We start from the raw sequence: 142,664 nt of genomic DNA, 5'->3' as shown, positions 1-142,664 counted from the left end.
GCAAAACAAATGCTATTAAAAGCTGAGATGCTGTTTAGAGGTCCTTTGAAAAACTCTTAAGATGGGAGACACCTGGCTTGAGAGCAGTACATGTGAAAATGATCTAAGAGTCAGGGCCGTCTTAAGCATATCGGGCGCCCGGGCGCCATGGTGCGAACATCGCTCCGGCGCCTCCGGCCCCCCGCCCTTTTTCCCACCAGGCCCCCCTGGTGGGCGCAGCGCACCTGCCGCGGGCACAGCCGCACAGCACCCCCCCCCCGGCGGCCCTGCGCAACCCAGCCTTGCCTTAGAGCCAGCTCTGCTAGGAGTCTTGGTAGACCACAAACTTGACATGAATCAACAGTGTGATGCAGCAGCTAAAAAAGCCAATGCAATTCTGGGCTGCCTCAATAGGAGTATAGCATCTACATCAAGGGAAGTAATAGTACCACTGTATTCTGCTCTGGTCAGACCTCACCTGGAGTACTGTGTCCAGTTCTGGGCACCACAGTTCAAGAAGGATACTGACAAGCTGTAATGTGTCCAGAGGAGGGCAGCCAAAATGGTCAAAGGCCTGGAAACAATGCCTTATGAGGAACGGCTTAGGGAGCTGGGTATGTTTAGCCTGGAGAAGAGAAGGTTAAGGGGTGATATGATAGCCATGTTCAAATATATAAAAGGATGTCATATAGAGGAGGGAGAAATGTTTTCTGCTGCTCCAGAGAAGCAGGCACGGAGCAATGGATTCAAACTACAAGAAAGAAGATTCCACCTAAATATTAGGAAGAATTTCCTGACAGTAAGAGCTGTTTGGCAGTGGAATTTGCTGCCAAGGTGTGTGGTGGACATAGCTGCCAAGTTATCCCTTTTTTAAAGGGATTTTCCCTTATGCTGAATAGGCTTCCTCGCGAGAAAAGGGAAAACTTGGCAGCTATGGTGGTGGAGTCTCCTTCTTTGGAGGTCTTTAAGCAGAGGCTTGACAGCCATATGTCAGGAATGCTTTGATTGTGTTTCCTGAAGGCTATCAACCTAAAAGCATAAAACATACCCTCTGCCAGTTTCATAATCACATTTACCAGTAGTAAACAAATCTGGAGGGTCTCTGTAGAACTCACCTTTGACTAATATGCTTAGGATAACAGCATTTCTCTTTGATTCACAGTCCAGCTGGAATGTGGACCAATTTAGTTTTTGCTGAAAAGAATGGGATGAAATAAATTTATGGAGCTTGATCTTAACGTACGTTTACTCTTAAGTCTCCCTGCATTCCTTGAGGCTAACTCTCAAGGAAGCACACGGCCTCTCAGGCTAGGAGTATGCAACCTGATTCTCACTTGCTTTGTGGCGAGATCGTTCTGCATGATAAAACACAGCACACTTCTCTCTCAGAGCTGTAATTGCACTAGCACTAGTCCAGCTTCAATGGCATGATGTTCCGTCTTCATGTAACGGAAACGGGTAGAAATAACCTTTCTGTGAGGATGACAGCCTCTTCTTTTAAAAAGCAGCAACAACAACTATCAGAGGAGATCTATGCTGCTCTATTAGAGCGAGGAAAGCATAGCCTGGAAAGAACTCTCTTTTTTCAATATTTAATTTGAAGGACAAGCCTTGAGTTCTTTCCTGTTTGGAATGGAAAACACAAGCAAGGCTATGTATTTTTTCATCATTGTTTCATGGACTCCTTTAATTTTTTAACCCAAAAGAAAGTTATTTTGGGGGTGTGCACCTTATCTCTCCAGCACAGCTGCACAGAAGCAGTTTTCAGCAGCAAGCCTGTCCTCCCTGCAGCAAGGTTACTTCCATCCCTTTTTCTAATTCAGGGGTCCCCAAACTAAGGCCCGGGGGCCGGATGTGGCCCAATCACCTTCTCAATCCGGCCCGTTGACGGTCCAGGAATCAGAATGTTTTTACATGAGTAGAATGTGTCCTTTTATTTAAAATACATCTCTGGGTTATTTGTGGGGCCTGCCTGATGTTTTTACATGAGTAGAATGTGTGCTTTTATTTAAAATGCATCTCTGGGTTATTTGTGGGGCATAGGAATTCGTTCATTATTATTTTTTCCAAAATATAGTCCGGCCCTCCACAAGGTCTGAGGGACGGTGGACCGGCCCCCTGCTGAAAAAGTTTGCCGACCCCTGTTCTAATGTGTGGACAAAATCCTGCTCTTGACATTTCAGTGGGGGTTTTTGGAGAAACTTTAGGTCTGTACCAGGAAGAGACCTATTTTCAGCCTGAGGCAAAGCTATATTCCCACCAGGTAGGGGTGGGAGGCACTCTCAGTTTTTATTCTCTCAGTTTCCCCTTTTTCCAATCTTTAATTGTGTTCTTCACATTTCTGTAGCAATTTGCAATTTTAGAGTTAATTTCTCCTAATAAAGGTAAAGGGGCCCCTGACCATCAGGTCCAGTCGTGTCCGACTCTGGGGTTGCGGCGCTCATCTCGCTCTATAGGCCGAGGGAGCCAGCATTTGTCCGCAGACAGCTTCCGGGTCAGGTGGCCAGCATGACAAAGCTGCTTCTGGCGAACCAGAGCAGCACACAGAAACACCGTTTACCTTCCCGCCAGAGCGGTCCCTATTTATCTACTTGCACTTTGATGTTCTTTCGAACTGCTAGGTGGGCAGGAGCTGGGACCGAGCAATGGGAGCTCAGCCCATTGCAGGGATTCGAACCGCCGACCTTCTGATCAGCAAGCCCTAGACTCTGTGGTTTAACCCACAGCGCCACCTGGGTCCCTATAATTTCTCCTAATAAACATATTTTAATTCAGTTTTTAATAATAATAATAATAATAATAATAATAATAATAATAATAATTTATTTGTACCCCACCCATCTGGCTGTAATAATAATAATAATAATAATAATAATAATAATAATAATAATAATAATTTATTATTTATACCCTGCCCATCTGGCCGGGTTCCCCCAGCCACTCTGGGCGGCTTCCAACAAGATATTAAAATACAGAAATCCATCAAACATTAAAAGCTTCCCTAAACAGGGCTGCCTTAAGATGCCTTCTAAAGGTCTGTTAATTGTTATTCTCTTTGACCTCTGGTGGGAGGGCATTCCACAGGGCGCCACTACCGAGAAGGCCCTCTGCTGTATGTACACATATTTTGCAAGCAATTTTCCCTAATATGTTTTGTGCTTTTATCTTGTATTTTTATGCTCTGAACCATCCTGTGATCTTCAGACGAAGAGCAGAATACATATTTAATTGATATAATATAATAAATAAGATACAGTGCATTACTGTATGTTATTTTCATGAATATATGTCTATATGCATTTCCCTGTATTTATTCACTGTTGTAAACATTGGTTGGAAAACTGCACTGCAAAGTTCGGACCAGTGTGAATTTTGTTTTTGTTTTTAAATAATTTTTATTGTTTTTTTAACATATAACAACAAAACATCACCAACACACCAACCGCCAGCAATACCTAAAAGAGAAAACAAGAAACACAGAAAACAAGAAACACAAATAAAAACATTAACATAAACATAATAAAAAACAAAAACAAAAACATACATATACGATAGTTCAAAATCATTCATCTTTCCTGACATTGTAGGTTGACTTCCTCAGCCCCCCTTCCTGTGGTTCATCTTATACTCTCTTTAGCAATTTCCTAATTGTCATCTTAACATTGTTTCTTTCTATCTTAAACATGTTTATACACCAAAATTCTATAATTATCCTTTTCATTATAATTTACATATAATTTACATATTTATCTATGACAACATCATACTCCTCTTTCCTTACATATTACATTTCTACCTTAAACATACTTATTCATTTAATTCATATTATAAAATTCTTAATCTACTTTTACACAATACTAAACTAAAAATTCTCTTCTTTATACCCACGCCTCTCTTCTAAGAACTCCCCCATCTCAGTCAAAACCATATTTCTATAATTAACCCTTCTAATCACAAGGACCCTTTTACGGTCGGCAAGTCTATATAAACAGTCCTATTTCAATCCGGGTTACCCTATTACATAACCACTTATAAACTATTTATCCCACCCCCTTCCTCACCTTTCTTTCTACCCTCATTCCTTCAACCTCGCCCCTGCTGTCCTGCATCTTTCTTCAGTCCTGTAATTCTAAACACCCCTTTTCTATTTTCTATGATCATCTTGACTCCCTGGTCCGATGTGTCCATCTGTCGAGAGGAGATATTTTTCAATTCATGCTGATTTTTCTCAACTAGTTTTTCGTGCACAGATGGACTCTCACTCCTTCTGTACCACTCAATTTCTTCTGTATGGACTGGGGTGCCCTCACCCTTCCCCAGTCCTTCTTGTTGGGTTTTCTCCTCCACTTCCGACTGGACAGTTGGACTCTCACTCCTGCAGTGTGAATTTTGTAGGGTGCCTGTGTTTTCTTTTTCATATTATTTCAGAAAGTATGGCTAATATAGGTTTGGCTTTAAATGCAAACTGAACTGAATTCTTCCCCTCCCACCCCATCCCTACCTCTAGGGTGTACTCAATCCTTGAAGTACCTATAGGGTGGTGATGGAAAATAGACCCACTCAGGACCATAGTTCAGTAGTTCAGAATCTGCTTTGCTGATCAAAGTGACTGGGGCTATCCAGTCAGATGGATGGGGTACAAATAATATGATTATGATGGTGCAGAAAGCCCCAATTTCAATCCCTGGCAGCTTAGACTGGGAAAGAATTCTGTCCAAAAACCAGTGGCTGGACTTTTCTTGTAATTCCAGGCAATGCAATGGAATCTGTTAAAATACATTTACTTTAACGGACATTTTTGCATGTTCCGTGAATGCACACAATGTTTGCGAGCAACTCCTAGCTTGCTAGTAGCTTCCTCCACACAGATTGACCATATTATAGGCCCAAGCTCTGAAACTTGTTGGAAGACATGCATATTGTGTCTCATGTGGTGGCTTCAGATCCAGCTTTTAGTGTGGGTCAAACTACAGAGCCTGGGGCTTGCCGATCAGAAGGTTGGTGGTTCGAATCCCTGCAGCAGGGTGAGCTCCCGTTGCTCGGTCCCAGCTCCTGCCAACCTAGCAGTTTGAAAGCACCTCAAAGTGCAAGTAGATAAATAGGTACCACTACAGCGGGAAGGTAAACGGTGTTTCCGTGTGCTGCTCTGGTTCGCCAGAAGCGGCTTTGTCATGCTGGCCACATGACCTGGAAGCTGTACGCCGGCTCCCTCGGCCAATAACGTGAGATGAGCGCCACAACCCCAGAGTCGGTCACAACTGGACCTAATGGTCAGGGGTCTCTTTACCTTTTCCCATGTCTCCTAGCAGGACCCACCACTGATGCCTGGCCTTGGCCCTGCTTTGAAAAATGCTTCCAGCCTGACACTCTGAGCAGCACCAGGTGGCTGGATCTAGTTGCCATTTTCATTTCCACAGTGTGTCTAAGATAGCATTTATCAGGGCTGTGTGAGAAATTAATTTGATTGCTAAAACCTGCCACCCGGTATGGCTTGGAGTGCTGCTGTCTACCACTGCCAGATAAGCCCACCAGGGTCCCAGTGACTGAAGCAGCCCACCAAAGAGAACTTCCCCCCAGGCCCCTCAATGCCAAAGCTGTCAAACTCTGGTAAAGAAATTCAGAGCACAGTTTGCCAACCAACAGTATGAAGGATATCAATAGAATTCCTCTCAGAAATTCACAATGCAGAAGATGGGGAGTCATGCCTGCACTATTTTTGTAATTCTGTCCCCTTTTCTCCTGTTTCAGATGTGGTAGCCATTTTGTGTTGTGCCACACACCCCATGGCAGCCATTTTGTTACTGCTACTCATATAGCTGTCTCAGCCCTGTCCTACAATGAAATGAACCAAAAGAAGCTGGAATTCAAGGGCTTGTCTCCTTATGTGAGAAAGTGAAGCCTGAATACTACATATGCTGTGTGAACAGAGCTTAGAAGTCAATGCCATATAAATTTAGGATGGTGGTAGTTCATAAATTACAGGTATTTTGGCCCTGCTGTTCAGACAGTCCCTGCATAGTCTAGGAAAACTTTGTAGTAGACACAATAGCTGAAAGCTGTTGCTTGCAATGAGATCTCTTAAAGTTGTAACAAAGGCAGCTCTCCTAACAGTTTATTGATTTAGAAACAAATTTCAATCCCATTCATCATTCTTTCCCGTTATTTCTGCGAAATAGATAGTGCCTTTCAGTTGTCAGTGTGTCATCTTGAATCATAGCAAATAATTATTGTCCTCTATTAAAAACAAAATGACATGTGATAAATAACTCGGCAGCATCGGGGTCCTTTCGATCCCAGAAAGGAAACGATATTTCTAATGAAGAGGAAAGTGAAATAGATAACATACACAATGACATCACACTTGACAGTTACAAGATATCACTGTGTGAGCAAAAGAAAAGAAATAAGATGTTCTCTGCAGGATATATTATAAATCGGGATCTTCCTAACAGAAAGCATGGTACTTTGGATAAGATGTGAGTTTGTCCAAATGTTTCAGGTGTAATACTTTGTATATTTCTTGAGGTATTGTATGTTCTACATTCTAGTCACCCTTGCCACATTACCAACCCCTGAGGATAGTGCCTACTGAAATGGAGCGAAAGCACTAAAACATTCAAGAGCCACTGCGCAGACTGGGCGTGCTATGTTTTAAGAAGGAAAAACCTGATTCTTGGGAAAAACTATCACATCAGGGGGAGAGTTTTTAACTAGAACTTTTTTAAAAAAAGTTTGGGCTGTTTTTTTTTAATTGGGAAAATATTGTAACATGTAATCCTCCCTGCCAGGGCACTCTGAAGTGATACAAGCCCAGTGGAGCTCCATCGCATAATTATTCTAAATTCGTAGGCTGGCTCTGGCTCAAGTTTCTCACCTGTATTTCAGATTTACTGTTGCAACCAATTAATTTTTTGCTGAGGTTTTGCAATATCTCCTTTGCAGCACTAAGGAAAGATACGCTGGGCTTATGTTTTATGTGCTCCAATTACTTTGGGTCCAACTTACGTACTTACATATTTTAACTTTTTGAGAGATTCTTTTTTTAAAAAAATTGCACTCATTGAAAGAAGTCACCATTCAATTGTGGCCTGAATTCCTCTTCACTTCCAATATGTTTTCCTTAGACATAGCTGACTCTGAATAACCATGACTAAAGGAAAAACTGTTGCAAAAGTTGGGACACGATTCAATGGCAAATGGTTCAAATAAATAGTTCACCAATGATGTGCCTTTTCCTCCTTTGCTTTTATCTTTTAAATTGAAACCCAGTCTGTATTGCTTCTGGACATCATCCTCATTCAGGGACTTTACTACCTCAGCTTACTTCCAAATGCATGCAGAAGACCTCAAGTTTATTCTCCGTGCTTCTGGACATCATCCTCATTCAGGGACTTTACTACCTCAGCTTACTTCCAAATGCATGCAGAAGACCCCAAGTTTATTCTCCGGCATCTTCAGAGAAGGCTGGAAATTTGCCCTGCCCGAAACCCCGGAGAGACCCTGTCAGTTGTGTAGACAGTACTGAGCTAGATGAACCAATGGTCTGACTTGGTATAAAGCAACTTCCTATATTCCTAACTGTTTCTACATTAGCTTAAGCTGAAGGTAGAGCACACCGAGTCACTTAAGTCTACAGCTCAGCTTCCCATCCCTGCAGATACTATTCCCACCACTGGCTTTCCTCTTTCTCTACTTGTGCAGCAACGATTCTTCATCCTTCATAGCAGATCAGCTATTTGTTGCAAAACTAGGTAAAAACCCAGAGACCTTTGAACATTGTTGCACCTCTTTGCCAACAGTATCATAGGCATCCATTTTTCCATTCTTCAAATAGCAGCATAGGCCAGTGTTTCTCAATTTTTTTGAACTTGGACCTCCTCTTTTCAACTTCCCAATCCAACAATAATTTGTCCAAAACATGAATGAATGGAGGTTCTTGTGCATGTTTGTATATGCTCTGCTGCATGCAAAGATTTGCCACTAGCATTAGGTGCAGAAGAAAACCAGACATCTTCAAACCGTTTATTAAACAAGATTCAGGCTGCAGTCCTATACACACTTACCTGGGGTGAAGTCCCATTGAACTTAGGGGAACTTACTTCTGAGCATTGCATGAAGAAGTTCCCAGAATTCAACATCTGGCAGCTCTCTGATATTTCAGACAGGTGGATTTCCAAGCTCTACCTGAAGATGCCAGATGTTGAATTCTGCAATACATGGGCTCTACCACTACTAAGCTACAGCCCTTGCAGTAAGTTCACTTGGTCCTTCCATTTGGAGCTCTCCAAGGTCCTGCAACTCCAGCATTACCTAGACTCAGTCACCTTCAGGCAACTTGGTATTCTCCCATGGGCTCGAGGTCAGGACAAAACACAAATCTAGTTAGCTTTGACAATGGAACTATGCCATAGGCCCTCAGAGTATTCTTTGAGGCACAGATGAACTGAGTCCTGATTATTGGTTGCTAGCTTCTTCTCTACAACCTTCTATGAATTCTTATTCCTTATGGCTTTCAGAAAGCGGGCAAGTGACTGGCATATCTTCTTAACTGAACCAGAATCTAGAACAGCCTATCCCTGTCAGATCTCTTCAGATTCAGTCATCTCTGATACAACCACCAGTTTTTTCTACATTTTTAATATTTGGTTAAGAGACATAATATATCTTCAGGATACAGTAACTGTTGGCTTGCTACAGTTGGCTCTTTTCATTTTCAGTAATGAACATCTGATCATCATTTTCTGACACCTCTCCATTATAGAAATATTGCATGTTTCATCGGTGTCCAGATGAATGGAATTCTGCTACAATTTAGATCGTCAAAGTAAAAAGGTGAGCTGAGAAAGGAAAGAGGGAAAAATGAGGCAGAAGGGTTTGTGAAATGAAACAGACAGTAAGAGAATAATAGGGAACTGAGTGGATATATCCAAGTATCACCTGATTATGATAGTTTAAGCTTTCAATAAGTTTAAGCAATCATTTCAATTTGCACTTCATTTTTCTGAGAAAAAGCATCACTAAGAAGAAAATTGAAGATGTACAGGCAAATCATTATTGATGGGAAGAAATCGTAAAAAATAAAACACGCAGTCAAGAACAGGTCCAGCTTTTGTAGTAATCCTTCCTTGACCTTTCACACCAGCGACTTTCAAGTCCATCTTCTTGTCACTTCCCTTACGCAAACTTAAAGCAGAACACCTGTTCCTTCTCCTCTGTACACATGTGCCCTACTTTAAAACAGCTTCGAGTCTCCAGTTTCAGTATTTTTCCCCTCATGGCTCTCACAAATTTCCCCCTCTATTCCTTTCCCCAACAACATGCACACTACCTACCTACATCTGCTGCCTTATCAATCTTGAGCTGCCAAACGTGATAGCTCTCAAACACAAAGGGGTTGTATTCACCTAAGTCCTACTCAGAGTAGAGCTGTTAAAAGTTAGCCATATCAGTTAATGTCAATGGGTCACTCTCAATAGAATTAGCATTGAACCCCCCCCCCCACACACACACACAAACCGAGCTTCTCTAGTTTTCACCAAGATTGCCTGTTAAACACAACTCAACACAACTGACTTAAAGTGATTCATTTTACAGTGCCATCAATAGAGTATGCAGTGCAGACTTACAGTATTGACTGCTGGTAGCTCACAGAGGAAATAACAACTCTTGGCACCATATGGTATTATTGTTTGGGTGTTTGTGGGCTTAAGGGTAAATGACAGACATGCAGCTCTTTCTCTTGTGTTTTTTTTGGGGGGGGGAGGTGAACATAACACTCCTCCAAAAAATCTGCTTAACTGATGAAATGTTGGGCATTGGGTGTGTTGAGAGTGTGCATTTCATGGCTTTAAGTGACAAGGACAAATTATTGGTAGAGTTGTTAAATTACAATATATTATAGATTCCAGGTCTATGGTTCTATATTTTGTTTGATGAGTTTCACAAATATGCTATTGGGTGTTGTTGTTGTTGTTGTTGTTTGTGTGTACACGCACGCCCTTTTAGCAAATCTGTATTTTCACTCATAATCCAAAGCAAAGTGGACCTTTTTTTTCTTTCAGGTGATATCTTTCTTTATAAGAACACCAAATGAAAGCCATATGGTTTGCTGGAATTTAATTTGATTCCATCTTTGTCGTGCGAGGGCGCAATTTATATAATTCCTTAAAATAAACGATTTCCCCCATAAATTAGTCATCTTGTGGGTTTTCAAAAAATGTCACAGCTGCCACACAGCCAAAGATAAATTATATAGAATTTAGCTGAATAGAACGAAGCAAAATTAGTTTTCTATTGCCTCAGGTTAATCAGACCCCTGGGGGAAAGTGGGAGGGAGACTATATCACTCTGGAAGTAATAAAAATGTCTTTTGATGTTCAAGTTGCTCAAGACTCTGTGACATTTTGGCTGGTCCTAATAAAAGTATCGCCAAACTATGGTTTGGGGTTTTTTAAGATTATGACTTTCCACCCCACCCTATTGAAACATGCCAGGTGCGCCCTGTCCGAAAATTCTGTGGCCATTTTGCTTGTGATTCAGACTTAGTGAATGTTCAACACAGCTTCTTAATAACACCAAAAGTGTGTCCACCCCTTGGATCCAGACAGTTCGCGATGCTCTTTCCTCATTATAACCTGCAGAGCCTTTTTGGCGCATATAGCGGGCTTGTGAAAAGATCTCCAATAAATAAGCCGAAAATCTGTTGCTCTTTGTCTTCTTTGTCTTATTATAATAAGAGAGCGCAATTAGGGAAAGGGAAAGAAAAGACTAAAAAGAGCAGGATTCTTTGGAGCTGAAAGGTGTGGAGCAGCACAAGTTGCATTCTTACAAGCTCTATAGAGCTACTTCACCACAATCAGGGCTATCTCTGACGCAAGAGGAAAGGTCGGAGGAAGAAAATACATTTCTTCTCTATAGAGATAATTCCGCCTGTGAACCTGCTGCTAAAAATAGTTAGAAGGCATTTACGGTTTAAACGTGAAGCGGACCCAGCACGTTCTCCAGCATGTTTTCAAGAGTGGGTGATGTGGAAACAGCCCCACGTTTTTGTCAACCTCTGCACAATATGCAGGAAATATTAATGCTTTTGACTGTGGTTCCACCACTTCAGAAACAACTGCTTGGCCAGCCTAGCGTGTGATTAAACTATAGCACCTTTATTCATTTTCTATAACAGGAATCTAATTTCTGTGGCCTTTTAAATGTGTTGTGGGGGGAGGTTATTGGTTCTTTTCTCTATCTTTTTGTTATGTATTTCGTGTTCTCATTCTGTGTTTTTATGTTGTGAACCGCCCTGTAATCTTCAGCTGCTGGTGGTACACTAAATGAATAAATGAAACGGAGCAATTTCCATTGGGTAATTGGTAAGAAGGGAGGAGCTTTCCAAAGCTTTCATGTTGATTACACACTTTTTAGACGTGCATCTTTTCACGACACAGTAATTCAGTTTTACTAGCAAACCTGAGGTTAAACTAGCCCCTTTCCAACTGCAGGTGGAGTGCAGGGAGCGTTCCTGCGACACACCTAAACGCTGCAGCCAACACACTAATGTGTCATGACACAGTTTAGAAAGCTCTGCACTATGGTGCTGATCCAAATTAGATCCCCACCTCCAGCTATTTTTTTACAAAGGAAAAAGACAGCGGTCATCCAGTCACAGATTCCCTGCATCACATTTACTTTTGCCCACAGTCTCCTGTCACTGTCTCTTAATCAAAATGTTTTCAAATTAAAATTTGCATTTTATCTTACAGTTTCTACAGATCAAATGAATTTGGAATGACATCCAGTCCCCTTGGAAACCAAGAACATAATAATTCACAGACTCCTCCATGTGGAAATGTGAGCTGCTGTTTCTTGCTGGCTAGCAACATCTTTGACTCAATTTTTATGGGGCGGGGAAATGAATTTACTTCTTGAAATGGACATTACCATTCAAAACTTAGAAATTCCATTTCTTATATGTTCTAAAGCTGTACAATTGTCAGATTTATATGGTTTAGATTGTAAATGTGTTTTTTCCTGGCTAATTATTGGTATTATTTTTTTAATTTTGATGTCAGAAGGCCAATGAATTGTATGATAATATGAAGGACATGTTTAAAATGAAGGAGACACTGTATACAAATGTATATTTGTAAAAGCTATTTTTATGATTAGCATGTTTTATGGTTCATCATATTAAAAGTCAGGTGATATTGCACTTAAATGTTTACAGCATAACAAAATGAGATCATGAAAGATTTATGATCTAATATGTTAAATAGTATTTTAATTATTTGTATTTATTTATATTCCTGTTTTAGAGCCAGTGCATTTATTAAGAAGTAGGGTCATATTGGAGGTCAAAGTAATATCCATGCTCAGATTTATTTATTTTTACATCATAATGCCAAAACAAATATAATTTGGATATAGTAGTTTTGTGCGCAATATATATCCCATTGAAATCAATGGAATAACTACCACTTATTTCAATACTCTGAACTGTGCTCTTGAATCTAAGGATGTTGTAAAGCTACACAGATACATTTGCTGCTCTCTGACATAACCATATGTCAGACAGCATGGATTGAAACATGATTTTATTTCTTTTAAAAAGAACAGTAATACTAAAACTTCCAAGAGTGTTGCCAAATCAAAAGTTGGCATGTTGTTCGATTTCATAATTACTCCATAACCCACATTTTCCAAATTGCCAGAATTGAAGTCGCATGATCATGGCAGTATGTTTGGGGTTGGCAACCAAACTTTGTAGGTAGCTCCCCATAAGGTTAGTCCAATGACCTGGACTTATTTTAAACCAAACATCTATAATCCTACCACAGTTTGCCTGGTGTTAAAATTGCCCCGAGCGATTTGGATGCACCTAACTGAACAGAGAGGCAGTTCAGATTTCTTCGTGGCATCCCTGCCAATAAAATATGAAGGAGGCCCTGGATTGTGCAATATCTTTCTCTGCCTTTGTTTCTCATTCCTAAGTGTTTCTTGTGCTCTCAAAATAAGGCTGCCCAACTGTATGTTAATTTATTCTGTGGTTTCTTCCCCACACACCTCACCAAATCTGGTGAATTTTTCCCCACATGCTAATTGGAAAATATTTATAGATACACTAAATATTGTACAGCTGTGACTGCTTCTGCTCCAGGGAAAGAGCTGGTGATTTGACAATGCTGAAAATAAAACTGCATGGATCAGAAAAGCCTTTCCACCACCTCAGTTTCTCTCCTCTGCTGGGAGTACCGTACCATATACCTCTGCACACGGGGGAAATGGGTCAAGAGTTTTGGGTTGTTGTTTTTTTCCTTTCCAGAATTCTCACATTGTCTTTTTACATAGTTCAGTTTTATGATTCCTAAATAAAGCTAAAAGTACATTTTAGCTTTTAGTAATATTAATATATAACTTCTCTTAAGTTTTAATGAGTTTCCCAATGTCAGGGTGTTCTTGTGTAATTAAATTATTTGGCCATTCTTAACAAGATTCAGGGCCCTTTCAGATGGGGGGATCACATGGTCACTAAACATGTGGGGAGGGGGGCATCCCCATTCTGTCACCCACACAGGTTTGCTACAAACAGGCCACTGCCCCCACCCACACAAACTATCTGAAAGGTGCCTTACAGACTTGACAATGATACTTTCTCAGAGTACTTTCTCTAGTGCATAGAGAACTTTTTGTTCAGTTTTGAGAGACAGAATATTTATTTCCCACGATTTCGTGTCATCTTACATACACCTTCCCTACAAATTACTGACACCGGCAGACCTATAAACCACAGTGCAGAATACTTCTGCCACATGCTAGTTTCTTAGCACAAATCATTCGTACAATATGCATTTAGGTAGGGACATGGACCAAAGAATAACTTGTCATTCTGATAACCTGGCGAGCAAATCTGAATAACCCCAATTTAGAAAACCACCCCGGTCAGCTGGGAATATGAACCTGTCAGATACAAAGTCAGGCTTATCAGTCCATCTAGTCCAGTATTGCCCGCCTTAACTGTGTCTGACACACAGGTCCCCCCTAGCCCTGCCACCTATTTGTATGTGAAAAGAAGCTGCTCTACCTCCATGTGCCCCAGTCTGTTGCTTTATTACAGCATTTGCACTTGAGCATGCTGGTTTCCATGTATGCACTTTCTTCCTAAGCTCATGCAATAGTTACAAAAAGGAAAGGTTCCCCCGCCCCGCCCGATCCCAAATCTAGCATGTGGAGCATGATCCAGCTTCTCCTTTACTGTGAGTACATCAGCCACGTACCTCTGTGACACAGGGGGACCAAATTGTCTCCATTTGTCATCCAATGAAGGAAACCAGATTCTTTTTTATTTCTTCTTTTCACTTTTCTGTATCCTTACATTAAGTCTTGTTATATCTTTTTGTCTACAACAATTATTTCCGAGCAGGGAAAGTGGTTTCTAAAATGTCAAAAAACATTGTTACCTGTATATACTTTCTGCAGCCCTTTTCAAAGCCATGGTAGTTTTTAAAAATCTATGATAGGAAGTTTATTTGCACTGAATATATTGCCCATGTGTTCTCGTGTAATCATTTCATGACGGTTCTGTTCCAAAAGTTGTAACATAATTTTTACATTCCTGTAAATAAATATTTTCTCTGACTAATGCACTAACTCTTTTCAGTAGTTCCTACTGCCAAATGCTGGTTATAGATACGGAGCAGTACCCCAAATACATTCAGTCTGCCGTGCTGTACACATTTACCTGAGAATATGCTGCACTGAACATAGTGGGTGGAATTCAATGGGGCATTAAGGTGATTGCTTGGTTAGCATGACCATTTCTGCTTGACAGATGGAACGATCTCCCCTCTCCTCCCCCAGCACACTGTTCTGGGCGTCCTCCCAAGAAGGTTTGGTGATAATGCAGGATCAGAGTCCTGTTGTGCTAATAGGGGATCCACTAGTGCAACAACTTAGTTGAATCCAGCCCAATGGAACCTGCTTTTGAGTCAGCATGTCTAGGATTCAATTGCACTTCACTTAAACAACTGGTTAATCAGAGCAACCTCCATGAGGATAAAGTTATCAGTGGCTACTAGACATGATGGGAACGGTCTACCTCCACTGTTGGAAATACAGTAGTATGCCACTGAATACCAGTTGCTAGGAATCACAGCAGGTGAGGAGAGTGCTGTTGCATACAGGTTCTGCATACAGGCTCCCCACTGGCACCTGGTTGACCATCGGGAGAACACAGTGCAGGTGGACCTTTGGCCTGACCCAGCAGGTGCTTCTTATGTTCTTACTGGGTTGTGGGTTGGAGGATAAAGACACCAAACCCCAAACCCTACTGGGCTCATGCCAGTCAGCTGGAAGGTTCCTTCTTTCTTCTCTCCTCTCCGAGGACTTCATCCCCTCCCGTGAAAAAAGGATTTCCTTCCCACTGAGATCAACAAGAAGGAAATAAACTACATCAGCTCCGGGACTGTAGTTTCCCCCTCCATTCCATGTTAGAGAAATGGGAAAGCTTGGGATCCTGTGGATTTCTCCTAGGACATCCTATGGATATCTCCTAGGACATCCCTGGAATCCTTTTTCATTTTCCCACGTCCCACCTGACATCTAAATGAGGGGCATGTGGCTGCTAAAACAGTGCAATGGGCCTTAGCTGAATGTTCCAGTGACTGCTTCTGATGCAGCTCAAATAGTTTCCGTGGCAGAATAAATAAGGAAATCAGAGTTCCGGGTCTTAGTGCCCTATCTTATGAGATGGAGTACCTGTGAAGCTGTTGATACCAGGCCAAACCACATAGTTGCTTTTCAGGATGCAAAATAGTCTATATCTCTACAGCCAGAAAGGCAAGTCTATGGATGAGGCAGTAAGGAGGAAGTATGCAAAAATAAGGCTTAACTCAGGAAGGCCAAAGAAGTACAGAAGGCAGACTCAATCAATAGGATTGGGCCACGATCTCCCCTTGTATGGAGGCACTCTATGCTTATATGCACATGGTATGCATGTGCAGCTCGTTCTCATGCGCATCCAGCACAGAGACATCAGCTTATGTGGCTGCTAATGGGTACAGAGGAGAAGCAGGACAAGTCTACTGTGGCCCTAGAATTCTACCCCACCCCATGCAATCTTTGACACAGAAGTAGGGGGGGGTCACAGACCTGAACCCTTCCTGTTGCAACAGATCTAGTGGGGAAGGAAGGAAGGGCACCAAAATGTTAAAAACGGGGGGAAAGTGCAAATGCTTAAATTGGTGCTCATCTGGTTTTTTTGCTGCATGGGTGTAAAAGCTAAAGCCATGCACATGACGCATACCCTCATATGTAGAGGTTTCCATAATCTTCTGCATCCTTTATTGTATATGCACACAATCAAATGCAAAACTCCATGCATAAGCCCATGTGTTGTGTGTTCCATACAGATAAAAATGTTCAGCCTCCATCCTAACTATTGCAGCCACATTTGCTCTATATACAGTGGTACCTTGTGTTACGTACTTAATCCGTTCCGGAGGGCTGTTCGTAACTGGAAACAGCTCATAACATGAGGCGCGCTTTGGCTAATGGTGCCTCCCGCTGTTGCTGCGCCGCCAGAGCGCGACTTCCGCTCACATCCCGGGCAAAGTTCGCAGCAAGGGGCATGTACTTCCAGGGTAGCGGAGCGCGTAACCTGAAGCATTCGTAAGGGGGATGGTACGTAACACGAGGTACCACTATAGGGCAAAAACAATTTCTGGGGGGAAAAGAAAAGAAGCAGGAAAGATAATAATATCTGCTGAGTTGTATTTAGTTTTACTTCAACCCAACATTATGTCACTTGCAATCAATATGTCACTCCTATCAAGAAGCACGCTGGCTCCATCCAACATGGTTATTTAAGGAAACAAGTTTCGGAGACCAACTGCAAAGGCTCATGTCTTGGAAACCCAAAGTAGTTTTTTGACAGCAAACTAGATAAAATCAATTGCAGTGATTTCAAGGATGACTTGCCTTTTAGAGCTAGTTATCCCTCTCGGCTTACTTGAGCATTGCTTCTAAGTGAATGTTGAACTTTTGCTTGCTTGCTTGCTCTCCCCCCCCCCCCCCCGGTTTGGACAGAATCAACAGAGCATAAAAGCGACACCCTCCCATCGCTACCAGTTTAATGCTGGCCATTTGGACCAATTTATTGGAAGCTTTGCTTTGGACGATCCAGGATCCGTAACAAGGCAACCCGAGAGCAGCGAATCAATAGGAGCAATAGAAGAAATGGGGTGAAGAAACGCATCCATGTAATTGCACATGGGTGGTTTTGAAGTCAAAATGCAATGTTGAGTGCTCTATCCGATTCAGAGTTCACCAAGGGCAGGAGAGTGACGTCAGAAGCACAGCCTGCCGAGGTGGGAAGAACACATCTGAGTCCAAAGTACAATAAAGCTTTTGAAATGATATCTAATGGCCAGCTCATAGTTTGGAAAAAGTTCTCTTGCAATATGCCTCATTCAAAAGAAAGAGGGGAAGTATGGTTGTGTGTTATCTTCTATCTTGGTGTTTTGCTTCATCTAGTAACTCTTGAAGTCAAAGATGCCCTGATCTCTGGTTTTCTTGAACCTTCAGTAAAGCAGCTGGGGGCTGCAATAGCTCAGCACTGCCAACCCTGGTTGAAAACCACTTGGGTTCCTCCAAACTGGTGGGGCTTTTGTGAGTATATGCAACATCTCATCAGAATATTTGCAGATTTACACTGGACCATCCACACATCATGCTACTTCTTGTTCTGTGAGCCTTCCCCAATGCTGCATTATTGTTGGCAATAAGGGCTAAAGCGCAACTGAAGCAGGACAAAAGGACCTCAACCCAGAATATCTGTGGTATGAAAAGCTATGGGATTTCAGAAAGTTGCAGGATATGCACTGACTGGAAATGAAGCAGTGAGACAGCCCCAAAACCATTGCAGGCACAAACAGCATTGAAAGTGGGATCGTGTGTGACCCCCCCCCCAATCACATGGTGAGCACAAATCCTCATGAATGCACAATTAAAAGGACGTTTGGAGGAGCCCTTAGTACATTATATCCAGACTTCCAACAGAATGCAGAAGGAGTGCTCTAAGAAAATAGGCTATTTGGATATGCATTGGAAGCAGCCAGCATGTAGATCAGAATCTGCTGGCAGGCCTCTGACATAATACAATCCTAGGCATATTTATTCAGCTGAGTTCTTGCAATTGTGTGTGTGTATTCAGACTGCAGTGACTTGCAGGAGATCAGCTGTTGTGTTCCACGGGGGTTCCCATAGGACACTGAGGTCCTCCTCCGAGCATCTTCTGATGGTTCCCTCACTGCAAGAAGCAAAGTTACAGGGAACCAGACAGAGGGCCTTCTCGGTAGTGGTGCCCTCCCTCTGGAACGCCCTCCCTTCAGATGTCAAGGTAATAAACAACTATCTGACTATTAGAAGGCATCTCAGGCACCTGGGGCAGTGCGCCCTGGGGCGGGATGAGCCAACCATAGGGGCAGGGTGAGCCGCCCATAGGGGTGGGATGCACCGTGGGGCCTTCAGAGTCCACCTGCCTCCTCCCACTCAGCCGCCCTACAGCTGGGGGAAGGCAGTGCGCGGACTGCTTGGGCAGCATGGAGCCTGCGCACGCTCATGCTACCTCCTCTCTCCCAGGAGAGGTGCATGGCTCGGGCACACTGCAGGCCCCGTGGTGAGTGCCGCCCGGCATTTTGTCACACCTCTCAGTGGTGACACCCGGGACGGCCTGCACCCACCGCACCCCTCTTCCTTCGCCCCTGATCTGGCCTCCTTAGAAAATGGGCAGGGCTTTTGCACCTTGCAAAGTTGTGCAGAATTGTGCTTGTCTGAAATCCCCTTTCCCTCACAACTATTAAAGGGTCTAAGTGCCTTGTCCTTTTTTCCACCTGACCCCCCCCCCAAGTCCCTGTCATTTGGCTAGCTGGTTCAAACGAGTGTGCCTTCGATGACTGGCAAATAACTTTCTGCTGCTGCGGTTATATTGATGCTAGTGCTGCTGCTGTTCCCTCACTGAATTGTCCCCCCACCCCAAATGTTTACACTTAGGGCTTCATGAACTGAAAGAGAGAGCGCAGGTGCAAGTCCGTATTTTCCGCAGTTGCTCAAGCCCATCCTAATAGGAAGTCAGGGGCATACTCTGTGAAGCTGTTCCCTTATATCTGAAGTTTTCAAAGTGGGATGTAGCTTTGGGATTCCTGCAGTGATGTGATGGCTCTTTTCATCCGCTTTGGCATCGGAGGTCATACCAGAAGGCAGCCGACTAAAAAGGGCGGGCGAGGAGCTTTGACTGACACTGGCAGGGCTCCTCTCTATTACTGTCCTCAAACAGGCTGGGAAAATGAAATGTCACTAATGGAACATTTGACGCTCTGATCAAAAGTGTTAAATTAGAGCCGACGTGCATTAAATTATAGCCTCTTTTCATCTGCATTAAGATCTTAGGCTTTGGTGATTATTATCTCCTCCTGATTGTCTGTAGCCCCAACTGAAATAAATTAACTGCAGCTCTCCTTGCTATAGAGCAAGCTATTTCAAAACACAGCCCTAAGAAGCACCTTCCCGCCCAGCAGGAATTTCAATTAAAAAGAAATTACTTTAGACCTATTTTCTAAGTCTATTGGTTTGAAGCCTTGAAAGCAGGGTAGCATCACTTCTAGTGAGAAGCTGTGAAATTGTCAGAGAACCAAGAGAGTCGCAGGGAGAGAGAAATCTAAGCTCACATTTTCTATTGTGTAGGAGCTACTTATGTGTATTGTCATGGCTTGCCTGTGCATGGGGAAGGGCTGTCGTTCTTTGCTGCTTTGCTCGAAGACGGTCCTGGGTTCAATCCCCAATGACATCTCCAGATAAGGGTGGAAGAGACCCTGCCTGAAACCCCTAAAAGCTGCTGCCAGTCAGTGTAAATGATACTGAGCTGGATGGACCAATGGTCTGACTCAGTAGAAGGCCATGAAAGAGCATCTCCACCCCCATTTTTCAGCCTGGACACTGTCCACCTCCGAGGGCCTTCTGGTGGTTCCCTTACTATGAGAAGTGAAGCTACAGGGAACCAGGACCTTCTCAGTAGTGGCACCTGCCCTGTGGAGCACCATTAGATGTCAAGGGGATAAATAACTATATAACTTTTAGATGACAACTTAAAGCATCCCTGCATAGGGACATTTTTAATGATTGATGTGTTCTTATACTTCTTGGAAGCCGCCCAGAGTGGCTGGAGCAGGGTAGAAATAATTAAGTTGTCACTATTACTATTATTATTACAAGGCAAATCTCACACTCCGTGATATGAGCCAAGACACTGTTGTCACATTTCTTAGCAGTGATTGCACTTTGAAGGCTGCCGTACACATTTCCTTTATGTTTTTTCATATGCTTTTATTAAAGCTTTTTCGTGATACAACAAGATAAAAGAAACTAATCTAGATAAAAACAAAAACAGAGAAGAAAGGAGAAAATAAAACAGCATTCTCTCTCAAAGGTAACCCTTGCCTCACACAGAAAGTGGTGGACCCTCCCAGCTCTCACCTGGGAGCTTTCCCTTCTCCCAGTCTCTCACACTGAGAGGGCTTCCCTGCCTCTCACTTAGGGTCCTCCTGTCCATCAACCCAGGGCTTTTCTCTCAGCTGGGCACCCTTGCCATTCTAAGAGAATGAGGGAGGCATTCATGGTGAGTTCCAGCACTTCTTTTTAGAGAGAGAGAGAGAGAGAGAGAGAGAGAGAGAGAGAGAGAGAGAGAGAGAGAGGATGTTGCCTTCAAATATGGACACAGTGATGCACCTAAGTCTGGACCTCAGGGATGAAGCTCAAGGCTCTGCAACCCAGTGCGGTCCCTAATAACCCTCCAGAGAGCAGCTGTTGATGTAGGCAACAGAAGATAAGCTCATCATCAGCATAATGAGCGTATCAGGGCCCATCGTGATTGATACACGTCGTGGCAGCATCCTTTCTTCTTCTTCTTTTTAATTTTATAGCCAGGGGGTGGATAGCCAGGCATGCCTATGGTTACAGATGCTTGTTTTGTTATTGTAACTTTAAAGTCCATCCTCCTTTTCTATGAGAAAATGATGCTTATTCCCAAGCAATTGAGCTTAGCTCACTGGGGAAGCAGAAGCAAGCACCACTTTGTTCCTGTAGTCCTGACAGTGACGTGATTTGAGTGAGTTTAAAATACGAAGCTGCATCTGTTCAGAGCATTTGATCAAGTCAAGCAATCTCTCTCTCTCTCTCTCTCTCTTCCTTTTTTAAATTGTGTTTTGCTCTAGCATATGAAGAATATGGAAGCCATGGTGAAGGGCAGAACAGAACATTGCAATTGAGTGCTTCCCAATGAAAGCAATCGCAGCCTAGAAGGGCCATAGCTCAGTGGCAGAGCTCTGCATGAAGAAGGTCCCAGGTTCATCTCCAGGTAGGGCTGGGAGAGAATATTGACTAGCTGGAGACCCGCTGCCTATCTACATGAAATGTAAACTCTAAATTGTTCCAGGGGGGGGGGAATGATCAGCACTCCAGGTGCTTTTGACAGGAAAGCTCTGCTGAATTTAAAGAAAAGCTAGAGTGAAGGTGTCAGTATCTGGAAGCTTACATTCATTCCCCTGGTACAATATTTACAGTCAAGATGCATACACCTTTTATAGAGGGTACAGGCTTGGCCCATGGGTGTTCCATTAACATTGTATAAAATAAAGTGTATAAATTCAGTTGACACTTGTATACAGTTCGCGACTATATTGTTATGAGTCTGTGGGTCCAGTGGGTGTTAGAATTTAATCAATGCTTGATTAAATTGTATTAAGCCAATGTGTGTTAAATCGGGCCTGTGTGTATTAAGCTGTGTGCTAGACACTTTTAATCCACTGGAATCAGAAAGCGTTTAAAGCTAATTAAGCTAAACTAATGGGACGCAGGTGGCGCTGTGGGTTAAACCACAGAGCCTAGCGCTTGCCAATCAGAAGGTCGGCGGTTCGAATCCCCGCGACGGGGTGAGCTCCCGTTGCTCGGTCCCTGCTCCTGCCAACCTAGCAGTTTGAAAGCACATCAAGATGCAAATAGATAAATAGGTACTGCTCCGGCGGGAAGGTAAACGGCGTTTCCATGCACTGCTCTGGTTTGACAGAAGCTGCTTAGTCATGCTGGCCACATGACCCAGAAGCTGTACGCCAGCTTCCTCAGCCAATAAAGCGAGAGGAGCGCCACAACCCCAGAGTCGTCACGACTGGACCTAATGGTCAGGGGTCCCTTTACCTTTAAGCTAAACTAAACCGCCTCGTGAAGTGAAAGCCTGGAGTATGAGCCATGAAGACTACAAGGGATCAAAAGGATCCCATGGAGATGGCAAATGGATGGGGTCTCTCCCTCCCTCAACATCTAAAGCAGTAGTAATGTGGGTTAGGAGATTAGAGGAAAGTAGCAGGCAGAGCACGATGTTGGATCTCTGCTTGGATCCTAGGCTGTTTATAGAAGAGGCCAGACCCCCTGGGGGTGATTATGCTGTGAACCCCTCCATTGCAGGCTCAGGTTGTATATGTGGGTAAATAAACCATTTATCACAAAGACAGCACAGTATCTACTGTGCCTCATTTCCAGAAGGAAACACAGACCCTGGGTAAGCATGCATGGAACCCCTGGAATCTCTCCCCACTTGGAGATTGGGGTTGTTTGCAACAATATAAATCCAAATGGATGTGCACTCACGAGCACAGAGAAAGTGCCATCATTGCATAGGTTACTACTGGAATAAGATTATAGCAACCTGACAGAGTTCTGACCTGCAAAAAGTAACCTTGAAGTAATCATTAACTCAATTTCTTTCAAATTCTGTGTAAATATGCAAGCTTGAAAACCAATCCAGAGCAAATGGAGCCTGAGAGTTTCATTCCAGCTGTCATTGTAGAGGGTCACAAGGCTGCAAAGCATTCTTTGCTCAGTGAAAAGAATAGCTGTATGGATCTGACCAGGTTAAACTAATTTGATCTTACAGTGCAGTCCTGTGCATGTCTAAGTCCCACTGATCTCAATCAGTCTTACTCCTGTGTAAGTATGTACAGGATCGTCCATTACAAATAATGAGAAACTGAGAAGTCTTATTTTCAGATAGCAATCTTCCCTCCCAAGGAAGCATACAGACTAGGAAGGCAAGGGAATTGGGTCTTGTTTTCAGCACTTAAAAACCCTTCAAATTTTGCAGAAAGATTAAGCAATCAGAATGAATGCATCAAATTATGTAAATGTGTATAGCTGTGTCTGATTGTTCTACTGTGCTTTTACTTTGTGTTGTTCTTAGAGATTAGGTAGCAGTGGGGAAGCGGCAATAAATCTGCAGAGGCAGAAGGAAAAGACTTGAATAGTGAGAGGAAGGAACCAAGGACTTCAGGAGCCAGGAAGGGCGAGAGGCAAAGGGAGGAGAGCCCAATTGCTACAGCGCCGTTTATTCCAAGAACCTCAACAGGATTTTGTAACTAAACGAGCACACACATTGGTTTATTTACCATACAGCCGAGGAGTGGGGAGCCTCAGGCTATATGGGGAGCCAAATGTGGCACTTCAGGCTTATATATTTAGCCCTCCAAGCTCTCCCCCCCCCCGGCCGTGCATCACACGTCAAGCGTTTTGTTTGCTTGGCTAGAATGTGCTCTTGCACTCCAATAATGCTCTTGATTTGTCTGGAAGATAGAGAGGGGTATCTGAGCTACACCCCACTTTGCCTGGAAGGGGAACTTCCCCTGGACAGGGGTGTTACAAAGTGTGCATCTTGCCATCAAACCTGCCCTTCTTACATGCAAACCTGACACTCCTTTCAGAAATTTTTGGCTTTGAGATACGAGTGTGTCCTGAAACAGGCACTTTATGGAGTCAGAAAATACTGCTGATCATCATTCAAGCAATTTATTATAATGAAGGAGAATTAGTACATTTCTCTTAAAACGCCCACTGTGCTTGGTTATTTCTGCTTTCCTCTTCCCATTGATCCTCACAACAAAGCAATGATGCGGCTTGGGACCCTTGTACCTACGGGACCGCCTCTCCTGGTATCCCCCGCCGAGGACCTTAAGGTCCACAAACAACAATATTCTGGATATCCCGAGCCATAAAGTGGCTAGATTGGCCTCTACTAGGGCCAGGACCTTTTCAGTATTGGCCCCAACTTGGTGGAACGCTCTCTTACAGGAGACCAGGGCCCTGCGGGATTTGTCATCTTTCCGCAGGGCCTGCAAGACAGAGCTGTTCCGCCTGGCCTTTGGGCTGGACTTAGTCTGACCCCTGCGTTTTCCTCCCTCGTGGCTTAGTTTTATGGACTACTTAAAATGAGGCTGCATTTTAAATTTTAATATTGTATTTTAATCTGTATTTTAATTAATTGCTTTTTATGTTTTATTGTAATTTTATTGGTGTTAGCCGCCCTGAGCTCAGTTTTGACTGGGGAGGGCGGGGTATAAATAAAAATTTATTATTATTATTATTATTATTATTATTATTATTATTATGATGATGATGTAGGGTAGACTGAGAGACTGTGACTAACCAAAGGTCACACAGCAAGCTTCAGATTTATAAAAAAACTGATTTTGTAACCTACTGTCTTCACTTGAGTATATGCATTTCAGTGTACAGTGGTACCTCGGATTAAGAACTTAATTCGTTCCGGAAGTCCGTTCTTAACCTGAAACTGTTCTTAACCTGAGGTACCACTTTAGCTAATGGGGCCTCCCGCTGCTGCTGCGCCGCCCCGCGATTTCTGTTCTCATCCTGAAGCAAAGTTCTTAACCCGAGGTACTATTTCTGGGTTAGAGGAGTCTGTAACCTGAAGTGTCTATACCCGAGGTACCACTGTACAACTTAATAAAACAGCTCCATGTATATTCCTGATAGTTTACAGAGGAAGCATCTGTAGCATTTACAACAACATGAGAAAATCTATACATATAAAGAGACTGCTTGCAAATGTGTATGGAGGTGAACTCTGAAGGTCACTCTTTCAAGATAGCCTGTGAAGTTATTTCTTAAAATCCCATAGAAATTCTGCGGGAAGGCAATTTGCTTGAAGCAAGGAGGCTAATCTGAACCACTATTTAATAAGAATCATTTTCTACCTCAAGCGCTCTTGATTATCATCTTAGTATCGACTCTGGATGCCAGCAAGCCTTTTCCTTTGTGTACTGAATACCCTTTATGAATGCTTTGATCTTTCTTCAATATGCAATTTTTTTTTACCCCTCTTTTTTCTTATTTATAGTTCTTGCCAATATTTTGCAGCAGCACTATAAAGATTACTGCTTTTAGTGGAGAGAATGGGAAGAAACTATTGACTGAGACAAAGTACCATATCATAGAATCATAGAATCATAGAGTTGGAAGAGACCACAAGGGCCATCCAGTCCATCCCCCTGCCAAGCAGGAAACACCATCAAAGCATTCTTGACATATGCCTGTCAAGCCCCTGCTTAAAGACCTCCAAAGAGGTCATTATATGCATGCACTAAATGGTCTTCTAAGATTAGGCTACCAATGACAGAATTGCCCTTCTAAATTTAAAAAAAGTTCTCCTCTCCAAGCCCATTTTCAGCATCTGGCACCATCTGGCAGTGGCTGGAGTCCCCAGCAAAGCTCGCCAGCCCTGGACCAGATGGTGCGTAGATGAGCATAAGTCATTATTTAAATTTCCAATGATGCCCCAGAGCAACCCTACATTGGACGTTGACTGCTTTCCTCTGTGGAACTTGCACTTTGACAAGTGCCAGTAATGTTCCTTCTGCATTTGCACCACCTGTGCTTTGGAACTCCCTGCCTGCTGACCTTAGGCAGACTCCCCTCTTGCTGTAGCATTTTAGACACCTGCTGAAAACTTTCCTATCTCTTGCAGGATTGCAGCCTTAAGATATTTACGCAATTGTGCGAAATAGGAGGGTAACAGAACATGGCCAGCTGCGCTGAGGGTGAAAGGCACAACCGGCTTTTATGCCTAATTGGCTGCCTGGGCAGGTGGGCAGCCAATCCCCTTTCAGCCAACAAGGCACACCCTCCAGAGGAGGCCTCTCACTGGCCAATTTGAAATGCAGGACTCCAGCCCTGCTTCCCAGGTGCCCAGCGGAATTCCCCAATGGCCACCTAGCCATGTCTGTTCTGGCTGCCCAGGAATGTTGCAAGGCTCTGCAACAACCACCCACCCAGAGAAAGGGGTAAGCATCCATTTTAACCACCTGGCTACTTTCAAAAGCCTTTATGCCCACAAGGACTCACGTTGCATGAAGCTCAAATATTGCAAGTTACTCGCAGGCTGCTTTCATCTATTCCTAAAGGTGGCAGCTTTTAATTTAAAACTTTGGTTTCATAAATGCGCAGTCTCATCTAGAAAAGCTCAGTGTAGCCTTCTCTATAATATAAAAAATTATTCATCCTTTGAATGATCTGTTTGTGGTATTTCCTTTCCTTGAGCCAAGCAAACCATACATCAGGATTGAAAAAGAAAACTTCCCCCCAAGCCTTCATCTGCAAATTGCCATGAATGATTGATCTGATGTCTGGTGACTGAATGCAGGTAGCTCTTATTACAGCCTCATGGCCTTTGTGGCAGTAACATCAAGTAGCAATTTCACCGTCAGCATCAATTCTTTGTCCCCCCCCCCATTCCAATATGAAACGAGTTTTGTCACAAACCGACCAACCTTTGGTTTAAATCATCCTATCTCTCAAGTTGTAATTTACATGACGGTATTTAGGCAAAGGCAAGACTGCAGTTAAGAACATTAGCCAGTTTCTCAGCACCCCACTTTAAGAAGTCTATAGACTATTGAAGCAGTTCAGAGGACAATAACCAAAGATGCTCAGGCATACAGAAAGCAAATCCTATGAAAAAAAAAGTGAAAGGAACCAGGTTTGTTTAGCCAGGAGAAGAGAAGAATATGTGGTGCAAGATAGCTATCACACTATAACTAAAAGACTATCATGTGCAAGAGGCCAAAGACTTGTTCTCCACGCCTCATCTTCAGTTGCGGGAGGGTAGGTTTCTCCTGAACATTTGCAGATTTTTTTTTTTTGGCAGCAACAGCAGCTTGACATTGGAACCAATTACCCATGGGGGTTGTGAGCTTCCTCCACTGAAGGTCTTCAAACAGAAACTGGACAATCATCTGTCAAAGATGGTCTAACTCTGGATCTCCTGCATCAAAGTAGGGGACGGATTGCAATCTGGCCTACAAGATTCCCAGCAACTCCATGAGCCTATGAGATGATGGAGCATGTTGGGAACTTTCAGGTTCTTCTTCATTTTGATTTTGGACAAAGAGCAGAACAAAATATGGGGTGCTTGTTTTCTTTGATGCCTCAGAGTAAAGTCAAACTGCTATTCAAGAGGAGCACAATTCCCTACACAAATGCTATGCAATAGAACAAAAGAACATTACCTTCTCTTCTTTCTTTTCCCTCTCTTTCCCAACTGCATGATGTCCATGACAAAAGTGTCTCATACAGAACATAAACAAACTGTGAAAAAGAATATGAATAAAAAATGGAGATGCTATATGTACTTTTCCTTGTTCGTTTGTTTTATAACACAATATAATCTTTAATTAAAAACATTATTATTATTATTATTATTATTATTATTATTATTAAAGAATTTAGATAAGGAGAATGAACTGACCTGAGGAAGTTGAGGAAGATATGAGCAGACTCAAAATGCACAGTGCACAGGAACCAGAGCAGCAGGACCCACCACCATAGCCAGAGGGTCCCCTACCTCCATGAACACAGCCGGCTCTGAGGCATAGAGCAGTGGAGTGCTCTAAGAGGCTGAGGCAGGCAAGGGCCCACAGCCCAGCTCACTAGCTGGCCAGGTGAGGCTCATTAGCTCTGGGAGACGGTCTATGAGTCATCAGCTGGAGTAGGCTCAGGACAGGTGAGGGTCACCTGCCTCATCAAGCCCAGGTGCTGCAACCAGCAGGCAAAGTACAAAAGGGAAACAGAGCTGAGGTGCTGTGCCTGCTGAACTGCCCATGTTGATAGACTTTGGCTTGGATGCTTCAGGACCTCTACAGGACAGTGCTTCAGGTTTGGCTCTGAACTCTTGTTTCCTGAAACATGCTGGGCTTATTACTTTTGTAATAAATCTACCCTTGCACCTTATTGCTACGGTTCATATGCCTATCAGTTCAGTATTCATTTTTTACAAAAAAGGGGGGGGGACACATTTATGAATAATACACTGCCATATGCAGGGACATGATTCTGTTCCCTTCGAAAGCAAGCATTTAAAAACCACTTAATGTGCATGATCAATAGCATGGAATGTAAATTATTATGATAAATGGTGTGTCAAGGAAACAGCATCTGACACATATGCCAATGCAATTTTCATCCCAAAATCTCTTTCTTAAATCGTAAAGTCCTAGTGGAGATCTTTACGGCAAAAGAGCATAAATTATTATTATTGCTTCTCCTTCCTCTTCCTTTCGGTAAATATGACCACTGCCTTGCAAGTAATGATTTACTAATTCTCCAAAGTGCCATTTTGCAGCAGAACATTCAGAGGTATTGATAAGTATGCTTTGTCATGGTTGAAATTGAATTGTAAGGACAGATGGAGTTTATGTTCATACTTTACACTTGGACGTTCCATGGCTCACAAAGAAGGAAAATAATTTTTTAGAGCACTGGGGTCAACGGTCACATTCTCAAATCACACAATATTTCATTTTTACTCTTAAATTATTTTATTCTTTTTTTCCAAAGAAAAGATAAAGGTTTTTGGTTTTTTAAAGTTTCTATTTTCCTCAAAACCAGAAGCAGGATGTGAGAGATCTGCATTTTTCAGGAGGCAGACCAGAAAATTGCCAGCAATTCAGACACTTTCTATATGCACACATGGCATCATCCGCAAATAATGTCCCTTGTATTGGCAGGACTATCTCCAGACCTGCAATCAGTGGAACAGATTCAAAGAATGACACAACCCACAGATGGCCCTGACACAGGTGAGACCCACACAAATGGCTGCTCATTGCAAATTATTCTTACAGCTGTAGCAACAGGAATGTGAAACCATCTCTGTGCAAATACAGTTTGAGTTGCAGGACACGATGTATAACCTCCACGTGAGAGATTATGATGTCTAAAATATCCATATACTGTAGTGAAATAGGTCTTTGCATAAAAGGCTTAAAGTATTAAGTGAAGCAGCTGTTTTATCCACCCACTTTACAGCTGGAACATTTTCAAGCATTTCTCAAACTGAGTGAGAATAACAAGGAGGCATTAAATGTCTAATAGTCGTCTAGGGGATACGGGATTATAATTAACACAGAAATACATCATGTGAATTCGTTTTAAGCTTTGGGTTTAGTTCCAAAATTTTATCGTAATAGCATTTATTCTTCCAGCTGAGTTTATGGAGGCATCTTGGCACATGCCTTTGGTCTGTTATGTTCAGGGCTGTGTGATTCTGTGGTTGCACTGACCAAGCACACAATTTGCTCATGAATCTGGAAATCCTGAGAATCAATGTCTACTTTTTCTGCTTGCAATAAGAGAAGCTTCTAGGATTCATAGCTCTAATACAGGGATGGAGAACCCATAGTCCACCAGATGTTGTTGGACTACAGCTCCTATCAACATTGACCACTAGGCAAGCTGGCTGGGGCTTATGGGAGTTGGAGTCCTACACAATTTGGAAAGTCACATGCTTCTTGTCTCTGTTCCTGTTGGACAAAGCTTGTTGAAATCAGGAAAAATGAGTGGTTGGTTGTAAGATACCTGCTTTTAATGGGAATAGGTTCCAATACCATATGTAGTTCTGCTATAACTAGTAGAAGGGAGAATACATTCTGAAATAATCAAATATAAATGCAGATATTCTTGTTCTGCTTGCACTATTCTCAATTATAGATTGTTGAAGAACTGTTCTGTGGTACTGTTGTGTGATTAACCTCTAAATAACCCGATCAGCAACAAGGCTCAAGAGGTCACAAATTGAACAACTCAAGTTTATGCCCAGCTTCCCCATAGAGGAATTACCGGTAGCTACATTTTCAAATGCTCAAAAGAAATGCTTATTGTAATGGGACTACATTTATTCAGCATTTGAGTTCTTGGTGGAGAAAGGTCTATCACTGCTGTGCTACAGCCTTACATTGAATCAGAATTTCCGACTCTTAGGCATCTGCTAAGGTTATCCTGGCCAAATATTTTAATTGGTATTTTAATTGGAAGACTAGAAAAAATACAATGAAGCGTGATGTCCTTGGTATGAATGGAGGTCACTTTTTATGCATTCTTTTAAAAGTGCTAGTTCAGATTAAAACTGTGCTGTAACAAACCGTATTGTGTGGACGGGAGGTGGGAAAGTATTTATCAGAGGCACGCATAAGCTGTGTTTGCAGCCTAATCACAAGGTGGGTGGGTGATTCTGGTGAAGTTTTCACATGCCTAAGTTGGCAAATATTGAGTCCAGCAAATCTTGCGGCCAGTGGGTAACTCTAGGATTTATTAAGATCTGCTTTACTACTGATCTGATATGGATTTATGGGTTGGGATGAATTTGCTGTTCTGAACCAGTTCATCTTCTGGTCTGTTGCAGTTTGCATTTCATTAAACTTACACGATATCAGCCTGATCAGGCAGTTTGCTAAAATAACATTATTGTTTTCGATCATTCTGACAGAGTTGCGATGATCGCTTATATAATGGATATTGCCATTTACAGTACTGCTATGGTTCTTTATTACCCATCATCAAGTACCCATTTGAATGCTCCCAGGGGTATTGTAATTTGTCTGCCATGCAGTGTTCCATTAATTTTGATGTTTCCCTTTCGTCTTCCTGTATTTTGAAGGAATTTAATGAGGCTTGTGCATGTAGTTTTTTTTTTTAGTTCCCCCACTACCCCCAAAAAATGTAACTGCTGTTCATGATGGTTAAAAACCAATTAAAAGTGCCCACTGAGTTGGTGCCAGTGTACAGTGTCACAACTGTCTCGGAGGAGAGGAGACCCCAAGAGTAGGATGGTTTCTGCGGCCCCTACAGGGCGATGCAAGCATGATGCCACACACGGTTCCCTGTATTTACCTGCCACAGAATGAAGGAGCTGTGCGCTCTGGCTACCTTCAATTCAGATGCAGAAGTAGCCAGGCAACTAAGACACAGTGGCTTTCCAGGCACTTTCCGTCTCCTAGGGACCCAGTAGAAAATCTAAGGGCTTTCTAACAACATCCTCCTGTCACTGCAGCTTGCCCCAAGTGGACCATCTATGTTGGCCTTGACCTACAGGGATATGATGTATTGTCAGGGAGCCAAAGGCAGTGTGGCATGCATATGGCTCTCAGGTGGTCCCCCACCCAGGCACTAACCCAACCCAGACCTGCTTAGCTTCAGTCAAGTGGTGGCCTTGTACCTTCAGACCTTGAGGCAGTAACATCTTGCCGGGGTGGCAATGGCACTGTAGTCTTCTGACAGATTCTTGGGGACTCTGAATACAGTGTGTGTGTGTGTGTGTGTGTGTCATCTATATCTGAATTATTATTCAATGTTTACATTCTTTGGGATAATAATATCCTTTTTAAAGTCAAGTGGTCCTGAGTTGCTCATAAAAGTTTCAAAAGCAGGGCACGGACAGAATAGATTTTAAGTTCCTGACCTAGAAAATGATTAATCTACATTTTTACCTTGCAAAAATAATAATCACGAGTCGCTGCTGTTTCTCTTGCGTTCTGCATAATCTACCGGTACCTGCTACTTCAGGTCAGATATTGTTTGTGTGGTGCCATCTGCTGGACGTATCGCTAGGCACTCCTTAACTACAAATAAGCCTGGCGTCCCAAACCCAATTATTTGCTCAGGGAAAACTGCCCATCCCGCTGTTGTAACAGCGCTGCATTTCTAGTGAAATCTCACACTTTGTGCAAAGCACATCCAGGTCCATGCACATATAGCACCGCAGCCTAATGCTGCTACCTGTTTTGTGAAATGGAACTTTGGGTTAGCTATTGACACTCCCAATCTCAAGTGAACCACTTACGGTAGGTGCAGACACAAAACATCTGCAAGAGCCACAATATACAGGTCCATGAACACGCATGATTTGTGCTCAGTTTTCCATGGCAGCAACTCTCAGACTGGTCCAAACATATGAACTCAAGACACCCATCTGTTTTCTATAACCAAAGCATTAAAATAGATTATTGGATAATTTGTTCTGGTGCAAAAACAGAGGTGAAGTATCCAAACAGGATATGTGTACAAGGTTTTGCAAGCAACGAAATACCAACTGAAGAACAGTGGCAAGAAAAACTAATGGAATATGCTGAAATGGCGATGTTAACTGAAAGACTTAGAGATAAAGACAATAGAGACCTTAAAAAAAAGACTGGGAACCATTTATGTTGTATTTACGGAATCAATGTAAAAAAATGCCATGGACTTTGAAGACTCTCGAACTCTGGATGAAAGGGAGAATCGTGCCAAGAGGAAGGCACGTTTGGCAAACCCTCACCAGGATCAACTCCCACCCAGAAACCAATGTCCCCACTGTGGAAGGACGTGTGGATCCAGAATTGATCTCCACAGTCACTTATGGACTCGCTATTAAAACCGTGTTCATGGAAGACAATCTTACTCAGCTATGAGTGATCGCCAAAGAAGAAGACGACCTAATGAATAACAACCTTAAAATAGATAATAGTTAGGGCATTGCCCTTTTAAAGAAGTTGTATCTTCTCTCTATTCGACTTGACAAACAATTACTATGTTTAGTTTTTATTTTAATTGTTTGAAAAACAAAACATACTAGAATGTGCTCTTAAAAAAGATATCCCAAGAGTTTTTCTCATTATTATTTATTGATTTTATATCTCACCCAGGAGCCCAGAACAGCAAACAGATATACCATTAGAAAACAAAAGCAAAAACATTCTAAAACCTTCTCAAAACGATTACAATAAAAAACCATCTGAAATATGTTACACTTAAACATTATTCCATTCATTAACATTATTATTAATTCCTGCCCTTCACCTAATGTCCCATTAGCATTAAAACGCAATGCTTCACAGTTTAACACAAGTTTGGGTTACTAGGAACAATAATCTTCAGCCAGTAAATTGGATTTTTTTTCTTTTGAAATAAAGTTTAAAATGCAAGCAACAAAAGAGGGGCATTGAGCTGCTTTCAAATACAGAGTCCTTTAACCAGGTTAAAGGTTACTAACTTGTAACCTTAAGAAACATTGGGTGGGGTGCAGAAAAACGCTCGCACAATGGGGATTGTGTACCCTTCCTCCCACTTGTGCTTTGAGTTGGTGATCCAGGGAGAAGCAGGGAGAAATACAGACTGACAAATCTGTCAGTTTTAGTTTCTCTCTGTTTCTCATTTTTCAAATCTTATGTTCAGTTCACCATATTTACAAATCAGTTTGTGATTATTATTTTTAAGTCCTCCCGAAAAATTCATCTGCATTTAATATGCATTTCTCCTAATATACATATTTCTGTATCCAATTTACTCTAATACAATGCATTTTTTTGTGTTAGTCTCATGAATATATCTGTAGTGAAATAGATAACTTTGTGTATGAAAATCTTATACCTTGGTTCATCGTGGTGCACTCTGGGAGCACCAGAAAGGGTGCTGGGAGTTGTTAAACCCCAGCTCTCATGGGAAGATGCCTTTTTGCCCTTTAGATGGAATGCTTTGTTAGTTGAATTGCCTCCTGACTGTGTTTACCCACAACTGATTTATACGTTAATGTGAAGTCTGTTGCAGCTGGAAACGGGATGTTTATTTGAGAAGTGGTAAGATCATGACCTGGAAACTGTACGCCGGCTCCCTCGGCCAATAATGTGAGATGAGCACCACAACCCTAGAGTCGGTCACGACTGGACCTAATGGTCAGGGGTCCCTTTACCTTTACCTAAGATCACAGAGGGTTATCTGCCTAATTGGCTTAGTGTCTCCAGACGTGCAAGAGAGGGGCTTGAGAACTATTTGGGGAGTTTCCCTAACCTCCAGCTTTTAAGTATTAAATTTGGGGCAGCTGGTTTGGTACGTGACAGCTGAAAGATCGATGTGTATTAATTGATGATTGGCCAGTTCACATCTACACCTTTGTTTTAACTGGTCAGTTCTCGAGACCCCTCGTGGTATAATTTTGTTTAAATATGGGATGGTGGAAAATGTTAAGTTGCTCTATGCCATTATCCTGGAGTGGATATCATAATGTGCTCGTCAAAATCCTTGCCGGAGAGAAATGCATTTAGACTTTGTTCTTTTTGCTACATATGTGTAAGTTAGTGAGACTTTATAATGTTTTTATGTTCTATTTTGTAACCTTTTGCTGAGAACTGTAACTTTGTGGTTTATTACTTATCCCTTGTTCTTTAATAAATTCTAAAAGGGACAATTTGTCGTGAGTTTTGAATATTTTCGACTCCAAAGCTAATTCTGGTACCTGGCTGCTCGACCCTACCAAGAATATTTTGTCTGTGTTACTTTCGAGTAGCTCAGTGGTGGCAGTGAACTACCAGATTAAGTTTTGTGTAAAACGTGATCGAGTGAGAGAGCACCTTGGTTCGCCCTTGCGGAGCCCAGTGACTTCTCGGATGAGGAGGCGGGAGTTAAGGAGGGCTAGAGCGGTGTCTCTGTATTCTAGGGAAAAAAATGTACCATCCAATTTTCTTGCATGGGAGCACAGCAGCCATTTGGGCGCCTTGATCTCGGGAGATTCCACAGCAAGATCTCTCCCGAAAGAAAGCATGTATTTTGGGCTCCATGATCTCATGCGGATCATTTGACTCACCTGGGAGCGCAGGTGGGAAGACATGCGTCCCAGTTTTGGGACACAAGCTGTTGGAAGGTATGATTTTTCTGCATAATTTCCCCTAATATACATTTTTTGTACACATTTCTTTGGGTTGGAGAACAGCATTGCAAAATCAGAAGTTTAAATTTCAACAGTGAGTTGCATTTTAGTTTGCGCATTGTTTCAAGAAATGCAAATTAGGTGGGTCTGCATTAAAACCAACTGTCTCCCCCACCCCCTTGGAAAGAAGGCTATAGGAAGCAATATTCCATTAGTGCTATTCTAGATCCAAGCCACGTTCTTCACCCCCCCCCCCAAAAAAAGGCAGCCAAGTATGAAACTTTGCCTTTACTCAGATTTATAATGAGGAGGTGATACCTCCAGCAACAGCTGCAGGTAGCAAGTGATTTTGTCAATAAACGCAAAATGAATTTTAAAATGGACAAAAGGCACATATAAGAGGAGACCCCCAAGCATAAAAATGGAAGCGTAAATGTACTGCACCTTTGGAGACCAGACTATAGGAGCTAAAACTAAGAACAGTGAAATCGCCACCATCCCGAAAGCGACGGGTAAGAAAACCTGCAAAACAGAAACAGTGTTTGGGAAAGCAAATGTCAGATATGTGAACAAGCATGGGGGGGGGGACTGCAGAAAAATAAAATAGGTTTCATATTCTGAGCAGAGATGATGCTTGTGCTGCCAACCAACTATTTTGGGGGACAGGTGGGTAAGAACTGAAATTGCCCCAGGCAGAATCTCTCCAGAGCTGCATTATGCAAGAGATTTCCTCCAGACTTCCTGAGTACTGAGTGATCTTCTTACAGTCACTGGGGATGGTATAAATAACTGTTCAGCCATTTTCTCGATGCAAAGTGGTCCTGTCTGGACCTATCCTTGCATTGTGGCTCACTCGTTTGGTATTGCACTTTCAGAATTTGCCTTTGATTCTGCAGCCGTAGCCGAGTAAAATGCCTGTCTCCCTTTCAGTATAGGTCCCCCTGCCATTTTCCATATGTGCACAGCATCACTGCTTAGGGTCCACCCCTATATTTCAAACACATTTTCTTTTCCCCTAATATACACCTAAGTGCAAGCAAGGCTGCAATTCTAACCTCCCCTTACCTGAATTCAAGCCCCATTGAATTCAGCAGGACTTATTTCTGAATAGACGCAGCTAAGATGGCAGTGTAGATCTACCTTTTAAAAACAATTCTATCCAAAATGGCAAAATGTGATTCTGGACCATACCAAGATGTGGTCTTTTGGCAAGGTTAAAAAAAGAATTCTGTCCTATAATTGCATGCTTTTCACTCAGTAGGATCACCTCATAATATATATAGGTTTATATAAAGGTTTATGTAGAAAACCTCTGCCTGGCCCTCCAAAAGATTTGTTGCCAGTCAGTGTATACAATATAGACAAGATGGAACAATCTTCTGTCTAAGCATAAGGCAATTTCTAATGTACATATCGTATGTCCCATCTAGTATCAATGGGGTTGAGCTTACAGTGTCCATAGCTCAAAGCTTGCAAGACTCGCATGTTATTTATACGGCAATTAATTAGGTATTTAAATTTCTTTTTACCTTGTACGGCCTGTGTAGATTCGGCTCTCGGTAGCGGAGGACAATCAGGCTAGTGCAAGTTAATCCAATCATCAGCCAAACGGAGAAGCCAAAATAATTGGTTAAAGCAATTAGGTCCGATGGGATAATAAAAATGGAGGCCACGACAGTTGAGAAAATCATGGCTGGCGCTGGGGTCCAGTGGTGGACATTGAGCATGGATACTATGGTGGGCAAATGTCCGGATTGGCTTCCAGAATAGGTCAATCGTCCGAGTGTAAATACACTGCTGTTGAGGGCGCCAAATATGGAGATGGCTACAGATGCAGGAATTATCCAGGCAACTGAAGGGATCACCCTGTCGGCCCAAGTGACTGCTACAGCGACTGCAAGGAAACATTGACATCCTTAGCAGACTCCTGGTTACAGCTGTCCTGGATCATCAAATTTAGTCCCATGTTTCAGTGGCCGCCAGACCATTTAAAACGCTAGCAGTTGGAGGTACTGCACCAGGCTATCATGTAGGCTACCCTTTAATAGCTCCACAGAAAGCAGTATTTCAAATTGTGTACTTTCTGTTGCCATAAGAGGTGTGGCATTAGCCAAAATTATGTGTGCATTTATTGCACGCACACACACACACACACACACACACACACATATACACACACACACACACACACACACACCACCTTGTTACTGAAGTGTGTTGTAATTATTTCATCTGTATTCCCAGAAACAAGATAGCATACCTACAGCAATCAGTAATAATGCTGGTCACATTGAATTTATGTCTTTCTTTTCTTTTTTTACAACAAACCATGCATCATCACTTGGAAGAGAAATTCATCCATAAATTTCAATGGGATTTGAGTCTCATCCCAAGGCAAAGGGAAATTATTTTATATTAGTTATAATTTTAAAATCAGTAACAGGCTAGCATGCTACCTTCACATTGTAGCATAACTAGTCTTGAACGATCGCTTATTTGGTTTCATTCTTCATCCCTTACGCCTGATCGGGATAGGCTAAAAAAACTGACAATTTAAAATGCACTTCCAAAAATCACCAAATGGGGCTTCAGTTAAACACACAAACATAACTCTGATTTTCTCTATTATCTACTGAATATGTATTATATCTATGATCAGTTCTTGAATAAAAAATTCAAACCAATCAGCCTACCTGAGGAGACAATTTCCTTTGGTGTGAGAACTGTCAGGTATGAAATGTTCACAAGCAAGTAAAACACAGTTATTGAAGGAAGTGTTGTCATCACAGTCAATGGAATGTTCCTGCTGGGATTTTTAACTTCCTCTGAAATAGAAAATTTAGAAGAAGAAGAAGAAGAAGAAGAAGAAGAAGAAGAAGAAGAAGAAGAAGAAGAAGAAGAACTTATTTATTCCCCAGCAACTCTGGGCATGGCTGCCAATTCTCCCGCTGAAAAATGCGGGATCAGCAGCGGTGCGGCACCAGAAGACGCTTCTACGCATGTCTGGACATGCATAGAAGCAACTTCTGGTGCCGGCGCTGCCTGATTTCTGGTGCCCAGACATGGGTAGCGCGGCACTGGAAGTTGCTTCTACACATGTCCGGACATGAGTAGAAGCAACTTCCAGTGCCGCTTTGCCCGATTTCCGGTGCCCAGGCATGGGCGGAGCAGCACCGGAAGTCGCTTCTATGCATGTCCGGACATGTGTAGATGCGACTTCCGGTGCTGCGCTACCCATGTCTGGGCACCGGAAATTGGGCAGCGCCGGCACCAAAAATGGAGCCTCGCTGGCAGGTAGGAAATCCGGGGGATTTATGGGATTTTTTTCCAATCCGGACTGCCAGCGGGAAACGGTTTAAAATACGGGGGTTTCCCACGAAAAACGGGAGACTTGGCATCTATGACTCTGGGCGGCTTCCAACAGAATATTAAACAAAATAAAACTTCAAACATTAAAAACTTCCCTAAACAGGTCTGCCTTCAGATGTCTTCTAAAAGTCAGATAATTGTTCATTTCCTTGACATCTGGTGGGAGGGCATTCCACAGGGTGGGTGCCACCACCAAGAAGGCCCTCTGCCTAGAAATCATTCCAAAACATTTGTTTGTAAAGGGAGAAAGCATGCACCATAACTTCTTTTACTAGACTCATGACTACCGGTATGCTATTTTTGTGAATTTCCATATGATGAATTTGAAAATTGGCACTGAATCTTGTGAAAATCTACTTTACATTTATACTTATACCATGTTTTTAGCTGGCATGATTATTGTTATTCTTCCCCGCCCCCAGTATCCTGTTGTTTTGCAAAACAAAGAACTTTGCTTCCATTTATGCTTCTTCGGCCATATTTTCTTTACTAACTTATGTTCCTCCAAGTACCGTGTTGATCATTGCAAAAACATTCCCCATACTATAAAAGTAAAACAGAGTAGAATCAGAAAGCACACATAGGAACTCCAAGGTGAATGGAGAGGTCTCATGCAACAGTGGCCTTCTCTAAACCACAGTGTTTGGGATGTTCCATATGTAAAGCTTTTCTTGAAATGGAAGAGAATTATTTTAAGTGTGTTCATTGCAACTTTGTGGAATTTCAGATCCCAGCCATTGTGCTTTACTGAATCAATTTGCAATGATTACATCACCAGTTGCTGCTCTGAGAACCAGTAACAATGGTCAAATTGATGCCTGTCAGGAAGTAACTGTGTGGTCCTAGTTCAGTCTTGAGGAAACAAAGCAAATATGAAGACTCGGGACAATACGTACATTATGTACACTGCTTAGGTTTGTTCAACACGCACAGCAGCTGTAACCAGGTGCAAACCAAAGGGAAGATTTCACCACCACTTTGGAATGCTCCAAGTAGGTAGTAACTTATGTGCCAACCGTTTTCCTTATCTTATGTTTCTGTTCTTGGCACAAACATACATTCCTTGCACCAGGTATGAGAGGGCTGCTTAAGCATAGTTCTGTAGCTTGGCTAACAGTTACCTAGCCCAGTAACAGAGATATGCAGAGAGCTAACTGCGAGATGGGGGAGGCAACAGAGTGAGAAGGCAAGATGCAGTAGGGAGCAGGACAAAGGGAGGGAGGGAGGGTGTTGGGGTGGGGAGTGAGAAGAGAGGGTCAGAAAAAGAGAGGGAAGAGATGAATGCATGAGTCAAATCCAGTAAAATGGATCCTCTTCATATTGCATGTTTTTTTCTATAGATTCCCCTACACCTCACCACCATCAAATAACAGATCACACCTGAACCATAAAAATCAGCTCTGGTGCTCCCCAGCACAGTCATTTGCACACACAAAAAAACATGCTTTTGAGGTATGGATTCTTATGCATCCTCATAATTTTTACAAGGGATCCCATCAAAAGTTTGATGGGTCACATTTAGCAGAACCACCTGGTCCATCAGGGGCCAGTATGAGCCACAAGATCTCCTGCAATGATTTTGCAAAGTTTTTTGCAGATAAAGTTGCTCAGATACAGGAAGAGGTAGACTCCACTGTGGGAGCAGGGCCGGGATTGGAGAGTGCTAGAGTCCTGTCTAGTCAAGTTGCATGGGATCAACTCTGATCTGTTACCTCAGAGGATGTGGACAGGCTGCTTGGACAAGTGAAACCAACCACCTGTCTCCTTGATCCTTGCCCATCCTGGCTTATAAAAGCTACCCGGGGAGGACTGGGAGATGGACTCCGCAGGGTGGTGAATGCTTCTCTCTGTGAACTAATCCAGAATGCGGCAGCTAGACTGGTGACTGGGAGCGGCCACTGAGACCACATAACTCCCAGTAACCTACATTGAAAGACCTACATTGGATCCCAGTACGTTTCCGAGCACAATTCAAAGTGTTGATGCTGACCTTTAAAGCCCCTAAATAGCCTCGGTCCAATATACCTGAAGGAGCGTCTCCACCCCCATCGTTCTGCCCAGACACTGAGGTCCAGCGCCGAGGGTCTTCTGGCGGTTCCCTCGCTGTGAGAAGCCAAGTTACAGGGAACCAGGCAGAGGGCCTTCTCGGCAGTGGCACCCGCCCTGTGGAATGCCCTCTCACCAGATGTCAAAGAGAAAAAGAACTACCAGACTTTTAGAAGACATCTGAAGGCAGCCCTGTTTAGGGAAGCTTTTAATGTTTAATAGACTATTGCATTTTAATATTTTAATATTCTGCTGGAAGCCACCCAGAGTGGCTGGGGAAACCCAGCCAGATGGGTGGGGTATAAATAAATAAATAAATAAATAAATAAATAAATAAATAAATATGTTGTTGTTGTTTCCACAGGTATAAATTTTCCGGTGATTTGGTTACCACCCTATTCAAAAATCATGAAAATCCATCAGCTTTAAATTGATGGTGCTTCTGGCAGCGGTGGAGTCCCAGGTAAAATCATACAAATTTGAGAGGATATGTCTTAATTCATATGGATCTGCCTTTCACCTAGAGTCTAGAGCAGGCATCCCCAAACTGTGGCCCTCCAGATGTTTGGCCTACAACTCCCACGATCCCCAGCTAACAAGACCAGTGGTCAGGGATGATGGGAATTGTAGTCCAAAACATCTGGAGGGCCGAAGTTTGGGGGTGCTTGGTCTAGACTATATATTTTAAACCCCAAAGTGTGTGATTGTGTGTGTGCATATGCTTTCTCTCCTGTCTGTAAGAGAGAGAGAGTAGGTGGGTCCCAGAGCACTCTTTCAAAAAGCCCATGTACCCCAAAGGACTGGCAATTCCTAGATTAGAATCTAGTCCTGTCAGTCTGCAAATAGCTCTCCGCACCCTGTATTTTCATCATATGTTTCAGGTTTTTTCAGACACATGATCACAGGAACCAAGGTCCTTTCACCCCGCCAAAAAAAAAAAAAATGAGGCCAGCCCCCCCCCCCAAGTTGATGGGCATTGCCATTCAAATACAGTGGTGCCTCGGGTTACATACGCTTCAGGTTACAGACTCCAGAAATAGTACCTCGGGTTAAGTACTTTGCTTCAGGATGAGAACAGAAATTGTGCTGGTGCGGCGCGGCGGCAGCAGGAGGCCCCATTAGCTGAAGTGGTGCTTCAGGTTAAGAACAGTTTCAGGTTAAGAACGGACCTCCGGAACGAATTAAGTTCTTAACCCGAGGTACCACTGTAGTGTGCATGCTCCACATTTTGTGATTTATTATGCTGGGGGGGGGACTTTCCTGTGTCCCCATATTTTATTTAAGTGGGCATGGTCTGTATAGCTTTTTTAAAAAAACATCTGGATCTCTTAATCACCCCAAATAGCTTTAAAGGTCCCCAGCAGTTCAGGGTGCTTCAGAGAGATCCTGCTTCAGCTCAGAGAAGCTCTGAATCCATCCACAGCAGCTGACTTAGAAGCATCATTCAGGAATTGCCTGGATCCAATGCATACCTTTAGTGTGCACTTAGGATCTTATACCTCACAACTTCCTTGGCTCACATCGCAATACCCTGGTTTCCACCAGGGATGGGAAACATGTGACCACCCAAGATGATGTTGGACTCCCATCAGCACCAGAGAGCATAGCCAAAGATCAAGGATGAGAGAATTGAACAACATCTGCAGGGATACTTTCACATGGCTGAAACTGATCCAGAATTGGACCTAACACTTACTGTATCTATGTGTCCCCTGATTGAATGACAGTAGTTCAATCATTTAAAAAACAACAACAACCTGGTAATCCTAGGGTTCAGAAATGTGAGGTGGTATTCTGTGTGATTAAACCGGCTGTTTCACTCTGCTCGATCCTTGTGAATTAGTTGTTCACTGCTTTAGAATAACCCACCCTGCAGTTTCCTCCCTCCCTCTCTTTCCTTGGCCTAGAAAATTATTGCTTCAGGCCTATATGAAGAAACCAGCCAGGAAGCTGTACAGGACTCTATTCATCATCAAGTAAAGTCACTGACACCTGTGTGGAGCCTCAGTTCCATAGACATCACAGCTGCCAACTGAAAGCAAAAATGAGAGCTATACCTGACAAATAGTTGAGAGACCACCAGCCGCCATATGCATAGAGCCCCTGGTAAAACGCTTCTGCAACCTGCGCAGCATCTGGGATCTCTGAGCCGAAGGCATTCTCAAATCTTGCCACATTCTCTTTTCTCCCCCTTATCAGCAGGACAATCCCGCCAACCGCAATCACAGAGAGCGCCATCATCTTCAGGACGGTGAAAACGGTCTGCACCCAAGCAGCCATCTTGACACTTCGACCGTTGAGGATCCCGAGGCACCAGAGGACCGCCAAAGCCAGGCATTTCTTCAGCACGTCGGGAACCGGGCACTCGCCGTAGAAAGGCTTGGTAGCATACTCGGCAAACAGCAAGGCCCGAGCGGCATTAGAGGCGGGTTTGTTGAACACTGCCGTCCACAGAAAGATGAAAGCCAAGGGAGAGCCCAGGGCTCTCTTGATGTGGCTATATTCCCCTCCTGAAAACGGTAAAGCTGTCCCCAGCTCTGCATAGCAGAGAGCGCCCATCAGCGAAACGATGCCACAAGCTGTCCAGATGATCAATGCAACGCCAACGTTGAGCAAAGAATATTTCAGCACTCCAGTGGGCGAGACAAAGATCCCTGCCCCTACAATGGTGCCCACGATAAAGCTGGCACCTTCGAAATATCCTATGGTTCTTTTGAGTTGCATCTCACCATTTTGGCTTTTATTTTCTTCATTCACCTGATCACACCCGTCGTTCCCCATGGCGCTTTGTTTTCTTCTGCTGTTATTCCCCCCCTCCAAAAAAAAAAGAATCGTTAGCAACCCGAAGATCCTAATCTCCTCCTCTGACTGTAGTGAAACGTTACTTGGAACTGTTTGCAAGGTCACTACAAACCTGTATCCTCCTATGTTTAACAGGAAAAGTGCTGATGATTAACCATGTTGTTTCGAGGAAGCAGGCTGGGTCATAGAATATAGCATTCCCCATCACCAGCGGGTTCTCAAATTAAGGCACCACATTTTCTGGAACAATAAGAGAACTGAAACACAGCCGTCCTTGGGAATTCACACTTCTCTGAATTTTGCAATGTACAAGCAAAATGTACGAAAAAGGCATATGCTATGCTAGTTAATCTGTGCATAAAAATGCATATATTGGTGGAAGCCTGTGCCAAATATATTGCTCTGCTTTGGACCACATCAGCAATTGGGGGTCTTGTCATCTGGGCAGCCCAGGACCTCCATACACAGTACCCAGGCTTGCGCCCCAAGGAGGGGCACTTTGGTGCTGCTAATGCAGTGGTTTGACTTCACCTCCAGAGGCGGACTCCATTGTCTGTCGAGACAGAGGGATGCCAAAATCAAGCAAAAATGCATTAGTTTTTTTGCAAAAATTCCTTTGCAAAAATGTGGATAATTAGTAAAAGTGCATTGTATTAGCGAAAATTGCTTTGCAAAAATGTGGATAATGGGCAAAATTGAATGCAAACGTGTGCATTAGGAGAAATTCACACTAAAATGCAGGGTTGGGGAGGCTGTCAAGGCAGAGACAGATGGAGCAAAAACTCTTGATGGAGGAACCTGACTGCCTTAGTAAGCTGCAGTCCTAATGTGAAGGAACAAGCCCATCCTGAGTCCCTGAATGGGTTGAGCACAGATAGGGAAGCAGACCTCATTCAGTGGACCCCTTTACCTAAATGTTTGCTTACCTGGAACGTGCAATGGTCCTGGAAGAGATCTGCAAGGAGGGTTTTCCTTTCTTTATATTTGTCCCATGAAAAAGGCTGAGGTGGAGCTGCCAAGAAAGGAACAGCTTTACTTGAACAAGTCGTATAAAGGCTACACTTACTGTTTGCAGGAGAGCTCTTGAGTCGTTTCCCTCCCATGGACTGGGGTATTTACAGAGTGCTGTAACGCCTGGTGGTTAACAGAAGCCATTGAGCTCAGCATTCCCTGTGACTGTGTCCAGTTGTACTGTATATAGGAAGAGGAGAGCAGTGAGAATGGAAGTACAGTAAATGCCTTTTGAAAACAAAAGAAACTGTGGCTGCTAAAGTTGTGTAAGAGTGCTTGAAACATATGGTGTAGGTATGACCGGAAGAAAAATTAAAGAAATTTAGAGTGCAATTTCAATAGTACAATATCCTAGCTTAAATTCAAAATAGTAAGACAAGGGTACATTTCCACTTTCCCTTAAACAAGGCTTCTACAAGCAAAATGGCATACAGCAGGCATGTCCAACAGGTAGATCACTGGACATCTGTGGTAGGTCACTGGCTCCCCTCAAAGAAGCTCAAAAACTTTGACTCCCCTAAAAAAGCTCAACAACTTTGACCTGAACCCCTAAAAACGGGCTTTCCTCCCTAAAAAAGCTCAACAGCCTGAACCCCCCAAAATGTTGGTACTGACCTTTAAAGCCCTAAACAGCCTCAGTCCAGTATACCTGAAAGAGCTTCTCTACCCCCATCGTTCAGCCCAGACACTGAGAACCAGACAGAGGGCCTTCTCGGTAGTGGCACCCACCCTGTGGAACGCCCTTCCATCAGATGTCAAGGAAATAAGCAGCTATCCTATTTTTAAAAGACATCTGAAGGCCCTGTTTAGGGAAGTTTTTAATATTTAATGCTGTGTTGTTTTAACTATTATTATTGGGGTAGATCACTGCCTGTTTTTAACTCTGCAAGTAGATCGCAGTCTCTTGGGAGTTGGCCACCCCTGGCATACAGTATTTGTGTTAGATGAGGCCAAGTCTTCCACATGTGCTCAATTATGTCTGTAGAAACAGAGGCACCGCTAAAAGCAACCATTAGCTATTCCCTGGTAGCAAACTCTATCCCAGTTTTATACTGATTACATTTTTTGATCCAGAGTCTCAAGTCGGATCAAAGGCAATTACAGACATTTGTTCCAAGTATCTGAGATAACAAAAGGATTTGTCTATAAGCAGACCGGCCTGTGGGTAAACAAGTGAGCTGGAATCTGATTGCATAGCTAAAATCTGATTGCACATTCAGATTTCCTTCCTCTTGGAAATGTTTAGATTCATAGAATCATAGAGTTGGAAGGGATCCGAGGGTCATCTAGTCCAACCCCCTGCAATGCAGGAATTTCAACACATGGTTCCCTATCCAATGTGAACCATACTGGACCCTGCTTAGCTTGGCAAATGTGCTAGCAGGTTTGCTGCTGTGACACTAGGATCCTCTGTCTTTTTTTGTAAACATTATAGAAAAGATGACCAAGGACATGATAAATGCGTTGCTCACTCCTGACCGCAGGAATGCAATTAATGGGTGAAAATGGGAAGTAGATTTTGGGAAAGCATTAAGAGAAACTTCATAAGTGTGGAACTGGGTGACCCAATGCCAAAACAGACAGGGATCCTTCGCCGTTAATAGTTGTATAGAAGAGGGGAAGTTCAGCTGATGCAAGCTTTATGCAAGCTTAAAAGCAACCCATAAAACTTCCTAAAAAAAGAGCGAAACAAAGATATTTGGGTTCATTAGCTCAGATCAAACATAAACTCAGCAGGGTATACTGGATATCAAGAAATAAAGTAGAGGCAGAAATGTTAATTCTTCCATGCATATTTCATCCCAAACCTGCCAGCATGCAATAAATATCAGATGAATCAAATTGATGTGCTTTGTCATTACTCTCCCCTGATTATTCATTACAAGAGGCATATGGTCATAAAGCTTTACTGACTCCTTATTGATTTAGCAAATGGTCTCACTGGATCTCAGCAGCACGCCAAGGACTTCATATGTGCCATTTATTTAAACAAAAACCCCTAAAAATGCCATCTGGCACTGCATTGTGCTCCTTGGTTATTCAAATACTGATTTTTCCCCTTTTTATTGCATTTACAGCACAATTACGTGTGTGTGTGTGTGTGTGTTCAGAAAACAGTATTGCACTGAGTTATGTGAGATGTTCACCCAGGGATGCAATCCTTCTTAAATGGTAGTATGTATTTAACTGAGAGTAAGTCCCATTGAATGGGCACCTGATTAAACATGTATAGGATTGCATTGTAAGCCTCATAAACTGATAGCAACGCCTATTTCTCCCAGTCTACCAGTAGCCAGCTTAGTCTAAGGCAAGAGGGGAAACTTTTGGCCCTTCAAATGTTAAAAAAAGGTAAAGGTAAAGGGACCCCTGACCATTAGGTCCAGTCGTGACCGACTCTGGGGTTGCGCGCTCATCTTGCATTATTGGCCGAGGGAGCCGGCGTATAGCTTCCAGGTCATGTGGCCAGCATGACAAAGCTGCTTCTGGAGAACCAGAGCAGCACATGGAAACGCCGTTTACCTTCCCGCTGTAGTGGTTCCTATTTATCTACTTGCATTTTGACGTGCTTTCGAACTGCTAGGTTAGCAGGAGCTGGGACCAAGCAATGGGAGCTCACCCCGTCACAGGGATTCGAACCGCTGACCTTCTGATCAGCAAGCCCTAGGCTCAGTGGTTTAACCACAGCGCCACCTGGGTCCTTCAAATGTTGCTGAATTACAATTTCCATCAGCCTCAGCAAACATGGCCAATGGCTAGGGATTTTGCTGATGATTAATTAAATTTACATGCCGCCTTTAATCTGAAGATCACAAGGCAGTTTACAAGTTTTTATAAAAGTGTAGGTTTGTTATATCTATTATTATTAATTATTAATTAAATTTGTATATTTTCCCTCACCCATAGATCTCAGGGCGGTTCGCAACATAAAAATACAAGATAAAAACACAAAATATATAATAAAAACAACCCCCCCCCCACGAAAAATAACTCCCCTTCCCCCACAAACACATTTAAAAGGGTATAAATTTATTGCGTCCTAAAGTAATTTGCAACCAAAGTAAAAATAAAATCCCATGCACATTATTAAAACAGACTTAACAGTATATTACACAGAAATGTCTTTGGCGCTGAAACAATTACAAGGCTGGTGTCTGGCAGGCCTCCCTGGAGATAGCGTTCCTGTTGTTGCCACAGACTGGACTTCTCATTTAGAGAAGGGCCTCAGATCTCAGAGTTCAGGCAGGTTCATGGTGGGAAAGGCAGTCTTAAGCAGAGTAGAGCTGAGCCGTACAAAACTGTTAATGGACCTTGTAGAGGGCGGTGGCAGAGCTCCATCTCAACCCACCCCATCCATCTCCCTCCCTCCCCAGTGCTCCTCTGCTTTCCTAGCCTGGCCCCAGAGCTAGACCGCCCTCACCAAGGTGGTTCGTTTCCCTTCCGCCCCTCACATCTGAGGCTCTGTTCCAAAGGATGGAAATGTAGCCTTGAGTTTATGCCAGCAAATGGACTTTTTCTCCCACCGGCATTGTGGTGTCTGGGCCTTTCTTGTGCCACTTTCTGAAGCCTTGTGCGGTAGTGGTAGCCAACGGATGGGAGTTGTGGTTCAGCATTATCTGAATGACCAAAGGTCACACACTCCTGGTCTATCGAGTAGCTATGACAAACTGTGTTATTTGACTAAGCCGCGATTCCAAGTTTCCATTCTAAACTGTGCATGAAGCCCTTTTTGAGAAAGTAAGAAGCTGTGCAGTCCAGGAAATCGCTTCCATTGATGCCCTCCTGTGTTAATGAACACAGAAGTGGTTTATTATAGAAGCAGCAGACAAAACTATCACAAGATAAAGGATCACTTGTGGGACTGCACTTTCTGCACATTTGGGCGTGGATGATTGTTCTCTACAGTACTTCTATAGATGATCTATGTGTCAGAGCATCTCAAAGAGTCCAAGATAGCTCTGATGGAATGGTTCCTGAACTTGCAGCCAATCCAGACAAGCCAGGGTCTTCAAGCAAGGAGGCCTCAGAAAGAAAAGGAAGAAGAGTGCTACTTGTCTTACTTTTAAAAATTTCACAAATCCATCTTGGAATCTTAGGTTTACGCCTCCGGAGCCCAATATATATGACCGCTGCTGCTTCCCGATTGCCACTATTTTGTAATTGGAAGTGAAGTCAATTCATGGGCAAATTTGGGTTGTCCCATTAAAGTGATTTTGGCACTCTTGCACAATAAACCTGCTTTCCTCCTCCAAATAAAATCAACACCAGACTTGTGGTGGTAAACAAAGTGCATGGGAAGGTGCAAGATAACAAATGCTCCAGACATGGCATTGTACCACATCCCTGAAAACAAATCAGAATGGATGCTCAGTGAATAGCTGACGACATATAAATGCCCTGCAAGTTGTGTACAAACAGAATCAGGATGAATGCTCAATATACAGGTCAGCTGTAAGCAACCCAAATCACCAAGCCGCGAGGTTTTCTATCATGGATTTATTTGGTCATTTCCATTAAAGAAAGTATTGCATGATCCCCTGCCCTCCGTTGATTCTAACGTGCAGTGTTGGGGAAAGGAGGACAGAGGTGAATCCAGATTGCCTCCTCTTGGGTGACAAACATGATTAAGACACTGGAAATTAGGCACATATGCATTTCAGCCCATTTAGTATCATCACAGATGGCAACGCAATTTGGAGACATGTGTGCCCTTCAGATTAATGATGGGAAGAAACTCTTCATTTTCTGGAGGATGGCAAATATCTGTACATGTGCCTGATGAGAAAGAGATATTTTCCCTAAGGGGTGCCAGCTATGTCACTCAGGGTTCTTTTAAAACTTTTAAAAAATGTATTTTATTTCTTATTTTACTATAAGGTCCCAAGGCATTTTACAACAATAATATATACAACTATACAAAGCAATTATAGTAACAAAAGAAAAGTGTAAAAACATATATATGCACAGCATATAAAACAATTTCACATATAACAACAAGAAAAACATTTTAAAACAACTGAAATAGCTCCCAAAAAGATGCAGAACCTGGGGAGATCAGATTCTAATAGCAATCCCCACACAGCTATAAAATTCATTGGGTGACCTTAGTCCAATTGCCATTTCTCAACTGAACCAAGTTTCCCCTTTTCTCACGAGGAAGCCTATTCAGCATAAGGGAATTTCCCTTTAAAAAAGGGATAACTTGGCAGCTATGAACCTACCTCACAGTTGTGGGGGGAAAGAGGAGCGGAGGACCTTACATAAATGTCCCTCTGAAGCCCTATTCTCACATTATGTAAAGGGTGTTGTCATGTTTATTTTGGAGTGGGGCTGAACTCTAGACACATCAAAGAAGTGTTTAAGTTACTGTAAATAGGGTTGGCAAAACCGGAACTCTCCAGTGCCACCTGGTGTCACAATGTTAGAACAACACACATAAAGCACTTTTTCTTTGCCAATGTAGCTGAGTCCCCAGTTGCACAGAGCTTCCTACAGGAAAACACGAGAGTGAGCTGGAGTTTATCGAAAACCACACGTGGAGAGCGCAAGATCTCACACAATTTGGGGCGAGATCTCGCACAAAATGGATGGGATCTTGCCCTAAATCAGTGCCAACGGCAGTGACACTTCTCTGCTCCAGCAGAGGCGGTGGGGCTGGTGAGGTGCCTATGGGTATGCCATCTGGAGGGTTTCTACCATCTGAAGCAGCAGTCTTGTCCTGCCTAATGGCTGCAGGCAGAGCATAGCCATGATGGCAAGTAGGCATGCATAGCCTCCTCTTCCATGACAGGTTGGTGGCCACCGCTCCCTCCTGCAGTAGCGAGTTCCACAGATAAACACTGTGCTGTGTAGAGAGGTACATGATTATATCTGCCTTGAATCTCCCAACACTCAGGTCCATTGGATATCCACAATTTCTGCTCTTACGACAGAGGAAGAAAAACTGTTCTCTGTCCACTTTCTCTTTTTCTGTATATAAATTTCCACCCTGTCACCTCTTAGAGTCATAGAATCTTGGAAGGGACTCTGAGGGTCATCTAGTCCAACCCCTTGCAATGCAGGAATCTCAGCTAAAGCACCCATGACAGATGGTCATCCAACCTTGGCTTAGAAACCTCCAAGGAAGGAGAGTCCACAGCCTCCTAAAAAGTCCCCAAAGCTGCAACTTTTCTAAAGTAGGGGAGTGCCCCCCCCATCATTTTGGTTGCCCTTTTATGAACATTCATCATGGATGCATTGGCGGCAGGGCTCAGGTTGCTTGTAACGTGAATCTGGTTCAGTCTGAAACACGCGTTCCCAGGCCCCTTCATTCGTCTCCGTAGGGATGCGGAAAACGGAGACCTCAAATTAAACTGTACTCTAAAGGGAAGGGAAGGGGAGAGATCTATTGTTTATAGCTCTGTGGGCTGCCTGCAGCCCCACTTCCTTTCCCCCAAAGATAGAAGTTTCCCCTGAGCCAAATAGATACAGTATGGGAAAAAGGATAATGTGGATATGGCCATAACTTCCGGATTCCACGCCTCAAAAATAGCGAACCGCTCTTCGCTTTCTATCTCCAAGGTGTCCACTCCCGGCATGTTCACAAACGCAATAAAAATCAAGAGTGACGCACCTAGCTGATTGGAGTTTCCGGGTTCACTTTAGAGAAGCTGTTATTGGTTGAATGGGCTGTGTTTGCACTGGCTCACATGTGTTTACATTGTTATTTATATATATATATACAAACCTCGTTTTCCACAATTAAAAAAAATCAGAAAGCGGAGGACGAACTGTCTTGTTTTTACCGTAATCACATTTTTCTCCCTTTCCAAACAACCCTGAGACATAGGTCAATCCTAAGAGTGGGGGATAAGAGCCCAGGAGCTTCTGAATCGTGGCGCGAAGCGCCAAGCACTACCCCCACTTTCTCTTCCTGTAGCAGGAGAAACGTGCAGAGTTCTGCGGCGCATCCTACTTCCGTCCCGGAAGTGCCCAGGCGACTTACGTATCTATTTTTTTTTTCATAGCGCTATTGTTCGCTTTCGCCTCAGTCGCAGGGAAGAGCCGCCGGGAGGAGCTTCGAGCTTCCCGTCATGCCTTGCGCGGGCGCGGTTGACCTGGCGACGGGGTGGGAGGGATTTGAAGCGGAAGGCGGCAAACGCCGCGGCGGCTGAGGGCGAGTGGCAGCTCCGAGGGAAGAGGCGGCGCCGACGGCGACGGGAGCGGGATGGCGGAGCCCGGAACGGCCTCGGGGGAGCTCAGCCTCATGGACAAAGGCGTCAGGAGGTGAGCTGCTGCAGCGGAGTCGCGGAATCGTAGAGTTGGGAGGGTCCCCCAGGGATCATCTAGTCCGACCCCCCGCAATGGAGGAATCCGTTGGTTCGGGTCCCAGCAGGGCAGGATGAACCATCAAGCGGAAGAAGCACATGCTTGGGGTATCCAGGGAAGGGACATTTCCCACGGCTGGGAATTAATGGCCACAAATTGTTCCACTGAGTGTTCCTTTACTTAGTTGGAAGTATATTGAATGTCCTAACGGAAGCAACTATCCAGCAAGGCCTGGGTTTAAGATTCCCATTCAAACATGAAGTTTAGGTGAATGGACAGGTGGCCGTTGTAATCATAAAGCCGCCCTAACCCTAATTCACAGGCTTGTGAAGATTGGAAGTTGTGGCGAGAAGAACCTTATGGGGAGAGTGGGGTGAAAATGCATGGGCAGTGAAATATACTCGGAGTCGAGAGTGAATTTCATGCTCTTTATTCAGCTCATATTCATCAAGGAGAAGAAGAGAAGACGAATGGCTCTTTTCCCAAAACCATCTGCTTATATACATTATTTACACAATGGGCCTTGCGTGATTGGCTACTTCAGGGCTACACCTGTGGGCCAATTATATTGTGGATTGACTTCTGCCTGCAGCCTGATTGGCTGCTCCTACAGGCCAATCAGGTAGCAGATTCACTTCTGCCAGCCGCCTGATTGGCTGCTCCAGCAGGCCAATCAGGTTGCGGATTCACTTCCACCTGGAGTTGGATTGGGTAGCTCCCGCTGATTCTGAATCCTATTGTTCTAGGATTCAGCTCAGTACATAACACCCCTCCCCTCTAAGTTCCAGTCCTGCCCGGGAAGTTGCATTCGTAGTCCCCAAGGTCTGCTGGCCGCCTCCGTGTGCGTTGTGGCCTGGGGTGTTCCTTGGTCAGGGGTTCTGGTTCTGGCTCGTGTTCCAAGGCTGCTGGCTGTGCCGGGGCTGTCTGGTCTGGCGCCACTGAACCACTAGGTTGTGACTCTGGTTCCGGTGTCCTTCCAGCCTCGGGGCGCCCCTCTGTGCCTACTGCTTCTGCTTCCCCTGCCCACCCCTCTCGCTCTACAGGCCTCACTGCCCTGCTGTCCCCTTGGGACCCCTCTGTCCCGCTCTCCTCCTGGGTTCCTCCTGGGAATCGTCGCCGTAGCTGGTCGCAGTGGCGGCGCCAACATTGCCCCCCTTCCGTTAGTACCTCGTACGACACGGGACCGGTCACCTTGGTGACTGTGGCGGGTACCCATGCTGGGCCTGCCCCAAAATTCTTTGCATACACTGGGTCCTGGGCCACAAATGTCCGGGGGTTCCTGCCTTTCCCCACCACTACCTCATCCTGAGCTCTGTCGGGGTGAAGTCGGTCCAGTCTAGTTGCAAGGCGCCGGCCCATGAGTAGTTCAGCTGGGCTCCGGCCCGTCGTTGTGCTTGGGGTGCTGTGCTGTGCTAGAAGAAATGCGGCAAGGCGGTATTCCCAGTCCCCTTGTGTTATGCGGCGGAGGCTGTCCTTGGTGGTCCGCACCATGCGCTCCGCTTGGCCATTGGTGGCAGGGTGGAATGGTGCTGAGCGGATGTGGCGGATGGCGTTCTGCGCTGTGAAGGTCTGGAACTCCTCTGACGTGAATGCGGTTCCATTGTCCGAGACGAGGGTGTCAGGGAGCCCGTGGGTTGCAAACAGCTTACGTAGTACCCGGATGGCTGGCGCCGTAGAAGTGGACGGTACCAGTGCGACCTCCAGCCATTTGGTGTAGGAATCCACCACTATGAAGAATGTTTTTCCCTGGAAGTCTGGTCTGGCGCCACTGAACCACTAGGTTGTGGCTCTGGTTCCGGTGTCCTTCCAGCCTCGGGGCGCCCCTCTGTGCCTACTGCTTCTGCTTCCCCTGCCCACCCCTCTGTCCCGCTCTCCTCCCGGGTTCCTCCTGGGAATCGTCGCCGTAGCTGGTCGCAGTGGCGGCGCCAACATTGCCCCCCTTCCGTTAGTACCTCGTACGACACGGGACCGGTCACCTTGGTGACTGTGGCGGGTACCCATGCTGGGCCTGCCCCAAAATTCTTTGCGTACACTGCGTCCTGGGCCACAAATGTCCGGGGGTTCCTGCCTTTCCCCACCACTACCTCATCCTGAGCTCTGTCGGGGTGAAGTCGGTCCAGTCTAGTTGCAAGGCGCCGGCCCATTAGTAGTTCAGCTGGGCTCCGGCCCGTCGTTGTGCTTGGGGTGCTGTGCTGTGCTAGAAGAAATGCGGCAAGGCGGTATTCCCAGTCCCCTTGTGTCATGCGGCGGAGGCTGTCCTTGGTGGTCCGCACCATGCGCTCCGCTTGGCCATTGGTGGCAGGGTGGAATGGTGCTGAGCGGATGTGGCGGATGGCGTTCTGCGCTGTGAAGGTCTGGAACTCCTCTGACGTGAATGCGGTTCCATTGTCCGAGACGAGGGTGTCAGGGAGCCCGTGGGTTGCAAAAAGCTTACGTAGTACCCGGATGGCTGCCGCCGTAGAAGTGGACGGTACCAGTGCGACCTCCAGCCATTTGGTGTAGGAATCCACCACTATGAAGAATGTTTTTCCCTGGAAGGGGCCAGCGAAGTCCACGTGCAAGCGTGACCATGGATGTCGGGCGGACTCCCAGGGCTGGACTGGGGCCCTTGGGGGATCCGGGCGGGATTCTTGGCAGGTCTTGCAGTGTTGGACCCAGGCCTCTATCTCTCTGTCAATCCCCGGCCACCACACATAACTCCTGGCAAGGGCCTTCATCCTCACTACCCCTGGGTGTGTCTCGTGAAGGGCTGTAAGGACCCTTTTGCGGAGGGGCTGGGGAACAACAACCCTGCTTCCCCATAACAGGCACCCCTTGTGGGCCGACAGTTCATGTTTGCGGTTTGTGTAGCCGGCGAATTCTGGCCCGGGGCTGCTGCTGGGCCATCCTCGCCACACCCAGTCCAGGACCCGGGAGATGACCCTATCTTTTGTGGAATGGTGCGCAACTTCTTGTGCCTGAATGGGTCGGTCGGGAAGCAGCTCCAGGGTCATAACCTCTTGCGCAGGCGCTGGGTCGGGGCCTGTTTCTGGTAGTGGTAGCCTGCTGAGGGCGTCTGCGTGGCCCATCGCCTTCCCAGGGCGGTGGATTAGTGCATACTGGTAGCCGGCAAGGAAAATTGACCACCTGAGGACACGTGGAGACAACACTTGGGGGGTCTGCTTCTCGGGGGCAAACAGGCCCAGCAACGGCTTGTGGTCAGTCACTATGGTAAAGGGCCGCCCGTACAAGAAATCATGGAATTTTTTTACGCCCTTCACGATTGCCAGACCCTCCTTGTCAATCTGTGAGTAGTTTCGTTCGGCTGCAGCAAGAGTCTGGGAGAAGTATGCCACCGGCACCTCTCTTCCATCCGGGAGTTGGTGTCCCAGGACAGCGCCGATGCCATAGGGAGAGGCGTCGCATGCCAGCACCACTGGCAGCCTCTCGTCGAAGTGTGCCAAGACCGAGTTCGAGACGAGCAAGTCCTTGACTGCCTGGAATGCGGCCCTTTGTCGCTGGCCCCACACCCAAGGGGCCCTTTTATCTAGGAGTCTGTGTAGGGGCTCCGCTACCGCTGCCTTATGGGGAAGGAAGGCATGGTAAAAGTTCAATAGTCCCAAGAATGACTGAAGTTCGGGCTTGCTCTTGGGCGCTGGGGCCTCACAAATGGCCCGTACCTTGTCACCGGTTGGATGGACCCCTTCTGTGTCCACCTTAAATCCCAGAAAGTCCACCTGCGGCACTCCCAGTAAACACTTTTCCCGCTTCACCTTGAGGCCCGCCGTCTGGAAACGGTGCAGGACGGAGCGGAGGCGGTCCTCAAATTCCTCTGGTGTGGGCCCGGCGATCAGTACATCATCGAAGAAAGGGGTGACGCCAGGAATCCCTTTAAGGAGAGAGTCCATTAAATTCTGGAATATGCCTGGTGCCACGCTAACGCCAAATTGCAGCCGCTTTACTCTGAATGCCCCTCTGTGCGTCACAATCGTCTGAGCCTCTGCTGTGGCTTCGTCCACAGGCAACTGTTGATACGCTTGGGCCAAGTCCAGTTTGCCAAAGATTTTTGACCCAGCCAGGGTGGCGAGGACATGGCTGACGCACAGAGGGGCATTGCCAGACCCTCCTTGTCAATCTGTGAGTAGTTTCGTTCGGCTGCAGCAAGCGTCTGGGAGAAGTATGCCACCGGCACCTCTCTTCCATCCGGGAGTTGGTGTCCCAGGACAGCGCCGATGCCATAGGGAGAGGCGTCGCATGCCAGCACCACTGGCAGCCTCTCGTCGAAGTGTGCCAAGACCGAGTTCGAGACGAGCAAGTCCTTGACTGCCTGGAATGCGGCCCTTTGTCGCTGGCCCCACACCCAAGGGGCCCTTTTATCTAGGAGTCTGTGTAGGGGCTCCGCTACCGCTGCCTTATGGGGAAGGAAGGCATGGTAAAAGTTCAATAGTCCCAAGAATGACTGAAGTTCGGGCTTGCTCTTGGGCGCTGGGGCCTCACAAATGGCCCGTACCTTGTCACCGGTTGGATGGACCCCTTCTGCGTCCACCTTAAATCCCAGAAAGTCCACCTGCGGCACTCCCAGTAAACACTTTTCCCGCTTCACCTTGAGGCCCGCCGTCTGGAAACGGTACAGGACGGAGCGGAGGCGGTCCTCAAATTCCTCTGGTGTGGGCCCGGCGATCAGTACATCATCGAAGAAGGGGGTGACGCCAGGAATCCCTTTAAGGAGAGAGTCCATTAGATTCTGGAATATGCCTGGTGCCACGCTAACGCCAAATTGCAGCCGCTTTACTCTGAATGCCCCTCTGTGCGTCACAATCGTCTGAGCCTCTGCTGTGGCTTCGTCCACAGGCAACTGTTGATACGCTTGGGCCAAGTCCAGTTTGCCAAAGATTTTTGACCCAGCCAGGGTGGCGAGGACATGGCTGACCACTGGCACTGGGTATGCATGGGCCGTGAGAGCCTTGTTTATGGTGCATTTGTAGTCTGCACAGATGCGGACCGAACCGTTAGGCTTGACGGGTGTGACAATTGGAGTTTCCCAGGGGGCGTTGGGCACCGGCTCCAGCACTCCTTGCTCCACGAGCCGGTCCAATTCCTCGTCTATGCGGGGTTTCAGGGCGAACGGGACCCGGCGGGCCTTGTGCCTGATGGGTCGTACAGCGGGGTCTAGCTGTAGGGCAATGGGGGGTCCTGTATATCGTCCCAATGCCCCATCGAAAACCCCTGGAAACTCTTTGCATATGGCGTCCACGTCCACTTGTAAGCTAGTGCGGTTCACCCCGGTAACGGCTAGCCCCAGAGGTCCAAACCATGCCAGTCCCAGTAAGCTAACGTAGGGGCCCTTAACTACCAGCAAGTCCAATTGTTGCTTTCGCCCTCGATATTGCACCCTGAAGGTCCCCACCCCCATTGTAGCGACCTTACGTTTCTGGAAGTCCCGGAGGGTGAATGGGGCCGGCCTTAGTTTGGGACCCCCATTAGGGCACAGTTCCCTTAATGTTCGGGCCGAGATTATGGATAGAGTTGAACCCGTGTCCAGCTCCATGCGGCATGGGGCTCCCTCTATCTGTACCTCTATATAAATTTTCTCTGTGCTGGGGTGGGGCAACTGGAATACCTGGTAGTCCGTGATCTCCGTCGAGTTGCCTTGGTGCATGGTGCCGTGTGACCTGGGGCTCCTGGATCGGTCATCTGATGCTTGTCGACGGGTGAGTCGAGCCCGACACACCCGGGCGATGTGTCCCAATTTTCTGCACTGCCTGCACTCTGCGTTGCGGAAACGACAGGTCCTCCTCTCGTGGTTCTCCCCGCAGCTTGCACAGTTCCCTCCTTCTCGTCGAGGCTGCTGTGGTGTGTGTGCTGCTTGAGTGCGCCGCTGTACTCGGTGTACTTCCTCCCTGTCAGATTCGGATTCGTCGGTGAGGTCTTCGTGGTAGACCCTCGGTTGGGATGGCGGGGCCGGTCGTGCCTCTTGCGTTGACCTCTCGGCGGCTTCGGTTGCCAGGGCTTCCTCCAGAGCAATCTGGAACGTGAGGTCTTTTTTGGCGTAGAGGCGTCGTTGCAACATCTCGTCCCTCAGGCCACCGACGAGGCGGTCACGAAGCATGTTCTCCAACTCTGAGAAGTTGCATAACCGGGCGGCTTGGCGGAGGGAGGTCACAAACCCAGTTATGGTTTCCCCTGGGGCTTGCCGCTTTGCGTAGAAGGCATTTCGGCAAGCTACCACCGAGGGCTGTGGTGAAAAGTGCTCCTTCAGCCGTTCCATTATTGTTTTGTAAGAGACGGTAGCGACATCTCTAGGTGCAAGGAGAGCCCGGGCGATTTCAAACGTCTCCTCTCCACAGACGCTGAAGAATGTCGCCCTCTTCATGGCATCGTTGGTGACTTCTTTCGCTTGCAGGAGGAAGTTGAAACGGGCGGCGTACCCTTCCCAGTCTCCTGATGCTGGTTTGAATGGCAAGAAGCTGCTGTCGGTTGCCATTCTGGGTTCCTTGGGTCCTGGAGCTGAAGCCTGGATGCACGGTGCGATGCAGCGGTGCAGCAGGTGGCGGTGCTGCGGTGCAGTGCGTGGTGGCGGTCAGCTCAGCAGGATCCCACCTTCGTCGCCAGTGAAATATACTCGGAGTCGAGAGTGAATTTCATGCTCTTTATTCAGCTCATATTCATCAAGGAGAAGAAGAGAAGACGAATGGCTCTTTTCCCAAAACCATCTGCTTATATACATTATTTACACAATGGGCCTTGCGTGATTGGCTACTTCAGGGCTACACCTGTGGGCCAATTATATTGTGGATTGACTTCTGCCTGCAGCCTGATTGGCTGCTCCTACAGGCCAATCAGGTAGCAGATTCACTTCTGCCAGCCGCCTGATTGGCTGCTCCAGCAGGCCAATCAGGTTGCGGATTCACTTCCACCTGGAGTTGGATTGGGTAGCTCCCGCTGATTCTGAATCCTATTGTTCTAGGATTCAGCTCAGTACATAACAGGCAGTTCCACTGTTTAATTCTCACAACAACCACCCTGCGAGGGGATCTGAACTTGCATCCCTCCCCGGTCCAAGCAGAAAGCTGGTCGTACATCACATTGGCTTTCATCCCCAAGCAAGTGCAGCCTAATTAAACACAAGTAGCCAGAGTAGAGAGGCAGGCCTGAGCACTGGAAATGACCATGCTTACCTGCCTTGCAGACCATTTGAGATAGGCTACTTACTGCTTATTTTTATTAATTAGGATTCTCTATTCCCCCCCCCCAAATGATTACTTCCTAATATCATTTGCTTTTTCATTTGTAGTTTAGCGGACATACCTTTAAGCTCAGAACTTCACACGCTGAACTTGCACTGTAACCAGATCTCCAGAATTGAAAGTCTTGATCATATGTTGAACTTGCAGCATCTGAATCTCTCATCCAATCACATACATCGGATTGAAGGGCTGAGTTCCCTGATCAACCTGCGTACCTTAAACTTAGCTTGCAACTTGATAACAAAGGTTGAAGGTTAGTTAGCCCTTGGCTTGACTGGTTTTCTGTTCCTAGTGTGCATGTTGCATGTAATGACTGTGTTTGGATGACACGGAAAACCAGTGCTTAATGTAAGCTTCCAGATCGCTCCTGCTGTACTTCTCCCTTAGTGCAAGCAGGGGTAACAAATCACAAGCCTTGGCTTACTACGGTGTGTGAACCAGTGTTTGGCTTGGTTTGCTTAGAGAGGAAATAAACTCTAAATGCTGGTTCAAATGTTACAATAAGCTGATTGCTTTCTCACACAAACACAACCCACTGGCTTGTGAACTTCCTAAAGCTTATTATTATTATTATTATTTCTTTTATTCATTTATATCCTGCCTTTCTCACAGAACCGGGACTTAGTTAAAAGTTCTTATAAAATGTAATGTGAGGTCAGGAACAAGAGACAGTAACCATAAATTCTGGCTTGGCTGCCAAGACCAGCCCAAAACTGTGGACCCCTGTAACTGTTGCGACTTTATTTTATTTCTACATTATCTTAATTGCATATATTCTTTATCTGTTCTCTGTGGTCAGTGATTTTTATTTTTATTTACCTTTTTCTTCCCCAGGATTGGAAAAGCTGTTTAACTTAACTAGATTGAATTTGTCTTACAACCGCATACATGACCTAACAGGTAAGAGGTTTTTTGCAGCTCAACCCTCTGTATATCTGCTTGGAAGTAAGTCTTACTATGTTTGATGTGACTTAACTCCCATGATAGCTTTGCTAGAATTGTTATTGCTGCTGCATACATCTAACAATTGCCAATAAAGTATTCCTGAGGTATTTTACAAAAGGAAAGGAAGAAAAGTGGTTTATTCTTAATTCATTAGCTGAGCACAATCATGTTTAAGACGGTGATACTGTAATGGGCCGTCTTTGACAGACTAAAAGGAATTACTTTTTCCACATAACACATCGTTTCAGCTACAGAACTCATTCCCGCAGGAAGCAGTGATGGCTACCAACTTGGATGGCTTCAGCAGAGGATTAGACAAATTCAAGGAGGATGAGGCCATCAGTGGCTACTAACCATGATGCCTATGTGTTACCTCCACTATCCGAGGCAATATGCTTCCAAATTCTAGTTGCTGAGAATCACATCTGGCCAATGTGAGACCGTGATCCTGGTCTAGATGAGCCCTTGGCTTGATCCAGAAGGGTTTTCCTTGTCTTTACACGCCTTGTTGAAAATGTTTTTTTTTTACATACTGTGTCTGTTTTTACAGGACTTTTGTATCTTCGTGGAGCCAATTTTAAAATTAGTTCTCTTGAGCTACACGGCAATTGTGTAAGCAATATTAACCATTTACTCCAGTGCTTGGTGGGATTACAGTACCTGTCAAATCTTTCTTTGGAGAAGAGTGGAAAAAGTAATCCAGTGTGTGCAAAAATAGGTAAGAGTGGTGCACAGGAAACATTTACGACGCACTCTATTTGCATTTTGAAGATCAGCATTTCCAGCTGATCACCAGATCATGACTTGGATCCAGATAACTGTTGGCAGAAAGAGATAAGCACAAGTGCTGGTCCTTGAATTATTGTACTAAGGTTGCAGAAGACGTCTTGCAGTGTGGCTGTGGCACCCCAGTTATAGAATCTCTCCCCCTCAGAGGCCCAGCTGACGCTAGCGTTGATCTTAATTCAGCACCGGGAAAACCTTTGACTGCAGCTTAGTATTGATGTATTTGCTTGATTTTAAAATTAATGGCTATAGCGGGTTTGCAATTTGCTGTTTTTGTATTCCGCCCTGAGATCCATTATAGGGCGGGTTATAAGTATGTTAATAAGCAAAATATTCGTGAGGGTGCATTGCAATATGAAAAACATGCTGAGAAGGAAGACGCAGACTGTACCATATAAAGTTCGGTGGACAATGAAAAAGTCATGAGAAAGAGCTTGGACAAATGGCAGAACTGCTTTGAAATCTTCACATGCGGTGCTCTTTTGCTCCGTTCAGAAATAGCCCTTCTGTGAGCGGTTGAGGCTTTCGGCTGCCAGAAGAACATCTCAGGAATGGATTGGAGCCTATAATTTAGTTCTTCAGTGAATGATGTTTCGGATAATACAGGGATGGGAACCTGTGACCCTCCAGATACTTGATTCCAACTCCCATCAGCCTCAGCCAGCACAGCCAATTGTTTGGGACGATGGGGAGTTGTAGCCGAAAGCATCTTGGTAGGGAAACTGGTTCCCCATCCCTCTGCTATTGGGATAGTCAGATATGCTATACTGAAATGAATTTGCCTCACTGTTGGTGATGTTTAGACTGAAGCATGGTGCTTAATAGCTTCTCTGTTCTTCTTAGGCTACAGAGAGATCCTCCTTCAGGCTTTACCCCAGCTAGCCATCCTAGATGGAAGGAATATATTTGGTGAACCAGTAAACTTGGCAGAAGCAAATTCAACAGATCTGAAGTGCTTAGAGGACCTTTTGGACTGCTTGGCTTCATCCAGTTCTCCTGCAGATGAAGATGAGGTGCTGTGACTCCTGCATGTGGGGGGAGGGCAGTGGAGGGGGGCCTTTTTGTCTCTGAAAATGTGCATCCCCCCCCGCTCCCCATCACTTATGCTTTGTTTCTTTTGAACAGACTTGTATCACTTTGCCAGTGATGACACCCCATATTGATGAGGTGTTAGCTCAGTTTCGCCAGCGTGCCTGCAGGCCAACCTGGCCCGCCACTAGCTCTTCCCCTGAGGGCAATTCCTCTTCCGAGCCAGAAAGAATTAAACTGGATAGTGACATGAGAATAAAAAAACTAGAGGATCAGATATCACAGCTGCTGGAAAAGGTAACAGTTTACATTTTCCACTCTGGCTTGACAAATGTCTGTTTGCTGATGAACATTGGGACATACGAAGCAGCCTTGTACCTAGTCAGACAATAGGCCCATCTAGTTCATTGACTTTGCATCTCTCCCGGCCTGACCCGGAGGTGCCGGGAATTAAACTTGGGTTGTTCTGAAAGGCAGGTGTTGTACCACTGAGCTACAGCCCTTTCTCAAATGTAGGATGGATCTACACTGGCCGTTTATAACATTAAAATGCATTATTAAAATGCGACAACAGAGGGCGCTGTGGAGCAGCGAGCCTTCGACAATGGGAAACTGCATTGAGAGTTATATAATGTTATATTTAATAACATTTTTACAGATCAGTGTTCATCCAGCCGTAGTTACATTTGAAACAGTTGCTCCATGTGACATAGATATAGATTATGTATTGTGTACTTGTTATAGAGGCTTGGAATGACTGCAGCAAAGCTACCAACTGACTTGCCTGAAACAATTGACTTCCCCACCCATTTTTTTCCATTTGGTTGCTACTGGCTCATTCACCTTGCTTCAATACCAAAGGTCTGAATTGAACACTGATCTGTAGTCCATGACTTCAGACAGAGTATGATCAACAAGCCACTTGAGCTTCTGTAGTCCCAGAACTGCAGTGTGAATAAGCTTCAGAGTGAGTCATGCATGCGCTTGAGAGCAAAATTGTTCTTATGGTCTGAGTGAAAAGTGCTGAAGCCTGCAGTCAAGGAGCTTAGGCTGGGTATTTTGGGAACTTAAAGGGAAGAAGAACCTCACTTAATTGCTGCTTGAAGCAATTAAGGGACACTTCTTACTTTTGGAGTTAATACATTTTTGCAGATTATCCTGCTGTAAGTGGCATTCAATGTAATCAGCTACCCAAGACTGTCTAAAAGCAATAGGTCTAAAGATCAAGTAAGATAAAAAATGAGCTCTAAATCCTTTTATTTTTAGGTGACTAATACTTCAAAGGCTGGCATTGCTCTTAATGTCCTCAAAGCAAAAAGGGACACAGATCTCACTTCAGAGAGTGGTGGTGAAAGTGGGAAAGAGAACAGAAAGGTAGTTAAAAGGAGCAAGTTCCCCAGTTATCGAAAAGCCACTTCGTCTACAAAACACCATTCTCAGAGAGGCAAAATTTCAGACAGGTATCTTCAGTTCGTTGATGTGTGCTTCCATATTCACATGCAGTCTTTTATCCATTTACAGTACTTGGGAGTAAGCCTCATTGAACTCGGTGGGCTTTCTTCTGAATAGGCATGTCTAAAATAATGTTTTAAGTGTTTTAGGTACTTCTAGTTGGTACCCTGAGATCATCTTGTGATGCCCTTCGTGCCTCCTCCACAAGAGGTCTGCCGGGTAGCAACACGAGAACGGGCCATTTCTGCAATAGCTCCCCATTTGTGGAATGCTTTCCCCAGGGGGTTTCGCCTGGTGCCTTCATTATACACCTTTAGGCGCCAGGCATAAACATTCCTCTTTAACCAGACCTTTGGTTGACTAACATTCAATGGCCTTTTAAAATGTGGGGTTTTTTGCGGGGGTGTTCTTGTCTTTATGTATTCTGTGCTTTTATATCATGATTTTATCCTGTGAACCACCCTGAGACCTGCAGGTATAGGGCGATATACAAATGTAATAAATGATAAAAATAGTTCAATTGGAGAGCAGTTTGGGTATTAAAAATAAAGGAGAAATGGTTTTGTGTGCTCGTTTATGACCAAGTAAAATTATAGAAAATTCTCCTTTAAGTATTTAGAAGGCATTCTAAATGCATTTGGTAACATCTGGAAGTTTTTTTGTCCAAGTAAGCTACTAACATGAGTTTGACCAAATTGTGGGAGGCAGTGGAAGACAGGAGTGCCTGGCATGCTCTGGTCCATGGGGTCATGAAGAGTTGGACACGACTGAACAACAACAACAACAAAAATTGATGTGTGAGTTTAATTTATGTATTGTTTTAGGGCAGGAGAGCAGACTTGTGTAAAGTCAAAAAATCGAGGATCTCAAGTAAAAGAGGAAGAAAATTCAAGTCCAACTTCAGAAGTTCCAAGCTCAGATTTAGTGGGGAAATCGCCCAAGAATGTGAGTGCGCAGAAAAATCAAATGAAAAAACTAAAACGTTTAGATTCCAGTGCTCAAGAAGAGTCCACTTACAGGGTAGGTATATTTTAATATTTTATTATTTCAAGGTACTTAAGGCTAACATGGTTTTCACACTAGCCATAAAAAACTGGCACTAATATAAAAATTGATCAACAGAAGTAGGAGCAACTTTCTAAATCGAAGTTGAGAGAACCCCTAAACTTGTAAGGCAACATGACTGTTCTAGCTGTTGGTCCACTGAGCACAGGATCTCTTGCAGCTGAATCGGCTTATAGATATCACTATAGGATCACAGAAATACACCTGTAGAGATATTTTCAGAAGCAGCTTATGGTACAGAGAGCGACTAAACTTTGAAGTGCAGTACATCTCTCACATCTGCTTTCTCATGTTTTTTCCTTGCATCAGCACCGCCTTCAGCATTCAACCTGCTGTTTTGAACTTCAAAACTGGTTCTTCTTTTGCAGTATGCACCTGACTAGTATTGCCACACGGACATTCTCATGCTTCTTTTCAGAAACCCATTGTTCCCCCCCCAGCATTTCTAGACTTTGCCTTTGCTGACCTTCATTCTTCTACTTATTTGGAGCTGAAGTAGATCATTTCTCGATGTGCCCAATATTGGTTTTTTAAAGTTGGGATTTGTTGTTAGCCGAAGGCAATCCCTTTGCCTTAACTGTCTAGTAGCCTAGTTTTTAAACCCTTCCTATTTTATAGCAGCCTGCAGTGTCAGAGTCATAGCCATATAGCACGTTATCTTTCGGGAGAATAAAGCGGGTGTCTGTCATCTCCCCCTTCAGCGCCAACACCCTTCCTGCCCCAAAATGCATCCACCTTTCTTCTTAGTAGAATCAATTCTTCTGCATTTGTAGTTTCTCCTCTGGAATATGGGATCTCTGTCTTGTTCAGGCACTAATTCAAGAACTGGATCAGGAGAGAGAGAAAAGGTGGAAGGCTGAACAAGCTGAAAAGAAACTGAGAGAAAATATCAAAGAGCTGCAGGACCAAGCAAGAGAAGAAAAGGATATTCAAAGTATGGCCGTGTATACTACAGACCGGTAAGGATCCAGCATGTTCGGATGGCCTTCTAAAAATTAATTTAGTACTGCACCGCTTTTTTCCCACTTGCATTTTTTCAGGCAACAGAGAGGGAGTATCTTAGGGCAATAAAATACAACTGGTTTTGGTAGGTGTCTGTGGGTTTATTTGCAAATCAATAACTTTCAGTGTGTTTTAGGCTATAAATCTTCCACAATCCTGTTCTGTGCTACTACTCTTCAGCGGAAGAGCAAATTGTGTCAAAAGGTGGATGGAGGTGCAGCTTTTCAGAAAACTGATCCCTTGTCATCAGGGTGATACTATTAGCAATATTATAATTGACTTTGCCTTCAAATAATTTTGAAGTATGTTTGAAAAATCCTCGTTAGCAATTCTGGCATTTGAATATACGCGAATAATTATGAGGATTATCTGCAAAACTACTATGCATAGTTTATCCTTCATATAAAGAATATTACTTATACAACATTGCATTTCAGACATTGGATTGGTTTGCACAAAATGCAAATTATTGGTTTATTAACCCATGGGCTTTTTAAAAAATCACCTGAGCCCTTCCCTGTGGCCTAACTGGTTTGTTACTGCCAACAATATGTGAAGGCATAGCTTGTTGCTGTTGGCTTGTGCACCTTGGCTTGTTTTAATGGTGACTTGACCTTACATATGAACCCTTCCTTAGCTAAGGTTTGTTTGCCATAGCAGCTGCAGAACAAACTTTGTAGAAACAAGCCATGGTTTCTACAATCATCTGAAGTGGTTTGTGTGATCATCTGTGGGACAACTTCATACTTTTGCCACTTGTGGTTTGTCAAACCAACCATGGCTTAGTGTAATGTGTGAATCAGGCCATTATTTCCTGATGATGAACATGGCCACTTAAGATATATATTAGGCTCTGTTTGCTATTAAGCTACCTTTGCAGTTCCCACTTACCTTCTTGTGAATGTTTGTCACTTGGATAATTCCACATCCTTTTCAGCCTGTAAGAACAGAAAAGTTGCTTGTTTTTCTGTGAAGGAAAGTGAAAGCCAAGCTGCTGAATTCAGCATCTATTGTCAAGTTTTGTGTGTTCTGTGCTTGTGAGGGATGTTGGAATATGCACAACCCCAATGGACATACCTGGACCTAGCTAAGAGGATTTGACAAGGAGTCCATAGCTCAGTGGTAGAGGAATATGCTTTGCATGTGAAAGGTTCCATGCTCAATCCTTGGCTTCTCCAGGTAAGATTGATAAATGCTCCTCCCTGAAACCCTACAATTTAGCATGGGCACTATCATGCCAGAATCTCACTTGGAATACAGCAACGCAAGGTATTCTACAAGCTTGATGCGGAAATGCGGAAATTGCACAAAGCTGGATGCCAAAGTATATGCCAGTAGTTTTAGGCAGATGATTTAATTCCTGAGTTAAATATTTACAGTTCTGCCTCTTGAACTTTGAGTGCTTTTCTCATTGCCCTTCTGGAAAAGCTTTCCGCTCCTCACTTAAAGACTTAGATCTATCAACTATTAATACAAGTCATTGCTTAGGTAGGGAGCATGACACATACTGTAGGAAACAGTAATTTGACTGGAGATCACTTAGGCACAGACTGTTGGGTGCTTCTGCCATTGGCTAAAAACATACTTCGTCACCCAAGCTTTTCCTGACTGTTAATACCGGATCCTAGCATTTCTGGCTATTTTAATAGCAACTGATGTTTGCTCATACAGCTTTTAAAAATGGCTCCCCCCCCATATTATCTGCCTTGGTTTTTAAAATGAAAGGTGGTATAAAATAATTTTAATACTGTAAGTAAAACAATAAAGCCATTGTCTTAACTACAGCTCAACTTAGACATCATGCCAAATCATGGTTAAGGAAGCTGTTCTGGCATGATATCTGAATGGACAAGCCATAGTTGTGTCTGGCCTTTGCTTTGGGAGCAGATGAGCAGGTTTAAAGCATGGCTTGCCTATATGCTTTGGAAATGCAAACTATGGTTTGACCTTAAGGGATACGCTGAGTATTGAAAACTATACAATACTAGGGTGCCATCTCTTCATACATTCCCAAACAGTGCCACTTCTTACTTTGAAAAAGTAGTGATTTTGAATGAACGTGATGTTTTTCAGGTTAAAAGAGCTGGTTTTGAGAGAAAGAAATGCGAAAACCAAACTTCAGGTGGACATTCAGCATCTGAAAGACGAAGTTGAACGACTTAGCAAGGAACTAGATCAATCACGACATAAAGTGAAGGATCAACAAAAGGCACTTCAGACTTTAGAAGAAACGCTGTCCAAAGTGGAGACTCAAAGAGTACAGCGGCAAGCTTCAGAGGTACAACCTTTGTTTTTCACTGAAGAAAATTAGTACCTACAGTTCAGTTAATCAGATGCAAGTGAGAACTGGTCTGTTTTATCTTATCTCTCAACACCTCTGCATGATGAGTTGCACCTGCCAAAATTCTGTCTCCTACATAGAACTCAAAATTTTCTAGAGCATATTTTGGTTAAGACCATTGGCATGTTAAGATTCTGTTTAACTGGTGCGCTCTAGCACTGGAGCAAAGAACTAAATAACCCTGCCTTTGCATTGTCTGCGTTGGGAGAGCATTACCATGTTCCTGTAATTAAGTTCCTGTAATTTCTACAGCTGGAAAAATTGCCACATAGAGAACCTTGTGCAGCTCCATTCGTACAAAAGCCAGAGTTGGCTATAGGGCAGCACAACCAGTTCCACAACAGCGGGCACTGAGCCTAGGGGGGCGCCACAGGACGTCACAACTATGACATAGTGTATTGAGCAGAATGGAAGGCGATAGGCGGGGGAGGGGAACTATCACTAACCTTGCACAGGGCATCACTGGAAGTTGAAAGACCTTCAAAAGCTTTCTGTATAATTGCAGGGATGTGTGACTAATTATGTTCAACTTTGTGTTGAATAAAGCTATTGAATGGTACTGTGGATATGAGTGTGAGCCAAACAATGAAAGATGTGATTGAGGGGCATGGGGAGTAATATAAAACTGTATTCCATGGGAGGGGAACCTCTTTCAGCCTGAGAGCCATGGTACCTTCTGCCCAACTTCCAGTGCCACATGCTAGTTGTGCTACATCAAAAAGCAGATATAGGAAAGGAGGGCAAAACCAGAGCCAGCGTGTGCATGCATGCACTTAGGCAGCCCACAGCATGTGCAAAGTATGTTTGATGCATACAGCACTAGGTTTTTTTAAAGAATTTTTTTTAATAGCAGTTTTGCTTTTCTTAAGTCTTTCCAGAGGTATAAAGGTTATCTTCATGGAGTTTGCAGCTGAGGATAGCAATATTGATGTTTAATTCTCCATCTGCAATCTCTGCCTCCCTGCCCCCCCCCCTCTCTCTCTCTCTCACACACACACACACACAAAACCGCATGGCAATTTGAGTTGAAACTGTCTTGCATGGCTGCTGAAAGAAGGCTGTTTTCAAGTCCAATTGCTTTATTGGATTTTTTTGGGGGGGGGGTAGGAATACATGCTAGCCAGAAAGATAAACATCAGGAATTTTCCATTCCATGTGCAATGTTTTGCTTGTAGTACCAACTCTCAGCAACTATGATAGTGTGTTCCTTATCTTCCTTTGATAACATTGCACAGAGGAAGCAAATTCAAGCTGCAGAATTAAAAGTTTCAGCTTCTGAGAGAGAAGTGCAATTGCTTCGGATTTCTTTGCAGCAGCAAAAAGAGAAGGTGGAACAAGTCCATGAACTTCTTATGCTGAGAGAGCAGGAACACAGGTATGTGCCTCATGACAATCCAGAAAGCACAGGTGTACATTAGTTGTGCGTTTAAAAAAATTGTTCAGCTTTGCGTTGTGGAAAATAGCCTAGGCTGCACTTAGATGTCGTCTAAAGCCCCATTTAAGTTGGTAGGACTTCTGAGTAGTTGTGGTTAGGATTGTGCTGTAAATTTATCTTTTTCTAATTCAGACACCTCTTGCAGAAAGCATTTTGCAAGTTTTGAAAGTGGGATTCCTTGGTTGGGCACAACAGCCAAGGCTAGACTTTCTGCATGTAGTTATTCCCATGGTCAGACAACAGAATTAAGAGAGAGAGAGAGAGAGAGAGAGAGAGAGAGATCAGAGACAGTTAATTCTGTACTTCATACACAAGAGTTCATTAGGTTTTCCTAGCAAATCGAAACTACCATTTGCTGTTTTTAGCAAGATTATAAACAGGCAAATATGCCTTTTTAAAGGGTAGTGTTGTTGTTGTTGTTGTTTAGTCATTTAGTCGTGTCCGACTCTTCGTGACCCCATGGACCATAGCACGCCAGGCACTCCTGTCTTGCACTGCCTCCCGCAGTTTGGTCAAACTCATGTTCGTAGCTTCGAGAACACTGTCCAACCATCTTGTCCTCTGACGTCCCCTTCTCCTAGTGCCCTCAATCTTTCCCAACATCAGGGTCTTTTCCAAGGATTCTTCTCTTCTCATGAGGTGGCCAAAGTATTGGAGCCTCAGCTTCACGATCTGTCCTTCCAATGAGCACTCAGGGCTGATTTCCTTAAGAATGGATAGGTTTGATCTTCTTGCAGTCCATGGGACTCTCAAGAGTCTCCTCCAGCACCATAATTCAAAAGCATCAATTCTTCGGCGATCAGCCTTCTTGATGGTCCAGCTCTCATTTCCATACATCACTACTGGGAAAACCATAGCTTTAACTATACGGACCTTTGTCGGCAAGGTGATGTCTCTGCTTTTTAAGATGCTGTCTAGGTTTGTAATTGCTTTTCTCCCAAGAAGCAGGCGTCTTTTAATTTCGTGACTGCTGTCACCATCTGCAGTGATCAAGGAGCCCAAGAAGGTGAAATCTCTCACTGCCTCCATTTCTTCCCCTTCTATTTGTCAGGAGGTGATGGGACCAGTGGCCATGATCTTGGTTTTTTGATGTTGAGCTTCAGACCATATTTTGCGCTCTCCTCTTTCACCCTCATTAAAAGGTTCTTTAATTCCTCCTCGCTTTCTGCCATCAAGGTTGTGTCTTCTGCATATCTGAGGTTGTTGATATTTCTTCCGGCAATCTTAATTCCGGCTTGGGATTCATCTAGTCCAGCCTTTCGCATGATGAATTCTGCATATAAGTTAAATAAGCAGGGAGACAGGGTAGTGTACAAGCTCCATTTGGAAGAAGGGTGCAAAATCAAGTCCTGCTGGTAAGAAATGGTTGTAAGTGAAGTGCTATCCAGGCAGTCTTGAATCTGAATTAACATCTGTGATTTCAAGAACCGTTTGAGCCTCATCTCCACATACGTGGTGTCTAAGAACTAAGAAGTATGGAAGAACTCCCACCTGCAGGCATGCAGTCCTCATTTGTTTTACTGTGTAGCTTCTTACTCATAGGTCTTGTTATTCCAGAAAAGAACTTGAAACTAGAGTTCCATTGACCGGCTCAGAATTCCAAGAAGCTTTGTCAAAAGAAGTTGCCAGAGAGCAGAAGAGGCATGAACATCATATTAAAGAACTGCAGGGGAAGAATGCTGTGTTGCACCAGAATTATAAGGATCTAGAGGATGAGTTTCGTTTTGCATTAACAATAGAGGCCAGAAGATTTACCGAGGTAAGAAATAGAGGAGAGCCATATTAGGAATTCTTCTGCTAAAAACAGAAATGTTTGTCCTTTTTTCATAGCAGTACATTTGTAACAATAAGTTCATTCCGCATTTGTAAAAAGTCTGTGCTCTGGAACTCCACTTTATTTTATCCGTGTTTTTATTTTTATTGCATGATTTTATCACGTGTTTGCTGTCCTGGGTTTCTTTGGGAGGAAATATATCAGCATATAAATTTAATAAATAAATGCAATCAATAAGATCCATATATTTTGGGTTTTTTTATTAATTTTCAGATACTGCCCAGCTAAATTGTGTCAAGCTAAAATACATTGCACATGTACCACAAAAATTGTATTTTAGGAACTAACTAATGTGTTATAGGAAGTAATTTCATAAAGTTTCAAAAACTTATAAAACTAGTCTTCATTCTCCCCACATTCATTTTACTCTTAGAAATACCTGTTTCTCCGATTCTAGTGTAACAGATGCTCACTTGTGCAACAGAAATCTGCTTGTACAGTGGAACCTCAGTTTTTGAAGGTAATCTGTTCCGCAAGACTGTTCAACTTCCGAGACGTTCAAAAACCAAGGATCAATGGCTGGCTGCAAAGTCAATGGGGGAAAATGAAAAACATGCCTCGGAAGCAGTTTGACTTCCAAGTCGCATTCGAAAACGGAAGCAATTACTTCTGGGTTTTCTGCGTTCGGGTTCTGAAATGTTCAGCTTCCGATACGCTTGAAAACCAGGGTTCCACTGTACAACAAGGCAAGCCTCTCCAGCCCTCCTGTGTGCCCCCAAAATCTGCTGCACAGTCTCCTCCAATTCTCTGGGGCAGATTTTGGGGACTGTGAAGATAGGAGGAAGAAGCCCTGTGGCATGTGTACATGCCCACAAGTTTCCGCATCAAAGAAAAGCTGCTTAAAAGTTCAATTTTAAGATATTACATGCTTTCATTAATTTCAGTTCTATTTTAAATTGAGGAACTTACTATAGCTTTTATATATAGTTTTTATTCTTTTCTCCTTTTTTTGCTAACTGATGATATTCTGCATCCATTTTTAGTTCATAATTTGGAATAAATACTGAGCCTCTCTATTCCTAAAATGCAAGGTAATATTCGGTGTTTAATTCCATGTGTTTTCAAATTAACCTCCTGTCATTCATTCGAAAGTTACATTGCCGTTTTTATTTTGAAAGAAATAACTCATTCATAGCAATAACCTTTCTAATAATTTGCAATTTGTTTCCCCTTGCTGAAATAGGTTAAAGAAGGCTTTGACAATGTTGCCGCCGAGCTGGCAGAACATAAGCATCGTCTTTCTCAGTCTCTGCAAAAAGAAAAGCAATCGGCCACCCTAGTCCAAGAGCTGACATCCTTGGTAAAAGAACAAAAAATGAAGATTGCAGAATTAGTCAGATCGAAGCAAGAAACTACACACAACTTGAGAGTATGCGTTAATAGGCTAATCTAACTTTTGTATGTTGTCTTCTTCACACTGCATTTTGTGTTAATACACAGAAGACTGTTGTTAATCAACAACATGAAACATTCAATGGCACTGCAGCTTCCAATACAGTGAAAGCCTTTTTCACAATGGCACGTGTCCTTTCTCTTTTTGTCAGAGTCAAATCCGAACTCTTGAAAATATGGTGGAGGAAGATAAGCAGGCGACTATTCAACTTGAGCTTCTTAAACAGGAGAAATCAAAACTTATTTCACAGATAACAGCCCAGGAATCTGTAATTGACGGGTTAAAAGCGGAGAGGAAAATATGGGGACAAGAGTTGGCGCAACAGGGTAAATACTTCTATTCTGCCTTGGTGGGATGCTGATAAAGAACAAAGTCAAACTTAAACCTGCATGTTAAGCCTCTGTAAGAATGCAAAGTGTCTACATGGTGTTGCAGTGGGCTGTAGCTCCATAGCTGCATTGCTTGCATCTATTTCCTATTGCATCACAGCTTTATGTTTTGGTAGTGCTTTACACAGTAGAGGCATTCATCCGCAATCTGGCATGCTCCTGGCATCACACACATAAGAGCTGCTGAAAGTGTCTAGTTGTCCTTCCAGCAGTATCGTGATTTTCCAGAAATTAATTTCCAAAATGCAATTTACTAAGAAAAGGTTGTTCTGTTAATGAGACTTGGGTGTGCTTTTTCATTCTTAAGCTAAGTAGGTTAACAATTTTCAAACAGGTAGGTAGCCGTGTTGGTCTGAGTCGAAGCAAAATAAAAAATTCCTTCAGTAGCACCTTAAAGACCAACTAAGTTTATATTTTGGTATGAGCTTTCGTGTGCATGCACACGAAAGCTCATACCAAAATATAAACTTAGTTGGTCTTTAAGGTGCTACTGAAGGAATTTTCAAACAGTTACTACAGTGGCCTAATCAAAGAAGCATTTAAGCAAGCACTTTCCTGGATGCCCAATGTTAATTTTCAGACATGGAGAAGAGTGGGGTGGTTTTGATTGCTTTACAATCTGTTAACACGACAAATTAACTTCATTATCTGCAGCACTGAAAACATAGATTTTGTTTTGTGTCTCCCTCCCCAGGAGCATCTCTTGCTCAAGATCGGGGGAAACTGGAAGCCAAAATAGAAGTACTAACTAGCGAGAATGAGACGCTGAGAAAACAAAACGAGCGTAACAACGACGCATTGAAGATTAAGTCTAAAATAGTGGAGGATCAAACAGAAACGATTAGAAAGTTAAAAGAAGTAAGTGTTGTTGTTTTTTAAGGAATTTGCCTGAAAAGATATTGAATACCTCGGGTTAAGAACTTAATTCGTTCTGGAGGTCCATTCTTAACCTGAAATCGTTCTTAACATGAGGTACCACTTTAGCTAATGGGGCCTCCTGCTGCTGGCACACCGCCGGCGCACAATTTTTGTTCTCATCCTGAGGTAAAGTTCTTAACCCAAGGTACTTCTGTGTTAGCAGAGTCTGTAACCCAAAGTGTTTGTAACCTGAGGTACCAGTGTAAAAGTTCTTGTAATGATATAGGAGGGGAAAGCAAAGAAATGGTACAACAATTGTGCATGGGTTGTCTTCAAGATGTTATCCATCAGTGATAGAGGTATAATGGCCATTCTTTTCTGGCAAGTGTCCTCTGCTTTTAACTATAGGAGACTGAGTAAGTAGAGTTTTTCCCGTTGATCCACCTTGAAGTTTTAGCTGTGGTCCAGGGCAAATATAATGATGAAATTGTTCTCAAGGCCTCACAGGACCGAGATGAGCAGATAAGAAAGCACCGTGAAGAAAGTATTGAAATGCAGAAGAGACTTCAGGTGCAACTAGAGGGAAGAGAGACTCAGCTGGATGATCTCATGGAAAAATTGGAAAGGCAAAATGAGAGGAAAGAGGAACTGAAGCAGCAGTTGCAGGAAAAAGAAACAGAGCTCGAAGATATCAAGAAAGCTTATAGGTACTACCGTAACTAGTAATGTCTTAAATACTGCTGAATTAATGTTAGTAATGCTAAAGTGTCAGTAGGCCATACTGAGGCAGGATGGGAAGCTGTAACTTTTCTTTTCCCATTACAAAGACTTGAAAAGTAGGGATAAGGTTTTCCTTGTTGTAGTACGAGTAAGTCTCTGAAGCTTCTGTGAAAATGTCCATTACATTTCAGTGCGATGAATAAAAAGTGGCAAGATAAAGGAGGATTGTTGAGCAAATTGGAAGCACAAGTTAAACAAATGAAAGAAAATTTTGATATAAAAGAGAAGCAGCTGATTGAAGAGAGAGATAAAAGTATTCAGGCACAGAAGTAAGTTGCTATATTTGACTTTCTGGTTGTATTAATGTGAATTCACTCAAGACAGTCAGATTTTGGGTGTATGTATTCTTCATGAAAGATTTTGCAGAGCAGGGTGTCCTTCAGAGAAGTTAGAGAAAGAAATTTTCTTTCCTGAATGGTGGTTGTGGCTTTGGGGGAAGCTTTTCGTTTGCAGTATAATGGCATATATTGGAACTTCCATTGGTGAAAGGTGCTCACAACTGTCATTACAATACTGTTTGTTTTTATCCCTAATTAAATTGAAAATTCATAAAGGACCACTTGTAGCCTGACAAAATTTGAAAGCCATTCTTTAGCCCAATTTTATTTATTTTTAAATGTTTGTTGGTAATTGTAAAAATAGAGTTTCCCTGTGGAAACCTACTACATTTCTGTTTTATCTGTGGAAAAAATAAAAAAGGGTTCTTTCCATTCACTAAAGGAATTCCAATCCAACAGAGGTTTTGGTTGGAAGTATGTGGTGGAAGCCATTTTTTCCCCTGATTACTGCTTACTCTATAGGCCCTTTTGCCTTCTAACAGCTGCTCCAGAGGAATTGAAATAATGTGGGTGGTGAGGAAATTTGCCTTCTGCCCCCCTCCTTTCAGCAGAGCTTCCTGAGTGAGGAATTCTGTTTATGGGAAGCATGGATGGGCACCCCAGAAGTTTATGCCTTAAACTTTGGATTGTACTGCATCAAATGCACAATTCTTAAAGGAGGAATTTTCTTCCTATTTTTTTCTCTAGAAGACTTGCAACAGATCCATGCTTTTTTCCCCTTCACATATTTCTCCAAATTTCTAGTGTATACATACACTGTCTCTGCTAATGTGGTTTCTGTAACAAAATATTTAAAATTCAGATTACAGTAGAAAAGATTAGAATATGTGAACAAGTTACTGGGATGTACTTAATAAAGAATATTTTTCTGACTGTAGGAGAATAGTTGTCTACACAACATGCATATCCCAATAATAGTGATATGGATATAAGGTTTAAGATTTCATTTTGTGTCTAGGGCAGCGGTAGAAAAACTGCATTCTATGGATGATGCTTTCCGAAGACAACTTGAATCAACGCTAGCAGCGCATCAAACAGAATTGCTGCAGCTAGCAAATGAAAAGCAACAACAAATTGCAGCAGCAAATGAAAAGGTGATAGATAATGCTAAAAGCACCCAAATGTTGTTTCACTTTTAAAAATTATGTTAAGCAAATCAATCTACTAGTTTTCGTTTGCTAACAATGTGTAGATAACTCCTTGATTACTGCAGCTACTGCAGAAGAATGATCAACGGATGCAGGATATGGGAAGCCGACCTTCTGATATGTAATAGGTTTTGCACGATAGGCATTACCTTTTATGTAGTCTCCATAAAATATATGTTGGTGCTCTCACAAATGTAACCTCTTCAGCCTATTTCAAACTTCTACCTACCTTTCTATAACATTTTCAGAAATAATGTTGTAAATTCATATTATATCTTATGTATCTTTCATTGCACAAACAGACCACAAGTTCACAAGGGTGTTGTTCATAACACATGTAAATTTTATTTCAGGTTTATCAAGTTGAAGAAGAAATGCGTCAGCTCTTGCAAGAGACTGCAAGCAATAAAAAGGCCATGGAAGAGAAAATCAAACGATTGACAGTTGCTTTGAGTGACATTCAGCAGGAACTCTGAAGTACAGGGAATGTGACACTCCTGCAGAGGCATACAAAATTCAGCAAGATAGTCAGCCTTGATGGGCACAACTGTGACATTAGCTGTTTATTGAAAGTTAGTCGTCTGGAAAAAATGCTGCATATTGGCATGACTTATATCTGCACTTTATGTATAATATTTTCAAAATAAATAGCTACCTTTCTTAAGTTACAGATTTACTCTAAAGTTCAAGAAAACCCAAATTGCCTCCAGAAAATGTGGAATTATATACATGTTACTTAAGAGGCAATTCAAAGGCTTGAATAACTTTTGGAAACATGGAGAGGTTTTAAAAAGTGGTCTTTGCTCTATGCCTTAGTGCTGAAAGGAAGAATCCTCTATGTGCATTAGTGGGTGGGGTGAAGTGAGAAATAAGGTATTGTGGAAGCACTGCTGTATCTTGCGAGGTACCAAGCCAGGAGGGATGGTCGCTGTATTTACACCCTGTACACAACAGCATCACATCCAGCAATTGACTTGCTACTTTCCACTCTTGTCTATGGCAAGTGTCTGAATTTTCTTATGCTCCTCACAACCACCATCTCCCAGCACAGCATAGTGCTCTGGGACACGGTTCCCCTCTTTTGGGGTTTTTTAATTTTTATTTTTGCTAAGTGTGAGGCCAAGATAAGCAATGAAGGCTCACACAGTCACAACAGCAACCTGGTTGGGCGCTTGGCTGAGCAGCAGGAAAAGGGGGGTTCAAACCCCACCAAGCCTGGAGGGCAGAGCCGGATTTAAGTTTGATGAGGCCCTAGGCTACTGAAGGTAATGGGGCCCTTTATATGTCCAGCTGTCCTTTGTCAACAACAAAATGTCACTGTTTTTTTGTGTTGAATGTATGCTATATGGTAATTTATGGACCTAATAGGTATCTAGGGACCCAGGTGGCGCTGTGGGTTAAACCCAGTTCGAATCCCTGCGACGGGGTGAGCTCCCATTGCTCGGTCCCAGCTCCTGCCCACCTAGCAGTTCGAAAGCATGTCAAAGTGCAAGTAGATAAATAGGTACCGCTACAGCGGGAAGGTAAACGGTGTTTCCATGTGCTGCTCTGGTTTGCCAGAAGCAGCTTTTTCATGCTGGCCACATGACCTGGAAGCTGTACGCCGGCTCCCTCAGCCAATAATGCGAGATGAGTGCCGCAACCCCAGTTGGTCACGACTGGACCTAATGGTCAGGGGTCCCTTTACCTTTACCTTTAATAGGTATCTAAAAGCATTTGCACATAACAAAATATGTATTTTATCAAAGTAATTGTGAGGAGGAATTAAAGAACCTTTTAATGAGGGTGAAAGGGGAGAGTGCAAAATATGGTCTGAAGCTCAACATAAAAAAAAAACCAAGATCATGGCCACTGGTCCCATCATCTGGCAAATAGAATGGAAAGAAATGAAGGCAGTGAGAGATTTTACTTTCTTGGGTTCCATGATCACTGCAGATGATGACAGCAGTCAAGAAATTATAAGACGCCTGCTTCTTGGGAGAAAAGCAATGACAAACCTAGACAGCATCTTAAAAAGCAGAGACATCACCTTGCCAACAAAGGTCCGTATAGTTAAAGCTATGGTTTTCCCAGTAGTGATGTATGGAAGTGAGAGCTGGACCATCAAGAAGGCTGATCGCCGAAGAATTGATGCTTTTGAATTATGGTGCTGGAGGAGACTCTTGAGAGTCCCATGGACTGCAAGAAGATCAAACCTATCCATTCTGAAGGAAATCAGCCCTGAGTGCTCACTGGAAGGACAGATCATGAAGCTGAGGCTTCAATACTTTGGCCACCTCATGAGAAGAGAAGAATCCTTGGAAAAGACCCTGATGTTGGGAAAGATGGAGGGCACAAGGAGAAGGGGACGACAGAGGACAAGATGGTTGGACAGTGTCCTCGAAGCTACTAACATGAGTTTGACCAAACCGCGGGAGGCAGTGGAAGACAGGAGTGCCTGGCGTGCTCTGGTCCATGGGGTCACGAAGAGTCGGACGCGACTAAACAACAACAATTGTTGAACTGAAATACAAGAAGTATATTAATAGAGAATTGGGGAGGGGGGCAAGAGAGTGGAGCCCTAAGCTATAGCTTCTTTAGCTTATAGGGGTCAGCAAACTTTTTCAGCAGGGGGCCGGTCCACTGACCCTCAGCCCTTGTGTGGGGGGCGCACTATATTTTGAAAAAAATAATAATGAATTTCTATGCCCCACAAATAACCCAGAGATGCATTTTAAATAAAAGGACACATTGTACTCATGTAAAAACATGCTGATTCCTGGACCGTCCGCGGGCCGGATTTAGAAGGCAATTGGGGACCCCTGTAAACTCTCTACATAAATCCGGCATTGCTGGAGGGGAAAAGCGCCGCCGCTCACCACCTGCAGGGAGTTTCGCAACGGGAACCAAAGGAAAGCGACTGCTGGGACTCAAGCCACCACCTGCCTTGTTGCTTTAGAGTGCTTTCCGGGCGGAAAGACAGGAGGGCTTTATCTTGCTGGACTCTGGGCTGCTTAGCGCCGCCCCGGAAAAGTTCACTCCGGAGGAGTTGAGCCGCGCGGAATTCAAGCGCGCGCGCTTCCGTGCCTCGCGCAGAGCAACTTTGCGCGGAAAAGTCCCCAGAGAAACGAGTGAAAGCACCGCCTGGCACTTCGAAAGCGCCTTTTCCGCCCTCCCGGCCTTCGTTTCCCCCCGGGGGCGAGAGAGGGGGGGCGCAACCACCCCGCACTCTCTCCCCTCAGGCTCCACCTTCTCGGGAAAGGAGCAGCTGCCCCCTTCTCTCTCGCTCTTCCCTACACAAAACTTTGTCTCCCGGCAACTGCGCGGGTAGCGTCACTTCCTCTCCTTGCAGGCCAGCCGGCGGTGGGCGAGAAAAGGACGAGGGCTCGCTCCGTGTCTCTGCGGGTCCGCGCGGGGACCAGCCGGGCTCCCTTGCGGCCGGAGGAAGGGCAGCCCGGCGGGGGGGCACGGGGGGGACGCCGGAGAAGGGCCGGGGAGGTGGGGGGATGCAGCATGGCCGCGGTGGCGCTGCCCGAGTCGGTTTCCAGTAGCCATGGCGGCGGCGTGGGGAGCCTGGAAGGCGGTGCAGGCACCGGGGGCGCCAGCAACAGCAGCCGGCATGAGAAGAGCCTGGGGCTGCTCACCACCAAGTTCGTGTCCCTCCTGCAGGAGGCCAAGGACGGCGTGCTCGACCTGAAAGCGGTGAGGGGGAGATGGGGGGGGGGGGGGGCTTTCGGTCCAGGCGCTGCGGGTGGGATCCTGGCGCTGAGGGAGGAGGCATGTGCATGTGAGACACACACACACAACATGGGGTGGGGTGGCCCTTGATATTCTGAGGGGTCCAGCGAGAGGATTTCTGGATCTGGTGAGGGGAAAAGTTCCATGTTGGGGTAGCCACCTTTTTAATAAATCGCCCCTTTTCTGCAGGCTTTGGCGTATGTGGTTTTGCTTTTGCCCCCCTCCCCTGACGCGCTCTTTGCAACAACCCATAGCTGGGTTTAGCTTGCTTAGCGCTCGGTTGCTTCAAATTGATGCTCTGTGTTTCCTCCTAGTTGCCAGCGACTGAACACGCTTCTCGGTTGCCCCAACCTAGAATTATAAAGTTGGAAGAGATCACGAGGGTCATCTAGTCCAACCCCCTGCAATGCAGGAACCTTTTGACCAACGTGGATCTCGATTCCACGACCCTCAGATTAAGACTTCTCTAAAGGAGCTGTGGGCAGTATGAGTAGCCCTGCTCTTTTCTCCCACCCTCTCTTACCTCCACAGACAATTTAGGCTGAGAGAGCGACTGGCCTGAAGGTGCACAATAAGGTTTTTTGTGGCTGAGTAGGGATTTGAACCGTAGTCTAAGTCCAGTCCTGAAAACTGCTGCACTTGCTCATTCTACAGCTTGTCCCTTAAAAACTTGTATTTTCCCAGTATGTGCTCTTAATCCCATTGTGCACAGAAGCCTACTTATGTCGTGACAAGCTGGTGGAAATGTTGGGGACATGACCCTTCCTGCGTTCTTGGAACATGCGGAGGGTAACTCTGTATAGAGCACCCTCTCCCCTTTATATATCCTGGGAAAGGTTTTAAGTAGAAGAGTGTGTAACTTCTGAACTCTTATAGCATATCTGGATTGGAGAGAACGTATGGCTGGTGGGGCTTTTTAGGAGTTGGATTCATTGAGCTTGTTATTTAGGGTGAGTAGAAGAAACGGAGGTGTAGCTCAGCAGTAGAGTTCATTGGTATTGCATATTGAGGAACAATCAAAACCAGAAGGGCTATAGAGTGAATCCCTTGGAGAAGTGTGTCTTGAATCCTGCTTTCTTCTATAATCTAAGTGGGGAACTTGCAGAATCTTATGTGAAGTGGGTAGTCCTAACTATGGGAAGCCACTGTAATTTATACTGGCTTTACGTTAGACCAGCGTAAAGTTGTGCCAGATCCAGCCCCGTTTGGGAGCACGGCTACTGCCAACTGAGCTGGCCCAAGAGGGAAAACAAAATATATTTTGACTCACACCACCCATTTTGCCAGTGTAAGTTCTGCCAGGTTGCCAAGTCACGTGACTGAGCTGAACAGAGTTAGGATCCAGTTTAAGTATCTTCTGGCCAATCCCACCACCAGGAAGCCGGTTCTGGGGGACTTGCATTGGCCAAGCCACGTTGAGCAAGTTACCCCAGCATATCTTCGGCTGAGCCAGGGTTGGGGATATACGACATAGCCTGGCTGAGACTGAGATCTGCCGCATCTTTTCTCTCTCATCCCAATGAGATAATTACCGAATGTACAGGTGAAACTCGGAAAATTAGAATATCGTCGAAAAGTGCATTTATTTCAGTAATGCAACTTTTTATTTTTTTATTTTTATTTTTATTTTTACAAATGCTTTCTTTTGGAAATTCCACAGTAATAAAACAAATAGTTACAATAATACAAAAAAAACAAAAAAACATTGCTATTACATTTCATTAATTACATTTCATTTATAATTGACCCGTCTAACGATAAATAATTACAATTACAACAATTAAAGGCTTGACATATCTTGCTTTGCATGCCATGCATCCGTATCTCATATATTGGCTTCACCTTTTAAATTGTGTTACTGAAATATATGCACTTTTCGACGATATTGTAATTTTCCGAGTTTCACCTGTAATTTGTGTTTTTATATTGTGATTTTATCCTGTGACCCGCCCTGAGACCTGCAGGTATAGGACAGGGTACAAATTTAATCAATAATAATAACAATAATTGTGACAAAAAATGAAGCGCTTTTTTGGAGAGAGATTTTGAGGGTTTTTTTATTGAACCGCTAATAGAGGAGTCGTGATCATCTGGCACCAGACCTGGAATCGGACATGGGTTCAAATTCCTATTTAGTTATCCATTCCATTGACGGCTCATGGCAAACTGCCACCCATTTCTGTGAGAATAACAATGGTCTGTTTCCCAGAACTGTTGAGCAAATATACAAGGCAAAGATTGTAAAACATTTAAAACTGCTATTAAACTATTAGCAACCTCCTCCGAGGTGAGTTGCAATAAATTGTGTAGTTGCTCCAGAGTTCTGGTAAACCTGCTTATTTTATTTGTCACCTGTAATCAACTTAATTAAAAACACGACATCAGGTTCAACAACAACCCCCACCCCTATACACCTACAGAAACAGCAATATGTAAACTTATGCAGGCTTGCCCAGAAATAAGATCCAGCTAGTTCTTTTGCGCTTTTGTTCAAGTAAACCTGCCTAGGATCAACCTATTGGAATAATTTTGCTAGTAAAGTAGATTGGTTCTTTGCTCTTGCACTACGTATCAGCAGATATTCAGCTGACATTTATATTCAGCTGGGTAAAGTAAACATAACTATAATTACACTCCAACAAAGGGCAGATTCTTCATACACTTGCCCAAATAAAGTCCCTTTTTGCGTGACAGAATAGCATGCGTGTTCACCTTCTTCCATCGATCACTCAGCATAAAGGACATGTAACATGAGTGCTCCTCATATTTACCTAAAGGGATGGATCTAGTCTAAGTTAGATGTACTGAAGATTTCAGTGGGATTTAAATTTAGCTAACTTCATCTGAGCCAATGGAATGTACATGCCTTCCCCTTTAAAAGTGGGGATAGGGGAAGGGATATCTTACGTAGGGGTTTACATGTGTGCAAGATGAGGGGGTCTTGGGCATCCACTCTACCTTGGGGAAATGATCTTTGAGTGTACAAACTAGGTCTTATGTGCACATTAAGATTCCATCTTCCCTCCAATTAAAGCAGGAATGAGGAACGTTTTTCAACCTGAGGGCTGAATTTCCTTATGGGGAACATTGTGAAAGGGCTTGTGTCAGAAGTGCATGGACCAGAGGCAAAAGTGGGAAGAGCAATAAATGTGACTCTTAACTTTGTACAGTAGGTTACATTCCAACTATGCAAAAGTCTGGTTTCTCTGCACACATCCCTCCAGTGGAGCTGGACTGATGGAGAGTGGAATGTTAATTTTGTGGTTGTTGTTGTTGTTGTTTAGTCGTTTAGTCGTGTCCGACTCTTTGTGACCTCATGGACCAGAGCACGCCAGGCACTCCTGTCTTCCACTGCCTCCCGCAGTTTGGTCAAACTCATGTTAGTAGCTTCGAGAACACTGTCCAACCATCTCGTCCTCTGTCGTCCCCTTCTCCTTGTGCCCTCCATCTTTCCCAACATCAGGGTCTTTTCCAGGGAGTCTTCTCTTCTCATGAGGTGGCCAAAGTATTGGAGCCTCAGCTTCACGATCTGTCCTTCCAGTGAGCACTCAGGGCTGATTTCCTTCAGAATGGATAGGTTTGATCTTCTTGCAGTCCATGGGACTCTCAAGAGTCTCCTCCAGCACCATAATTCGATTGTGTCTTTAGTGTTGAATGATCAACTATAAGCATAGATTTGGAGAGGAAGGCTGTTGTAAACGGCCCTTAATTGGTGGTTAGGGGACGCGGGTGGCACTGTGGTCTAAACCACTGAGCCTCTTGGGCTTGCTGATCAGAAGGTCGGCAGTTCGAATCCGTGCGACAGTGGTGAGCTCCCGTTGCTCTGTCCCAGCTTCTGCCAACCTAGCAGTTCGAAAGCACACCAGTGCAAGTAGATAAATAGGTGCCGCTGTGGTGGGAAGGTAAATGGCATTTCCGTGTGCTCTGGCACTCGTCACAGTGTCCCGTTGCGCCAGAAGCAGTTTAGTCATGCTGGCCACATGACCCGAAAAGCTGTCTGTGGACAAACCCTGGCTCCCTCAGCCTGAAGAATGAGATGAGTACCACACTCCATAGTCGCCTTTGACTGTCAGGGGTCCTTTACCTTTACCTTAATTAATGGTTGTAGGTTGGATCAAAGTAACAACTTCTTCACTGGTATGGATGTGGATGAAAAAGCTACAGTTGAAAAACGTTTCTCATTGTTGCCAAAAAGTGTATATGTATATAACTGGATTAGGGGGTGAAGCAAAACGGGTCTTTCACAAAACAATACTTAAGTAAAATTTGTCTCTGGTGGAATATGAGCAGGGGGTAGAAGTTTCAGGCAGCTCGATCCTCAAAGAATTTACATTGGTAAGAGTCTTGGACCCATGCCAATGCAAAAATTTGAGGCTCAGAATTTAGGCTGCTAATCACGTTGGCTGTTACTCACAGGTTAAATTTTTATGCTATTGCTTTCAGCAACAGTTCAACAACATAAAGTATTCTAGAGCATACCTCTTAAGCATCCCTGTTTCCCCCCCATCTCATTACTACTTTTACTCAAAAGGTCCATGATTTCATTTGTTTGGTGGTGTTCGTTACTGAGATTCAATCTTAACCATTGCCATTATATTTTGGAATGATAGCAAACCTAAGCCCATACAGTAGTACTGTAACACTGTTCTTCCATAAATGACATTAAGAAGCCCATCTTCCTTTGCTATAATGAATTGTCATCCTACTCCCTTCCACAAATCTTGTTCCCATATTTTGAAATGAAATGGCAGATTATTCCTTTACATCCTGCTCAAGAAAAGCATGTTGTCTTTTCAGCCCCCCTTTCCATTTCCCTAGTTCTCATGCATGGCTAATTCTGAAAGAACTCATTCCCATGTGTGGAATTCTATGGACATGTTTTAAGGAGGTCATTTTTAAGGCATTTTGTTTGAAGGTTACTGTCCCTGTCCAAGAGTCAGAGAGGGTGGTCTAACGCATCTAATTGTGCATTTGTGACTGTGGCAGGTTGAAGATTTACCCTTTTAGGCTTGTGATTAATATTCTCTCGGAGGCTTGTACAGCTTCACTGAAGCTGTCTAATGAGCCTCCCCTTTTGCCCTTCATCTACATAAATTATTCTTTATCTTACCAGGCTGCCGACACACTTGCTGTAAGACAAAAAAGGCGGATTTACGACATCACCAATGTTTTGGAAGGGATAGATCTCATAGAAAAAAAGTCAAAAAACAGCATCCAGTGGAAGTAAGATAACTGAATTTTAATTTTCTTACATAGAAATACAGGCGGCTGTTTTCCTTCACAGGACGAGTGTTATCATTGTTAGGTATTTATGTAATGAAAGCAATGTATATATGTAATGAAAACAATGTATGTCAGCAATACCAGCTTTCATATTCTCTGCAGACACTAGTCTCCAGGCAGTTGTTTGTTAGGACCTAGAAGTATATTTTGCCACAAATGCAAACCCTTTCATTGGTGGTCAAGCAACAGAGGCTCCACAGTTCAGCAGAAAATCACACATGAAAACCCAAAAAAGAGATGGATTGTCTTTCTTGTGTGCAACCTTTGAAAGTCTCCCTACTCATATACAGAATCAAAATCCAATTGAAATTTAATTGATATTACACCATTTATAGAATTAAATTTTTTGCTGCTATTATATCTTTTCTACTTTTGCCTGTTTGTTACTCATTTATAGTAGCATTGAATTTTTTTGCTCTCTCTTAAGAGGTGTAGGTGCTGGTTGCAATACGAAGGAAGTCGTAGATAGACTAAGATACCTTGAAGCAGAAATTGAAGAATTGGAGCTAAAAGAAAAGGAGCTGGATCAGCAGAAACTGTGGTTACAGCAAAGCATAAAAAATGTTAAGGAAGATTCCACAAATAAATGATATCCTTTGAAACATGCTGTGTAATTCTTGCAAATGGAATTATTGCTGCTATGCCTTGGTGAAACACAGAAAATGGAGATGGAATAAGTGATGGGCATTTTCCTCAAATGGGAGTTTTGAAGGGTTTGACAACAGTTGATACTAATTTTCTGTCTGGCTATTCAAAATGAGTTGTGGGAACCTAGAACCGTAGTGGATTAATAGGGGAAGTGAAATGCAGATCGGGAGGCAAAATGGCATACATGTCCAACTTGTATTGGACAAAATTATATTGGTAGCTTAGCATTAGCTACCAGTTTGATCCCATTCAGTGTTTACATAGAAGTTTCATTGTGTTCACAGGTGCTGTTTCAAAAATGGAAAGCCTTCTCATACAAGGCAGTGCTTCATTTTTCATTTATTCCCCCACTGCTGCAGCCCTCTGTACTATGTTGCATCTTGTTCCAGATCGTCCCTCATCCTCAGAATCCTTTTTTGGGCAGCAGTGAATTGGGTGACTTGTCTGAACAGATTATTTTTTTCCATTCATGCAACAGCACCTTTGGACTCAGCCTAATGGGACTTGTTAATACCCAAGATATAAAGTGGGCAGAGGCTGTTTTTTGCTAAACAACTTAGAGCTGTTTTCTTACAATCCAATGGTATATAAATTTTGTTTAATAATTAAAATGAATGTGTTTTAAACTCTGCAATTTCAGTCATTACTCCAGGGTATGACAGGCAAAATACAGGTATTGAAACAGAACTACGGTACCTAACTAGCCGGGTAAATTTCCTAAAATGTACTTGAGAAGGTCAGCAGCATCATGTTATTTTGAAACTTTCCTTGACACAGACCACTTTTTCATACATCACTCATGAAGACATTTGTGACTGCTTCAACGGTAAGTTGTTGAGAAGTTTGACATGTTTGTTAAATGGTGTCAGGTCAGGAGAAAACCCTGTTGTGTTCACTATATGGTCCTCTTATCGGCTAGTGCAAAAAGTTCATCACATAGCATGTGTTTAAAATAGTGTTTGAGTTAGATTTCTGTTTTTCAGAACTGATTTTCAGAGGCAGGGATTCCAAAAGAAATCCTCATAACTCCTTAGCAGAAGACCAGTTCTTTCTCTTTCTGCTAGAGGTGAGGAGCCTGTGGCTTTCCAGATGCAAGTTTATAGGCCAGTAGCATCATCCCTAATTATTGGCCATGCTGGCTGTGGTTTATGAGAGTTGCAGTCTCACAACATCTGGAGAGCTGCATGTTCTCTGCTTCTGCTTTTTATGTAGATCTGGATTTCAGCTACAATCCTAAAACTCAAGAAAGTAAGCCCTGTATGAATATAGTGGCCCATGATTTCAGAGTAAATGTGCTAAAGCAAAGACAGCACCAGATTTTTGTGTGCGGTAGGACTCTGAAAATAAAGCTGGTAGAATATGGGGAAGTGAAATGGCCAGTTTAGGATCACTTAAGACTTTCTTCCATTAAAAACATGATTTCTCTTTATACAGTGTAGCCATCCTGTATTGTGGTTTTTTTCACCCTGAAATATAGCATATCTTATTTGATCATGTAAACCTCTGCAAGTATGCTGAATTTTATTTTGTATATTTATTCTGACATGCTTTCATGACCCATTGGCCTACCTGTATACTATCCAGGATTGAGTGTGCATGCATTCAGCTAACACTTGACAATTACTCCACAATCAGGGGATACACTACTAGCAATTCAGGCTCCTTCTGGCACACAGTTAGAAGTTCCTGTACCTCATGTGGTATGTATAAACAGCTCTTTTAATCTGTGTGGTTAGCAAATAATAATAATTTTTTAAAAAGGTTTTGGACCCAAGTAGTGTATATGTTCTAACTGGGACTTGTGCTTACAGAATAAATTTGCTAAATTAATAACATAAAATAGTATTATACCTAGTTTGTGTTCTAATCTGTTAAAAAAATTGTTTCATTGAAACATGCAGCATTCATCACTTCAACTATTAAATTACTGATAGTGATGCTGATAGTTATTTATGCTGAGCCTGAGGGAAACATATTAACACAGTAGGGGTTTGGGTTTTTTTTAGAATTTCCAGGAGGAAATACTTGCTCCACATTTTCAGTTTCAAGTTTCCTTTGCTGCTAGCAAAAGTCATACAAATTGCTTTTTGTCGCAGTTGGAAGGAGGAAATTGACCGCTATTCCAAATGATTGTTCACATCTTGATCCAAGAGAGAATTGAGTGGTACCATCTAAATTTCCAATGAACCCAGAACATTACCTTCTGAATGGTTTGAATTTGGCACTATTTGAACCCATGACTTTGCCTGCCCCTCACCTGATGTCATATGACACCAGGAGATGGATAGGTGGGTGTAGCTTGGCTCAAATGGCTTCATGCACCAAATGGGAAGCTCTGGCGGGCCTGGTTAAGCTCATGGGTCAGAGGTTTCACATCACTAGTATAAAGCAAAAGCATTACTACAGGCGGCAGCAACATTCGCTGAAATTTTGATTCAGTTCTGAGACAGGATGCGTGTTCAGTGTGCATGGTCGTTTCCAGACAATTAGCTTCCAAACAGTTTGACCATGTGAAGATACGTTGGGTTATGATGTAGATTAGAGGTGAGAGGGTATACTTGTGTAGTTGTTCTTTATGATTTCAACTTATCAACAAGCACATTCTCACCTGTTCAGTACACAGCTTTCACCTGCAGTTTTTTTTTTACTTCAGTCCAGTTACACTTAATTGCTAAGCCTACTGCCATAAAGGATGGTGGCTTTACCTTTTAACTTTGCTTCCTTTCTAAAGAGACAAAACAAATACCAGATCAATCTGAAGAGTCATTCGGGGCCCATCCATGTGCTGCTTATAAATAAAGAGTCCAGTTCCTCAAAGCCAGTGGTTTTTCCGGTACCACCTCCAGATGACCTCATGCAACCTCCATCTCAGTTGCCAGCTCCATTGATTTCCCCTAAACTGAATGTAGATCCCCAGAAGGTGGAGTCTAGAGATCCTCCTCAGCAGGGTCAATCCCTTCCACGGATACCACCAGTCACAGATATGTCAACAGGTAGCGATTTCCCCTTTTCTCAATTGGCAGAAAATTTAAAATATAAAAGGGGGGGTGAGCTAAGGATTTGTGGGTGGGAGACAATGCTTACATGTGACTGTTGACATGTAAGCAGCAAAATCCATGTATTAAGAATTAGTTAACATATTTTTGCTGTTCACATTATCATCACTAAAAGCAAGTGCATGCCAATATTAAAATATGAGCTTGTGGTAACAAAGAATTTGTGCCTGTATCAGAAATGTTTGTGTTCCAGTAATTTGCGTTGAATTAATATTGTTGATTTCTAATGTGAACTTTCCCACCCTGTAGACAACAGTTTGCAGGAGAGCCCGACTCCTGAAACTCTTTATGCTGGCATTCCAGATTCTGAGCTGTATAACAGCCTTATAACAGAAACTACACCTAGCTCAAATACCTGCCAGTCCTTCCTTCCGCTGGATGTAAATAGTATTCTGAAGCCAAATGCATTTGACATTGCAAAGATGGATGAGCCTGGAGGTAAATTACATACTTCGTTTGATTATAACTTTGAAGGGGGGGGGGGAGGACACTTGCTGGTGTCCTGAAGTGTAAAACAGGACTGTAGCCAGAATGACGACATTGAGCTGTGGACTTTTTTTACTGTCTTAACATTGGCTGTATTTCTAGGAGAGTATCTTTGCTTTTGTAGTTGTTTTGTGAAGCAGGTGTTCATGGGCAAATGGTTTTGATGGAAATGGTTAGGGATGGTAAGAGTTGTAATACAAAGTATATGGAAGGCACCAGGTTGGGGGAAGGCTGATCAAGAGGATGACTGCAAGGATTACTGATAATGTAAAGCATTTTGAACAGAACTGTACATAAAAACTAAGCGTGTTTTATTATGAAAATACTATAAAGGAGTACTTGATTCGCTCCTACCGTGTTTCCCCTTTTTTAAGGCGTAGTCATAAAGTAAGCCATGGCAGCATTTTTAAGCAGTTGCGAAAGATAAGACATACCCCGAAAATAAGACATACCTCCATGCCGTGTATGAAAACTAACACCCTCCTTATGGCCACTACTGGCAGTAATTAGACTGAGATCCTATTTAAGTGACTGGATTTTAAAAGCGCGACCGCCGAGCGCACCAGCCAGCCAGCGGGGCCTGGAAGCGGCTGCTGTTGTACCGTAGTGGTGAGCGCGCGGAGCACCCGGCCGAGGAGGTCTGCCGCCCCGACGCCCGGAACCGGCTGCTGCAGAGCGGAGCGAAGCGACAGAGCCAGCAGTCTCGCCTCCGCCCAGCTAAGGAGGCCTGCCGCCCCGCCGCCCGGAACCGGCTGCTGCAGAGCGGAGCGCTCCGCAGCGCCAAGTGCTTGGAGCGCCCAGCAGCACCAGGCGGAGCGACAGAGCCAGTAGCCTCACCTCCGCCCGGCAGAGCGCTCAGCAGTTCAGAGCACCCGGCAGCGCCGGACGGAGTGCCAGAGCCAGCGGCCTTGCCTCTGCCCGGCCAAGGAGGAGGCTTGCCGTCCCGCTGCCCAGAACCAGCTGCTGGAGCGCGCGGAGCGCTCAGCAGCTCGGAGCACCCAGCAGAGCCCTTGCCCCTTTCTTCTTCCGTCAGGCCTGTCTTAAAAGGGGCGCAGCGGAGAAAACGCCTTTAAAGGGCGATCGGAGGGGGATGCGGTGGGAAGGTGGGAGCGCGCACCCGATGGGGGCTTTCTATTTCATTATTTAATAGGGTTGCCATATTTTGCAAAAGCAAAAAAGAGGACGCATTTGGCAACTCCTGTTTTTAATTATGGATCGCTATGACGACTCTGCCTGTGATAAAGAGGACGTGTCCTGGAAAAAATAGGAGACAGGGCAACCCTATTTATATCTATATTTGCTCCATTGGTTAGAGCATGGTGCTGATGATTCTTCATTGCAGAGGGTTGGACTAGATTATCCTTGGGGTTCCCTTCCAACTCTTCGATTCTATGATCATCTGGAGGGACACAGGTTTTCCCATCACCGATGGAGAAGACCTGTGAACCTGAAGACCTGAGAATATAGTACTGTACAGCTGGAAGGGGTCCCCCAAGGGCCATCCAGTCAAACCCCCTGCAATTATGCAGAAATCACAGCTAAAATAATCCCCATCAGATGGCAGTCACAGCTGGAGAAGCCTTGGCCGTCCAAACCTGGGTTTAAAAACCTCCCATGTAGGAGAGTCCAAGCTCAATAGCACCTCAGAGCGCTGAAATCTTTGTGCATACATTGTATTGTTCTAATACATACAACAGCCTTGTCAGGTAGGACAGAGCTCAGCAGCGCTGCGCGTAGCGCCCAGCAGCACCCTGAGCCAGCGGCCTGGCCCGGCCGAGGAGACCATAAGACACCCCACCAAAAATAAGCCACCCTGTGTTTTTTTAAGGAAAAAAGTTATAAGACGGTGTCTTAAAAAAGGGGAAACACGGTAGCTACTCCTTCAGTGTAGGCTAAACAGGGGTGGTGCATGATAGTTTACAAAATACAATTCATAACTGACCTGGCATTTTGTTTTGTAATTTTCTGAATCCTGTAACTTGAGAATCATGCCGAGTGTTAAGCCACTCTGTATTTCCATTTCACTAGAAATACCAAAGAGTAGACTACATGAAATATTAAAAGCCTATGGAAAATTTCAGGAGCCTTAAATACCTGTACCTAAAACGTTTACTTGACTAACTGCACATGCCAACTGGAAATATGAAAGCCTTGTAATTTGATCTTATTGTCTATGTGGATAGCCATGAATTTGCTTTTTGTGTTCATAGGAATAATTAACAGCGATATCATTGATGAGCTGATGTCCTCTGATGGTAAGTTTATGTTCTCATTGTCTCATCCTTCTTTACAAAGTATGATGTCTCTGCTTCACTAGTTAACAGTTCCCTGCAAATGCCAGCTCAACATCCCTTTGCTAGAGTTTTAGGTGGAAATGTACTTGAAGCAGTTAGATTTCATGATTTTTTTTACCCTGCTGAGTTTAGAGCAGGTGGGCATTCCGTGGCATTTTGCTGCTTGCAGTTAACAAAGCAAGTGAGTTTCCCTAACTTTAGTACGTATGCCCTCCTCCAATCTTTAATTACAAACAATGCTGGGACACTCCTTAGGAATGCAAGAAATATGTGAGCAAAGCCACACAAATTATCATTTTTATTTCCACTTGCCTGAGCAAAACTCCTAACAAATAAGGAAAGGGTCAAAGACTGCAGTTTGCTTTTTAAATGCTTTCTGCCCACAATTTTAACCAGAGCCCTCTTTAGGGTCCAAAGTGTATTTTATACTGTAGTTCCCACTTTCTTAAATATGTAGAGTCATCAACACAATCCAGTTTACTCAGAAGTAAGTCCTGCTGATGTCAATGGGGTTTACTTTCTGAAAAGTTTGCATAAGAGTGTAGCTTTAGATTGTGTTATTCATATGGCACATTCTAGAATAATTTGTTGGATGAGTAATATAGCATGTTGAGTGGCACTACTCAGCAGCACTAAGATTTCCATTATTTGAGTAAATAAGAGCAGCAAACAGCTGGGAGCTTAGCTCACTGAAAACACCAGGCAACCACCCATAGGCTCCAGATTTAAATACCAATTCCAGACTCCCAGGATTCATCAGGGTTAATTGAAACAGCATCCTTTTATTGCAGACTCTGAATGAGCAGATCACCCATTGTACAAACCTAATTGAGTGTGTTTTCATAATAATGGCATGGGAACCTATAGCTGACAGCCTTTCCCACTTGCAAATTGTTACCTGTGAATTACTGCAACATGCTGTTTGCAGAATTATTTAGCAGCTTACCCACCAGCCTTCAAAGGTCAGGATAGTATGCTTGAGTTCCTCACTTTTAGCCTGAGATAAATTATGACTTTCTCACAACCACCCAATAAATACATCAAAACCTGGTTTCCTACACTCTAAGAGTGTCATCTGTTCTGCAAGTTGGATCATCATAAATTGTTGCATGAGCAGTCTACAAACATGTACATTTGACATAGACTTTTACTCCTCCAGCTTTATATCTTGCTAGTAGTTTCCTCCTGTCCAAAGTTTCATACTTCACACATGGGATTGAATCCTGACTAACATAGGTTGAACTTGGGGCCTATTGGAATTAGGTAGGCTAAAATTTAACAAACTTAGTGGGGATTCAACCCATGATGGCCCTGTGCCAATACAGGAAGATGGCTGGACATGAATCTCAAAACTAAACTCACCAGGAGAATGTTCCTTATGAAATGCCTGAGCAGACTCTGCCTGAGGTCACATTCCAACACTAATAATTGCCAGTGGTGTATGAACTGCATTGCAAAATAAATCTTTGCTCTGCCAAATTGTGTACAAGGAGTCTGTACCAGCAGCATGCCTGGTCCAAAGCTTTCCCCACAAATTTCTCAAATGCCATATATAGTGTTTTTCCCTTTTGAATTTGCCCATGAATTAGGAGGATGTGGGGGCTTTCCACCACCAAATCAGCTTTAGGTTGTCCCACTATCCCCTATAATAATTAAGCTTCATTTTTGATTAAGTTTTCTCTCAAACATATTTCTGATCTTTAGCATCTAGATGAAATGGTTTTGCACTTCAGCTGTAAATATAAAAAAAATGTTCTCAGCGGTCCAACTATTCTTCATAGCCCTGCTATTATGCCACCCTGCTTCCGCAATCTTTTTTCCGAATGAAGCAAGCAAATTCAACAACTGCTTTCTTTGTAACCTTGTTGCATTCCATTAACAAGCCAACAAAGAATTTAATTTTATAACTGTGGTTGATACGCTTATTTAAAAATTGTTGCTTCACTTCAGTGCACTTGCTGTTTCAGAGTCCCACAATTTTAGACCACCTGTTCAGAAAAATGACTTTGCCCTGATCTATACGTGCACCATATGAATGGGAGTCTTCATCTTAAATAACTTGTGCGACATCTCTGTTGTTGCCTGAAGACCATCGCATCTCATGTCTCTTTGATTCCATCAGAGGCGTTCCAGTTGCTTTTTCCAAATTGTATAAGCTGGTTGTGAGCTGTCCCTTCCGCTTCATACCTGAGGGGGTGGGGAAAATACAATTTAACACTTCTCCATTTTCAGTACAGTAAATGTACTGGATGATAATATGTCATCCAATCCACATTTTTGCATTATATGTGTTTAAAGCTCATTTCATAGAACAACACTGCTAGTTCCTTATTCCTACCAAATTCCACAAGATAATGCACACAGTCGTTCTGCATGCCCCTACTAAGTGGACTTCACCAGAGGGTAATAAATTCCATTGCACAGTATTCACTTTTGCTGTGCTGACCCATCAAGATTTGAGTCGCTAAACAGACTTAACATAAAGACACATCCACATTTTGCGCTGCATGCTTTTACTAACAAAATGGGTATCCCTTCTACCAGTTCTTTGCCTTTCTACCCAGTACAGTCAAAGCTAGCATGAATTTCTATTTGTCATATGTGGAAAGCTGTACTGGAGCAGGATGTTTGCCAACCTCATTCTCAGCAGTCTTCCAGGATGTAGGATGAATGTGGCAGCAATGATAATGATTTTGGAGGCTGGGAGAATAATAATGCCAATTCAGAACTAGAAATCAGGATAGTTATGTATTCATTTGCAAAGGACTGGTACTGTAGCTGTGTGACACAAACTGTGCTTTAATTACCAGTAATATTTCTTTTCCCCTCTGCAGTTTTCCCCCTCTTACGGCTGTCTCCTACTCCTGGAGATGACTACAACTTCAACCTGGATGATAACGAAGGAGTCTGTGACCTCTTTGATGTGCAGATACTGAACTACTAGATTTGATGCAGCCAGATTGCCTCATCTACCTCTAACGATATAATATTGTAGACTTAATTTCATAACACAAGTATTTAAAATTATGAATGTAAAACATCTGTAGTTCACCAACACTGGGTGTGTACCTTTTCCCCTGTACTTCATTATTTTGATCAACTTATAAACTCAGTAAAACAGAAGCTTCATTTTACTGCAGTGCAGGGATTGGTGTTCCTAGAAATGTTACAGTAGCTTAATACAGTTACTTGAAAGCCCCAGTTCTTTTTATTTGTTCTTTAGGAACCAAAGTTTCATAAGCCCAACTCTGCTTCCTGTACAACTCCAGACTGCTGCATTTTATACACCTGGAAATCCTCTACAATCATTCCAAAATTCTGACCTTTTGTGTCTAAAACTCCCACTGCCAACTGTAGAATGAAGGGCATTAACTAGTTTATGCTACATTGTTTCAGTGAACACTTTTGTGGAGTGCCTTTTTAATTAGCACTTTATTTTGTTCTCTGTTTTTTACTTCTGACATTCCACATTCCTAGATTTAGGAAAGCACTATTTGTAGTTTGTATTAAAAGGGTGCCAATGCTTGTACATTAACAAGATTTTTAAAATAAAACTATACAAAGAGTTGCTTTTTGCCAATTTTTCGGGGGGGGGGGCAATATTGATGTAATACATACTATTTGGTACTACAATTGGGACAGCAAGTCAGCAGCAGCATCCACGTTGGCTGGTTCACCTTCCAGAGCTTTTGGAATCTGATGAGGGAAACACACATGCTCAGCGATTTGGGTCCAGTGTCCATGTTTAATTTAAGAATACACTTACAACCACCATCTCATTGAAAACTGAAGCCTAAATGCAGCATAGTAACACAACAAAATATAATAACAGATGCCAAATGAAAGAGTAAAAGGGGATATCTAGAGCCAAACATATAGGAACAGATTTCCATGCCAAAATCAAATGCAATAAATTAATATCACAAAGTTCCAAGTAACACAGTGGGTTTACATTCCCCTTATAACTCCAGTACATTGTGAAAAGAGGCTTGGCTTAATTTTTGTATAAGGCAAAGGAATTACCTGACAGCTCTTTGGAGAGTCTGATGAAATGGCTTTGGACAATTGTTTAACTTCTTTCTGTACTTCTGTAAATACCTTATTCACCATGTTAACCTTTTCATCGTTCACAATATTAATCTTTGGGGGAAAAGAAAACAAATTTTAGGCTTTTGTATTTCAAGATCAACCTAAAAGCATTTTCTGTGCAATAAGCTATAGAAACTCAATGTGTTGTGTTTTAAATTAACTTTGGAGGATATACATGACACTAAACTACAGTATACTGAGATTTCAAAAGTTCACCAAGGGAACCATTCTTACATAACGGTTCAGCTTGTTCATTAGGTTGAGGTAGGGCGAAGTCTTTCAAAAATATGCAAAAATAGAAATGCATCACTCACTTCCAAGAATCGGGCTTATAGATTTTAAACATGAGAAAATTACTACAGGCATTTCCAGACTGTTGCTGTTCTTGGGGCAATTCAATCCCATTCCAGCAGATTCAGGCTGTACTGTAAAATTAAAGCTGATTTGGAGCTCTGGTTAATAAAAACCCATGTTCCCAAAAGATCAGACTCTCAAGTGATGAGGAGTGACTGGAAAATGGGGGATTACATTCCATCAAAGCGTTATCTAATCTCTTCACAAACGAATCATTAAACAGCCAATGTCATCTAATCTCTCAGCAAATAAATCAGGATGAATGCTCATTAAACGGGTAATCTGGAAGTGACCTGTGTCTTTATTCAGCCAAGAAAAATTCATGAGTACAGCATGAGACTCTTAATCTCAGGGTTGTGGGTTCAAGCCCCATGATGGGCAAAAGATTCCTGCATTGCAGGGGGCTGGACAAGATTACCCTTTGGGTCACTTCCAGCACTACAATTCCAGCAGGTCAATTCTGTGTCCAGGGCAGCTGTCTATCAGCTCCATCTGGTACGCAGGCTGATACCCTACCTGCCTGCAGACTGTCTCGCCAGAGTGGTGCATGCTCTAGTTATCTCCCGCTTGGACTACTGCAATGCGCTCTACGTGGGGCTACCTTTGAAGGTGACTCGGAAACTACAACTAATCCAGAATGCGGCAGCGAGACTGGTGACTGGGAGCGGCCGCCGAGACCACATGTCTTGAAACATCTACATTGGTTCCCAGTACGTTTTCGAGCACAATTCAAAGTGTTGGTGCTGACCTTTAAAGCCCTAAATGGCCTCGGTCCAGTATACCTGAAGGAGCGTCTCCACCTCCATCATTCTGCCCGGACACTGAGGTCCAGCACAAAGGGCCTTCTGGCGGTTCCCTCGTTGCGAGAAGCCAAGTTGCAGGGAACTAGGCAGAGGGCCTTCTCGGTGGTGGCGCCTGCCCTGTGGAACGCCCTCCCAACAGATGTCAAAAAGGAAAACAACTACCAGACTTTTAGAAGACATCTGAAGGCAGCCCTGTTCAGGGAGGCTTTTAATGTTTAATAGATTATTGTGCTGTATTTTTCTGTTGGAAGCCACCCAGAGTGGGTGGGGAGACCCGGCCAGATGGGCGGGGTATAAATAAATTATTATTATTATTATTATTATTATTATTATTATTATTATTATTATTATTATTATATTAGTAGTAGTAGTAGTAGTAGTATTGTTGTTGCCTTTACATGCATATGGAGGGAGAGCTGGGTCATATTTTCTGTCCTCACTAACCTCAAGTTGAAGTTATGGAGATGTTGGGTCAGCAGACACAATCCCCCCCCCCCCAAATGCATTCATTTACCTTGGATTTGAAGTCAAGAATGGGACTAGTAGAATGTCCTGTACCTTCCATCACACTGCAATTGCATATGCCATCCTGTCTCAACTTTGGGTCTCAAGGTGTTGGACTACAACTCCCATTATCCCTAGTGAGAAGGGCAAGCGGTCAGGGATGATGGGAGTCGTAGTCCAACACCTGGGGACCCAAGGTTGAGAAAGAATGGCATATGACATAAACTAAGGTTGTTTCCATTTATCATGTGCAGCACATGTTGTTAAGATGTTCCTAATGAAAAATCCAAAACAATTATCAAGAAGGAATCTTCTAAAACTAACCTTTTTTAGATTTGTCGTCACGGGCTTTGCTTTCCTTTTAACCTTTGCAATTTTCTTGTTGGCCACATGGAATACATTCATCGGCTTCTGACTTTTTGCCTTGTTCTTGCCCATTGCCTAAAATATTGTTTTCAGGAGTTTAAATAATGTGTTTTGGCTGCTGTAGTAAGCAATAATACTTAAAAGCTAATTGAATCTTCGATGCAAATAAGGCTACAGTCTTACACACTTACCGTATGTGGGAAGAAGTCCCATTAAACTTAAAGCAACTGAGACTTGCATAAAATGAAGCTATAAACCCAAATGCCTCCCTATTCAAGTGCTAAGAAATGACACATAATAGCTACAATTCAACCCAGAATTCAAGTGCACACTTAAGTGTATTAAGATTGTAAGCAACAAGTTTAAAGGGCCAGCAGGGTGCAACCAGTAATCTGAACCAGCCAGTACAGCTTCATAGCAGAGCAAGAGACCACGTCTCCCCATACGAACCAACCCAGATTTTGCGATCATCATCTGAACTGGAGCCTAGCAACATCTGGAGAACCAGGGTCGCACCCATCCCTTCTATAACGGGGCACTATAAGAAAAAGGAGTTACAGTATATCCTCTCCAGAACTGTGTGCCCTTTCCCACACACAGCCATAAAATGTCCAGTTGCATTGGCAGTCCTCTAGCACAGCCTTTTCCAACCTTGAGTCCCCAACCTACAATTCCCATCAGCCCCAGCCAGCATGCCCAATGGTCAGAGATCTTGGGAACGGTAGTCCAACATCTGAGATACTACAACACACCAAGGGAAATAGGGCTGCATAAGGGAGAAGAAGAAAATCTCCCCTATAAGGGTTCCGGGCTGGTTGCAGCTGTAAACAGGAGCACTCCTCTTAGGCCCTGAGGATACACTGCAACATTACATTGACAAGGAGAGTCTGATGGGTTGGGCCAAAGGCCCATCCAGTCCAGCAGACTGTTATCCTAGAGGCCGCGCAGATGTCCTCAGGAAAACCTCAAACAGGACCAGCAGGACCAGATTTACGTATAAACTAAACAAGCTATTGCTTAGGGCCCCACTCTCTTGCCCCCCCCCCCCAAATTTCACTATTAATATATTTCCTCTTAATTGTATTTCAGTTCAACAATTACTTTGATAAAATACATGTTTTGTTATGTGCAAATGGCTTTAGATACCTATTAGGTCCATAAATTACCATATAGCATATATTCAACACAAAAAACAGCGGCAATTTGTTGTTGACAAAGGACAGCTGGACATATAAAGGGCCCCATTACCTTCAGTAGCTCAGGGCCTCATCAAACCTAAACCCGGTCCTGAGCAGGACCCGGTGAGCGCAAGAGCCCCTCTCCCCCTCCTCCGGTTCCCAGCCCTTGGCATTTAGGCGCATTGCTGCTTCCGACCTCGAAGGGAGAGCACAGCCATCGTGGGTAAGGAGCCATTAAGAGCGTCGCCCTCCACAAATTTGCCCAACAAAACTTGATGGCCATCACTGCGGGGGGCAGAGTTCCGCAGTTGCACTCTGCGCCGCTTATATATCTCGCTTACAGGAGGGTAAAACGCGGGTACAACCTGAAGTCAGAGCCCACACCTCCATTCCCCCCCCCCCGGCTCTTCCCACGGCTTTACCTTCTTTGCACGCACAGCCAAACGCCTTGCAAACTCGTCCGGCTTCCTGGCTCTGCCCTTGCCTACTGCAGCACGTGTGGCTGCGCCGGCTTCTGACGTCATCAGAAAGCGACAGCTACATGCCCGTGCCAGAAGCTGAGTGTCTGCGGAGAGCTCCCCTGGGTGGTGCAATCTTTGCCTGTGCTCGCGTGGAGGAAACTTGCAGGGTGTGGGTGTGGGTGCTGCGGATTTGATTAGATCTTATTAGTCACTAACTTCGGTTTCCACCTGATTTTACATTACATATACACACAGTCAGCATTCCCTGCCCATTGAGCAAATTCAGTCTTCATGGGGTTGTTTTGGCGGTTCCTAAATGGGGATTCGTTTGGTATTTTGAGTATTTTCGCGAGGGCTCCCTCAAGCCAGCTGACACCACTCTCTTGTGGCTTTCACTGCATAAGCAGCAACACTCCGTGTCTGAACACTGGAAGTAGAGGCTTATTATGCTTGACAAATAAGGGTAGGAAGCTGTATATTTTGCAGACGATCACATATTTTGGGAATCTCAGTTTTAAAATGGCTTTGTTGGGGCAAACTTGCCTAGGCGCTTCGGAAAACATAACCCAAATTGCAATATCAGCACCAAACTGAAGGTGGCAATGCGCTCTTATATTTAATATATTTAAAAACACGATGAAAGTTGCTGGATCACATTAAAGCACATGTGAAGCACATTTCCACCTCACCCAAAGAATTCTGGGCTCTGTAGTTTACTCCTCCCAGAGTTACAGACTACATTGGTCAGAATTCTTTGAGGAGTGAAATGGGCTCGAATGGGCTAAAAATGCTATATTGTGTGTACACGTCTGGCATCCTGTTTCAGTCAGTGGCCAATCACAAGCCTAAAAGTAAAGCATGAAGGCAATAGTCTATCCTCACTGCGGTTCCCTAAAAACTGGTGTTTCCAGGAGCACAAATCGAGGTTCCCTTTAGCTCACAGTTTGTTTAAGGTCTATTCTACACATGCTGTAGAATAGGGGTAAAGAACACAGGAATCTGCCTTATTCTGAATCAGACCATTGGTCCATCTATCTTAGAATCGTCTACACTGACTAGCAGCGGCTGTCCAGGATTTCAGATAAGGAGATGTGATGTGTGCACTGGATACATACGGTACATGCCTGCACACCCACATGCCCTTCAAGATGCCACATGGATGCACCTTTAAGAAGCAATCACCTTGCTCAGAACTGCTGTAGACAATGCTAAAGAAGTCATAGACAGAAAAGAGGAGAAATGGCTTGGGTTCAGCTTGCCTGGACCTCTGCTGAACAGCCCATGGGTCGGCCCAGAATTCTGTCTTCTTTTTGTGTGACATATTGGCCGCAATTACGTACTTTCCATTCTATTCCTTTTCAGATGGGGGTATTAAGCAGTTCTCTTAGAGCTCAGAACAGAATTCTGGATGCATTCATCCAGAAGTTTGGTTATTGAGAGGTATTTCATTCTTTTGTCAATCATTGAAGCTAAGAATTTGTTCCAACAGCAAAACTACTGAAATAAGGAAATGCCTGAGTGCACAGAGAATTGCACTACCTTCAAGTGCGTACTGGTTTTACAGTTCTGACAGAACGCACTTGCCAGTACAGCACATTTTGTGATAAGACATAGCATTCTTATAGCCCTTGCATTGCTTTATTCCTACAACAATTCTGAAAGGTAGGACAAAAAAGATTATTCCCCACATATTGTGGATAAGGGAAAGCTGAGGCTGAGAGGCTCGTGAGTTTTTGGCAAGAGGTGAGATTTGAGCTGAATCACAATTCTGTTTCTTAGCCACCATACTATTCTGACTCACTTTACGACAGCACATTATTATGGAGGCAAAACCTTAGAGGGGAAAACTCAAATAGTTTTGAAATAGTTGAAGATCAGTGTGTTCTATTTCAGAGGTACCACACACTCATATTAGCAAGTCAGTGGTTTTCTGAAGCCTTTTTGCTCAACATCAGTTTACCAGTGCAGCAGTAGTTGCAACAGGTTTTTCAGTATATGGGCCTGGGAAAGGGCAATCGCTTATCTCCCCGGCCAGTATTCTTTGCACTATCTCCTTGTTCTCACATATCCCTTTTGTGCTCATTCTCAACGAGCATCTTTCTCTTGCTGCCTTGGGAGCAGATAAACCAAGAGGCGGCACGGAACAATTTGCCATTCGTGTTCATTTCTTGTCTACACAATGCATGCCAGCGGCTCTACAAGAGCTATACCACTGTGTAGTGCAGCTGCTCTCTCTCTCTGTCCCTTTGTCATCCAAACTGTAAAGAGGGTTGACAGGAGAGGAAGATATTCTAGATAGATGGGCTTGCCTTTCAAATAGCAGGTTAGGACTAGATGATCTTCCTGTGATTTCTGCTGAATGTTTTCCATTCAGATCCTGAAAACCTGCCATAGCATGCATGTAATGAGCACATTTCACATAGTAAGGACCTTACATGTACAATAAAAGGTAAGGGACCCCTGACAGTTAAGTCCAGTCGCAAATGACTCTGGGGTTGTGGCATTCATCTCGCTTTACTGGCCAAGGGAGCCGACGTTTGTCTGCGGACAGTTTTTCCGGGTCATGTGGCCAGCATGACTAAGGCGCTTCTGGCGAAACTAGAGCAGCGCATGGAAATGCCGTTTACCTTCCCGCCGGAGCAGTACCTATTTATCTGCTTGCACTTTGACGTGCTTTTGAATTGCTAGGTTGGCAGGAGCTGGGACCGAGCAACAGGAGCTCATCCCGTTGCGGGGATTCGAACCGCCGACCTTCCGATCGGCAAGCCCAAGGCTCAGTGGTTTAGACCACAGCGCATGTATGAAATCAGCTTCCCCCAACCTGGTGCCCTCCCCAGTTAGTCTGGTCCAAAATCCCTGAAGGTCAGCAGGTTGGGAGAAAACTATACTAAATATGCACATAAGCTTGCTCAGTTCAGAAAAATTAAAACACAACAGCTAGCTAAGAAATAGCATAAAAAGAGCAACTGTAGCCAAATCACATACATACATATTTTACATCCATGTGTGGTTACCAGTGCCTTTACATATACAATTGCTGTGGAAATGAAATATAAGATGCCTGCAGTATTGTCCGATTATATCACTGTTAACATTGATTTCTAATACATGCTCACAATAGTTGTATTTCACACAATAGCTCAATAGCAATGAAGGCAAATGGGACAAACTGCATTTTATCAGCAACCTCCTACTGCAGTATAAGTCAGGCACTCCCAAACTACGGCCCGGGGGCCGGATACGGCCTGAAGGACTCATTTATCTGGCCTGCAGCAACCCCCGCCACCCACTCTTACCAGCGCGGTGTGGCTGCCCACTTTCGGGTTGCAGGAGCACTGGAAATAGCTTCTGCACATGCGTAAGCGTCATTTCCGGAGCACTTCCGGGTCGGAGGAGGCCCCTGAGCATGCACACAAGCTATTTCTGGTGCTCCTGCGACCCGGAGGTGCACCCGAAATAGCGTGTATGCACACGTATGGGGGCACACTCCCCCACCCTCCGGCCTGCCACGCGATCGGCGTTGCAGGCACCGACCCAAAGCGCAGTAAGTTTGGTGACCCCTGGTTATTCAACTCCATAAACAACCTGTACTCCCAGCTAAGCACAGTGACATCTCTCACACAAAAAAGCCACCTCTGCATAAATGAGGTCTAGGTTCCTTCCTAGATCCAACCCTAGTATTAGCTAGGGGTATAGAAAGATGACACAGGGAGAAGTTTTTTGGGTTATTTACTTGTTAGTGCCAGTTGGTGGCTGCCTTGGGTGGCAGAAACTGAGGGACGGGTGCTGGTGGTGCAGTGCTGATGGCAACAGAGTTGTGAGTGCTTCAGCCCCTAAGCTAGCCTGCTTCTTTCAGCTGTGGTCGAGGATGCTGTGCTGTCATCGGTATTAACAAATGAATCAATTTATTACGGTCATTGACCAGAATGAGTAAGGAGATAAGATTCAGTTCTCTGGCCAGTTGAGTTCTTCTGTATGTGGAAGGACACCCAAAGGTCTTGGGCTGCCACAGTTAAGGAAAGGAATGTAAGAGGGAAGAGTAAGTCTGATTTTTATTTTTATGGAGGTGGAGCTATTGCACACTAGCCTGGTTTTAATTCTGCCCAAATTGCATAAAATGTGTGTGATTCCAGGCATGACCTGGAATCCCTGCTTATGTTGATGGACCCACAATTCAAACCCAATACATTATCCTTTGGATGATGAAATTGTGGGAGATCTTTGTTTATGCTTAGGGGCTGACTAATTGTCCTATTTTCACTTGAGAATGACTTCATACCACCACATGCTATGCCTCACTTCCAGCGTACATGAAGTGATAATGTTCCCTGAAACATATTCAACAGAACTGGAAAGAAATATATGTATAAGAATGATAGTAAATAGGTCAATTTTTAGCGCAGCTAACTTGTAGCTGTGGCAATCTTAACTGGATTGAAAAATAAAAAAATTCCTTCAGTAGCACCTTAAAGACCAACTAAGTTTTTATCTTGGTATGAGCTTTCGTGTGCATGCACACTCATACCAAAATAAAAACTTAGTTGGTCTTTAAGGTGCTACTGAAGGAATTTTTTTATTTTGCTTCGACTCAGACCAACACGGCTACCTACCTGTAACTTAACTGGATTGGTTTGAAATCTGGCACATTTATAGAGGAGCTCATCGGGCAGATCATGTATGGAAAGTTTCAAGTGATTAGTCCAAACAGATGTCATTTTTAAAAGCTACAGTTTTTAAAATGTATTTATTTGTGTTTTTAGTAATAAAAACTATGCAATAAACCAAACATGAAAATAATACATGCTTCCCTTCGATCCCTCCCCTAGGACTTTTTTAAAACTAAAGGGGCACTAATGTTTTCATTGTTGAATTGCTGATAAGCTCCTAATGGCTCACAAGTAGAAAGTCCATATTTCAAACTCTGCCACTTTTCTATAACAGTAGTAGTAGTAGTAGTAGTAGTAATACTCCGCCCATCTGACTAGCAACTCTGGGTGGCTTCCAACAAAATATACATAAAAACAACAACAACAACAACAACAACACAGAACATCACACATTAAAAGCGTCCCAATTCAGGGCTGCCTTTAGATGTCTACGGAAGGTCTTATAATTATTTATCACTTTGACATCTAACAGAAGGGTGTTCCACAGGGCTGGCACAACTACTGAGAAGGCTCTCTACCATGTGGCTTGTATACATCTGAATCGTGCAACTAAGGAGTTAGCTGTGGCTTGGACTGATCTGATGTCTCACTAACAGCCCCCTCTCTAGTCCCGTGTTACTCATAATATTCCTGTTTAGGAGGATTGCAGTGTCATATGTGTGTGTGTGTGTGTGTGTGTGTGTATGTATATGCATGTATGTATGTATATGCATATGTATATACCTCTATACACAGAAGCAAGTCCTATAGAACTCAGTGGGGCTTACTTCCGAGCAGATCGCACTTCAGGGCTACCCCGCTGGAAATGCTCCCAAATGCACGGGAGCATTTGGGACGAGCGGGGGCCAGAGCTGATTTAGATGTATTTGGGAGCTGATCCAGCAGGAATCCCCCCCCCCCACGTTCCTAATCCATTGCGCACGATCTTACTAGGAAGTACTAGCTAGGACGGCTAGCTAGGTTCTACTGCCACTGCAGCAAGAACCATGCGTCTGAATCCCATTTCCTGGGAATCGCAGGTGGGCCGAGTGCTGCCGACCGTGCACACGTCCAATTTGCAGGCTTCCTACACGCGTCTAGTCGGTCACCGTAAGAACAGGATGCTGAACGGGATGCTGGTCCTGATCCAGCAGCAGGCTGAGTAAAGCTGCTGAGGATCGGTCTCGAAATGCTTTCTAATACATGAAAGCAGAGAGGGCCAGACAAGGCGACACAACTTGTGCCTAGCCTTGCGCGTCTTCTCAAGTGACTGGCCCCCGAGGGTGGCGCCGCGACGCCCTTGCTTGGGTCCCCTGGCGGCCAAGTGCGGCGCTGCAGGGCGCGCGGAGCATAAGAAGGCGCCGCGGGGCCGCCCTGGGCGCGCTTGGTCCTGCCTCGTGGAGCGTCCGCCTTTCTGCGTCCCCACTACAGCGGCACCAGCCAGAGCATCCCGTTAGGGGACTAGCCACGATGCACTGGGGATACGATGAGCACAACGGTGAGGGGGGAGAGCTGCTGCTGGCTCTCTGGGGCAATCAGAGCAGGACGGGGAGGCCCCGGGAGGGAGATCGGCTGGGGTGGATTTTGCATGCTTCCGTTTAGATGTTTATTTTTAATTCGGACCTTGGCAACCTGCTGCAAAGTCCGTGCAATAAGTGAGTTAGAAGGCATGGGCAACTTTTTAAGTGCGGTGGAAGCGCTGAGCCCAGTTCCACCGCACGTGCATCTCGATCCGGGGCGTGTTGCTGCTGTGGGATTTGTTTGCAAGTTATAGCGGTTGTGGGCAAGTGGAGGTGGATTGATCTCTAGTGTAGGTGCTGTTAATCACAATTTGCCAAACCAATTCACTTGCCAGATACGCTTTGAAATGGGGTTTAAACTAGGGGTTTTAAAAGCATTTTGGGGATGCATTGCTGGTTCTGGGGGATAACGGGGAACTTCTTAATTGATAGGCTTGCAAAGCTAAAAACAGCAGCTGATTTGCATTGTTTTTTTTGCGGGGGAAGGAAAATATTTATATATATTGTGATTGCTAAATGAGATGCAAGGCAGTAGTAGTTTAACATGAATTGGTTTCTTTCCCCCCCTTTTGTGTATTGCATTAATAATATTACATTCCACAGTATTTATTCCGCTTCTATAAGTGACTCTATAACTCTGTAAAACCTCTGAAATCTGTGCTAGGGCAGTCTACACATGAGACCTTTTCTCTGTGACACTCAAAAGCACATGTATTTAAACTCTGATTCTTTGTGTTATGTGTGAATGTTGTTCATGTCAGAATGCAGGAAGGAAACCAAACATGCATTGTAGCTAGTACAAATTTTACCTTCATGTTTTAGAGCAATTTAGGCAGATGTCCTAACCCCATTACTTGGGCATAAGCCCTGTTGAATTAAGTAGGGCTTAATTTAAACAAAAAAAATGCCTCCCTTAATCTTAAATCCAGAGGTTCCATATGCAGCTCTCTGTTCAGATTTTCAAAGTATATTACAGTACTGAATAGGGAATCTCTGGATTTAGAAAGGGGAAAGTGTAGAACTTCAGCAGGAGTTGGAGAATCCTGCTGCTCATGGTTCTTTGGGAACCATGTATAAAATATAGCATATAAAATACAGCATCTTGTGTGAGCCAATAATCAACCTTTACACTTAGGGTGCAGCTTACATTTTTCCTTCTGCACCAAAACAACCTTGCTTTGTGATGTATCCCTTAATCATTCCTTCCAAGCTGAATACATCTTTGCATTCCATAAATTTCTGGGGGCTCGGTTAATGAGCTGGGGGAGAACTCTGACTTTTGATACGTGTTCTACCTTACAGAATAAACATAAATCTAACTAATAATGCCACTTTAGAACCAGCACTTCTTAGTCCATATGTACCTAGAAAGACAACTTACCGGTAGTAAATGGAATGGTTCAGCATTACCTTCTGCAATCCTGTACTCACCTACTTGGTAGAACTCAATGGGATTCGCTTCTGATTGTACTGGATGTATAGGATTGTACTGTTAAAAGCTCTCTATGCTGTGCTGGGTTGCAGTTACCTAATCTTGATGCAACAGAAGGATGGATGAGGTCTGTTTAGCAAGACACATACTGAAGATACAATGGCACAGCTTTGTGTTCTGCTGCATATGGCGGTGCACCAAATGAGTTGTTGTATGTCTTCTTAATAATAAATGATACTTTAGCAAGGTACCTCCTCTGCAAACTAAATAGATGGCTGGCAAACGTCATGAGCAGTGTTAGTGAGAATACAAAATGTTGAATGGATGCCCCATGTGTTTTCTCTGTCATGGGGGGGGGCTTTGCATACAAAATGTGTGGAATGTTCTAGCTGCGCATTGGAACTCCTGGTTTCAAGAACCTCTCTGAGCGCACTGGAGATCTGGGGAACTTTGGCTGATGTAGTACTACTACAAGCTGTGCTGTGTGATGAAAACATAGAAGAGTTCTAAACTGGAAATACCAGCGCATTTCCCTACAACTAGAATAGTCTTCAATAGTTTTTTAAAATATACATATATTCTACTCCACATTTGTGGTTAACAGGTGATAAAATGTTCATTGTTAAAGAAAAGGATGGCACGGTAACAGATGAGTAGTTTTCAAACTTTCTTTAAATTATAAAGGTAAAGGTAAAGGACCCTTGGACGGTTAAGTCCAGTCAAAGGTGACTATGGGGTTGCGGCTCTCATCTTGCTTTCAGGCTGAGGGGAAACCAGAGCTCACGGAAACGCCGTTTACTTTCCCACCGCAGTGGTACCTATTTATCTACTTGCACTGGTGTGCTTTCGAACTGCTAGGCTAGCAGGAGCAGGGACAGAGCAACAGGAGCTCACTCAGTTGTGGGGATTCGAACCATCGACCTTCTGATCGGCAAGCACAAGAGGCTCAGTGGTTTAGACCACAGTGTCACCAAATGACCAGGGTAGTGTAATCCACACACTGCTTAAGGACTCCTGCTATATACACACAGTAGGACTCAGCTTCTAAACAAAGCATGCATAGGATTGAACTCTAAATCAGACGGCACGAAATTAATACTTCCTTGTTTGCCGTGAACAAAAGCCAATTTATAAGTCCTTGTGCAGGCTTAATTAACTTACAAGTTGCACATTTGAAAAGTTGGTTAAAATTTAGAGTGGTAGGAATGTTACTTTGCAAATGGTGCTTTTGGTGCTATGTGCTAAAGTGATTCTATAAGCAGAAAAATCTTTCAAGTAATTGTGTAGCCAACCCATTTGGGGCCTATAGTTTGACTTACCACTTATGGTAAGAAACACAGTTTGAAAGCCTGCAGGACAGATAATCTTGGTGAGACAGAAACATGCCTGACGTCGAACAAACTGTGCATCCCAGATAACATTAGGTGTGATGGTGTTTTCCGAGAATTAGAGGCCCAGAGTGGGTCAAGATGTTATCTTGTCGGACTCAGTAGGTTGCCTTCAGTAAGTAAGCCAGCCTCAACCCTCCGCCTGCAATCTTGGGATAAAAATACTTGCCTACCTTACAAAGCTGTTGTAAGGATTTCTGAGCTAATGTAGATAAAGGACACTGGATGATTGAAATGTGCTATACAAATACTCAGTACAGTACTATAATTCATACTGCTAAAATAAAGTGAATACATTTTGTTTGTTTGTTAACTTTCGTGCTTCCCCCCAACAGTATTGGGAGGGGAGGAACACTTTGGTGCTAGAGACCTACAGCTAGGATTAAAGCAAAGATTCCTGGAAATCTGTTATGAATCAATTATATGGTGGGATTATACTGGCGTTTTTTATTTGCACACTGGTAGATCACTTGGAAACTGACGGGCAAATCTTCAGAAGGCTGCTTATAATCTTCACAAACTTTCTACGGAGCTGGAAGCCACTGGTGCGATAGCAGAGGAGGTGTATACCCTAAGTTTCACCAAAAGTATTCCTGACAGTGTTAAGGGTATGAGGCTACACTGGAGCTATTCCTCCCCTTGTGAAGACTTCTTGAATAAAAGGAAGCTGATAACTAGAATTGATTCTCCTACCACCCCTGCTGGCATTTTTTTTTGTTCTTTAGAATGTTACATTATGCATTAACATGCAAAATAGGACAAATCTCCAGGGCTGGTCACCAAAGCACCTAACAATGTGCTAGTATCTGTGGTTTAACCCTTATTTCCCTTTCCCCAAGGAATTGGGAGAACTGCAGTTTTATGAACTGTGTGTGTGTGTGTGTGTGTGTGTGTGTGTGTGTGTGTGTGTGTTTAATACAGAGGGGTCTAACCCCTTCACCAGTTCCCAATATTCTTGTGGAAGATAGCTGTGACAGTTTAAATGGCATAAAATTAATTTAAGTGTAAATATGCTAAGAACTCTTGATTCTTTTTCTTCCAAAGGCTGGCACCTTCTAATAAACTGAACTGTTTTTCAAAGGATAAAGTAAAGGTAAAGGGACCCCTGACCATTAGGTCCAGTCGTGACCGACTCTGGGGTTGCGCGCTCATCTCGCATTATTGGCCGAGGGAGCGGCGTATAGCTTCCAGGTCATGTGGCCAGCATGACAAAGCCACTTCTGGCAAACCAGAGCAGCACATGGAAACACCGTTTACCTTCCCGCTGTAGCGGTTCCTATTTATCTACTTGCATTTTGACGTGCTTTCGAACTGCTAGGTTGGCAGAAGCTGGGACCAAGCAACGGGAGCTCACCCCGTCACAGGGATTCGAACCGCTGACCTTCTGATCAGCAAGCCCTAGGCTCAGTGGTTTAACCACAGCGCCACCTGGGTCCCTTTTTCAAAGGATGGCACCTCCTAATAAACTGAACTCTAGCCTAGGAAATTGGTTTTCAGCCCTGTCATTTTAAATATGCATGTATTATGTGAGTTAACGCCACCAAACGGCCGGGGGCCTGGTAAACTGTGGCTGTGTAACAATGGCAGAGATCTGGGGTAGTAGCTGAATTGATTGCACAACTTCAGAGGAAAGGACCCAGAGGACCATCTAGTTCAAAACCCCCTGCGATGCAGGAATTTGTAGCTGTCTGTCCCATATAGGAATGGAACCAGAATGAAGCAATTTAGATGTGTCAACTGCACATTAATCAGCTGGTGGGGAAATGTTCTCTGAATCTATTGCATGTGTGTCAATTTCAGGTGCCTGCTGCATTCCTAATGACCAGAATGCCTGGAAGTAGGCAGAAAATGACCCACCTGAGGGTTCTAACCCGGATCCTTGGGTATTTAACTCATATTAGAATTAAGACCTATTTATGTAGAGAGAGCTGCCTTATAGCTCACCAAAGACAACTGGGCGGTGTACTTCCCATCCCTTTAAATCCATCCATGTTTAATTATCTGAATAATATTTTTTAAGAAAAAAAATTAAGAAAATCCAGGTAGGTTCTTGTGATTACTTTCTCACGACAATTCCTTTGTTTCTCCGGCTGCATGGAATGCATTTTAATGAACACCTTTTTTCTACTGCAATACATTCTAGGGCCTTCTCACTGGAAGGAACTTTTCCCTCTCGCGACTGGAGACCGTCAATCTCCCATTGATATCCAAACTGAGACGACTAAATATGACCCCACTCTGCGTCCTCTCTGCCCTAACTATGACCCTTCCTCCGCTAAAGTTATACTCAACAACGGACACTCCACCAGTGTGGAATTCGATGACACTGAAAATAAATCAGGTTTGTTTTTGTGGTCGATTTCATTCTGCTTTCGTTTTAGGGCGGTTCTCAGTATTTCCTGAGGTGAAATAACATTCTGTGGTCTGGTTTGCATGACACTTTAAACTAAGATTTGCTGTGAATGGGCAAAAGACCACATTTCTCCCCTCCCTTCTGTGATCTGGGGATGAAACTAACCAGAGACTGGCTTGGCATGACATAAATTCAGCACTCATTGTTTGTTTGAGGAAATGTTGCAATTGATAGTCCTGGTTTGCAAGTCTGATAAAACACCAGAGGTAAACCAACATAAGACAAAGCAAGCTTTCTGATTTGTTTCCGCTTACCAAAAACAGACTGGACTTTAGGACGAGCAAAACACTAGTGATGTGAGCCTCATGTACCAGCACACTGCTCATTTCACCTGAAACGTTAGTTTATATTAACTATGGTTTAAAATGACTTGCGAGCTAGGCCTATCATTTAAGATTATCTTAGAATTCTCATAACATCCACAATTGCATCTATCTGAATTTACCAGAGTTCAAACACCCTAGCCTCATCCTGTCTGAAGATACTTCAGTCTTATACACAGCAAGTGAGCTGAACAGTTGCCCCCCCCCAAACCCTGTTTAAATTGGCAAAATTCCTCTTCCAAACACAGCTTTCATTTAGTCTGCAGAATAGTTGGAGCCTTTGTTTCTGATTGTAGGTCTGATTTCATGTGAGCAGTTCAGATTTCTCGTTTCCATTTGTGCCTGTAGTCAGCGAGCAAGTTATGTCCCGGCCCAAAGTTCATTCCCCCCAAATTAGATGATTGGGGGGCGGGGGCGGGGATGGGATGAAACAGCAAGTCAAGTGATTACCTTCTAATTTCATATGTTATTATGTTCAGTAGTGGAAGATCTTAGTATTAAAAAAAAATTCATAGGAGATGGGCAAACAGCACTGCAGTTCTGCTGCAAATATTAGAGGAGAACACATATACAAACACCTGTGCAGGAATTCTAAGAACTGCCTTGCTGAATTCGACCCAAAGATCCATGTAGTCCAGCAATTTCCAGGAGAAACAGGGACTTTACAGGGAAGCTGTAGCCTTGTGCTGTGTCCCCAATTTTGGTCGGAGGAGTAGTGCTGGAAGAGGGCAAGCTAACCAGTTCTCCCAGCAACATGTTTCAGATCTAAATTACTCCCTGCCTTTGTATGTTGCCTGCATTTTCTATTGTGAAGATGGAGATTTAGATCCAGAGAATTAGGGTGGGGTGGGGTTAAAGCCCTTCTCCAGTGCTGTGACTCTGGTCAAAATCAGAGTTTCCCTCCAACTACTTTAAAATTGGGATATCCAGTCGCACTCTTTCACGTCCTGCTTGTTTTGGCCCTTTGGCAGTGACAAGGAAAATGTCACGTTTCTCTTGGGTTCCCAGTATTCTAACAATGCTACCCTTCATTTTTTATATTTATAGTGCTGAGTGGGGGTCCACTCATTGGAAACTATAGGCTGCGGCAAGTTCACTTCCATTGGGGGCCCAGTGATGACATTGGCTCTGAGCATGCAGTGGATGGGACAAGATTTGCAGCAGAGGTAAAGCACTCCACTGAACTATATGAATAGTTGTGATTTCCTGATTGCATCTTTACAGCCGTTCTTTGATAAGCAGGCCTGTTTTAACACGCCGAAGTGATTTCTGCAATTGAAAGACCATTTGTTTACAGTTGTAACTCTCATTATGCTTCACCAGGACTGCTGTCCGCCCCCCTAGAATCTGCCTCTTATCATTTCTGGAAAATGCATCCAGCTGTATTACCAATCTGCCTTTCATTTGTATACTGCGCAGAAAAGTGTCTATAAATTATGCTGACTAATGGGGGCTGTTTCGCTCATTACACAGCATATAATATCGCTGTTTGCCACATATCGGTGAACACTAATATTTGAAGGAAGACACATCTCAGTGAGCACACAGGGACCCCCCCATGGAGGAGCTGCACTGTGCTTCAGCTTCCTAGCGCATGTCTGCAGTATGCCTGGATGCTCATTTCCCTTTCGAGTGTTCCATTATCCATTGCATGTACATGTGCTAAACAAGGAGGACGTACCTGCTGTATAAAATGTGGCAGTCCTCGGAGAGAGTTGGCCTCTTGTACGTTTATCGCTGAAGGCCACAGAACAAAAAAGCACAAATGTTTACGTTTTGCCATTGCTTCTGTGGGAATTCGTTTTATTCTAAAACATTAGTCGGATCTTGTAAACAAGCCGAGAAAATATTAGCATTCCAATAAACAGGAAATGCCCTAAAACAATGTGGGCATGATTGAATCCATTGTGTGCAGAAAACACTTAAGTATCAAGGTATCGTGTACTCTGAGGCACACACTGTAATTTACATGCGTTGGCTCCTCTATTCAAAGGAATATACACCAGCTTCATTGAAATGAACAGGGAAGTACTTCCAAGTGAGGGAGCTTGAGGTGCACATTAAAACTTTGATACATCAAGGTTTCCCTGCACCCGGATGTTCAATATTTTTGCTTCCTCTGACATTTAGTTGTTTCTGTGTTTGAAATGGAACTTGTCATGCAAAAGCCGTTATTCATAACTTAACACTTTGAAATACTGATTCCCCCACCTTTAAAAAGTGTAAATGGCTTCCATTTAACTAACATTAAGACACAAACTTTTTAGAGTTTATTTATTTTTAATGGAATTGTAACCTGAAATGGAAGTACGGTACTATAGTGCTGAAGACAGGGAGAAGCAATGTCCTTAGTGAAATAGAGAAAAGTGGGGGAATATGTTGAGTGGCTAAAATCAGTGGGGGAAATAAATTTGGGGGTGGGGGTGGGAAATGACATTTGCAGTGTTTAAAGACTTATGTTTTCCACAGGAACCAGGTGAGATGGAATATAAAGAATTAATAAGAGGTGCTTAGAAAACAATATGTTCCAAAACAAACATATAGCTGGAAAACAAAAATTAAGTTCCATCTAAGAAACCAAATGGAAAGAGGCAATATCTAGGAATCTTTAGTCAGTCTAAAAAGGTTTCCCACTGCTGGTTATAAACATCTTCAAGAACCAATAGAGAAACCCTTCTGGTTTTGGAGAAAGGACCCTAGAATTGAGACAGAACCAGGCATAACTATATAGGTGGAGAGACTTCCGAAGGATCAGTGTCTAGGTGGCAGTTTGCAGTGCTTAGTTCCATGAAGAAGAAGGGAAAAAAGGCTCTTGAATGCAAGAATGCACCTCTGCCAAACTGGCACATGCAAGAAGAAAGAGCTGCTCTGCAGTCAAAGAAGACGACATAACTTCCCTTGGCAGATGAACTCAACAGGATAATGGATTCAAGGTCCCACTTAGCTGGGACGGCCTATCCACTGGACCCAGGTTCCTCCAACAGGCTGCCGTACAGGAGTGCCAATGATGTTGATGGTGGTGGTGGTGATTCACAAGAAACAGGCCCTAAAAGATTTCTCCAACAAGCTGTGGTGCAGAAGCGGTGGTAAGACAAGATACATACATCCCTTAAAAGAGAAGTCACAAGCCATTGGGAATGGGCCTCCCCCACAGTGTTTCAGATTTGACTTGTGTCCTTTCTCGTTTGTTGTTTTCCATTACAATAAAAGCCATTCCGACCGAAAGCATTTGTTTCCTCCTTGTAACATGCATAAATTTTTTTAAAAGTTGTGCCGTCCAGCTTTTAAAAGTGCAAGTGTTTTGAGACACCTTTACGTTCCAGAATACGGAATGATTTAATGAACCGAGCAGTCAGAATTCATATATTTTACTCATTTGCACTTCCGTAGCAGCCAAGGACCTTGTGTAAGCCCTCAAATCCAGCGTGTATATCTGAGGATTCCTGTCGAGGGGAAAATGAGGGTGGGGAACATGGCCTAGTTGGCAGTGTTGGCATGTGAACAGGCCAGAGACTGTTTCATTGCTTTTTTTTTTTAATGGCCAAGACTAGGACTGGCTAGAACGGATCTTCAGAGCTTTGGACCAACAAGCATGGAGCTTCCAAAGGACTTCATACCTCAAGATGGCTTGTAAAAACCAAAAAGTTTAAACTAGTCCCAAATACTCCTTGTGAGATACAGTGGTACCTCGGTTTATGAACACAATTGGTTCCGGAAGTCTGTTCATAAACTGAAGCGTTCATAAACTGAAGCGAACTTTCCCATTGAAAGTAATGGAAAATGAATTAATCCGTTCCAGACGGTCCACAGAGTAAGCGTTCATAAACTGAAGCAAACTTTTCCATTGAAAGTAATGGAAAGTGGATTAATCTGTTCCAGACGGGTCCGTGAAGTACTTAAACTGAAGCGTTCATAAACTGAAACATGGGTGTAATTGGTTCCGGAAGTCTGTTCATAAACTGAAGCGTTCATAAACTGAAGCGAACTTTCCCATTAAAAGTAATGGAAAGTGAATTAATCCGTTCCAGATGGGTCCGCGGTGTTCATAAACCGAAAATTCATAAACCGAGGTGTTCATAAACCGAGGTTCCACTGTATTATGGAAATTTGTCTGGCTTCAGTAAAGTGATGATTGATAGTACTACTTGTCTTGCCTTCTAGCTCCACGTGGTCCATTGGAACGCAGACAAATACCCCAGTTTTGTGGAGGCCGCTTGCCAGGCAGATGGATTAGCAGTCATGGCTGTTTTCTTACAGGTCAGAGGTTTTGAATAGAGGGATTAAATGTATATATAATAATAATAATAATAATAATAATAATAATAATAATAATAATAATTTATTTCTACACTGCCCATCTGGCTGGGTTTCCCAGCCGCTCTGGGCAGCTCCCAACAGGTAGTTCTTTATTTCCTTGACATCTGGTGGGAGGGAGTTCCACAGGGCAGGCGCCACTACCGAGAAGGCCCTCTGCCTGGTTCCCTGTAACTTCACTTCTCACAATGAAGGCCTTTGGCGCTGGACCTCAGTGTCTGGGCTGAACAATGGGAGTGGAGACGCTCCTTCAGGTATACAGGACCGAGGCCATTTAGGGCTTTAAAGGTCAGCACCAACACATTGAATTGTGCTTGGAAACATTACAGTTAATGTAAAGGGAAGCCAGACTATATCCAGTGCTAAATGCATCAATTGATGTTGCTTTAGTGTTTTTTAAAAAATACAGAAATAAACATAATCCGGGACGGGGGACGGGGGACGGGGGGACACGACACCTGGATTGGAACTGTAGAAAAGAGGGATAACTCTTCTTGCAGCTTGGCCCCAGCAAATAATCCCCTCCCTTGAAGCTGATGTTTGGCATGGAGTGAAGTTCCTTTTTGTATCAATAGAACTTTGCTTCTCACAACTAACAGCATCATTGGTTGGGGGGGGGGCGTGTCAAGTGTGTGGCACAGGAAGAAAGAATTAACCCTTTCCCCTGCAGTCGTGACCATGACCCACCAGCAACTGCTATTTAAAGTTTGTTTCAAAGGTTCACAGAACTTCAACTTTTAGTATGATTCAGTGATTAAAGAACAAACAAACTGACACATGTTCCAAGAAGGACTAACTAATATTTTGGAAATGTTTCCATATTTAATTGTTCATGTTTCTGGACTTCTTTTTTTCAAAAAAAAGGTGTTTTTTAATATAGTTTTTAAACCTCCTACACTGCTTTGAGCATTTTGATGAGAAAGCAGTTAATAAATTTAAAGAATCAACAAAATGAAAAATTACAAATCTGTAAGCTTCCCTAAGCAAGGCAAATAAGTTGATGTTTGTATTTACAGGTGGGTGAATGCAATTCACAGCTGAAGAAAATCACAGACCATTTGGACGCCATCAAAATTAAGGTAAGGTAATTCTAAATTTGGCCACTAAGTAACTATCCCTTTCAGCACAAGGATTTCCACTTATGCAACTGGACTTCCAAACCCCACTTCTCCTTCCCCTGCATGCCCCCTAAAACTGTTTTTGGGGGTTCCCCGAGCTCCCTAGAGGAGAGTTGCAAGGCATGCAGAGAGTGGGAAGAACGGGGAAGTCCCATTGCGCAACAGGAAATCCTTATGTTGATGGAGAAAGACGCTGAATACTGCTCTCTGTGTTTTCCACAGCTCACAACGTTCTTCAGTGTATTTATTTATTTATTTAACAATATTTATGTAATGCTTTATTGTAATAAAATCTCAAAGCAGTTTAATTTTTTTGGAGGGGGATGACTAAATAAAATTACCAGTTAAAAACAGCTATTTGAAACATAAAATAATAAAATGAAGAATAAACCAACTATCAGATTAAAACATATGTCAACATTCAACATAGCTATAGGAACACTCAGATGAACAGGGCACACATGCAGAAAACCTGTCATATTTAGCCGTTCAAGCATATTCTGCATGTTGCGTTATTACGAACGCTTAACTTGAATCTCTTGACTCATAGAATTATAGAACTTTAAAGTTGAAAGGGACTCTCGCTTAAGGTGGAATCTACACACATATAAAAAAAACGTTCTGAAAATGCTTTTTTTAAAAAAAGCGTTTCTAAAAAGACATCAAATTTTCCATAAGGCTCACCATCGCCTTCTAGTGTCACATTGTATATTGCACTTAAAACACACTTAGACCGTTTTATTTGCAGCCGTGTAGCTGAGTCCATAGTTGAACCCTCTGCTCAATGCCTGACAGATGGGCCTCCAGCTTCTCTGCAAATGCCTCTAGCAAAAGTGAGCCTATCACCTCCCAAGGCAGTCTGTTCTGCTGACAAATAGCTCTTACCTTTAGAAAGCATTGCCTAAAGCCCCACCCCCACCCCTTTTCAGAAATTGTTATTTACGGTGCCGCAAGACACCAAGTTATTTGTGCTGCGGCAGACTAGCGCAGCTCCCTCTTCAAAAAGCAATAAGGTAGATAGGAAATGGTGCATGGCGGTGTTTGCTCATTTCTTTCTCTCCTCAGGGCAAACAGCACAGGTTCACCAACTTTGATCCTTCCTGCCTGCTGCCCCATTCGCTGGACTACTGGACTTACCTTGGCTCCCTCACTTCTCCTCCTCTTCTTGAAAGTGTGATCTGGATCATTCTCAGGGAGCCTATAAGCGTTTGCTCAGAGCAGGTGAGGTTTAATACCTCTGCCTTGTAGAATAATACTTCTTCCCCTTCTATTTGCCAGGAGGTGATGGGACCAGTGGCCATGATCTTGGTTTTTTTGATGTTGAGCTTCAGACCATATTTTGCGCTCTCCTCTTTCACCCTCATTAAAAGGTTCTTTAATTCCTCCTCGCTTTCTGCCATCAAGGTTGTGTCATCTGCATATCTGAGGTTGTTGATATTTCTTCCAGCAATCTTAATTCCGGCTTGGGATTCATCTAGTCCAGCCTTTCGCATGATGAATTCTGCATATAAGTTAAATAAGCAGGGAGACAATATACAACCTTGTCGTACTCCTTTCCCAATTTTGAACCAATAAGTTGTTCCATATCCAGTTCTAACTGTAGCTTCTTGTCCCACATAGAGATTTCTCAGGAGACAGATGAGATGATCAGGCACTCCCATTTCTTTAAGAACTTGCCATAGTTTGCTGTGGTCGACACAGTCAAATGCTTTTGCGTAGTCAATGAAGCAGAAGTAGATGTTTTTCTGGAACTCTCTAGCTTTCTCCATAATCCAGCGCATGTTTGCAATTTGGTCTCTGGTTCCTCTGCCCCTTCCAAATCCAGCTTGCACTTCTGGGAGTTCTCGTTCCACATACTGCTTAAGCCTGCCTTGTAGAATTTTAAGCATAACCTTGCTAGCGTGTGAAATGAGCACAATTGTGCGGTAGTTGGAGCATTCTTTGGCACTGCCCTTCTTTGGGATTGGGATGTAGACTGATCTTCTCCAATCCTCTGGCCACTGCTGAGTTTTCCAAACTTGCTGGCATATTGAGCATAGCACCTTGCTTATTACCTTACTTATTACTGAAGGTAATAGACCACCTCAAATGCAAAGGGGCTCTGTAATCTCCCAATCATTGACGCACACATAAGGTTTTGGATTGGGACAATGCTTTGGGGTGGGGGTGGGGCCTAAATGATGCATGTAATTGAACTTTGGGCTGAGTTGGGGCATTCAAATCAATTCCCTGCTGAATTTTGTGCCATTTTCGTCCACAGCTAGCCAAATTTCGCAACCTCCTCTGCACTGGTGAGGGAGAAGCCGCCTGCTGCATGCTGAGAAACTTCAGACCGCCACAGCCTTTAAGGGGCCGGGAAGTGAGAAGAAACTGAAGGGGAGAAAAAGCAAGGATAACTCTTAGCAATGACTGATACTATTTAGCAAGCGGAACCCATTTTAATAGGTTATGTTAAGTTTTAATGATTTTTTTTTTAAAGGATACCTTCTAATTAGGTCCCAAGTTTGGTAAATAGAAAGCATTTTTAAGTCCTAGGTATTTTGAGGCCCATGCTTATGTTTCTCAAGTGAAATAGGCAGACCTTTAAATGCTTCAGATTTCCTGGATTGTTCCCCTAATTTTTAGCATGTAATCCATGAATACGCTAAGGTATTATAATTAATAGATACTGTTTTGTTGCTTTATTACTATGATAGACAGGCACTCATGACTCAATAAAAAGAATAGGATTCATGTTGTAGGAAATAAAATTGGGTGTTGTATTGTGATTTGATTAAGATACAGTTAGTTATAGCAAAATAAGAGTTTTTCAGAGGTGTAGCAGTTGAGCCAACCTTGTGTTTTGTTCGGTATGGTGATGTTCTCTTATCTAGGTTGGACAGATATCAGTTGGGAATGTTAGTTGTGAGGTGGGCTATCTAAGGCAGAGGGTTAGACCAGAGGATCCATTTGGATCCGTTTCAACTTGCCCTGGGTTTACCGCTAGCATTCCCACATGCAAACTCTGGGTGCCCTTTAGCAGAAACCTTAGGGGTTAAACCACAGGGGTTCAAACCCATTTAAATGCATAGTATAGATGTGCTGGGATCTGATCATAGAGAACCTGAGGTTCCTCCCATCCCTCCAGACATTCTCCACAGGCCCCCTTTTCCTGCCCCCTACAAACTGGAAGGGGGGGAAATGGGACACGTTATTTCCTAACTTCCTTGCCAGAGGCCATATCTAGAGAATAAGTGTGACTTAGGTGTGGCTTGGATAGTGACTTAGGAATCTTCACTTACCTCAAAAGCTGCCAATTCCTTAGACTCTTGTAGCGCTGCATCATTTGCTTCAGTGCCTTAAGCCTTAAAGAAAGGAATTGAGGACTTTTGAGCAAAGCACCTTTAAGGAGCAGAAGCCTCTGGTGGCCGAAATGTGGAGCTGAGGCCTAATTATATACTACAAGGAGAAGTGTGGGTGCTGCTGCCCCACATCTTTGTGGTCGCTAATTATTGGGGGTAAAGTGTGACGTGACAATCATATCAGCATTTTCCCACTCCATGAAACACACAGCCACCGAAGTGTCAGGGGAGGAGGTATGGCAATCCTAACATAGCAATTTCACCAGGGTTTTTTTCCATTTTACCTTTACTAGTAGAGACATGAGTTCATAGGACAAGTGTGTGTGTGTGTGTGTGTGTGTGTGTGTGTGTGTGCGTGTGTGTGTGTGTGTGCAATTGCACATTCATGTTTGTATGTCAGGATGTTAATGATGCTTTGCCTATGGCATATTTACAGATATATATTTTCAGTCCAGAGTTGTACCTAATATTTTCATGTTGTCTGAATGGCTGCATGGACGATTCTAAAGTTGTTTGCGTTGGGACAGGAAAACAGTGAAGCTAAATTGGCTGGTTTCATGTTTTCATATTAGAAGAAATGGGGGGGTGTTCTAATAATAAATTGAGTTTATTCTGCAACTTTATGAAATAAATAAAAGCAAGCGAGACAAATGTTTGTTTGTTTCTTTTTACTCTGCACACATGAATAGATCAACATGTTGCTCTCGGTTCAGTTGCCTGTTAGAATCTTTTTTTTTTAATTGCACAGTAAATGGAAACAAGTTGGGATTGAGTCCAGGTGCCAAGAACTTGCACTAAGGTCCTAGGACACATTTCCTTGGATGTAAGTTCCACTTGATGGCAATGGGATTCTGCTACACCAGAAATAATTTGTGGCTCAAGTTTTTACACAGTACACCCCTATGGGTGACAAGTCAGCTCCCTTGATTTCAGTGGGGCTTGCTTCCAAGTGAGGGTGCATGTGGCATTGTACACTTCACGGTGGTAACTCAAAATAAGCTGTATGCCAAGACTCAGGGTCACAGCCCTGTGCTAACTTACTTAGGAGTAAGCCAAACTGAACTCAGTGGGGCTTTCTTCTGCATAGGCTAGGCATGCATGAGATTGTGTGCTCACTGCCAACAAACCAGATAGACCCAGGCTAACCAATACATTTACAAATCATGAAGTTGGATCATTTTAGCAATATTGATCTGTTGTTACCGACAGATAAAAAGGTAAAGGACCCCTGACAGTTAAGTCCAGTTGCGAACAACAGTGGCGTTGCAGCGCTCATCTTGCTTTACTGGCCGAGGGATCCAACGTTTGTCCGCAGACAGATTTTCTGGGTCATGTGGCCAGCATGATTAAGCCGCTTCTGGCGAAACCAGAGCAGCGCACAGAAACACCGTTTACCTTCCCACCGGAGCGGGACCTATTTATCTACCTGCACTTTGACATGCGTTCGAACTGCTAGGTGGGCAGGAGCTGGGACTGAGCAACAGGAGCTCACCCCGTCACGGGGATTCGAACCACCGACCTTCCAATCGGCAAGCCCTAGAATCAGTGGTTTAAACAGATACGCTGATGCAAATGTTTAATGTTGGGTTATCGTCATCATCATCAAATTTGTATACTGTTCTTCATCCATAGATCTCAGGGCGGCTCAAAACATAAAATTACATCTGTTGTCTTAGTTGCTGAGGCATATTGCTGCTCAAGAATACTGTGTTTGTGCAATTCAAGAAATCTGTGGCTACACCCTACTCCTTTTATCCCCCCATTTTCTCAAGTAGTGAGATCCTGGCGCAGTGCTTAACTGGGTTTGGTTTCTGTTGAAGGAGAGGCCACTGGACTCTTACAGCATTTTGGTTTATTTCCAAATATATAGGTTGAACATACAATAGGTGGAGGCAAACAGCATAGCACACTTGCAGCCAGCAGATCCACAGCCTCTCATCAGATCCCCAAAGAGGCAGCAAACACCCCAAGTTGTTTTAACCTTCCAGAGCTCAAAGCTCACTCTTTGCCACTTTCTCTATCTCAAACTGATTTCTTTCTTCCTTTACACATCCACAAGCACACTCCAGGAAAAGGAGAACAAGTCACCTCTTAAATATAAACCACAAAGACTGTATTTTGGGTCAAAAGGAACCAGCACCAGGTCCCTGAACCTTGTACAAGGAAGGTTGCTCCCTCTGTGTTCAGCAGAAATGATGGGTTAATCCAGCTATATAAAAATAGCTATATAAAATAGCTATATAAAAAATAGCACAAATGCACTGTTTCCATACAGGACTCAACAAAGCCTTCGCTAATTAATCAACAAAAGTCAACAGATTTTGAAGCCAGCAAACAGCTCCTTCCAATCAGTAGGTGTCACTACAAGCAAAGTAATATCCAACATGTAGATCTACAACTATATGGGTTAACATTACTTGAAGCCATTAAGTTAGCTTTAGGATGATTAGTGAGTTAAACCATTCGAACGGCAATGAAATATACGTGGACAATTAAAATCAAGAAAAGCGCTTGACTCCTTTGAAGAGGTAATCGCAACCCATTTTTTTCATGCAAAGACTGGAGAATTCATGTAATGTATGAATCCAGTACAAGATACCTTTTACCAAATTGTTGTAACTCAAATCAATTTCAGTTGCCACACTGCAATCCTGTTCACACTCTCCTAGGAGTTAGCTCCACTGCACTCAGGAAGCATGTATAGGATTATGCTGTGGTATCTTCTTCTTTGGCAATCACTCATAGCGGAGTAAGATTGTCTTCCATAAACACGGTTTTAACAATGAGTCTGTAAGTGACTGTGGAGGTCAATTCTGGATCCACACGTCCTTTTACAGTGGGGACATTGGTTTCTGGGCGGGAGTTGATCCCGGTGTGGATTTGCCAAGTGTGCCTTCCTCTTAGCACATTTCTCCCTTGCATCCTGAGTTTGAGCGTCCTGAGTTTGAGTGGTATAAGGCTATTTCAACACACTGGACAAAATAGGGTGGAGAAAAGCAGCACTTTCGAAAATCCACCTTTATTGGTGCATTTTGAAAGACTTGCAAATCCCTATCATCTGCAAGGATACATCCCTCATTTAAAACACCAGTCTGGACACACAATTAATGGTACTGTGTGCATTTATGTTTTGTTTTACAAAAGGCTGATGTGTGGGTTTCTGTTTCAACAGCTTTGTGGACTAAGTCATGGACTCCTTCCTGACTTAGCTTGTACATGGAATAATTAGAGTTTGGATTGTTGGTTTTTAAGAGAGGAATCTGTTGATTTATTCCCCCCCCCCAGAAACTTTCTACAAGACCTGCTCGCTCACTATATATCCATAGCTTTTAAGGTTAGAATAGATAAAAATAATCAAGATTTAGCTTTGGATGGCGATGGACTCAGAAATACAGATGTAGCTGAGTTTGTAGCAACATTTTTCTATTTTGTTAAAACAGCACAGCCAAAAGGCATACAGCAGTGGTTTGACAATTCACAATTGGCAGCATTTAAGAACAACAACGATGGGACAGATACCTGTACTAATACCTGTAGCAAAGGCTCAAAACAAGAGAGACGTAAGCAGAGACTGGAACAACCTGCTCCAAAGCTTGTAACTTTTCAGCTTTCATTAAAACTATTTGCTCATTGCTAGGAGAGCAGACTCTTGAGAATGCAGCGGACTAAAACAATCGTTCAGGTACAGAGTGCGTATCAAAGTTCCTTTCAAGTACAAGGCTGTTTCAAAGACCATTCATCCTTTTACAATGAAGCAGCAGTATAAAAAAAGAGGAAGCACCAAACAGGTCTATGAAATGTGTTGACAGGCCGAAAGGCCACAGACAACCGAGTCCTTTCACCACGATCCTAATTGTTTCACTGACAGATATTTTAGCAACAACCCCTGGCTGTAATGGTCTTAATGTGGCATCCTAATATCCCCTCAGAAGGAAGCATTGCCTAACAACCTGCCTAGCAGAACCACTGATGTTTCACACAGAGTCTCCACTTTTTCTGTTCCCAGAGAATATCCACTGGCCAAGGTGGGCAAATCTGCCAATTTGGGTGTCTCTCAGTTTCTAATTTTCCTAGTCTTAAATTCAGTTCTCCACATTTCCACATCAATTTGTAAAGTGAAAGTCCTCGTGGCAACTCATCACCGTTTGAGTTTGGATTTATTCTGATGTACAGTATACAATTTTGCCTAATATACACATTTTTGCAAAAACCATCACCCCAAGCATAATACATTTTTGTATATTATTTTCAGTGATAGATGAATGGGGAAGATGATGGGGAGGAGGCAGAGGACCCTGGCGAGGGGATGGGGAAGGAAGTACTCACAGGGTGATGGAGGATGACGATGGGATGGGTGTCAGTGCACAGGAACCAGAGCAGCAGGACCCATCACCAGAGCCGGAAGGGCTTCTGTCTCCATACAAACGGCAGGCTCTGAGGCCTAGGGAGCAGCAGGAGGCTGAGGCAGGCAAAGGCCCACAGCCCAGCTCTCTAGCTGGCCAGGTGGGGCTCGCTAACTCTGGGGAAAGCGGTGTGATTCATCAGCTGGAGGAGGCTCAGGACAGGTGAGAGTCACCTGCCTCATCAAGCCCAGGTGCTGCAAAAGGGAAGCAGAGCTGAGGTGCTGTGTCTGGACTTGGCTATTTGGATTGACCCCGGACTGCATTTCCTGACCTTTGGACTTTGCCTGTGTGGCTCGGCCCTTGGACTTTTTGCACTTGGCATACTGACTTGCTGCCAGGACTGTGCTGAAGATGCCTAACAAAATGGTTACAACCTTCAGCCTTTTCTTGCGTTTGGCCAAGTCGCTTTGCAGCAAAAAGGAAAAAAAAACGCATAGAAATATTTAGATACACGTTGATCGCCACAAACTCAGACACGATATTTGAAACACATAGAATTCTATTTCACAAGTCAACACGACCTCAGAAATTAGCTGACGAAGACGTCCATATCGAAACAGGGCCCTGTCCTCGGTTCTTTTACTGAATCTACTCGGCATTCCAGCTCTATATAAAACGACCCTTTTGAACACTTTTGGAATTGGACTGACATTTATGGATATTATTAGTTGATAGCTTTTGTGTCTTTACACTGTAATGTACTATTATTTTTTAAGTTGTAACACTTTAAACTACAGTGGAACCTCGGTTTATGAACACCTCGCTTTACGAATTTTCAGTTTACGAACACCGCAGACCCATTTGGAACGGATTAATTCACTTTCCATTACTTTCAATGGGAAAGTTCGCTTCAGTTTATGAACGCTTCAGTTTATGAACAGACTTCCAGAACCAATTACACCCATGCTTCAGGTTAAGTACTCTTCAGGTTGAGTACTCCACGGACCCGTCTGGAACGGATTAATCCACTTTCCATTACTTTCAATGGGAAAGTTCGCTTCAGTTTATGAACGCTTCAGTTTATGAACAGACTTCCGAAACCAATTGTGTTCATAAACCGAGGTACCACTGTATATATACTCTAGTGAATTTGTAGCTCATTTCTTGTTTGTATTCATTTGTTCTGTTCAAGACTGTTAGTCTTACCAGAATACATACCTCATTTGACTGTAATTCGCGAGTAGGATTTATTCCTAACATTGAAATTTCTGACCAGAGTTCTTGGTGCAAAAAGTCCCTTCTTTTCGCTGTATCTACAATTGGTACTACATTAATGGCTACATTCAGAAGCTAACAAAAGGAAGGCCCCCTTGAATATGGATGCAATAGTTCAAAGTGAAGTTGAAACGAGGGAGAAGCAATTTGCTTTAAGTGTTACCAAGTAGAATCGTGGAACAGAAGCTTTGGCACCGAGGGACTTTTGGATAGGTAACGTCACATATTGCTGATATCTCAGCGAGACCAGCCAAGCTGGGTACGTGCAAATTCATGATTTAGCAAGCTGTGGATAGTCTGCTGAGAACATTGAGTCCCTCTCTCCCCCCCCTTCCTCTTTTTGCTACAGTATCCATTATATGCAGTAAACACACAGGACAGCCGTGTTCAGCCTGATACTGTGGTGAGCCTCCACCCTGGTCTCTGTGTCAAAGTTGAACAGCATTTGCAATTGCAGTTAACGTGCTAGTTTTGAGGGTTTGCAGCCAAGGGGGTTCCTGGGGTCGCAAGGGAATAGATTTTTATGTGTGAGAACAATCCCTGACGGAGCACATGCTTAACTCAAAAGTAGTAGTCCTGTGCCTGGAAATTATATGCAATTCCATTATGTCCCCTCATTTTGGTTTCCCTTTCCAGAACTTCCCCCAGCTCTACAATGTCCTTCTTGTGATGAGGCAACCAGAACTGTACACTATGGCAGAGAAGGGAGGACAGCCTACTCTTGAAGGAAACCATGAGCAGCTGCCCTGAGCTCTGACAGGTCCAGCAACCCAGGTTTGTTGCATGGGCTTATTTATATAGGGAAGTAATTGGATGATCTGCCCAGTTGTGAAATGCTTGGATAGAATTGCTGTGTAGCCTTCTGATTAGATGCGTTTATTCAAACATTAATGCCTGTAAATGCAGGGCTTTGTGCAGATATAATAGGAAATAAATCTAATAAGTCTAAAAAGGAGGTCAGGTGCAGATAGTTTAGCTATGACACTGGGATGCTCGTTTCAGATTACGGGCATGGAAAGTGTGGCTGTTGCCGAACTCCAAATGCCATTAGCGTCCTGTGTTCTTTCAAAGTTCTGCATTGTCTGGACATGCTTGCAATGCGAAAGCCATTCATTTGCACTCAGTGACCCCTAGGAGCTTCCCACTCACTCACCTACCCCCCCATGCGACAGAATGGCACCAAGGACCTCTGGCTCCCCCTGAAGCCCAAAGTAGCCCCCCAGGTCCCGTGAGATCCGCTCTTTTGCAGCCGGTGTGGTTGTGTGACCTCTGCAATGTTAATCTGAAAGCAGGATGGGGGGGGGGGGTCCTGTCGCTTTTGGCAGCTCTATTGTTGTAATGGATAGCCCCTGATGGCTTCTGTCATACTATATTGCGCTGACATTTAGGGAAGTATGCAGGTTCATTGGTTCAATGGGCCTATTCCTTTTAATAGGTTTGACGGGAGACACTTTGCAATCCACCTTACCCTGAGAGGCTTCCTTTTTTTGTAGTAGTAGTTCACTTCAAAGTCATTGCAACACAATTCAGTTCTCATTTCAAAGCTTTGCAGACTGTGACAACATAAAGTGTCACAAGGAATCGCAAGAAGTGTGGAATAGTTTGGGTTTTGGCTTGCATTCATTTGTGTTATTACTTGATATTACAACCTCATAGTTTCCTGACATACAGTGGTACCTTGGTTTATGAACACAATTGGTTCTGAAAGTCTGTTCATAAACTGAAGCGTTCATAAACTGAAGCGTACTTTCCCATTGAAAGTAATGGAAAGTGGATTAATCCGTTCCAGACGGGTCCGCGGAGTACTCAACCTGAAGCGTACTTAACCCGAAGCATGAGTGTAATTGGTTCCAGAAGTCTGTTCATAAACTGAAGCGAACTTTCCCATTGAAAGTAATGGAAAGTGAATTAATCCGTTCCAGATGGGTCCGCGGCGTTCGTAAACCGAGGTGTTCATAAACCGACGTTCCACTGTATATCTATATAGCGTTAGAGCTTACAGATTGATCTCTTTATAGATCGTTAGTGTTCATTTACAAAGTAGGTCTCTTGCCTTCTTACCTGCGGAGATCAAAGGAAATGCATGCAAGCAATATTGTAACCAGTCACTCACTAATACATAAGATCACTTTAAATATATTGTGCCACATGTCTCTGTTTTGGGTGTTCTCCATCGATTCCCTACCCCTTAAGAACATAATCAGAATTCCGACATTGCAGCTTTTACAGCTGAGACCTGCAGAATTATATTACTGTGTGCCATGTTCCTGGTCAGGATTTCAACTTGCAGGGAGCCTTGCCCTTCTCCAAGATTTGCCATTCCTTTCCCCCTCCCTTTTCACTTTGCATTTTCCCAAAGTTTAGTAAGCATTCCACGCCCACGGATTATGTTTGGCCCTTATTGGGTCATTGGTATGTTTGTTTTTGTGGGGGGCATCTCTTGTAACAAGGTTTTTCCTAAAAAAAATTTTTTGTACTTTTGCAAAGCTTGAGACTTCCTGGAGTCTGCTGATACCACCCATTTGTGAGCAGATAGTGCTGTTTTGCCCACATAAGAACTGGCATTCAGAGAATGAGTTTGCTCAAAAGTTTTATACAGTATTGGAACTTATGCAGAGAGGAGTTGATGCCTTTCCCTTCAGGTCGACATTGAAGTAACTTGACAGTGTACTAGTATATAACTTGATTTTGCCTGATGAAGTAGAATAAAAATATATCCCTTAAAATCTAAATTCCTGGAAAGTTAGTGATTTCAAGACTTTTAAATGCTGCATTTTGAAGTTGTGCATGTTGGTCTTTTATAGCATTTCCTTTGGGGGTGTGGGTGGGTGGGCATGAAAGCTAGCTGAAAATATGTCAGAGACTCCATTTTATGTGCATCTTGAAGGGCAGGTTTTTTGTCCTGAAGATTAGATAAATGAATTATCAACAAGCTGCACTCATAGTTGCCTGGAATTTAGGCAGTTCTGTATTTCATTAGATTACTGTATGTGTTTAATAGCTGAGTTGCTTTCCACTGAACCTCAGTGCAAATGTACCCTGTTTCTCATATTTTAAGGCATCCCCATAAAATAAGCCATAGCAGGATTTTTAAGCATTCAAGGAATATAAGCCATACCCCGAAAATAAGACATAGTGATAGGAGCAGCAGCAATGCCGGCCGCGGCAGGAGGAGGAGGAAAAAAATAAGACATCCCTTGAAAATAAGCCATAGTGTGTTTTTTTGAGGAAAAAATAAATATAAGACGTGTCTTATAATATGAGAAACACGGTATATTTGGAGCTCTTACAAATCTGTAAGAAAGCACAAAAAGAAATCACATCCCACAGCTAAACTTCTAGGAAATATATAAGCTGGGATGAACAGTATTCCAAAAACCTGAACACACACAAATCTCTTTATGTGAAACATCCACCGTTATTCTCCTATGCCCAGGATGGCATTGGCCACAGAGCTTCTATTACCTACACCCTTAGCAGATGGGGCTTGCCAGCCTGGGAAGGTGGCCAATCTAGGAGAAGGAAATCTCTGATCGTAAGCCTCTGCTGTCTTGTGGCTATATTCATTTGTGAGAAAGACTTCAGGAGTAAACCCTGAGGAAAGATCCATACCTGCTGCCTTGTGGGACATCTTCAGGAGAAGAAAAGGCCAAGGAATAAATCCTGCACAAATATGGAGTGAAGTCCCTAAGATGGTTGGATGGCACCTTGTACGCCTCTTTCTGGCAACTCCTGGAGGCAAGCTGGTGCCAAATGTAGTGATCTGCTTTCTTTTGGACCACATCAGCGAAGCTGAGAGGGGGGTCTTGTTGTCTGGACAGCCCAAGACCTCCATACACACTGCCCAGGCTTGTGCCTCAGAGAGGTCACTTCCGTGCTGCCAACACAGCAAAAACAACATGGGAAGCAACAGTTACGAATTACCTTTCTCTGCAGCCACAGCAGGTGCTGCGATTCTCCAGCAGTTTGACTTCACCTCCAAAGGCGCACTCCATTTTCTCTCGAGACAGACGGATGTCCCATATAGGTCCCAGTATTCTTTGAGGGTCAGATCTATGGATAGATGGCATATATCCCGTCCCAGGTTATGCTTTTAGTCTGAACTTCACGAATGTGATGTGTTGCCCGCTAATTTTATTTTAAAGGACTGAGAATAGCTATACGTTTAGAAGAATTATTATTCTATTATCGTAATTAGTGCATCACATCTGCTTTCCGCATTCACACCATACATTTAAATGCAAGTTACGGCTTTCCCCCAAAGAATTCTGGGATCTGTAGTTTGTTAAGGTTGCTGGGAGTTGTTAGAAGACCCCCTAATCCCCTCACATAGCCACAATTTCTGGAGTGGTTTGACAATCAATCCCCTTTTCCAAGGAACTCTGGAAATTGTAGCTCTGTGAGGGAAATTAAGATCTCCTAACGGCACCCTTGACAAACTACAGACCCCAGAATTCTTTGGGTGCGAAACCCATGGCGGTTTAAAGTGGAATAGTGCTTTAAGGCTAAGACTGGCCTGTGGGATAGATTTTGTGGAAGATACCACAATTTTGCTGGCTACTAGCCGTAAGGGTTGTTCTCCCTCTACTACCAGAGGGAGGAGGCCTCTGCATACCTCACAAGTGGAGAAGGTGCCATGGAGCTTAGAAGTCCTGCTTGTGGGTTTTCTAAATGCATCTAGTTGGTCATTAAAGGAACGGGATGCTGGGCAAGGTAGGCTTTTTGCAGCAGGGTTTATTCTTAACTGAAAATTGTGACATGGGAAGTGACGTGTGTGTGTGTGTGTGTGTGTGTGTGTGTGTGTGTGTGTGTGTGTGTATGAATAGTAGGAAACACACAAAAACAGCCCCCAAAGGGTTTTAAAGGCATAGACTGCAAGCAGCGCTTGCTAGAACTTTAGTCATGCAGGCTTCATGTTTGTTTGTTTTTAAAAAAGTGTCACCTTTAAGATCTCTCCACCATCTTGACTTGGGAGGAAAAACACAAACTGAGACATACTATCTTGTTATTTACTGCAGGCTGCTGTTCTTGGTGGGTCCACTTTGTGCTGGTATCAGTCCTGTGCAGATGTCCCCGGATGACGACAGCAACCATAGATGCAGCCATGGACATATCACTCGCCTCATGGCCGCCACTGGATTTGTCATCAAGTTTGCATAGCATACAGCAAAGCATGTGTACTCGTCTCCTAGTGTTATGCACAACATTTACTTCAGCCACCTTCCACCACGATCCGGTGGCCTCGAAACTCTCTACTGTACGACGTTTTCAACCATGGTTTTAAGCAGAAGTCACAGCTGTAAGGATGGAGCTAAGACTAGATACTGCAATAGGCTCAGGGGATAAGATCTGGGTGCTATGAAGGGATGCAGAGTGGAATGTTGTGGGCTTGATCCTGTAAGGTATGATTTCTCTGCAATTCCGTAGAAATGAATGGGATTTGGACCATTAATGTTAAACCAGACCAAAGATATGTTGTTAAATGCATATTTGCATTAACACACACACAGTTAAACAGTGAGGAGGAGCTGATAATGACTAGGATCGCAAGAGGAACTGAGGGGCAATTTAACCCTTTCCTTCCTTAATTGGGTCCAATGAAAAATTCATCCCCTGGCACCAATAGGGGATTTGCTCCCAATGCAAATAACCAGTTTCAGGGGATAATTATCAGACCTCCCATCTATAGATATTTGCATTTTAAAAACAAAACAAACCCCACCCCCTGCACATTTAATGTCTTGATTGGCCCATAGTAAGAGAAGGAAACATTTGGGTCTTCTACCTCGGGCATGAGACACGGGTGGCGCTGTGGGTTAAAACCACTGAGCCTAGGGCTTGCCAATCAGAAGATTGGTGGTTTGAATCCCCGCGATGGGGTGAGCTACCATTGCTCGGTTGCTGCTCCTGCCAACCTAGCAGTTCGAAAGCACGTCAAAGTGCAAGTAGATAAATAGGTACAGCTCTGGCGGGAAGGTAAACAGCGTTTCCATGCACTGCTCTGGTTTGTCAGAAGCAGCTTAGTTATGCTGGCCATATGACCCGGAAGCTGAACGCCGGCTCCCTCGGCCAGTAAAGCGAGATGAGCGCCGCAGCCCCAGAGTCGTCCGCGACTGGACCTAATGCAGGGGTCCCTTTACCTTTACCTCGGGCATAAAAATATTTTAGAGCTATAACCCTGAATTGTGATAGCCCAGTAGACTCTGGTTAATGGACCAGCCAGGATTCTTTCATTTTTAAAAACCCTGAAACTATTTGTTATACCTGTTTGATAACTTGGTCCCCGAAGAAAGAGCTCTGCTCTAATAGGAAGCAGGCCAATGAAATATTAAGAAATCACATCATTAAGAGCAGGAAGATTTGCATGAGATCGTTTGTAATTCTTTAATAAACAAGTAGAAACAAATGTTTGGGAATAAGAGCCAAGAGAAATATAAATCTTATCCTAATAGACAGATGCAAAGGGGTTGTAATCTGGAGAAGCATGCTACAGTATCTTTTACAATATCAGATAATTGATGGCAATTTTCTGGCTATGAAAAATATGCACTGGGTGTGTGTGTGTGTGTGAGCATAGCACCAGCTCAGAAAAAAGATCTTGGTGGCTGCAACCAGCTTTAGGAGAAATGACCTTTCACAGTTTTGACTGCCAGCCTTCTAAGTAATCCTAGAAGCCCCTTAATGCCATGAACTGGTTATGACTGACAGGACAGCTGACCCATCTGCTCAGATGCAAAACAACTGCTTCATATTCTCCATTGAGGCATCCCTTATATGCAGAGATATTTTTGTTTGCATCCTGCTTCAGACAGATGAGGAGAAGTAGCATTTACTCATTTTCTCCCCAAGAAGAGACTGGTGGTCAGTAAACAGAGGAATCTCTGGATTAGAGCCAGAACAATCCAATGCAGGATGTGGGGGGTTTTCTGCACCAGCAGAAACACCAACACCTGTGCGAATGTGAGTTATGTGGGGAAGCTGCCTTAAACCACTTCAGGCGAGCTTTTCATCATTCTAGCCCAGTGGGACCTCTGAGTGCAAGTGGCTCTCCGGAATCTCAGGCAAGGGATGGGGGAGAAGTTTGATTCTGTGTGCATTTTCTATCTAAAATTGCGCTTCTGGAACCAATATGTAAACCAAAACTCAGCTTGCCTTTCGAATCATCACTTCTCTGAATTTTGCAATACAGTTCTTCAACCAAGGAATGTGTACAAAAATGCATGTCCTTGGGGGGGGGGATGTGTACGTAAAAATGAAAACAACACACAAAAACAAAGACCTTGAACTACAACTCACGTCAACAGCAGCCAGCACAGCTGTTTTAGCACCTGGAAGGCACCAGGTTCGGATAGACTCTGACCTTGACCTCAAGTACAATAGATTTCAGTTCAAGCCATCTTCAGGTGTTACATGTTACTGTGTATTGGGGGGCAGTGGAGATGACGGCACTAGCTGTTTTGGTCACCCTCCAAGTTATAGAGGGCAGCTGTCTGAAGGAGTGAACCTCCTGTATCAGTGGAGGTTCCCAACATATTTTTGAAGCCTCAATGCATGGGGAGCCACTTTTCAGAAAGCCACTCTCCTCAAGTTGGAGGGTGACTAGAGCAGGGATGGGGGTTGGAGGACGCAAGCACCCCTGTCCCCACCCCTGTGGTACCTTAACACTTAATATTAATGCCCGAAGAGCTCTAGTGTGCCCATCCCAGATAAGGAAGACACATGTCTGATATTTAACTCTTTTTTTGCAAGAGAAACACTTAAAAGCAGCTTCCATGGTGCTCCGGATACACCTGCTTCTAGCCTCTAAGCAGCTGTCCACAGGTCTGGAGCCTATGGAGCAGTTGCAGCAACGGGGTGGTGGTGGTTGTGGTGGTCCCCTCTTCTGGCTTATATACCCTCCTCTGATGGATTGCGTCCCTGCAGCCTGAAATGTCACCTGTATGGAAGTCACCATTGCTCTTCCCCTTTCAAGCCCCTCCTGGTTCTGGGAGACAGTGGGGCAAGGGAAGATGGGGAATCTACCTACCCATCCCTTGCCTGAACTGCCCCTCTGCCAGATCCTTCCTCCGCCTGGGTCTACCCTGACACTCCCTTTTCCCCTGGCTCCTGCCTTGCAGGCGGCATCACACCCCATAAATTGTTGGTCCCCTCTCTTGGGTCACTCCCTGGTTCCCAGCCTCTGCCACACATTCTTCAGAGCGCTGCCAGTCCCTGGCATAGTGTCAACTTCAAGCGTAAAGTAATAAGGTAATTTAGAAGCCATAGTCACATGTGAACCAGACTGCTGTTTGCCTGATCACTATGCCTACTGTTGAAAAAGCTATCACACCTTACTGTAAACCCATATTTTCCTATCCAGGGAAAATACCTCCAAGCTATCACACCTTACTGTAAACCCATATTTTCCTATCCAGGGGTTGCCACAGTGGGGCTGAATGAAGTGCCCATAAAATAAGGGTGGCTTAGGGTGGGGGTATTTCAGCTGCTACGGAATGTGGGTGGCGCTGTGGTCTAAACCACTGAGCCTCTTGGAATTGCCGATTGGAAGGTCGGCGGTTTGAATCCCCATAGCTTAAAGACCTCCAAGGAACGAACCTGTTTTGAATCTTGCCTCTGCTTACTTACTTGGGAGGTTTAAGCCAGTTGTTCTCTCTCAGTCCCTGTCCCCTCGTCTGCACCATGTGCAGACATGCACATCTGAGCCACCTAATGCTGGTTGTTGAAAAGATTACAACAAGGTGATGGTACATGAAGTGACCATTTTCAACCATCCTTTTGATAAATGCAGTGTCTGGACACAGAACGACAGTCATGTATTGGATGCAAGCGATACCCGCAGCAGCCATGGCAAGACAGAGCTTTCCGCAGCCGTTCCGACTTTGAACTTCAAGCAGTGGGTGATGCTTGGCACAATTTCAGGAGTAAGTGCTGCCCCCTGCTGCCCTGTTTGAGGGCTGTCTCTGCCTCACGTGGGGTGGTCAGAGTTTTTAATGCCAAAATGGAGGAGAGCGCAGGGTACCTGCTCCCTCCCTGATTTTTTGAGGGTGAGAAGGAAACACAAAAATAAACCTTTTTTTATAAACGTGAAAAAATATATATAAATATTTCTGAGTCCATATATCTTTGCAAAAGGAATGCACCTTTGTGGCAGTGAGCATGCCTGTTGTCAGTGTTTGTTTGTTTTTTCTCTTTGTCATTGGGGCTCACATAAAATCTATTAATTAGCAACTTGGCAACAGTAATCCAGGAATCACCATTTGTCAACAAACAGAAATAGCTGCTTGGATTGTCTGCAGTTCACGAAACCCCCATCAATACTAAATTGCCGCTGCCATTTGCAGCCGACACACAAACCCAGCCTGCTCACACCTAACTGAATTGCATTTGCGTTCTCCTTACCCTTTGTGTGAAGGTGGCAATGACACCCGACCCGATAATATTTGTCACACTAGGGTGGTGGCATTCATGGAATACAAAAATAGCTTCTGGTGTTTTCAGCTATGGTAAGTGTTCTTCTCAAATAAGAGTGCCTGTGACAAAAGGATTATTGTGAATTATGGTTTTAATTTACTGTTTTAGAGCTAATAATAATAATAATAATAATAATAATAATAATATCAATACCCTGTCCATATTTCTATATAGAGTGGCTTCATTCAGATGCCAACTCTAATGTGACAGCAAAGGTAGCCAAGTTCTGTGCTAGAGCCATAAAAATCCGAGCCGACCTAGTTAGTAGTGCCCAAAAATTTGTTGAACCCTCCCAAGTAGTGATACCTTCTTTTATCTAATAATTTTTATAATGGTTATAATGGTTTATATTTATTGCTTATATTTTAGATTATATTTTGGATTGTTTTATGTATATATGTATATGCTGGTCGAGCACCGTAACAATAAACTAAACTAAACTAAACAACTACCCTGTCCATCTAGCTGGGTTGCTCCGGTCACTCTGGGTGGCTTCCAACACATATAAAATTCCACATTATTATTATTATTATTATTATTATTAATTTTATTTATTGCAAACAGCCTCAGCCCAGTATATCTGAAGGTGCGTCTCCACCCTCATCATTCAGCCCAGACACTGAGGTCCAGCGCAGAGGGCCTTCTAGCGGTTCCCTCACTGCAAGAAGTGAGGTTACAGGGAACCAGGCAGAGGGCCTTCTTGGTGGTGGCACCCACCCTGTGGAACGCCCTCCAACCAGATGTCAAGGAAATAAACAACTATTTGACTTTTAGAAGGTCCTAGTCCAATGCTATAACCACTGCACCACATTGGTTCATTTTAGACCTACTTTCCAATTTTTCTTGTGCAGCACTTAAATGCACACCAAACATGGGCTGTGTCCGCACTCCCATTTCCTCTGCATCCAGTGTATGCATGACACCATCTGCCATACAAATCTATCCTGTACATCCTTATGTGTTTTTCTCTCCAAAACCATATATGACCCAAATCATAGAATCATAGACTCATAGAGTTGGAAGAGACCACAAGGGCCATCCAGTCCAACCCCCTGCCAAGCAGGAAACACCATCAAAGCATTCTTGGCATATGCCTGTCAAGCCTCTGCTTAAAGACCTCCAAAGAAGGAGACTCCACCACACTCCTTGGTAGCAAATTCCACTGCCGAACAGCTCTTACTGTCAGGAAGTTCTTCCTAATGTTCAAGTGGAATTTCTTTCTTGTAGTTTGAATCCATTGCTCCGTGCCCGCTTCTCTGGAGCAGCAGAAAACAATCTCTCTCCCTCCTCTACATGAAATCCTTTTATATATTTGAACATGGGTATCATATCACCCCTTAACCTTCTCTTCTCCAGGCTAAACATACCCAGCTCCCTAAACCGTTCCTCATAAGGCATTGTTTCCAGGTACCAATCAACAGTTGAAAACTTCAAGGCAACATTTCCTCAACCCTTCCAGGGGTTACAAGCCAGGAGTTGAAGCTGAAAAGAGAAATGCTTGGCTAGATGGAGGCTGCCCTGATCCCATACGGCAATTTCATGCAGATGAAAACCTTCAGGGCTGTTCAAAGACACATCTTCTCTTTTCTCCTTTTATGTCAGACTGTTAGAATTTCTTGCAGTGCTTTTTCTGCCACAAGGGGGAGCTGATTATTTGATATTTGATCTCGCAGCAATTCCAAACTGTTTTCTGGTTGGATTCAATCTCATACTGGCAATTTCAGATTCCAACTTTTGTTGGAAGTCGCCCAGAGTGGCTGGGAAAACCCAGCCAGATGGGCGGGGTAGAAATTATTATCATTATTATCATTATTATTATTATTATTATTATTACACAGTTGAAGTCGCTTAAACCCAAGATTTTTATTTTATTTTTTTGCAATAAAGCAAGTGAGGGAAATTGCATTGGAAAGTGTGAGATAGCCTTTGCTTGTTGCAGTGTCTAGCCTCCCCTCTAACAAACCAAGATGAATGCTCAGTAATCAGGTCCTGTAGAACCATAAGTGCAACTGTAACATTGAGATTGGGGCATACAACTTGCATGATCCCTGGCCATTTGCCATGCTGGCTGGGGCTGCTGGGAGTTGATGTCCAAAACATCTGGAGAGAACTTGGTTGGGTAAGGCAGGGAGGGACAGACTACAACTCGAAGATTTGATCTGAATCGGATCCTCCCTCAGCCATGATGCTTAAATGCTGACTGGGTTAAAAGCCAGTCACCGTCTTTCACCTTAACCTATCACACAGAGATGCTGTGAGGATAAAAGGGGGGAAAAACCATGCCTGAGAGTCCTTGGAAAAAAGATGGGTAAATTGAACAAACTGTTGCAACTTAATATAGTAAGTGATATTACATAGGAACACAGGAAGTTGCCTTGTACCAAGTCGGGCCATTGGTATTGCCTCTGATTAGCAGGAACTTTCCAGGGTTTCAGACAGGGAACTTTCCCGTCATAGAACTGTAGAATTGGAAGGGATCAGGAGGGACATCTAGTCCAACCCCCTGCAATGTTGGACTCTTTTGCCCAATGTGGGGCTCATGCTCTACCAGCTAAGCTATCCCAGCTGTTATAAATTCTACCTGGAGATGGCAGGGATTAAACCTGAGACATTCTGCGTATAAAACATGCTCTCTACCACTGAGCTACCATCCTTCCTAGCACAAAAAAACGGACTATGCTTTTATTATTAATACAGTGGTACCTTGGGTTACAGACGCTTCAGGTTACACACACTTCAGATTACAGACTCTGCTAATCCAGAAATAGTACCTCGGGTTAAGAACTTTGCTTCGGGATGAGAACAGAAATCGTGCGGCAGCAGCAGGAGGCCCCATTAGCTACCTTAGGTTAAGAACAGTTTCAGGTTAAGAACGGACCTCCGGAACGAATTAAGTTCTTAACCCAAGGTACCACTGTATAAAGGTAAAGGTAAAGGGACAAGGTAAACATTAGGTCCAGTCGTGACCAACTCTGCGGTTGCGGCGCTCATCTCGCGTTGGCTGAGGGAGCCGGCATACAGCTTCCAGGTCATGTGGCCAGCATGACAAACCCGCTTCTGGCGAAGCAGAGCAGCACACAGAAACGCTGTTTACCTTCCCACTGAGAGCTTATTTACCAGAAAACCAAATACGGTAACATTTTAAAAATTCTTTCAGAATGCTTTCCTACTTCTATAGCAGGTGGCAACCTGCGCTGTGCACAGAGGAGGAAAATACAGTATGCAACTGAGAAAGAGATTGTCTCCTTGGTTCTGTGCATAGTTAATTCCTTCTCTCATTAACATCCTGGCTGGACTTGGAAAGCTCAAGAAATAGGCTGATCCTTTCATCACTTGTGCCTCTGCTTCATTCCTTTGGCATCCTGGCAGAGACTAAAATCAGCCTATCAAATGAATAAGTATGGAGTAAGTCCTAGGCATGTAACAGTTTTGATTATTAAACAGTAGTAGCCACCATGCTTATAAAAAAATATGTCTGTTATGCACACTTAAAGTTTAAACACATTCATGCTGAAATCCTAAGCATGTTTGAATGCTCACATTACATTTCCACGCAAGGACCTTGGACATGGCTCCCCATCATGTTGTGCATAGTGAGAAACATGCATTTGTCTCCATGCAACATGTCAAACACTTCTTGGTAGAAACTGCATCTTATCACACAAAACAGCGCATTCAGAGGAAAAGTTCAATATATACGGAAATGCGTCTCATCAAGATTAAGATGACAATTGGTACTTCATTTCTCTTGCAATCCATGAAACCGTTTCATCAGTACACATACAAAAATTATATACCCTTTTTAACAAACATATGAAAAGTTTATAAATCACGTCACTCTATGGACACCTATTTCATGAAATGTCAGTATTAGCAAGAGCAGTTGTTCATTAAAACTTTTAAATGTGCAAGATCTTTACTATTAGGTTATCTTTATATGCCAGTGGGACAACACTTAATGCAGGGCAATATGGAATTTTACCAGTGTGTGTCCCCAGAATGCATATATTTGAAATAACTATCTAAACCGTAGTTGTAGATTGTAATTCAACAAAGTTATATTTGAAGGTTAATATACTAATAATAATTTTATTATTTAAACCCCGCCCATCTGGCTGGGTTTCCCCAGCCACTCTTGGCGGCTTACAGCACATATAAAACATTGTAAAACACCAAGCATTAAAAACTTCCCAATAGAGGGCTGCCTTCACAAGTCTTTTAAGTCGTGTAGTTCTTTAAGTCGTGTAGTTCTTTATCTCCTTGGCATCTGAAGGGAGGGTGTTCCACAGGGAGGATGCCACTACTGAGAAGGCCCTCTGCCTGGTTCCCTGTAACTTTGCTTCTCGCAGCAAGGGAACCAGCTGAAGACCCTTGGAGGGAGACCACTTGCATATTTTCAATTGATTGCTATGCTTTTCATAGTGTTGCTTAGAAAGAGGCTTATGAACATTGACTCGTATTTCACTAGAAAAACATCCATTTTACTGGCACCAAAAATATTCTATGAATAAAAAGCATGACCAGAACTGTATTTTTCAATGCTTCGTTGTGTTTTTATTCTTCCAGGAACCAAAAGAGTGCCGGTTATTACTGGGACCTCTAATTTTGCAAGCTTTTCCTCTGTGGAATTGAATGCCTATGTTTAAAATCGCCTACTTCAACCAAAATGGATATTCAAAGCATATATTTTTCTAGTACAGTAGAGCTGTGTGAGTGACAATCGACAGCTATACCACCTCTGAATTTATGGCCAAACAAATGCTGTTGGCCCAGGGATAAAGGTATGCAAGTTGTTGACTTTGTTGCTCAACAATGTTCGTGTGTTCTATAATTGAAGCACTGAGTTCATGCGGCTGTAGGAAAAGGTACAGGGGTGTAAGTTCAGAGAGAATACCTTCCATGCTTGAGATCTTTAGAGTAGTGCGATAGCTTCTGCTGAACAGATATTAAAGAAGAAGAACTCAGGGAGTGCTAACATACTGTCTGGGAAATGAGGGGTTGTTTAAGTGTCGGTCTTTATAAAACTGCAGTAGCTAGGCAAGGACAGAGAGCAACACACAAAGACAATAAGGAATCATCAGCATGAATTGTAAGTGGCTGCTAAATTAATACTCTTGCCCAGTCTAGCTCAAGAGGTAAAACATGGGCATGGCAGGCCCAGAACAGCTATTCCATGTGAGCCTCTGCCTGGATAGCTCAGTGGGTTAGAGCATGGTGCTGATAACACCAAGGTTGCAGGTTCAATCCCCGTATGGGACATCTGAGTATTCCTGAATTGCAGGGGGCTGGACTTAGATGATTCTCAGGGTCCCTTCCAACTCTACAATTCTATGTGAGCAGACTCACCTTGTTCCTTACAGCACATGGAACAAAATGGATCTAAGTGGACCATAATTGTTGATAGATGAAAGTGAGAAGTTAAGGAAACAGCAATCAAGAGAGAGGCAAATCACTACCTGCCTTTGCAGTTGGTGTTAAATGGCTATATGCCTCTGAATTCAGATGCAACGGAGAATTCCCATCAAATAACTGTGCCCCACTGTTGTTGTTATTATTCACCTTTCTATTAAAATACCTCTAGTGGTGGTGAGAAAATGCTAAAGCATTGACAATTAAATTCACTACTACAGAAACTGGAGCTGGCGGCCAAACAAAAGCAATTGACTTAAGTCAAGTTCTACAAAAAGATTTTTGTAGCATGTTCAATACTAATCCGATTGTGACAAGCTGCTATGGACATGTGTGTAGTTCATTATAATAAGAACACCTGCCACGTCTAATGGTTTCTCTCTCTCTCTCTTATTACCTATGTTTGGACAATAAATCAGTACTCATTCATCAGGGAGAACCTGATAAGCTTTCCTAGGGAGATTATGCAACAGCTCCATTTAGCTACTGAAAAGGCTGTGTGCACCATGTGAGGATAGCACTGGATTAAACATTGCATGTAATAGGCTATGCATTGACTCTCTCCAACTGCGTTCTGACTTTTGAGAGCTATTATAACTTGTGGATCTACTAAACCAGTAGACATTATAATGAACAGTTTCATGTCTTCTAAAAAGTATTGTAACAATTATGCTTAGTACTGGCAAAGGGTCTTAATTATTTGCAATGCATTTGCAGTGCACACTTAATTCTTGTCATAACCCTAGGAGAAATTGCCTTATGCTATAAATATAACAATTTGTGCATGTGAAGAAGTATTGTGTGAATGGCTTTAGAATGGGAAAGTACTAACTTATTATCCCATGCTGCAGTGGATATGCATCACTGCTGGTTGTTGTTTGCTCTAATTAATATTTGCATATAAATGTGTCTAGAACCTGTCTAGTCCCTTTTTTTTATAATCTGGTCGCTAGTTTGTCTAGTCTGTGATTGCTGTGTGTGACAAAATCCTTGGAGAGGTTTGGCTGACCACATGTTTGCTTGACTCATGACTTATATTTCTCCTTTTCATATGGTGAAGTACAAGAAGTTCTGAATGTACATTTGAGGTCAGTCACTTGGAATTTCCATGACAGGAACAGTACCCCCATATAGAAGCAAATGGTAGTAAATGGTACTTGCTAAAGGACTGGCTGTTTCAAAATGGAATGTTCTTGGAAAGGACCTAACAGAATATGGTAACCTTTTAATGGAGAACTAGCTGGCTTGGCCACGCGTTGCTGTGGCTCATCCCTGTGACTCCCCCCACTCTGTCCTGACCCATGACCTATTCTGCCCCCTCCTCCACCCCCCAGTTCATCCTTGTCCCGACCCATGAGGCATCACTCCCCCTCCTCCCCCACCCCTGTCACATCCCTGTGACTGGTCCCAGTCCCCTCCCTGTACCCCCCCCACCCCTCGGCTCATCCCTGTGACTCCCCCACGCCTGCCCCCCTGGCCATCCCTGCGATTTCCCCGGTGGCGGCGTATCCCGGCTTGTATGTCAGGTATTCGTTGCTGTGGCCTAGTCTGTTAAATGGGCCCTCAGAGTCCCCCTTCAGACTCTCCTGTAGGCCCCACTTTGGTTTAGTCTGTTAAATGGGCCCTCAGAGCAGGGGCGTACCCAGGATCAAAACTAGGGGGGCAAGGGGCGGGGGCAAGGCATGGGAGGGGAGGGGCCACAAAGTGAGAATGTGGGCGGGGCTACAGAGCCCAGGTGAGGAAAGACGTAAGCTCCGGAACATCTTAAACAATACCGCCCCACCCCCCAAAATAATATATCTCATGTTAGGGGTAAGACACATAATTTGAGCCCCGGAACCTCTTTTCAAACGAGGAACCCTTCTCCATAAGTGTCTCAGGTTGGGAAGGCAGAGCCCCAGTACGTACTGAAAAGCACTGCAGAGTTTACCTTTGGCAGGAGGGGGTGGGATGCGGGCATAGGTTTTTGTGTGAGAGAGGGGGGGAGGGGAAAAGAAGCCGTTCCATCTCCTCCTCTACCACCCCATCTCTTTCTTCCTCCCTCCCTCCTTCCCTGCTCGCAGAAGGAGCGGTCCCGGGATGCTCGGCGGCCGCCGGCGTGCGGTATATAAGAACCGCGGCGCTCCCTTTTGTGGCAGTGGCCTCTCTGGCATGCCGCTCTGACGGCAGCGGTGCTCTCCCCGCCACCACCATGATGAGCTGCGGCATGAACACACTTTATAGCAGCCCCTCGTACTGCAAGGAGCCCGGCTTCGACGGCTGGCACTACTCGACGGCAGCCGCGCGCTCCGCAGGCGACAGCGGCTTGCTGGCATCGAGTGGCTTCCACTCACAGTTGTGGTTGCGGGGCCAGCTTGGCTCATCGACTGAGAGCCTGGAGTCGTCACTGAATGGCGACCTGCGTGGGCGCAACAAGAAGGAGGTGCTGTAGGCTCTCAACGATTGCTTCACTGGCCCTGCTTCTAGGGGGGCAGCTGCCCCACACTGGGTATGCCCATGCCTCAGAGTCCCCCTTTAGACTCCACCCCACCCCACCCGGCTCATCCCTGTGATTGGCTCCACCCTGTCCCGACCCATGACCTTTCCCGCCCTCTCCTCCCCACATTCCCCACCCAGGGGAGCCCCCACCTCTATTCGGCCTAGTCTACAAACCTCTACTCGGCCTAGTCTGCAAAACCGAGCTGCGCTGCTGTGGAGAGGGAAAGTTTCCTACCTGCAGTACCAGTGTAGCCACCGCTAGAGGCCACTATTGTACAAGGTCTCCTGATTCTGGCTTTTATTTCCCAGCATGCACTTTAGGGTGAGTTGTGAGTTCTTGAACACAGGGTTATGGGGTTTACGTGGCCCAGGTGTGACATTTGTCTTAGGAAACTTTATAAGATCCTTCGGACATTCACATGGGATGTTGTGTCCGAATTTGAACACAAGCGGTCAAGCGGTTTCGGAGAAAAGTGGATAATAACCCACATGCCCAGTTTACATTTATATATATATAGATATGTTTATCAAAAGGGGTAATTTTCCCAAGGAGAGATTTATGGGCAGCCTTTGTATTTTACATGGGG

The 142,664-nt window shown here is 43.7% G+C and overlaps 6 protein-coding genes across 14 annotated transcripts in view; 4 read left to right on the top strand and 2 right to left on the bottom strand.

Annotated features, from left to right (window-relative positions):
- RALYL (RALY RNA binding protein like) overlaps positions 1 to 14,607 on the top strand; it is a 255,235-nt gene extending 240,628 nt beyond the window's left edge. For 3 of the 4 annotated variants that reach the window (XM_060277725.1, XM_060277724.1, XM_060277727.1), the window contains one exon: positions 1 to 341. This exon is cut by the window's left edge and continues 248 nt beyond it. Coding sequence is in view for 1 of the 4 variants with exons in the window: in XM_060277726.1 (XP_060133709.1) it covers positions 11,733 to 11,750 (18 nt within the window). In the remaining 3 variants the exon portion in view is untranslated. Of the gene's footprint in view, positions 342 to 11,732 lie in introns of those variants that run through there. The other variant, XM_060277726.1, reaches the window with a different exon arrangement.
- SLC7A13 (solute carrier family 7 member 13) lies at positions 8,123 to 44,131 on the bottom strand. Of its 3 annotated transcripts, XR_009558001.1 has the most exons (7): positions 43,957 to 44,131; positions 42,286 to 43,583; positions 37,507 to 37,638; positions 36,343 to 36,707; positions 31,976 to 35,335; positions 27,369 to 27,447; positions 8,123 to 8,816 (listed from the first exon to the last, which is right to left on the bottom strand). XR_009558001.1 is itself a non-coding variant. In XM_060277723.1 (5 exons), exons 2-5 carry the CDS (start codon positions 43,007 to 43,009, stop codon positions 35,102 to 35,104), a joined length of 1,455 nt encoding a protein of 484 aa, XP_060133706.1. In that variant the 5' UTR covers positions 43,010 to 43,583; positions 43,957 to 44,131; the 3' UTR covers positions 28,099 to 35,101. The 3 variants fall into 3 exon arrangements, 1 of the variants encoding a protein (XP_060133706.1); XR_009558000.1 differs by lacking the exon at positions 8,123 to 8,816 and having other exon boundaries at positions 26,609 to 27,447; XM_060277723.1 differs by lacking the exons at positions 8,123 to 8,816; positions 27,369 to 27,447 and having other exon boundaries at positions 28,099 to 35,335.
- A 7,062-nt stretch (positions 44,132 to 51,193) lies between these two features.
- On the top strand, positions 51,194 to 76,268 carry LRRCC1 (leucine rich repeat and coiled-coil centrosomal protein 1). 3 transcript variants are annotated; one of them, XM_035126191.2, is made up of 19 exons: positions 51,194 to 51,304; positions 58,620 to 58,825; positions 59,407 to 59,472; positions 60,068 to 60,235; positions 61,147 to 61,316; positions 61,429 to 61,629; positions 62,599 to 62,792; positions 63,609 to 63,804; positions 64,660 to 64,808; positions 66,925 to 67,129; positions 68,428 to 68,567; positions 70,185 to 70,386; positions 71,645 to 71,761; positions 72,006 to 72,180; positions 72,938 to 73,101; positions 73,600 to 73,808; positions 74,013 to 74,150; positions 75,178 to 75,313; positions 75,721 to 76,268. In XM_035126191.2, exons 1-19 carry the CDS (start codon positions 51,246 to 51,248, stop codon positions 75,841 to 75,843), a joined length of 3,018 nt encoding a protein of 1,005 aa, XP_034982082.1. In that variant the 5' UTR covers positions 51,194 to 51,245; the 3' UTR covers positions 75,844 to 76,268. The 3 variants fall into 3 exon arrangements, with proteins under 3 accessions (XP_034982082.1, XP_034982083.1, XP_034982081.1); XM_035126192.2 differs by having other exon boundaries at positions 63,609 to 63,729; positions 71,645 to 71,830; positions 75,721 to 76,267; XM_035126190.2 differs by having other exon boundaries at positions 71,645 to 71,830; positions 75,721 to 76,267.
- Positions 76,269 to 78,841: 2,573 nt separating this feature from the next.
- Positions 78,842 to 94,440, top strand: E2F5 (E2F transcription factor 5). Its single transcript, XM_035125743.2, has 9 exons — positions 78,842 to 79,048; positions 84,198 to 84,307; positions 84,795 to 84,956; positions 85,798 to 85,841; positions 86,651 to 86,715; positions 87,747 to 88,008; positions 88,321 to 88,509; positions 90,768 to 90,812; positions 93,686 to 94,440. The coding sequence occupies exons 1-9, from the start codon at positions 78,860 to 78,862 to the stop codon at positions 93,793 to 93,795; spliced, it is 1,176 nt and encodes a 391-aa protein (XP_034981634.2). The 5' UTR covers positions 78,842 to 78,859; the 3' UTR covers positions 93,796 to 94,440.
- RBIS (ribosomal biogenesis factor) lies at positions 92,236 to 98,748 on the bottom strand. Of its 2 annotated transcripts, none has more exons than XM_035125745.2 (5): positions 98,568 to 98,748; positions 96,926 to 97,042; positions 94,875 to 94,991; positions 94,470 to 94,547; positions 92,236 to 93,038 (listed from the first exon to the last, which is right to left on the bottom strand). In XM_035125745.2, exons 1-4 carry the CDS (start codon positions 98,667 to 98,669, stop codon positions 94,479 to 94,481), a joined length of 405 nt encoding a protein of 134 aa, XP_034981636.2. In that variant the 5' UTR covers positions 98,670 to 98,748; the 3' UTR covers positions 92,236 to 93,038; positions 94,470 to 94,478. The 2 variants fall into 2 exon arrangements, with proteins under 2 accessions (XP_034981636.2, XP_060133705.1); XM_060277722.1 differs by lacking the exon at positions 98,568 to 98,748 and adding an exon at positions 97,422 to 98,192.
- Positions 98,749 to 104,621: 5,873 nt separating this feature from the next.
- LOC118090074 (carbonic anhydrase 13) lies at positions 104,622 to 118,232 on the top strand. The gene is made up of 7 exons (XM_060277721.1): positions 104,622 to 104,750; positions 109,736 to 109,933; positions 111,376 to 111,494; positions 114,490 to 114,585; positions 115,659 to 115,721; positions 116,826 to 116,981; positions 118,021 to 118,232. Exons 1-7 carry the CDS (start codon positions 104,723 to 104,725, stop codon positions 118,132 to 118,134), a joined length of 774 nt encoding a protein of 257 aa, XP_060133704.1. The 5' UTR covers positions 104,622 to 104,722; the 3' UTR covers positions 118,135 to 118,232.
- The last annotated feature ends 24,432 nt before the right edge of the window (positions 118,233 to 142,664 follow it).

This window comes from Zootoca vivipara, chromosome 8 (assembly GCF_963506605.1).
Source record: "Zootoca vivipara chromosome 8, rZooViv1.1, whole genome shotgun sequence".
NCBI lineage: Eukaryota > Metazoa > Chordata > Lepidosauria > Squamata > Lacertidae > Zootoca > Zootoca vivipara.
This window is presented reverse-complemented; position numbering and strand designations above follow the sequence as displayed.

Coding starts and splice junctions, on each gene's coding strand:
- LRRCC1 (XM_035126190.2), top strand. CDS start 51,246: ATGGCGGAGCCCGGAACGGCCTCGGGGGAGCTCAGCCTCATGGACAAA. Junction 61,630..62,598: donor TATCACAGCTGCTGGAAAAG/GTAACAGTTTAC, acceptor TTTTATTTTTAG/GTGACTAATACTTCAAAGGC. Junction 72,181..72,937: donor ACAAGAGTTGGCGCAACAGG/GTAAATACTTCT, acceptor CTCCCTCCCCAG/GAGCATCTCTTGCTCAAGAT.
- LOC118090074 (XM_060277721.1), top strand. CDS start 104,723: ATGCACTGGGGATACGATGAGCACAACG. Junction 111,495..114,489: donor GGACAAGATTTGCAGCAGAG/GTAAAGCACTCC, acceptor CTTGCCTTCTAG/CTCCACGTGGTCCATTGGAA. Junction 114,586..115,658: donor TCATGGCTGTTTTCTTACAG/GTCAGAGGTTTT, acceptor TTGTATTTACAG/GTGGGTGAATGCAATTCACA.
- RBIS (XM_035125745.2), bottom strand. CDS start 98,669: ATGACGTCAGAAGCCGGCGCAGCCACACGTGCTGCAGTAGGCAAGGGC. Junction 97,043..98,567: donor TGGCTGTGCGTGCAAAGAAG/GTAAAGCCGTGG, acceptor ACAATATTTTAG/GCAATGGGCAAGAACAAGGC. Junction 94,548..94,874: donor ACTCTCCAAAGAGCTGTCAG/GTAATTCCTTTG, acceptor TTCCCTCATCAG/ATTCCAAAAGCTCTGGAAGG.
- E2F5 (XM_035125743.2), top strand. CDS start 78,860: ATGGCCGCGGTGGCGCTGCCCGAGTCGGTTTCCAGTAGCCATGGCGGC. Junction 79,049..84,197: donor GCGTGCTCGACCTGAAAGCG/GTGAGGGGGAGA, acceptor TTATCTTACCAG/GCTGCCGACACACTTGCTGT. Junction 90,813..93,685: donor TGAGCTGATGTCCTCTGATG/GTAAGTTTATGT, acceptor TCCCCTCTGCAG/TTTTCCCCCTCTTACGGCTG.
- SLC7A13 (XM_060277723.1), bottom strand. CDS start 43,009: ATGGGGAACGACGGGTGTGATCAGGTGAATGAAGAAAATAAAAGCCAA. Junction 36,708..37,506: donor AAAGGAAATTGTCTCCTCAG/GTAGGCTGATTG, acceptor GTTTCCTTGCAG/TCGCTGTAGCAGTCACTTGG. Junction 35,336..36,342: donor ATCTACACAGGCCGTACAAG/GTAAAAAGAAAT, acceptor TCTGTTTTGCAG/GTTTTCTTACCCGTCGCTTT.